Below are 144,179 nucleotides of genomic sequence, written 5' to 3' on the forward strand. Positions count from 1 at the left end.
CCAACCTCAGACCTACAATTTTTACAAGATTGCAAACCACACACAGAAAATATGGGAAGACAGAGGAATGTAAACCATATGGATCAACAAGAGAAATCCCCAGAAAAAGAACTGAATGAGTTGGAAATAACCAAATTATCAGATGCAGAGTTTAAAATAATGATTGTTAGGATGATTAAGAATCTTAGAGCTACAATGGATGGACTTAATGAGCACCTAAACAAAAATTGCAAGCATCAAAAAGGACACTGAAATGAAATAAAAAAATCAATCAGAAATGGCAATTATAATATCAGAAATGAAGATTACACTAGAAGGTGTCAACAGCAGGTGGGGTTAAGCAGAGGATTGAATCAGCGACTTAGATGACAAGATAAATAAAAACACAGAAACAGAGCAAAAAGAAAAGAGGCTCAAAAAGTCTAAGGAAACTATAAGAGAACTCAGTGAGAATAGGAAGAGAAATGACATCCATATAATAGGGGCTCCTAAAAGAGAAGAGAAAGAACAAGTGATAGGGAACTTGTTTGAAGAAGTCATAGCTGAAAACTTTCCTAAATTGATGAAGGAAAAAGTCACACAAGTTAAAGAAGGACAGAGAGTCCCAGTGAAGAGAAACCCAATGAGCCTACATCAAGACACATCATAATTAAAGTACCAAAGTTAAGAGATAAAAAATTACTAAAAGCAGCAAGAGAAAAGAAGTCAATTACATATAGAAGAGCCCTCATAAGGCTAACATCTAACTTTTCAACAGAAACACTTGAGACCTGAAGGAAATGGCAAGAAATATTCAAAGTAATGCAAAACAAGAGCCTACAACCAAGACTTCTTTATCCAGCTAGATTATCGTTTAAAATTGAAGGAAAAATAAAAAGCTTCCCAGACAAAAAAATTCAAGGAATTCATTACAAACCAAACCAGTACTGCAGGAAATGTTAAGGGGCTTACTGTAAAAAGAGCAAAGGAAAAAACAAATTGAGAAAAAGAAGATTATAGATCTAAAGAATAAAATGTCAATAAACAACTACATATCAATAATAAACTTAAATGTAAATGGATTAAATGCTCCAATCAAAAGACATAGGGTAGCTGCATGGATAAGAAAACAGTACCTGTACATGTGCTGTCTACAAGAGACCAACCTAAAAACAAAAAATACACATAGACTGAAGGTAAAAGGATGGAAAAAAATATTTCATGCAAATGGAAAGGAAAAAAAAGCTGGGGTAGCAATACTAATATCTGACAAAATAAACTTTAAAACAAAGGCTATAGTAAGAGATAAAGAAGGTAACTACGAAATGATAAAAGGAGCATTACAACAGGAAGATATAACTATTATAAATATATATGCACCTAATATAGGAGCACCTAAATATATAAAACAGATTTTGATGAACAAAATGGGCGAGATCAACAGCAATAGTAGGAGATTTCAATACCCCACTAACATCAATGGATAGAACCTCCAGATAAAAAATTAACAAAGAAATAGTGGCCTTAAATGACACACTAGATCAACTGAATCTAATAGATATTTTCAGAACCTTTCACTTCAAAGCAACAGAACATACATTATTTTACATGCTCATGGTACATTCTCAAGGATAGACCACATGTTAGGACACAAAACAAGTCTTAATTAATTTAAGAACATTGAAATCATATCAAGCACTTTCTCTGATCACAACAGCATGCAACTAGAAATCAACTATATAAAAAAACTGAAAACCATTCACACACTTGGAGACTAAATAGCATGCCATTAAATAATGAATCAGTTAATAATGAGATCAAGAAAGAAATAAAAAAATTCCTTGAAACAAACAAAAATGAGTATACAACAACTCAAAATTTATGGGATACATCAGAAGCAGTCCTGAGAGGGAAGTTCGTAGCATTACAGACATAACTTAAGAGCAAGAAAAAAGCTCAAATTGACAATTTAACCCTGCACCTAAAAGAAATAGAAAAAGAACAGCAAGTAAAGCTCAGAGGACGTAGAAGAAAGAAAATAATAAAGACTGGAGTGGAAATAAATGACATAGAGGCAAAAAAACAACAACAACAAATCCACAAAAAAAATACAGAATATCAATGAAACCAAGAGTTGACTGTTGGTTCTTTGAAAAGGTAAACAAAACTGATGACCCTTTTACCAGACTCACCAAAAAAAAAAAAAAAGAGAGAGGGCTCAAATAAATAAAATTAGAAATGAGAGTGGAGAAGTAACAACTGACACAGCAGAAATACAAAGGATTGTAAGAAAATACTATGAAGAACTGTATGCCCAAAAATGAGAGAACCTAGATGAAATAGATAAGTTCCTTGAAAAATATAATTATTAAAAAGTCAATCTGGAAGAATCAGAAAACCTAAACAGACAGATTACACCAAAAGAGATTGAAACAGTTATCAAAAAAATCCCAAAAAAACAAAAGTCCTGGGACTGAAGGATTCACAAGCAAATTTTACCGAATATTCAAAGAACTATTTCCTATCCTTTTCAAGCTATCTCAAAAAATTCAAGAGGAGGGAAAACTTCCAAACTTCTTTTATGAGGCGAACATAATCCTCATTGCAAAACCAGGCAAAGACACCACAAACAAAGAAAACTATTGGCCAATATCCCTGATGAATTTAGATGTTAAAATTCTCAACAAATATTAGCAAACTGGATCCAGCAATACATGAAAAAAATCATACATTATGATCAAGTGGGATTTATTCTGGGGAGAAAAAGCTGGTACAATATTCACAAATCAATCAATGTGATTAATCACATAAACAAAGTGAAGGATAAAAATTACATGATAATATCAACAGATGCAAAAAAACATTTGATAAAATCCAGCAACCATTTATGATCAAAACTCTCAGAAAAGTGAGAATACAGGGAACATACCTCAATATGATAAAGGCCATCTATGACAAACCCACGTCCAATATCATACTCAATGGGCAAAAATTAAAAGCAATCCCCTTAAGATGAGGAACAAGGCAACGTTGCCCCCTTTCACCACTCTTATTCAACATAGTTCTGGAAGTCCTAGCTACAGCAATCAGACAAGAAGAAGAAATAAAAGGCATCCAAATTGGAAAAGATGTAAAACTTTCATTATTTGCTGATGACTTAATACTACTGTATATAGAAAACCCTAAAGTCTCCATCATAAAATTACTAGACCTGATAAATGAATTCAGCAAGGTGGCAGGATATAAAATCAATATTTAGAAATCAGTGACATTTATATACACCAAGAGTGAACTGTCTGAAATAGGAATTAAGGAAACAATTTTCTTCACTATTACAACAACAAAAAAATTAAGTACCAGGGAGTAAATTTAACAAAGGAGGTAAAAGACTGGTACTTGGAAAACTATAAAACTTTGATAAAATAAATCAAGGAAGATATAAACAAGTGGAAGCATATACGTGTTCATGGATAGGAAGAATAAACATCATTAAAATGTCCATACTACCCAAAGCAATATATAAATTCAGTGTAATTCCTATTAAATTACTAATGTCATACTTCAAAGATATGGAACAAATATTCCAAAAATATATATGAAACCAAAAGAGAACATGAATAGCCTCAGCAATCTTTAAAAAGAAGAATAAAGCAGGGGGTATTACACTTTCTGATATCAAGTTATACTACAAGGGCATTGTACTCAAAACAGCTTGGTACTGGCATAAAAACAGGCATACAGATGAATGGAACAGAAGAGAGAATGCAGAAAAAAACCCACACTTTTACGGTCAATTGATATTTGATAAAGGAGGTAAGAGCATACAATAGAGTAAAGACCATCTCTTTAACATATGGTGCTGGGAAAATTGGACAAATATATGCAAAAAAATAAAACTAGACCACCAACTTATATCATTCACAAAAATGAACTCAAAATGGATAGAAGAGTTGAATTTAAGTCATGAAACCATGATCATCTTGGACAAAAACATAGGCAGTAAGCTGTCACAGTCCAACCACGATGAGTCTATTATAGGGTCTTCGAATGGGAAAACGTATGGAATTGAAATAAATGATAGACAAGAACTTAATATGCGTGGTGCGCGCGCGCACACACACACACGCGCACGCGCACACACACATGCACACACAGATGGGTTCAGGAGAATGCCACGGCACTCTCTGCTGTTCTTTAGCCGTAAAGTCTGTGCTCCCAAATGCACATCCACTTTTATTCATAGAACAAAACATGGTCCATCAGCAATTCAATTAAGTTCCCAAGGCAACTCAAAGACAGCCCCCACAATACCATTCAAATCTACTTTACATTAATAAGATACTAGCTTCCAGCCTCCTCCAGAAAACATGGGTGAGCCAAATGAGAATCAGGTGTAGCTCTTTGTTAACTAGGCAAATGAGGTGGGGTTTGGGCCCAGCACCTCTGTCCAGATTGCAAATATACCCTATTTATTTATTCGGTCCCTAACAGTAAGCTTTCCAACATATCTCACAGCAATATATTTGCTGATTTAACTTCATGGGCAAGTGAAATAAAGGACAGGATGAAAAAATGGGACTATATCAAACAAAAAGCTTTTGCACAGCAAAAGACAACATGATCAAAATAAAAAGACAAACCACACAATGGGAAAACATATTCACCAACACATCCGATAAGGGTTTAATAACAAAAATCTATAAAGAACTTGTGAAACTCAACACCAGGAAAGTAAACAATCCAATAAAAAAATTGGGCAAAAGAACTGAATAGACACTTCTCAAAGAGGACATACAGATGGCCAATGGGCATATGAAAAAATGTTCAACATCACTAATCATTAGAGAAATGCAAATTATAACCACAATGAGATACCACCTGACACCTGTCAGAATGGCGCTTATTAACAAAACAACACATAACAAGTGCTGGTGAGGATGTGGAGAAAAGGGAACCCTTCTGCATTGCTGGTGAGAATGCAGACTGGTGCAGCCACTATGGAAAACAGTATGAAGATTCCTCTAAAAATTAAAAATTTACTGCCTTTTGACCTAGCTGTCACACTTCTAGAAATATATTCTAAGAATAACGAATCACTTATTCAAAAGAAGAAATGCACCCCATGTTTATTGCAGCACTGTTTACAATACTGAAGATCTGGAAACAGCCCAAGTGTCAATCAGTAGACGAGTTGATTAAAAAATATACACAATGAATACCATGCGGCTGTGAAGAAGAAGGTAATCTTATCCTTTGTGACAATGTGTATGGATCTGGAGTCTATTATGCTAAGCAAAATAAGCCAGGAAGAGAAAGAAAAATATCATATGACTTCATTCATATGAGGAATCCAATGAACAATATGAACTGAGGAATGGAAGAGAGGCAGAGAAGGGTTCAAAGAATCCAGAGGGAAAGCAGTCAGAGGGAAAGGGGATGAATGGAGGGGATCATAGAAAGGAAAGACATTAGTGAAAGTATATACACATAACAGAGAGATAGAGGGCAGGATAGTAAATCATAGAGGGAAGAGGGGAAGGTGGTGGGGGAAGGGGGCTAAGGGTGTATCAAGGAGAACAAGGGGTGGGAGGGGGGGAGATATATTTGGGGGTACACTTGTAAATATGTAAACACAACAAATTTAAAAAAAACAAAACTAAGTGCCTATCACAGAGAGCAGAGGGACAGCTGTCAGAGGTAACAGGGATGAGGGGACAGGATCAGAGAAGGTGAAGGAATTAGTGAAATTATATACACATAACACATAGATACAGATAACAAAACAGCAAATCCCAGAAGGAAGGGGGGAGGGAGTTAGGGAGAGGGGGGCAAAGGTAGTATAATGGGGAATAAGAGTGTGGGGGTGAGGGAGTTATATTGAGTGGGACACTTGGATCCATGTTAACACAAGAGATTAAAATTAATAAAAATTAAAAGAAAAAAACAGGCCTGACCTGTGGTGGCACAGTGGGATAAAGCGTCGACCTGGAACACTGAGGTTGCCGGTTCAAAACCCTGGGCTTGCCCGGTCAAGGCACATATGGGAGTTGATGCTTCCTGCTCCTCCCCCTTCTCTCTCTCTCTTTCTCTCTATCCCCTCTCTCTAAAAATCAATAAATAAAATATTTTTTTAAAAAGAAAAAAACAAAAAGAAAAAAATGATAAAAAAATTAAGTTAAAAAGTGCAAATATTAAATATATATATATATATATAATATTCCTTGGAATGTAGTATAATGAAGAAGATAATGAGATCCAATAGGGTTTTTTTTTTTCAATTTCTGAATGCTTTCAATGCTTTTAAATTACATATAATATGTGATACATGCATTTTTATAAATAACTTTGCAACATTAGGGAACTTCGTTCTATCCTTGATTGATAACTAATTTTATTTTATATTAAACTTTGACAAGTATTTTTCACATCTATGAAGATAATCATTGAATGACAAATACATTAATTTATTTGTAAAATGTTAAATAAACTTGTAAACCTTGAGCATAATGTATTATCTTTTATATAATGCTTACATTTGTGTACTAAAATTTTATTAAGAAATTTCTATATGTTCATATAGCACTGAGATAACAAGAGAAATGTTTTGTTTTGTTTTTTTTTTTGTATTTTTCTGAAGCTGGAAATGGGGAGAGACAGTCAGACAGACTCCCGCATGCACCCAAACCGGGATCCACTCAGCACGCCCACCAGGGGTGATGATCTTTCCACCAGGGGGCGATGCTCTGCCCCTCCCGGGCGTCGTTCCGCCGCGACCAGAGCCACTCCAGCACCCGGGGCAGAGGCCAAGGAGCCATCCCCAGCGCCCGGGCCATCCCTGCTCCAATGGAGCCCCAGCTGCGGGAGGGGAAGAGAGAGACAGAGAGAAGGAGAGGGGGGGGGGTGGAGAAGCAAATGGGTGCTTCTCCTATGTGCCCTGGCCAGGAATCGAACCCGGGTCCCCCGCACACCAGGCCGACGCTCTACCGCTGAGCCAACTGGCCAGGGCCACTCTCTATGTTTTAAGAGAGGACAGCTCAGGCCTGACCTGTGGTGGCAGAGTGGATAACGCATCAACCTGGAACACTGAGGTCGTCAGTTCAAAACCTCTGGCTTGCCTCATCAAGCACATATGGGAGTTGATGCTTCCCACTCCTCCCTCACCTTTCACTCTCTCTCCCTCTGTTCTCTCTCTCTCTCCCTCTTTCTAAAATAAATAAGTTAATTTTTTTAAATAGAATATCTCAGCCTTTATTGCCCCCATATACCTTATTATATCTAGCCTATAATTTTACTGTGTCTCACTGATTCATCCAACTTGCAGTCTAGTAGTTAACTATATCTCAGAATTTTGTTATGGTCCATGTCACTGTGTGCCAAGTGGCTCACAGACAGCATTGTCCAATACTTTGATCAGAGAGCACACCATATGGTGTCCTAGAAGAAAAAAATGTTACCTTTCCCTGAAACAAAACAGAGGTGGGTCATTGGTTTTCTTCCACTAACTTCCATCTAAGAGTGAAGTTCTATTCACATTTGTCTTTCAGACTCCTGTATGAGGCTATAGCAGAAGCAGCTTATTTTGATGCACTTATTAATATTTTTAATTATTAAATTAAAAAAAAAACTTGTAGAAATGTCTAAACTAACTACCCTGAACAAACTGAAATATATGATCACCCTACTTTGATTCAGTTTATGTGCCAAGCACTATTGTAAGCAATTTTTATTTCATTTCTCAATTTCTTTGTTTCAAAGAACTTTTAATTTTCTTAATAATCCTGAGGCATAAGCACTATTATTTATGGTTTTGCAGATGTGGCAATTGAGACAAGCAAAGATTCAGTATTTGTCCAAGGTCTTAGATTTTATAAATGATGAAGCTGGTAATCAAGATAAAAAAGTCGTGTTTGGACTTTATTCTCTTAATTTCTTTTTCTTTCTTTTTTTTTTTTTTTTTTGACAGAGACAGAGAGAGAGTCAGATAGCGGAACAGAAAGGGACAGACAAACAGGAAGGGAGAGAGATAAGAAGCATGGATTCTTCCTTGCAGCTCCTTACTTGTTCAGTGATTGCTTTCTCATATGTGTTTTGACTGGGGGGCTACAGCAGACCAAGTGACCCCTTGCTCAAGCCAGAGACCTTGGGCTCAAGCCAGCGACCATGGGGTCATGTCTATGACCCCACACTCAAGCCAGCGATCTCTTGCTCAAGCAGATGAGCCTCCTCTCAAGCCAGATGAGCCAGCACTCAAGCCGGAGACCTTGGGGTTTCGAACCTGGGTCCTCTGTGTCCCAGTCCAAAGCACCACTGCCTGGTCAGGCTTTCTCTTAATTTCTAGTTTCTTCTATATTTTCTTCCTTGTGCTTGCTTTAGGTACATTTTTATCTGATTTTCCTAGTTTCTTGAAATGGGTTTTTGTTATGAGGACTTTCTTTTACCTAAAATGGCATTTAATAGTGAAAATTTCAGCTTTTCTCAAAGAAACAAAAAAATTAATAGTGACCAATTATTTTACTAAAATATGATTGAAGGGTACAACTATAAGTCAATATATGATATTCTTTTGCTTAAAACTTTTGCACAACTTTTTCTAAAATAAATGGGAAAAATTAAAACAACTCAAAAAATATATTGTGACAAATGAGAACGTATATCTTAAATGAAATAGTGGCTCATGGTAAGCATACAGAATTAATTAAGCCAAATAACTGCAGTGTGCTTTAGTTGAACTCAATATTCCAAAATTCAAAGCCCATAAGCCATGTGATGACTCGACCCTGCAAATATTTCTCTATTTGAAAGTTTCTTTGTTCAGCTAACCATATTATAGCCTTTGTCAATAACATCATATATGTTTTAAATTCAATAGAAGCTTCTTAATTAAAAAGGTAACACAGCCCTGGCGGTTGGCTCAGCGGTAGAGCGTCGGCCTAGCGTGCGGAGGACCCGGGTTCGATTCCCGGCCAGGGCACACAGGAGAAGCGCCCATTTGCTTCTCCACCCCTCCGCCACGCCTTCCTCTCTGTCTCTCTCTTCCCCTCCCGCAGCCCGAGGCTCCATTGGAGCAAAGATGGCCCGGGCGCTTGAGATGGCTCTGTGGCCTTTGCCTCAAGCGCTGGAGTGGCTCTGGTCGCAACATGGCGACGCCCAGGATGGGCAGAGCATCGCCCCCTGGTGGGCAGAGTGCCGCCCCATGGTGGGCGTGCCAGGTGGATCCCGGTCGGGCGCATGCGGGAGTCTGTCTGACTGTCTCTCCCTGTTTCCAGCTTCAGAAAAATGCAAAAAAAAAAAAAAAAAAGGTAACATAAAGCCAAAAAGATAAGCACAGGAAACACAGAACTTCAGTTTATGAATGTATAATTATATAACTCAGTGATCAATGAACTTTAAAATATTCAAACTGTACATATATCCGGTTTTGTCCATTATGAAGTTAAAGACACTTTTAAAAAAGACATATTCTGTGTGATTCTCATGTCTTCCGGGCCGCGCCTCTCCCACCATTCAAAGACATATAGCTTTGAACACGGAGTGGTTACTCACAATCATTTTGAGAAAAAAATCATCTAGTCTTTAACCACATTCCCAGATTCATCAAACTACATTCCAAACTGTCATGTTTTATAGTTATCTAGAATTCCTGTGTGTCTACATTTGCCAAGCTATATGTGGTGGGCTGAATAATGGCTCCCGATGTGTCTACACCTTAATCCCAGGAAATTATCTGACAATAGGGACTTGACAGATGTGATTAAGTTAAAGATCTTGGGATGGACTAGTTATCCTGGAATAATGTGTGGCCCCAATGTAATCATAATAGTTTAAGAAGACTCAGATAGAGAGAGGAAATGTTAGAGTGATGACATGGTGATAAACACAGAAACTGAAGCGATAGGTGGTGAAGATAGAAGAAGTGACCACAGCCTGGGAAAACGAATGGCCTCTATAAACTGAAAATGGCAAAGCATAGGATTTTTCCTTAGATCCTCCAGAAAGAGCCAATCCTACTGACACCTTGACTTTTACCCAGAGAAACTAATTTTCAATTTCTAACCTCCAAAATGTCAAGACAATAAATTTGTGTTGTTTTAAGCCAATACTTCAGGGCTAACTGGTTACAGAAGCAATATGAAAATAATACATTATGACTTACTGAAAAAGGCTCCCTCTGCCTGGACACAGTTCACAGTTCTTTGCCTGATTTACTACCAATACTCCCAGATTAGCTCAGTCTTCCAAATTTTGTTCTGAAGCCTTCTACTATCTGCTTTCTTAGTTCCCCTTAAACTCTGTTTTATCATAACACCTACCTCATTTTATTTTGAGTTACCTTTTAATGTTCTGTCTTTCTAAAAATGAGCTCTCTGATAGCAAAGCCACAATCTTAATATTATTATTTTTTAGCAACTAGAATAGAAGCCGGAAGTGTTAAACATAAGTCTTTGTTTAATCAATTTTGAAAAATATCAATTGAAAGAAATCTAAGATCCTAGCTTAGAAAATTTTTATAAATGTCATCTTGTATAAATTTAGAATTTAAAAGCTTAAAAATTATTTTGTTCAAGTAAAGCAAGATAATTTATATATACATATATGCATATCTATCTATGTACCTATCATTACAAAAATTATCATTTTCAGTAGCAACGAGCTTTTGAATATATTGATGATAAACAATCTGTATACTAGATAACAAATTATAATGTAGCCTGGGTAAGTAACCTCAATTTTACTGATTTATAATAATGGTCCCAAGTGTAAGAAAAAACATTAATATTGACAAGATCAGTTAGAACAGATATTATTAATCACTAAAATATATATCACTAAGATATTTCTGCATAAAAATAATATTCTGAGTCTTATACAATGTTCATTATTTTGTTTATATTCTTATTTGTTTGCAGTCTGATGAGAATAGGTCACAGGTTTTGTTTACTGAATGATTTCCTTGGAAATAAATGATGTTGTAATCTTTCCTCTCCTTTGAAAAATATTTGCTTAAGAGTCAGAAAAGAGTTGGAACATGTAGTTTGTAAAAGATATTTATAGCTTTAAGTCGACTTTTTGGTTACTGGCATCTAAAATTATACCAACCATTCTCTGCTTTTTCTTTTGTTGTTGTAGTTAGAATTTTTGTGTTCTGCTCATGGAAATGGTGTTATGAAGCTAAGTATAAATTCTAAGAATACCAAATGACTGGAATAGTCAAAGGTGAGCCAAGGAATATCTTAGCCAGATTCCAGTGCATGTGGCATACTTTCTATTTCTGGGACCACTTTTCATGTCAGTTTTGACAAGCGTAACATCATAGTAAAGGGAACTTACCAAAAAAGAGGACCAAAGTCTTGTCTTGTGACTATGGCTTTATGAAATCACTTTACCTCAGGGAATGCTGTATTCCAAAAAAATCAACAAAATATTATTTTGATCTATAGTTTATATATGTGTACTAATCAAATAATAGTTTTGTGATCCAAGTTATGTTCAATAGAGATGTATAGCCGGAAATCTTTGTCATCTGGCTGCATGGATATTATATTAAAAACATTGACATTGCTTATGGTTAAAGAAGCAAACGTTGATTCAATGAAAAATTTTATGTTTAATCATTAATTTCAGATTTGCCAGCAGTGAAATATTTTGAACATGTGTACATAATGGCTCATTTATAAAAGCATTATGGTTTTTAAATAATATTTGCAGGAGGATGTTTGAGAACATTGAGATACTAAGGGAAATGTTTTCTCTTTAATTATCTGTGTATTGTTCAATTAAAATGTTTAGAGCTAAAATTGTAATTTAAGTTTATAATTGTAAACATACATACATATACTGTACCTTTGCATTCTACCATACATAATGGCAGGCATCTAGTTAATTGAATTTGTTTCAAGCAGTCTTGTTTTCAATACTGTTTTAAATGCACAACACAAAAATCCTATTCTTTCTCTTTTTTTAAATTAATTATGTTTATACATAGATTCTAGGGTCACCCTGAATGCATCCCCCTCCCCCATATTTCCCTCCACATCTCCCTTCCTTCCCTCCCTACAGCACCCTCCCCCCTTCCCTTCAGGTTTCAGGTTTATCCCATCCTATCATCCCCTTTCCTCCGTCCTTTTTTCCTCTGGTCCCTTTGATCCCTCCTCTGTCTCCATTCCTTTCCTCAGCCTTTCTTTTTCAAGCCATAATAAACCATTCTGTTAAAATAAAAATCAGATTGGGCCTGGCCGGTTGGCTCAGTGGTAGAGTGTTGGCCTGGCGTGCAGGAGTCCTGGGTTCGATTCCCAGCCAGGGCACACAGGAGAGGCGCCCATCTGCTTCTCCACCCCTCCCCCTCTCCTTCTTCTCTGTCTCTCTCTTCCCCTCCCGCAGCCGAGGCTCCATTGGAGCAAAGATGGCCCCGGGCGCTGAGGATGGCTCTGTGGCCTCTGCCTCAGGCGCTAGGATGGCTCTGGATGCAACAGAGCGAAGCTCCAGAGGGGTAGAGAATCGCCCCCTGTTGGGCATGCTGGGTGGATCCAGGTCGGGCGCATGCGGGAGTCTGTCTGACTGCCTCCCCTTTTCCAGCTTCGGAAAAATGCAAAAGAAAAAAAAATCAGGTTATTAACTACTATTACATCAAAATTAAAACAGTGAGAATAGAAAACTTCATGAGAACTGTAAAATATTCTAATTTGTCAAACCTAATTTAGAAATTTATATATGTCTAAGTTATACATATATAAAATATCAACTGTATGGTTTTTTTAATGTTCTGAGATACAGAGAAGAAAAATACACATATTTAGTGTATGTTCCCAGTGTTGAGCTTTTTTAGAGACCATACAAAGAGAGAAAAACATACTTGATTCCAGTGGGATGGACAGATGTAGGGTATAGAGAAGGAATGGTGAATGAATGAATTATTTAAGTCACCATAGCCACTTTCCATGAATCAGCTATGTTACCAGGCAAACTGGTATAAAATTGTGTTTAAATTCCACCTATTTGTCTATTCATGCTTCAGGAATAAAGGAGAGAAGGTATGTTTTATATCTACTGAAATTACATAGAGAAAAATAAGTAGGCCTCTAGACTTTTTTGTTCCAAAACAAGCCACTGAAACTTGTAACAAAGACCATAGTTATAAAGTCCATGGTTATAGCATGCAAGACAAAAGGTAGTTAGAAAATCATATTGTTGAATTTTTATGTATAGTTTTTTATAGCACTCCCCTATTATACTTTTTATCTCTGATGGGATCTATAGTGATACCTCCTCATTGATGCCTTTACATTGATCATTTGTGTCTTCTCTTTTTTTTCTTCATTGTCAGAGTTGGTATTCTTTCTTCTTTTTTTAAATTTTTTTTTACAGGGACAGAGAGAGAGAGTCAGAGAAAGGGATAGATAGGGACAGACAGACAGGAACCGAGAGAGATGAGAATCATTCATCAGTTTTTCCTTGCATCACCTTAGTTCATTGATTACTTTCTCATGTGTGCCTTGACCGCGGGCCTTCAGCAGACTGAGTAACTTCTTGCTCAAGCCAACGACCTTGGGTCCAAGCTGGTGAGCTTTGCTCAAACCAGATGAGCCCACGCTCAAGCTGGCGACCTTGGGGTCTCGAACCTAGGTCCTCCGCATCCTAGTCTGACGCTCTATCCACTGTGCCACCGCCTGGTCAGGCTCTTTTTTCTTCTTGCTTTGGGTATATTTTCATAATATTTTCCTAATTTCTTAAAATATAAACAGATTATGGTTTTGAGATTTCTATTTTTTTTCCAGTATAAGCATTTAGTACTATAAATTTTCTTGTAAGTACTAATTTATGTAAATCCTACCAATAATGTTGCAATAAATTTTCATTCAGTTTAATATCTTTTTAATTTTTCTTAAGATTTGCTCTTTAATTAACATTGCATTCATTTGCTAGGACATCCATAAAATATACCATAGACTGGGTGGCTTCAACAACAGAAATGTATTTTCTCATGGGTCTGGATGCTGTAAGATTAAGATTGGGCGCCACGCAGAGCTGGTTTCCTCTGGGGCCTCTCTCCCTGGCCTAAGTATGGTTGCTCTGTTGGAGCCTATCCATTGCTGTCCCTCTCTGCAAGCACAGCCCTGGAAACTAATCAGTCTATGTTTCCTAATTCTTTTTTATAAGGACACTGGTCAGATTGTATTAGGACAAACCTTAACGGGCCTCGTTTTAACTTAAAGTTAAAATCTTTAAAATCTGTCTTCAAATACCATTCTATTGTGAGGTACTGGGAAGTTAAGAATTCAGCATTAATTAATTTTGGGGAGACACAATTCAGTCTATGACATGGATTAATTAGAACTGTGTTATTTAATTTCCAAGTAAGTGGAGATATTCTTTATGTTTTAACTTCTGGTTGAATTAATATAATAACTTTATGGCCATAGAGTAAAATTTGTATGATTTTGTCAGTTAAAATTTTTATTTTATTTTATTATTATTATTTTTTTTTACAGAGACAAAGAAAGAGTCAGAGAGAGGAATAGACAGGAATGGAGAGAGATGGTAAGCATAAATCACTAGTTTTTCGTTGCAATACCTTAGTTGTTCATTGATTGCTTTTTCATATGTGCCTTGACCACAGGCCTTCAGCAGTCTGAGTAACCCCTTGCTCGAGCCAGCGACCTTGGGTCCAAGCTGGTGACCTTTGCTCAAACCAGATGAGCCCGCACTCAAGCTGGCGACTTCAGGGTATCGAACCTGGGTCCTCATATCCCAGTCCAACAATCTATTCACTGCGCCACCGCCCGGTCAGGGTAATTTTGTCATTTTAAATCTTTTGTCTTATAACTCCAGATACAGTTTATAATGGGGAATGTTCCATGTGAATTTAAGAAGAAGGTATATTGTGAGAAAAGTATTTTAAACATACCAATTAGATCTCATTGCCTGAAGGTATTGATCCAAATCTGTGCTGATTTTCTTGTGAGTTAATCAATTACTGAGAGGTATTGATGTCCTCAATAATAATTATGATTTTTTTCCTCGTTTTACTTTTGTAGTTTTATAATTTTTAAAAAAATTTTTCTTTTATTAATTTTTAGAGGGGGGAGAGAGAGAGAGAGAGAGAGAGAGAGAGAGAGAGAGAGAAGGGGGAGGGAGGAGCAGGAAGCATCAACTCCCATATGTACCTTGACCAGGCAAGCCCAGGGTTTTGAACCGGTGACCTCAGTATTCCAAGTCAACGCTTTATCCACTGTGCCACCACAGGTCAGACAACTTTTGTCAGTTTTACCTCATGTGTTTTAAAGTGTCTCATGCGTATACAGGAAGGCTTTTTTGTTGTCATTTTTTTGGTGAGGACCCTTTTGTCAAAAATTACCATTAATTTTATAGTTAAGTAATGCCCTTTTTTTTTGTTTCTGGTGACCTCTTTATGCCCTAAATCCACTTTTTTACGTTAATATTATTTCTGTACCATTTTTACCTATCCTTATAATTTTAACCTACTTATATCATTAGAATTGAAATGAGGTTTTGGAAGATAGTGTAATGTTCTAGGATTTCAGTATATCTATTTTATTTATCTTTTCCTTGCAATTGATATATATATATATATAAATAATTTATATTTACTTAATACAAGAATTGATATATTTAAATATAGGTGTACTATTATATTATTTCTTTCCTTTATTATTTGTTTGCATTTTTGTGGGCTATTTAAACCATTCAAAGCATTCCAGTCTACAGCCATACCACCTTGAACACGCCCAATCTTGTCAAAGCATTCCATTTTTATATACCGATTATTATTTTTATTTTATATGTATAATCTTTTTAGTGGTTATTCCAGAGATTATGAAATTGTGCTCACCTTTCCATCTTCTATTTAGAATAAAAAAATTATAATTTATATTGAAATGTAGAAACCTTACCATTCTATAGGGGTTTTTTATACCCTTTCTCTTTTATTCTATATTTACCTTATGTATTATATTTCTATATACTGAAAACTCCATAAGACAATGTGTGTGTATATATATATATATTTGCTTTCAATTGTCAAACATGTTTTAAATAAGTGAGGACAAAAATAATTTACTGTAACACCAGATATTTACTATCCCTGTTCTTCTACTTTCTTTGCTAATGTTCCAATATTCCTTCTTTTACCATTTCTTTTCTGTTTTAAAACTTTCTTTAGCCATTTTAAGGCACATTTGTTGGCAATATATTTTTGTTAATTATCTTTCAGCTAAAATTATCTTGATTTCTCTTTCATTCCTGAATAATATTTTCACAGGATATAAAATTTGGATTAACAATACTAATAATATCATCTTACAACTTTGGCAACTTTTTTTTTAATTGGTCTGTCTTTAAATTTCTGTTCTAGCATTGTTCTGTGAGGGCAATGGCCTGCCTGAAATAAAAGAGACATGGTATATTTTTTTAAGGCAAAATGTCTTATGTATTTCATCTGAAGAATCTAAGTGTTCTCAGAAATTTTAGTTGCCTACTGCGCTGACAGCAGGTAGTAGTTGAGAGAAACTGAGGACAGGTTGCATAGTGAGCCAATCATGAGAACACTGAATATGGAGAACAGCCAGATCCACAGACAATCCTCACCCTCTCAAGAGCTGCTGATTTACTGCTTGGCTGGAAATCTCTCTTGGACAAGGCAGAATGTTTGTAAACATAATTATAATGAAAGACTTTAACAGATGGGTTTAGCTCTGTCAGTCCCCTGTGATTTTTACTTTGGGATGTGAGACTATCTGTAGAAAAAAAGTTAGCAACACAAGTGTAACTGTTGAATGACTGCAACCATCATCACAGCAACTCGGTATACACCTAAGATTGTAAAGTAACCCAAGATTTGAGCTAAAGGTTACTTACCTTCTGTAAAGTGGGAAAATTTACTCAGATTTTTGTAATACTGAATGAGAAGATATGTGAAATACTGTAAATTTTTGTGTTATTGAATTAAATTAGCTATAGCAATGAACTAGTTGAGTAAGGTTTAATGTCAAAGAAAATACCAACAACACTGTTAACAGGCAGGTGTCCACCATGACTAATAAGAAAAAACAGGGCGATGTAGTAGAAAGAGCACTAGACTAGAAATCGTTGGTCATGGATTGTAGCCTGGTGCACTTAGCTTCAATCTAGATCATGATCTCAGTCAAGCCTCTCTCCTCAGCACATAAGCACATTCAAGTGTCAAAACAAAATAAGAACAGCAAGAACAATGAAAACACAAAATCCCCACTTAACAATTCCGCTTCCTCAAACCACTTCCCAGTCTATTCTCATTAGTTTCACATCCTCGTTTTGGAATTAAAAAAAAAATAGCATTGTCTCATACTACCCTTTCCCTTTATTCAGCCTTCATTGAAATCTATCTCCTGAATCAATTGTACAAAGTGACTTAGATTAATTCTTTTTGTAAATCCTTCATCTCTCTTGTGTGTAATTATACATTCTTTGTGAATTAATTTTTACCTTTGATCTTTTAAAGAAATTTCTGTATTGATTTTAGAGAGAGAATAATGGAGAGAGAGAGAGAGATATTTGTTGTTTCACTAATTTATGCATCCACTGGCTGATTCTTGTATGTGCCCTGACCAGGAATTGAACTGTATGTAACATTGGAGTATAGAAAAGACACTCTACCACATGACTACCTGGCCAAGGCCTGTTCAATGTTTAAATTATATATTTCTCTCATTTTATTGAACTAATCAGAAACATCGTGAAAATATTGATTCATGGTGGTGGTAGTGGATAGGCTTGTTTGGTTTCTTTTTTTAAAAGAATATTTCTAATTTTCAACATTAACAATAATGTGTAGGTTTGAGAGAAAGCCTTCATAAGAATCAGAAAATTTATTGATCAAATAGTTTGTACTTTATGTAGGTTTGGAATTTTGTCAACTGCATTTATCTCATTTTTTATATAATCTTGTTTTATTTTCTTTAATTGGTATATATTAATTATATTTGTAGATTTTTAAAAATTAAATAATACTTATACAAACCTGAACCTAATATTTTATGCTTTTACTCCACTTTTTTTTAATATTGCTAATATTTTGTTCATGATTTAGAGTAAATTTACATGAATGTTTTTGAGTTGTAATTTTCCATTCTTAAACTGTCCTTGACTGAGTTTGGTGTCGGCATAGAAAAATTTGTGTAACTTGGCTATGAGACATCCCTTCAAAATTGCTGGAGCTTGTCTGTAAAACAGGCTTTACTTTCATTTTCTGGGAGGGAAATGACAAATATAACTCAATCATTCTATTTTTCTTCAATTTAAAATAGTTATATTTCCTGCAAAGGAGGTCTTCTGGTGATAGATACCTTCAGCTTCTGTATGTCTTGGAAAAGTCTTTATTTTTTCTTTACATCTAAAGGATTTTGCTCTGAGCCTAAAATTTCTCTAAAAAATACAGTGTTATAAAGAAAAACAATAAAAAATTAAATAATTCTATTTCTTAGATTTTGTCCATTACATTTCAGTTTTCAAATATATTTATACAAATTACTTTAATAACTTTTTAGTAGGTGTGGTACATATCAATATAATTATATCCTCAGTTTAATTTTTAATATAATTTATTACTTTTTGACTCCCATCTCTCTCCCTTTTTTCTTTCATCAATCTCACACACACAAAATCTATTTTATTCAATAGTATTTTTTTTTACAGAGATAAAGAGAGAGTCAGAGAGGAACGGAGAGAAATGAGAAGCATCAATCATCAGTTTTTCGTTGCGACACCTTAGTTGATCATTGATTGCTTTCTCATGTGTGCTTTGACCGTGGGCTTTCAGCAGACCAAATAACCCCTTGCTCAAGCCAGTGACCTTGGATTCAAGCTGGTGAGCTTTGCTCAAACCAGATGAGCCCACGCTTAAGCTGACGACCTCGGGGTCTCGAACCTGGGTCCTCCGCATCCTAGTCCGACGCTCTATCCTCTGCGCCACCACCTGGTCAGGCGCATTCTTTAATATAAACTGACTTTTTGTTTTGTTGTCTAGTATTTTAATTTTTCATCATTTTTTGTATATATCTGTATCTTCTTTCTGTTTTGCATTTTGATTTTATTTTATTTTTTAATTCCTTAAAAACTTAGGTCCTTAATATTTACAAAAGTATTTTTTTCCTAAACATAAGCTTTAACACTAGAAATAATTTCTTGAATAATCACCTTCACTTATATCAAAATTTTGTGTATTGTGTTTTTAATAAAATTCAAAGTAATATCTGATTTACATATTGTTAAAACACATGGCATAGTTTTATAAGATTCTTTAGATTGGCATCTTGTTTAATTTTTTACATTTTTTTATTAGTGGGTTTGTATGATTTCACTAAATATTACTGCTTGGTCCATATAGGCCTAAAATAATGTTTATTTTCTGTTTCCTGAGTTCTGCATTTTTTAGTGAATGAAGCTAATTAATAAGGTTGTTCAAGTTTATATATTGTTAATAATTTTGTCTTAAACCAATTATAAAAGAGAGCTGTATCCAAAACTTTTTAATGATGATTAATGTCTTTTAGATTTTCTTATAATTCTATGAAATATTGTTCAATATAATTAAGACTATTTTACTACGTGATTATTAGTTTAGAGATGTTATATGTTAATATGTATTATCATTATGAAGTGACGTACGTATTCTACATTTTTCCAATTCCTTTTTTTCTTCTTTTCCAAGTGAGAAGAGGGAAGCTAAAAAGACTCCTGCATGTGTCCTGACTGGGATCCACCTGGCAACCCCTATCTGGGGCTGATGGTCTGCCCATTTAGGGCCATGCTCAAGAACAAGCTATTTTTAACACCTGAGGCAAAGACTTCACAGAGCCATCCTCAGCACCCAGGCCAATGCACTCAAACCAATTGAACCATAGCTTCAGAAGGGGAAGAGAGAGAAAAAGGCGAAAGGGAAAGAGAAGCAGATGGTAGCTTCTCCTGTGTGTCCTTAACAAGTATCAAACCCAGGACATCCATACACTGGCCAATGCTCCACCACTGAGCCAACCAACCAGAATTCATTATTTTCATTTCTTTTGATTAGAATTTTCTTGGTATGTCATCTCTTTTTTTTATTTTTATTTTATCTTTCCACAATTTCTCTAACAAATAGGATATAAGTGGATTTTTAAAATATGGCATTATCTGTCCTTAAAAACTGAGTGTAACCATTTGCATTTATTGTGATGGTTGTATATTTTATCTGTGACTATTTTCTTTCCTTTGTGTAACTTTTTGTTTATTTTTTGGTACTTTTTTGTCTTTGGCAGATTTTATTAATAAACTGTAACTAATTTAAAATGTTATTTTCTGTTTATTATACATTAAGTTTTCTGTATCAATAAAAATATATCTGAAAAATATCTCAGAAACTAACTCTTAAGATATTTCTCAGCCCTGGCCTGGGCTCAGCGGTAGAGCGTCGGCCTGGCGTGAGGGGGACCAGGGTTCGATTCCCGGCCAGGGCACATAGGAGAAGCGCCCATTTGCTTCTCCACCCCCCCTTCCTCTCTGTCTCTCTCTTCCCCTCCTGCAGCGAGGCTCCATTGGAGCAAAGATGGCCCGGGCACTGGGGATGGCTTCTTGGCCTCTGCCCCAGGCGCTAGAGTGGCTCTAGTCATGGCAGAGTGACGCCCCGGAGGGGCAGAGCATCGTCCCCTGGTGGGCAGAGCATCACCCCTGGTGGGCGTGCCGGGTGGATCCCGGTCAGGTGCATGCGGGAGTCTGTCTGACTGTCTCTCCCCGTTTCCAGCTTCAGAAAAATACAAAAAAAAAAAAAAAAAAAGATATTTCTCTTCACTTTATTTCCTCTTTTGAGAATTCAAATTAAGTAAAAATAACAAGTTTTAGTTCACTTTATATATCATTTACCACACTTTTTTTTATTTTTCATCTCTTTGTTGTGATCCTATATTCTGAATATTTTTTATACTCAAGCATTATTGCATCTTCAGCAGGGAGTAATTTGTCTTTATCTCATTTACTAAAGTTTTACTCTTATTTCAACACTTTATACATTTTATTTGATATTTTTATTATATTTTAAATATGACTGGTTATTTTTTAATAGTACACTTTTGCTAACTGACTAATTTATTATTTTGACTTTCAATACTTTAAACATTTAATTCATATTTAGGTCATATTTCTGAACTTGTAACTTCATTTCTTATTTTCCTGAAAATCTAAATCTGTTTTATTTGTTCCTACTGAATCTCATTAAACCTGATTTACTTTCCTACATAATTAGATATCTTTATTTATATGCTTGTTTTTTAACACTGGGAGACCAAAAAGTCTAAATAGTCTAAATTAAATCTGTTTCTTTTTAGAGGGTGGTTGGATTGGGGTTGTGAAATAAAGGTAAAATTCGCTACCAATCTCCTTCGGAGTCTCAAGTTTACAGTGAAAATGCTTATCAGATCTTGTTCAACAGATTGATATTATAGTGGAATTTTCTTTAAATTGATGATGTCAATTGATATGTTTTACTTGTTTTTTGGGAGGGTGTATATCCTTTACCTCTTGTAGACCCAATAATGTATTAAAGTATGCTTTAAATGTAAATAAAGTACACTCTGGATCATTAGTCTGCCACACATCCAGGACACATGGTACGTACTCATAAGTTTGCATGCAGGGACACACCCACACACACACACATACACACACACACACATAGAAAATGAAACCACATTATAGGAGATCTTCACCTTTTGTACTTTCTCTTTGCAATAATCTGAACCTTCAAACTTCCTCTATCTATCTCCTACCACCCCATAAGAAAACACATACACACCTCACTCAACAGGACATTGAGTTTTTCTTACCCATATATTCAGATATCTCTCACTAACTATACTAGATCAGATCCCATCTTTGTATATTCTCTTTTTTTTATTTAGACAATTTTAACAGGGTGACATTGGTCAACTAGAGTACATAGATTTAGAGAAAACATGATATATTCAAACAACAGCTAAGATAAGGTCCTAATATCCAAATATACAAAGAACTCACAAAACTCAACAACAGAAAAGCAAACAATCCAATAAAAAAAATGGGAAGAGGACATGAACAGACACTTTTTCCAAGAAGAAATACAAATGGCTAATAAATATATGAAAAGATGCTTATTCTCACTAGCTATTAGAGAAATGCAAATCAAAACTACAATGAGATACCACCCCACACTTGTTAGATTAGCTATTATCAACAACACAGGTAATAACAAGTGTTGGAGAGGCTGTGGAGAAAAATGAACTCTCAGTCACTATTGGTGGTAATGTAAAGTAGTATAACCAGTATGGAAGAAAGTATGGTGGTTCCTCAAAAAATTAAGAATAGAACTACCATATGACCCAGCAATCCTTCTACTGGGTATATACCACCAAAACTCAAAAACATCATTGTATATTCTCATTGTATCTTTTCCTTCATAACACAAACTACTACAATTAGAAAATGGGAGCTGTTTTGTCTCATTGATATCATCAAATCCTCAGTGAGCAGCATAGCTCCTGTCTCCACAAATATTATTAAGTTAATACTTAAAGAAATGGTAAAAGAAATATAACTAATAACAACAAGCAGGAGTGAGGTTTTCATCAATACCAAATTTAACCTCATTAAAATTAGGTGAATACATTGAATTTAAATATTCAACTTACTATTGAATATATTAATATTCACTTAAGTTCCAAATGCCTTGGAAACAAATGTAATTTAAAATCTAATTTTGACTAGTTTAACAGAAATTGAAATTGGGAATTCAAAAGTATAAGGCCATTCTTAAGCCATTCTGGAAAATGTTCAAAAAGTCTACATCTTATTCTAAATATTGCTTGAATGTATCTCCCTGAGAAATAAAAACTTGATTTGTAGAAATTTAATAAATAACAGACATAAATAGTTGTTATAAATAATAACACTGATTATCCTGTGTAATCAAACCCTTCACCTGCTGAGATATGAACTGCATTTATGCACATCAGCTGTAGGCCTTTCAACCATGAAATTATAGAATGTATAATGTGATGGGCCATGATATATTCCATGTAATTGCTTATTTATATAAAGAGCTATCAACAGCCCACTTTAAATAAATTCAGAAATCACTGTAGGGTATATAGAAATGAATATTTTATATGACATTTAAAAAAGATTATAAGGATTTTTTTGAACAGTAAAATTAACAGCTCTTTGGCTGTTTAAATTCTTTCAATGTAGATTCAAGATAATAGCATATACACTATAATTACTGTATTTGTGTTTTAGTTAGAAGTAACCATCTACCTTTCTAGAAATATATGTTTTACTTAAAATAGGAATGAAAGGAAAACAACTTAGTGTTACATTTCCTCATGGATCTTTTGAAAGTAAAGTACATTTTAATAGTAACTACCTGTAAACTTATCTACCTGTCTATCTACCTACTTATACATCTATATTTTACTACAATAGCTTCTAAGTAAGTCTTATTTCCTATAAAGCTTTTTCAAACTTTTGAACTTCACATATAATATTTAAAAATACATAGCTTTTAATGTACACAGAAACAATGCATATTTGTGCTTTTAATCTTTAGTATAAATAAATTTTATAATATTTGAGAATATATTATAAAGTTAAAATTCATCATTAGAGCCTTACATTCCCAAAATCAAGATGAGGGTAGCTAAAATCTTATGATTTTAGTTCATAATTAGCTAAAAATCCTTATATATTGAATCATTCACAATAGTCATTGTCATAGCTGAGAAAAAGTCATAATTAGCAATGTCAGTCACCACCAAACAATTCTATTAAAATTTTAAAAAGGCACAAATAAAATTTATTATATAATAGATAATGGAAATATACATTCTTATAAAATAATTCATCAGATATATAATGGCTTCAGAAGGCCACAAAATTATCTGCCTATTACCCTTCATTCTCTGAACAAAAATTTTTTTCCATAAATTCTTTTGTACGTATTTTTTCATATTGATATTAGAAATAACCAAAAAGCCTGACCTGTGGTCATGCAGTGGATAAAGCGTCAACCTGTAATGCTGAGGTTGCTGGTTCAAAACTTCTGGCTTGATGGTCAAGGCACATATGGGAGTTGATGCTTTCTATTCCTCCCCTACTTCTCTTCCTCTCTCTATTTCTCTTTTTCTCTCTCTTCCCTCTCTCTAAGATTAATAAAATCTTTTTTTAAAAAATCATCAGAATAGTGCCAAGTGGTCTTTTTATATTTTTAAGTTTTCTGCTGATTTGAGTACATAATTTCATATATAGAGTCTTCTGTGTATGGTAAAGAATATGAGACATAGAAAACAGTCTTAGAAACTCTTTTAGTCAAAAAACAATTTATACATTTAGAAAAAGTTTGGAAGCTTTCTCTAAAAATTGTGAAAGCATTTCCACTAATGTAAGAAAGTTATATTAAAGTATCAAGTTTATAATGTCAAGACAAGCTAAAAAGAGCAACTTGAAAAGAATGATCAAACTTATACGATTTAATATCACCATTTTAAACTAATACTGAAGATAAAGTTTGAAGTAAAGTGACTATGATCTGTAAGGAACAAAAACTATCATTAGTTTTCTAAGAATCAAAGAAGAAAGAACATTCATTGTCCATAGGATCTATTAACATGAGATATATGACATCTTTTTCATAAGAATCACAACTGGGAGCAGTACTAAAAGCTGTACTAGGGCCCTGGCCAGTTGGCTCAGTGGTAGAGCGTCGGCCTGGTGTGCGGGGGACCCGGGTTCGATTCCCGGCCAGGGCACATAGGAGAAGCGCCCATTTGCTTCTCCACCCCTCCCCCCTCCTCTCTGTATCTCTCTTCCCCTCCCGCAGCCAAGGCTCCATTGGAGCAAAGATGGCCCGGGCGCTGGGGATGGCTCCTTGGCCTCTGCCCCAGGTGCTAGAGTGGCTCTGGTTGTGGCAGAGCATCGCCCCCTGGTGGGCAGAGCGTCGCCCGTGGTGGGCGTGCCGGGTGGATCCCGGTCGGGCGCATGCGGGAGTCTGTCTGACTGTCTCTCCCCGTTTCCAGCTTCAGAAAAATACAAAAAAAATAAAAAAATAAATAAATAAAATAATAAAAGCTGTACTAGGAATACAATGTGTAAATTTATTTATCCAAGTATCCCATGACCAATAATGAGGATCAAGCTTGCTAAAAGTGAACACATGCATAGAGACAAGAGACTTTTGAAACACATGTAGGCATTACCTGTTTGGCAACAGTTTAAATAAATTTTTGTAGATCCCAGTCAACAGTAAAAGGCTCAAGTTCTTTGATTAGATGCTGGTTTAAAAGATTTCCAGGACTCTGGAGAAACTGGTATGTAAATGTTTGAGCACCTCCTTTATCTGATATTCACATACCGTTCAGGGTTACCTGGTTATTTTGGGACTAGTCTTTTCCATATATGAAAAGAAAAAAAAAATCTTCTTCCCAAAATTAAATTCTCAGTATTTATTTCAGTCTGAAATCTCATTTCTCCAACAATAATATTAAAAGAGAAAAGAATATAGAAATGGAGAATTAATTTCAAATATTTAAATATAAATAAAAATCACAGTAATCCCATTAACTTTTTCTCTCTCTCTCTCTCTCTCTATATATATATCCTAAACAAATAAATACTTTCTCATTTCCAAGCCATTCATTCAAATAAATACTGTAAAATTAATATTATGATTTTTTTCAGTTTCTTTTAATTATTATTAATTTTAATGCAGTGACATTGATAAATCAGGGTACATATGTTCAGAGAAAATATCTCCAGATTATTTTGACATTTGATTATGTTGCATACCCCTCACCCAAAGTCAAATTGTCTTCTGTCACCTTCTATCTGGTTTTCTTTGTGACCCTCCCCTCCCCCACCCCCTCTGTCTCTCTCCTCGTTCCCTTTCCATCCCCCCACCCCCCAACCGTTACCATCACATTCTTGTCATGTCTCTGAGTCTCATTTTTATGTCCCATATAGTTCTTAGTTTTTTTCTGATTTACTTATTTCACTCCGTATAATGTTATCAAGGTCCATCTATGTTATTGTAAATGATCCGATGTCATCATTTGTATGACTGAGTAGTATTCCATAGTATATATGTAACAAAGCTTTTTAATCCACTCGTCCACTGACAAACACTTGGGCTGTTTCCAGATCTTCACTATTGTGAACAATGCTGCCACAAATATGGGGGTGCATTTCTCCTTTTGGAGCCGTTCTATGGTGTCCTTGGGGTATATTCCTAAAAGTGGGATAGCTGGGTCAAAAGGCAGTTCGATTTTTTATTTTTTGAGGAATCTCCATTATGTTTTCCATAGTGGCTGCACCAGTCTGCCTTCCCACCAGCAGTGCAGGAGGGTTCCCTTTTCTCCACATCCTCGCCAGTACTTATTCTGTGTTGTTTTGTTGATGAGCGCCATTCTGACTGGTGTGAGGTGATATCTCATTGTAGTTTTAATTTGCATTTCTCTAATGATTAGTGATGTTGAACATTTTTTCATATGCCTATTGGTCATCTGTATGTCCTCTTTGGAGAAGTATCTATTCATTTCTTTTGCCCCTTTTTTGATTGGATTTTTTGTCTTCCTGGTGTTGAGATTTACATGTTCTTTATAAATTTTGGTTATTAACCCCTTATCAGACGGATTGTCAAATATGTTCTCCCATTGTGTAGTTAGTCTTTTTATTCTGTTCTTATTGTCTTTAGTTGTGCAAAAGCTTTTTAGTTTGATATAGTCCCATTTGTTAATCCTGTCTTTTATTTCACTTGCCCATGGAGATAAATTAGCAAATATATTGCTGTGAGAGATGTCGGAGAGCTTACTACCTATGTTTTCTTCTAAAGTGCTTATTGTTTCATGGCTTACATGTAAATCTTTTATTCATTTTGAGTTTATTTTTGTGAATAGTATAAGTTGGTGGTCTAGTTTCATTTTTTTGCAGGTAGCTGTCCAATTTTCCCAACACCATTTATTAAAGAAGCCATTAATTTATATAAATACTATAAAATTAATATTATGATTTTGGTTTTTTTTATATTTAATCTGCTCTCAAATATTGTAAAATTTTAGGAGTTAAGTAAAATAAATAAAAAAGATATAGAAAAATGTAATAGTGGTGCAATTACATTGGAAATTTCTAAGACATGTTTTTTAGTATAATTATTTATTTATGGACTTTTTTGGGTCCAATATCTGGAAAAATACTAATGTAGATGATAATATTAGATATTTGCTCCAGCATCAGCATTTAAGTATTTGAAAAAATGTTTTTATTTTTAAATTTTTCCCTTTCTGTACATTCCTTAATAATTACATTATACTGAGTGAAATAAGTAAATCAGACAAAACTAAGTGTGGTGGTTACCGGGGCTGGGGAGGGTAAAGGGGGGGGTGGGGGGAAAGGAGGGGCACAGAGAAAACCAGATAGAAGGTGACAGAAGACAATTTGACTTTGGGTGATGGGTATGCAACATAATCAAATGTCAAAATAACCTGGAGATGTTTTCTCTAAACTTATGTACCCTGACTGATTAAAGTCACCACATTAAAATTAATTTAAAAAATCAGTAATGAAGTTTTCAAAATAATTAGTCTATAAGATATAAAATGTATAATATCAGATTTGAAAAACCCCTATGTTTAGACCAAGGTGGCAATACAGGAAACTCTGGAATGTCCCTACCACCATGGCTTTACCAAATTTACAGCTATATTTAAACAAATTTCCTCTGAAAGAAATTAAGAAACTGGACAAGTGACTCCTACACATTGATTGTCATACATTCAGGAGGGATCTTCAAGTCCTAGCTTCTTTCTGTAATGCAAAGGATTTATACTTATATCTCATGCCCCAAATTTTAAGGCTGCCACCCAAGAGACAAGCTTCCAAATAACTCAGGTCTAGAAGCCAATTAGGCTTGTATCTGTGAGACCCACAAATCTATAGCAAACAAGAATATTAAATGAACACAAGACCACCTATTCCCATGTCCATACACCCAGGCTCAGCACAGAGATATCAGGCAAAACTGCCTATCTCCCCCAACTTGTTTCTAAGAGAATGACTGTATAACTGTCCCAGTTACTGTTGGAAGGTCCAGCTACTAATAAGTCTGCATCAAGTGCTTAGCTTACTGTGATCTACCCTTTTGAAAAACTAATAGGTCTTGGAATATCTTCAACTCTTGGGAGCTGCTAATAGTAAAGATGTTGTCTTAGCCAATCACAAGATTTTAGAGGCAACAGAAGTTCAAACCAGGCTGATTGACAAAGTGCATCTCTTACAGAACATTGGCCTATCAAGACCAAGAGAGGTGACTATTTTATCTAATACATAAAAACTAACAGAAAAGGTCAAGAAAAATGAAGAAACAAAGCAATATGTTTTAAACAAATGAATAAAATAAATCTCTTGAAACTGATCTTAATGAAATGGAAATACACTAACTAGTATAGCTTTTAAATAAATGGTTAAAAAATGTTCACTAGATCAAGAGATAAATGCATGACAGAAAATTTCAACTGAGAGACAGAAGTAAAAATGTACCAAACAGAAATCATGGAACTAAAGATAATAATAACTAAAATTAAAAAAAAATTAGTACAGAGGTTGAATAGTAGACTAAGTTAAGTGGAAGAAAGGATCAGTGAACTCAAACACATAGCAGTAGAATTCATTCTATCATAGGAACAAACAAAAAAAGAATGAATAAATAAATCAAAAAGAGTAAATATTGTTAACAGGATTATGAAACACCATCAAGAGGACCATTATATATTCCTACAAAAGAGAATAGGGCAGAAAACTTATTCAAAGAAATAATGGCCAACAAGTTAAGAGAACTGCAAATTAAAACTATAATGAGGTATTACTTCACACTTGTAAGAATGGCTATTCTCAAAAGGAGAATTGATAACAAAAGCTGGCAAAGTTCTAAAGGAAAGGAACCCTTATAAACTCTGGGTGGAAGTATAAATTGGTAGAGATACAATAGAAACCATCATAGAGGTTCCTCAAAATTTAAAAATAGGACTACTGTTTGATGTAGTATTCCCACTTCTGGTCATATCTCCAAGGAGATTAAGTCATTACTTCAATGAGATATCTGTACTTTCAAGTTCATTGTAGTATTATTCACAATAGCCAATGTATGTAAACAATTTGTGTCCATCATTATATGAATAAAAAATGATTATATATAAGTATTGAACTAAAATGTAATTATATATAAAACTAAAATAGAACTGTATAAATAGATAAACATATAAAGTGATAAAAACTATATATAAAACTATATAAAGAGACAGAATTATAGCTAAGTAGAGTAGTATTATTCAGCCTTAAAAAAGAAAGATATCTTATTTTTGACAGCATGCATGAACCTGGAAGACATTAAGATAAGTGAAAGAAGCCAGACAGAGAAAGACAAATACTGCATAGTATCATTTATATGTGGAATCTTAAAATAATAAATAAATAAAAGGTTCAAACTCATAGAAATAGATATTAGAATGGTGGTTATTAGAACTGGGGAGTAGGAAAATAGAAAGAGGTTAGTAAAAGAGTACAAAATTTTAGTTTTATGAGAAATAAAGCCAAAATATCTAATGTATATCATGATTATTATAATTAATAATACTGTATGGCATAATCAAAATTTACAAAGACAATAGAATTTAAGTGTTTTCACCAAAGGGGTGGGAGTTAAATACAATATGTGAAGTGATGGAGGTGCTATGAACTTGGTGGTGGGAATCCTTCCACAATGTATACACTTATTAAATGTTCACATTGCACATTATAAATATATTTTAATTTTATTTGTCAATTTTTCCTCTATGAAATTGCTACATTTTTGTTCCTATCAATGAAAAGATATTTTGTGTGAAAAATAAAAGACAATACATATGAACTTCAAGATTATATCATGAAGGCTGAAACTTATTTTACAATCAACCAACATGGACAGAGGATTATTTGTTTTCAGTTTTTATCATAAGGTATTCACAATTTTTTTTTTTTTACAGAGCCAGAGAGAGAGTCAGAGAGAGGGATAGATAGGGACAGACAGGAACGGAGAGAGATGAGAAGCATCAATCATCAGTTTTTTGTGCAACACCTTAGTTCATTGATTGCTTTCTCATAGGTGCCTTGACATGGGGCTACAGCAGACCCAGTAACCCCTTGCTCAAGCCAGTGACCTTGGGTCCAAGCTGGTGAGCTTTGCTCAAACCAGATGAGCCCACACTCAAGCTGGCGAACTTGGGGTCTCGAACCTGGGTCTTCCGCATGCCAGTCCAATTCTCTATCCCCTGCACCACCGCGTGGTCAGGCTTGTTTTCAATTTTAATATGCACTTTAATTTTTATTTTGAAATTAAATTTAATGGGATGATCTTGATCAAGAAGAGTACATTAGTACATACGTTTCAGTTGAACATCTCTATAACATTTTAACTGTTGATTGCATTGTGTGCCCATCACCCAAAGTCAAATTATCTTCCATTATTGTATATTTGTTCCTTTCTAGTCCTCCCCCCCCCTCCCCTGCTAACCACTTCAATTTTGTCTTTGGCCAAGTATTTCAGTTTTATACCCCACCTATCTGTGAAATCATAGAGCTCTTAGCTTTTTATGATTTACTTATTTCACTTAGTATAATGTTTTTGAGGTTCGTTTATGTTGTCATAAGTGACTATATATATATTATTATTATTTCTTATGGCTGTGTAGTATTCCACTATATATATGTACCAGATCTTCTTTATCCCATCCTCTATTGAAGAACATTTTAATTGTTTCCATGTCTTAGCCACTGTGAATAATGCTGTGATGAACATGGGAGTGCATGCATCTTTTTGTACCAATGTTTTTGAGTTTCTAGGGTAAATACCTTACAACAGAAGTTCTGGGTTATATGATAGTTCTATTCTTAATTTTTGAAGCATCACCATACTGCCTTCCATAATGGTTGTACCAATTAACATTACCACCAGCAGTGAATGAGGGTTCTTTTTTCTCCAGTCTCTCCAACACTTGTTATTACCTGTCCTATCAATAATAGCGAATCTAAAAGGTGTGAAGTGGTATTTCAGTGTGGTTTTGATTTGCATTTCTCTAATAGCTAGCAAAGACAAGCATCTTTTCATATATCTGAGGTCCATTTGTATGTCTTCTTGGGAGAAATGTCTGTTCAGATTCTCTCCCCCCTTTTTAATTGGACTGTTTGCTTGTTTATTGTGGAGCTTTATGGTTCTTTATATATTTTGGATATTAACCCCTTATTAGAGTTGTTGTTTGGGAATAACATCTCCCATTTGTTTGCCTTTTTGTTTTGTTGTCAGGTTTTTTTTGTTTGTTTGTTTGTTTTTGCTGTGTAGAGACTTTTTAGTTTGGTATAGTCCCATTCATTTATTACTGCCTTTAGTTTCCTTGCCCTTGAATTCAAATTCATAAAATGTTCTCTATGGCCAAGGTCAATAAATTTAGTACCTATGCTTTCTCCTATGTAATTTATAGTTTCAGAACTTATATTTAGGTCTTCGATCTATTTTGAATTAATTTTTGTACATGGGGACAAAGTGTAGTCAAGTTTCAAACTTTTGCATGGAGTTTCTCAATTTTTCCAACACCATTTATTGTAGAGATTTTCTTTTCTCCATTCTGTGTTTTGGCTCTTTTGTCATAGATAATTTGTCCATATATTTATGGTTTTATTCCTGGGCTCTCAATTCTATTCCATTGATTACATGTCCTTTTTCCTGCCAATACCATGCTGTTTTTATTATTGTGACTCTATAGTATAATCTGAAGTCAGGTAGTGTGATACCTCCGGCTCCATTCTATTTTCTTTGGATTGCTTTGGCTGTTTGGGGTCTTTTATGGTTCCATACAAATCTGATATTCTTTTGTTCTATTTTTTTTTAAATGACATTTGGATTTAATGAAGATTACATTAAATTTATATATTGCTTTGAGTAATATGGCCATTTTTAACTATACTGATTCTTCTAATTCATGAACATGAAATATTTTTCCATTTCTTTTGTTTTTCTACCTTTCTTTTAATAATGCTTTGTAGTTTTCAGTATGTTGGTCCCTTATATCCTTTGTTAAATCGATATCTAGGTATTTTACTGTTGTTGCAATTGTAAAAGTATTTTTTTTTCCAATTCATTTTTTGAAGTTTCATTATTGGCATATAGAAAAGCAGTAGACTTTTGTATATTGGTTTTGTGTTCCACGACTTTACTGAATTTGCATATGGGTTTTAACTTCCAGTTTCTATGTGCCCATGGTGGGAAAATACATGACTTGTGAAAAAATAGAAATATAAAATGAAACTTTGTTTAACTCTCACTCACAGAAACACACAGAAACACACAAAGTGAACTGTATTTAAAATCTAATACATATTTTTAATATAAAAGTAGCTTTTATGCCATAATTTACAAAACTTCTTTTGTCATGGAAATGCTACAAGCAGCAGAGCCTCCAATAAAAAGTGACATTGTTTTCCAGAGCTATTAGAATGTTTTAAATGAATATTTAATGTCTTTGCATCAAGGGAAAGGGGGGAAAAGAATAGATCTTCTTTTGTGAAGGTGAATGAAAACCTACATGCTAACTGACAAATCAAAAACTAGTTAAAAAAATACTTCTTCAGAATGAGACATAAAGGAGGTTCTTAAAGTCAATATAAAGAATTGCCTTTAAAAATCTCAAGTTTAGGCCCGACCAGGTGGTGGCATAGTGGATAAAATGTCGGACTGGGACACGGAGCACCCAAGTTTGAATCCCCAAGGTTTCACTTGAGCACTAGCTCATCCAGCTTCAGCACGGGCTCACCAGCTTGAGCCAGGGGTCTCTGGCTTGATGAGCATGGGATCATAGGCATGACCTCATGGTTGCTGGCTTAAGCCCAAGGTCATTGGCTTGAGCCCAAAGTAGCTGGCTTGAGCAAGGGGTCACCCACTCTGTTGTAACTCCCTGGTCAAGGCACATATAAGAAAGCAATCACTGAACAACTAAGGAGCTACAATGAAGAATTGATGCTTCTTATCTCCCTTCCTGTCTGTCTGTTCATCTCTCTGACTCTCACTCTCTCTCTCTTTCTCTGTATCAAAAAATAAAAATTCTCAGGTTTAGCATCCAATACATTAAATAATATTCACTAGATAATTTTAGGTATCATATTAATTGAAACTAAAAAAGCTAACATGATAAAAAGAAAAAAATAATCTCAATAGTGAAGTATTAAAAATAAAACACATTATGGAGTAAAAATGGGGTGAGGTACAAGTGCAAAGAACTTAGAAATGACTTAATAATCGTCTATACTTACAAGTATTTACAGGGCGTGTAATTATATAAATCAGAAGTTTTTCATAGTAAAAAACACGCCATAGAAGTTTAGGTAAAAGTTCTAAAAGAAATAATTTATGCCTGAGTAAGATCAAACATTAGAATACATCTCCAAGATATTTGTAGACTGTCTATCATGTAGGTTTTTAAAGAACGTTAATATTATGCCAGCTTATGACTTTATCAGGTAAAGCTTCTTTCAAATAAATCCTAAAAAATCAGCAGAATGACTAAGAATAAATAAGCCGATCATTTCAGGGCTTTCAAAATGGTTGCACAATAAATGAACTGACTCCACAAATAACAATGGAAAAATAAAATTTACTCATAGGATGAAAAGTTGGAAAATTCTATATTTTGTTTAGGATCGCCTAAAAAAGATAAAATTGTATAAGAAATACTTGTAATTAGTTATTTGTAATTTAGGAGCCCAATAAATATGTACGCAATTTCTAGATATGGACTTAGACTTCCTAAGAAGTCTATACCTGTATTTGGTTGAGCGAGCTCAACCTATCCAAACACAGGTGTTGGATTTCACAGAAAGTGTTCTCTGCTTTTAATGACAAGATGTGAGCTGAAAAATGATCTTACTAGTTACATGGAATTGTGCCAGCAAGTGAATCAAGAAAATTACTTATGTAATAATAACTTCTCCAAAACAAAATGCATGTATAAGAGTGAAATCAGGAACATTATAATTGAAAATTGTAACCGACAAAATCATGAGTTAAATTTAATATATTAGTAAGAAGGGCAAACTTAAAATATAATTTTTGTTATAAAAATACAAACATAAATATAAAAATGGATTTATAAAATCAGTGATTATACCACTTTACTGCAATCACTCTTTGCTTATTATTTTATTCCTTGTTATTTCATTATTTTCAAAACTGTAATTTCAATAGCTGTATTTTACTAAATTGACTGGTTATGCCATAACCAGTTTTACTTGCAAAGCTTTTGATTATTTTGAAAGTTGTATTATTAAAAGTCTATGTGAACTTATAAAATTTCTTTAAGACATAATCCTAAGAGTGAATTAGCATGTTAAAACTTATAAATATATTTTTCTTGATGCAAACAACTAGGCTATTTTCAAAAGTTTCATGGCAATGTAAAATGCTATGAGCAATATACAAAAGTGTCAACTGTGCTAGAGACTAGACACCATAAAATACTCTTTTCATTAAGTGTTAAGTTATGAGATGAAAATTGGATTCTGGTTTTGATTTTCAAAAAAAACCTTTAAACTATAAAACCAAAGTGGTTACGATATATACTCTATTAATAATTATATGGAGGATATTGTCTTCATTTTTATTGAATACTTTCATTCTTCATAGATGACCTTTCCACTGGTGTTATAGTGAAATAATCATAAAAGTAAAACTAGGATTGCACTCTAATCACTTCTTTTTCTTGTATATACAACTTTTAAAGCTTTTTAAAAAGACTACTTGTAGTAAGCTGAATACTTGCCACCCAGATATATCTGGTCTTAATTCCTGGAACCCATAATGTTATCTTAAAAAAAAAGTTCTTTGCTGATGTGATAAAGTTAAGAATATTGACCTTGGCAGATTTTCCTGGTTTATCCAGCTTAGCTTTACGTCCAATCGCAGCATCCTTATAAAATAGAGTCAGGGAGATTTGACACACATGAAAAAGGAGACGGTAATGTGGCAGGGAAGCAGAGATTAGCATGATGCAACCACAAGTCAAGCAATGCTGGCAACCACCCGAAGCTGAGACAGGCAAGAGTCAGATTTTCTTCTAAGCCTCCCGAGAGAACACAGCCCTGTCAACACATTGATTTTGGCTCACTAAAAATGACTTTAAGTTTCTGGATTTCAGAAACTGTGAGAGAATAATGTTTTGTTGTTTTAAGCCATCAAGCGTGTGGTATTTGTAGCCACAAGGAATTAATCCACTAGTTACTGTCACTCAGAAACCTTTGAACAAGTTCAGGTTGTTCTACTACTTATTTAATTAAATTTGAATCCAGAAGATATTATATTCATTTCTCCAATATAGTTTCTCAGATTTGCCTTTTGATAGTTCTTGTTCTAATGCCCAGGGAACATCACCAAAGGTTTCTGTTCTAAAATTACACATCAGCCTGTCAAGACAACCACAAAATTTCACACCTTGCATTAATGGGGAAAAAAGTATATTCAATTTCCCAAAGCAATTTCAGAATACAAAAATGTAACACATAAACATAAATGTGTAAACACGTTTGTTTTGCATTTAAATCTGGGGGGATTTTAAAATTTCATATCACAGATTTTAAATGTTTGCTTTATAAAAATATGAATTTAGTCATAAATATTTATTTATATAGTTTGTGCACTGTTTATGCCCCATTTAGTTCATTTTATGTAATTTATTCCATTTTCCATATAAAAATATTTTATATTTTTCTACTTCTAGTAGTTACTAATGAAGATAAGTTGGTTTTTTTTAGAAAAGGTAATGAAAACTTATGATTCTCACAGCATGAAAGAATGTATTTATTTAGGATTTATTTAACTTCCCAATAAAGCATCTCTATTGTTGGATACTCAAAGGTAGGTCAGCAACAAAGACTTGTAGAAATAACACTACGTGAGGCACATGGAAGCTTGTTTCTTGTTCAGATTTTGACTTTTACACTTTATATGCAGATTGAACAGCCTCAATTTTTTGAAACTTCTGCCTGAGATTTGTAAAACAGAGATACCACACTTTTTTGCATGTAGGATTATCATAACGATATTTTCCAAACTTTAATGGGTGATAGAAAAATAAATATTCTTTTGATAAAATACCATTCTGCACATATATATGTATAAACATCAATCAACTAATTTTTATGTAAGACAGTCACCATATATAACAATTTAAATGAAGGAGCATTCAATTAAATATATTAAAATACATAAAAAAATGTTTAAATGGATCTCTATTTTGCATAGGAACGGTGCTATGATTGCGGGCAAATATGACATCATGCCATTCCCAAATAGCTTTCTCAGAATTATGCTGCTTGAATGTTATAATAAAACTTGACTTTTTAACATGTTAATACATTATCACATATAATAGAACACAATATAATTTTAAATCTTGTAATAAAATCATATTTAAATGTATATAAAGTCGTTCTAACATACTAAATGGAATCATGCAATTCAAATACTTTCCTTAACTCAAAGGAAAATTCATTTAGACTTTTCTAACTCCTGATGTGGTAACAGATCCTTGCACAGTGAACATCAATGCTTTTACTCTTTCAGGTATCACCTTCCTCACATAGAGCACTCTCAACTTCTTTAGGTCTTGACACATTTGTCACTTTCCCAGTGAAGACAGACCTTTTCTCTATCTTTATTAAATATTCTCCTAACACAGACATCTCCCTTAATTATTAGTTTTGGTTCTCCAACTAAAATAGTGTGTATTTGTATGTATTCTCTTAATAGAATGCAATATCCAGAGGCAGACTTAAAAAAATTTTTTTTTTTTTTGGCACTGGCCATTTGACTCAGTGGTAGAGCATTGGCCTGGCATGTGGATGTCCTGTGTTCATTTCCTGATCAGGGCACACAGAAGAGGCAACCATCTACTTCTTCCCCCTCCTCCTTCTCTTTCTCTCTTCCCCAACCACAGCCATGATTCAATTGATTCGAGCACATTGGCCCTGGGCGATGAGGATGGCTTCATCAAGCCTCTGCCTCAGGCAATAAAAATAGCTAAGTTGTGAGCATCCTCCCCGAATGGGCAGAGCATTGGCCCAGACAAGAGTCACCAGATGGATCCTGGTCAAGGCATATGCAGGAGTCTGTCTCTGTATCTCCCCTCCTCTCAATTTAAATATATATGTAATATTTCAAAACCTAGAATGGTACTGATACCCAAATGGTTTTGAATAAAAGAACTAATGAAGCCTGACCAGGCGGTGGCACAATAGACAGAGCATTGGACCGGCACACAGAGGATCCAGGTTCGAAACCTGAGGTAGCCGGCTTGAGCGCTGGCTCATATGGTTTGAAAAGGGCTCACCAGCTTGGGCTTAAGGTTGCAGGCTTGATAAAGGGGTCACTTGGTCTGTTGTAGGCCCCTGGTCAAGGCACATATGAGAAAGCAGTCAATGAACAACTAAGGAGCTGCAGCGAAGAATTCATGCTTCTCATATCTCCCCCTTCCTGTCTATCTGTCCCTATCTGTCCCTCTCTCTGTCTCTTTCACAAGAAAAAAGAACTAATGAATAAATTAATAAATGCATGACTGAATAAGTAAATGAGGACATTTTCACTTTTAATATTAATTTATTTACTAATAATGACCAAACTGTTATTTCAACTATGCTTATTTCAACATAGAGCAATAAGGACAAGAATAATATAAGTATAAAAGTAGTGTGAATATAAGAGTGATAAATACCAAAAAATTCTCTTATGAAATGCATTAAGTAATTCCTTCTTTTTCTTTTTTATGTAACCAAGGTGACACATAGCAGTATGCTTTTTAATAAAGAAACATCAGAGATTTAAATTGCAATGAAAATATAATAAAATATAGTAAAATTAAAATAATTGTACTATTTTGATAAATTTCAATTATTTACTACACATATTTATTGAGTACTTTGTGAATCAGTCCTTGGTATAAGGCTAACAGGATTGACACTGGTTTCTGCTTATACTTCCACAGAGTTTTGTTTATACTTCTATTATGACATTTTTGCAATACTTTATTTACTTGTTTGAATTTATGTCTTAATCTAGACCCATGTGTTACATTTTTTCCATGATATTATTTTCATATCTGCCAAGTGACAGGCAATTAGAAAGTTCTAATTAATAAAAGCTTATCAAATAAATGTTGACAGCCAGGTATGATCATAAATATTGAAATAATAGGTAGCAATAAAGCATACTTTCTTGCTTAAAGGACTTTCTAATGTAGCAGAGGAGATAAACATGGATGAAAGAAAATATTGTTTAACATGCTGAGAGAAGCATGAACTGTGTGGGTATCATCTATGACAGTACGAAAGGATGAAAACCCCTTCTATCTTGTAAAGACAGAGTAGAATTTATAGAATAGCTAATATGGGAGCTGGTTTATAAAAAATATTTAGAAAGATGTTAGGATAGCATAATACAATCAGAAGAAATAGAATTATCAAAACTGGAGTTATACAAGTCTAAGGCCAGTCTTGAAATTGATGAGTATGTTGATATGAATAGCACAAAACCATGTACAGTATCATCTGTCATTCATGACAGCCCACATCTGTTATAGTCTATACATTCTGATAGATTGTCACATTTCAAGGAAGAATAAAAACAACACAAAACAAATGAAGACTACATTTCACAGCCTGTTCGATGACTAGGATAATGTACCTCACATATAACTGATTTTTAAGTCAGGCTCTTTGCTGAGCTCTGGTCTATTGATGGGAGACAATAGAAGATGTGATGGGCATTTCCAAAAATAGTCAGTTTTTGCAGGTAGATTCTAGGTATTGCCAGGCAGCAGCAGTGTTACCTCCCTTTGACCCATCCTAAGAGAACATCTTGAGGTGTTCATAGTAGATGCTTAGCCTGGAGCATGTGCTTTTCTTGTACTCCGTGGGGTCTACCTGCAACTTATAGTGATGTTTTAAATCAAAGTATGGCATACTTAAAGAAAAGAACAAGTCATATGTTAACCACTTGATGTAGTTTTTAGAAAGTAATCACTCCCATGAGCCCAAAACATGAAACAAAAAATAAAAAATTATAAGAATTTTAAAGCCCCTTTATGTGCCACTCATTTACATTGTTGCCCATCTTTTCCAAAGCTAAACACTATCCTTATTTCAATCACTATTTGTTTGCCAGTTTATGACCTTTATACACATAGACTCACACAGGTAGAGTTAATTAGTACTATTTTTTGTTTAACATTTCCTGGGTTCAGTTTCTGAGTCATAGTAGGATACTCCCTGTTATGAGTTAACTGGTAACTCTTAACACTAAGTAAGAGACCTAATCCTTCATTAACTAGTCTATATTCTTCTAAGTATCAGTGAATTCCAGAGAACATCATAGTTGTCCAGCTTATCTACCTTGTAATGTAAATGATTCTACTTCTTTCTCTTAAATCTCAGCAGATACTGTGTTGCTGGAAGTGCTTGAGGCTGTTCTGAATGTTTTGTGAAGCCTGTTGATGCCTCAATAAGAGTATCAGAGCAGTGTTGCAAAGGCTTCGGTAGAAAGCCACATTAGGCTAATAACTGGGTTTATGAGAACCAAGTAGCCATAGTGGCCTATATTTGGCCCAGCCTCATGAACCTCTTTTCTCTAAGACCAACCGGAATATATCCACTCCTTGGCCAGAACAGACACACCCTGACCTTCTATTACAATACCACACTCCAGAAGAAATCATTTTGCCTTACATGGTAAGTTTATTATATTGCATATTTCCATGATAAAAGGCTCAGAAATGTATCTTCATTAAATAAACACCTATACTCTGAAGACATTCCTTCCCAGCCATTATTCTAATGGCAGCAACATGAACAATGGCTTTCTTGAATATCTTTTTCACTATAATTACGTACTGTCTTAGGATCTCTTACTGGAAGACTAATTTTACCATAAATATCATAAGGCACTGCACTAATGCTCATGAGATTCGCTAGTCTTACCATGGGTGAGTTCCAAAAAACCTGCCTTGTAGAATAGTAAAATGGCCTATTGGTACTCCATGATATATATTGAGCTAGGAGATATCACACTAAGAATTCAGTGTGTTGTTATTTACAATGTGATATGCAATGTGCTCTGGCCCAGCAACCTGTGTGTGGTGTTATGTCTCCTACAGATTGAATGGGTGAGCTTTATAAAGCATTTAACTCTATAATAACTAAAATATTGGTATTGAATTAGTAAGAATCTTGAATACTAAATGAGGTAGTTTGAGATGTGCCCTGTAGGCAAAGGCAAATCAGGAAGATGTAAGAAGATTGTGAGTGACCAGGACTGTTGGAGGAGGAGGTGGTGGCATGGGACCAGTTAAAAAGCCAATCTAGGCCCTGGCCGGTTGGCTCAGCGGTAGAGCGTCAGCCTGGCGTGCGGAAGTCCCGGGTTCGATTCCCGGCCAGGGCACACAGGAGAAGCGCCCATCTCCTTCTCCACCCCTCCCCCTCTCCTTCCTCTCTGTCTCTCTCTTCCCCTCCCGCAGCCGAGGTTCTATTGGAGCAAAAGATGGCCCAGGCGCTGGGGATGGCTCCTTGGCCTCTGCCCCAGGCGCTAGAGTGGCTCTGGTCGTGACAGAGCGACGCCCCGGATGGGCAGAGCGTCGCCAGGGGGCGTGCCGGGTGGATCCCGGTTGGGCGCATGCGGGAGTCTGTCTGACTGTCTCTCTCAGTTTCCAGCTTTAGAAAAAATACAGAAAAAAAAAAAAAGCCAATCTAGTGGTCAAATACAACTGTTAATGGTTTGGACTCATACCATGCATTCCAAGGGGTGAACAGAAGACAACAGCTTATTGATGGAATCAGTAAAGTTTGTGACTATTTGAATATATGTTGGAAATAGGAAAAAGTTAAAGATAATTTTAGATTTTTAGATAATGTCTAGGTTTCATGTTTAAGAGCAGCAAATTGATCATAACATTTTGCTTTTATGTTTCCACAAGATAGATAGTCTCAGGCATTAGGTGAATTGCTTACTATAACCATAATGCAATCACGATACAAATATTGGTGCATCTAAAAACCACTCAGTTTGGAATAAAAAGAGTAAGACACGCAAAACTACATAAAACAAATTTAATGTTATTTAGTAATAGGTTCATATTTTTTTTTAAGTCACATGGTAAAGATAAATGCAAAATCTAGGGCAATGATTATCTCCAAGTGAGAATCTAAGGTGGTGGGAATGAATAAAAGCATGGCTTCAACTGAATAGACAATATTACTGTATATGTCTTAGGAAATATTATGTTCTCATGGGTGTGTTTTTTACTATTATGAATTGATCGCTTTACACATTGGGAGTGTATGTAATTTCCTTAGAGAGAATGTAGAAGGCAATAAGGAAGATAAACACAATGTCCTGGAAGGAGCAAATCTACAATGGTTAAAGAGAAGAATCAAGAAGTAAAAAAGTCAGTGAGAAAGCTGGAAAGCAGGGAGTAAATCATCTTGAAATGAAGGGAAGTGTCATCAACAATGCAAAATGAAGCAGAGAGAACAAGGGTTACAAAATGCCATTAGATTTACCAACTAATAAGTATGGTGTTTGGTGTATTAGCTGTGTTATAGTTTAATGAATGTAGTAAATAATTCAAAGAACTCAGATAGATGTTGATATAAAATTCCATGTATATGACTGGATTAACTTGGTAGGGTTTGCCATAATAGGACTGGTTTGTTTAATCAACAGAAATGTATTACTTCTTCACATGGTAATCCCTCTGTGCACACAGACCCCTAATATCTTTCTGTGTGTCTTATTTCCTTTTTCTTATAAGGACACCAGTCAGATTGGATTAAGGACTTCTTTTAACTTGCTTCTTTAAAGGTCTTGTTTCTAAATACAGTCAGATTCTGAATGATTGGGTGTTAGAATTTCAAATCAGCCCAAAACAATGGTCATATTTCCAATATGTCCAGATATCCAAGAGAACATGTAGTCATCTAGATTTTCATTAATCCTTTTTATAAATCAAAATGTTTTCAACTATAGGGCTCAATTTTTGTTCTGGTTTCTGATGAAATTTAACAGTCATCCAATTCATATCACTGTAAAAATTTGATTAATAGAAATGAAAAGACTTCTGAAATGATCTTGTAAGGGAATATCCTGTATCCAACACGTCTCACAAAATGACCAATATATTGTAATGCTTGAGGAGTGTCCACGGTAATTGTCATATTCGCTGCTCTTCTCTCCAAGGGAGTGGAGAGACTCCTTTCATGTACCATGAGTGTGGACCATGAGGTGTGAATGATGATTTGGTGTGTGTGTGCTGGGGTAAGAAATACAGATAAAGCATCCTTAATAGCTGCCCTAAGGTGCCTAGAGGATTGCCCTGCAGTGTGGTACATTGAAGCAGAAGAGAAACTGTACACCCTTACTTTGTAAGTTTAGAACCAAGCACACCTAGTCAAATCAACTTCATGTTGCCATGTAACGCATGGTATACTGACAATTAAATAAAACTCTTCATGGAAAGAATGCATTAGATTAGATTGGTTAGGATGATATAAAAAATTAATTTTAGGTTCAGAGCCAGGATGGGAAAATAAATGTAATTATAGATTTATGTGAATCTGATAATATATTCTCAGAGGCACTACTGTCAAAGGCTTAAAGGGTAACAATAATCACTTAACTGTGTATTGGAATCCAAAGGTTTGAGCCTGGGACAACATTTTTTCTAGTTCATTTTGATTTCATGAAGATCAGAGATTTGGGTTGACTTCATGCACTGAATTCCAGATAGGTTCATACACCAGTTTTCAGCACACATGTAGAGAAAGCTGGACAAGTGACAGAAACAAAAGAGAAGTCTAAAGAGAAGAAGCATTAGCACATAGCTATTCTGAGGAAGGAGACTGAAAACACGAAGTGGTATTTTTAGATACATTACATGTTAAAATTATGTGAATTTGTTTTGACGCCATCCTTAAGGATTTTATGATTCAGAGAAGAATAATTTTCTTTCTTCTTTTAGTGAAAGTATTGGTCAAACCTGAAAAGAAATGTTGATCAGTCTGAAAGGTACTGGAATCTATTTCTGGTTCTCTGTTCTTCTCTCTCTCTCTCTTTATTTTTTCTCTTCTCTCTTGAACTCATTTTTCAGTGTAACTAAACAATTTACTTAATCTTTCTTTACTGCAATTTCTCTGCCAAACAAGAATCAATTAGTTTTCTCTGCATCCTAATTATCACTTATAATATTATTAGCCACATCCATATTCTATTATGCATGAAGAATATGGAAGAGTAAGCCAACAAAAATTATTTTGAAGCAAAGTATATCATTTCTGTTTACAAGAAGTTTGTAGTCCTAAAGGGGAGAAAAATACAAATTTGTACTATTATAAAAGTCTTCCAACAAATGATGCTGAGAAGAAACAGTTTCTGCCTAATTTCAAATGGATTGCTTTTGATGTTTACTGGGTTTTCTTTCTTTCTTTTTCTTTCTTTCTTTTTTTCTTTCTTTCTTTCTTTCTTTCTTTCTTTCTTTCTTTCTTTCTTTCTTTCTTTTTTTGCATTGTTAATATATTAAAAACTGACACTTTACTATCTGGCATCCATGTGTTCTATATTTTCTATATTTATACACAGAAAAGTCATGCAAGCCAGCTATTATATTATCATTTTATAAGTGGAAGACTGAATTCTAGCAAATTTCGTGAACTTGCCCAAGTTTCCAAGGCCAGAATTGCTCCAATTGGAAAAAAACAAAATAAAATACAACAATAAAAAACTCACAGTTGATAACCTGCTTCCAATTGCTTTGGTTAGATTTTATGATTTTACTTACTTATTGGATGAGTACTAAATATGTATTAAACCAAATATTAAGAGTCAGTTCAAATAATTTAAAGTACTTGACCCTACTTTCTCAGTATTTTAAAGTGGTTGTGAATGGACATGAACTGACATAAACCAATGCAGTTTCCACCTTTAACTCTCTTATCCCTTAAAAAATAAGCCCTTTCTTTCTTTGCCTTTATACATATTTATACAAGAATGAAAGCAAAATAAAAGAAAATAAATGTTTTATAATTAAATTTATTTGTCAACATATATACTTATTTTACAAGACTGAGTTCTTCCAGGGGTTAATAAATATATACATGAATAAATAGGTTTGTATTCCCAGTGCCTAGCAAGGTGGTGTAGATTTTCTCTAAATATTTGTTGGATTGAGTCAACACTAATAGAAAGTTGAAAAAAGATGCTGAGAAGGAGAAAAAACACAATCAGCAGGGGGAAGTATGTGTATGCATAAGATAACATACTGCCCACAAAAATCAAGGGATATTTTAACACTTCATATTCATTTTGAAATATTCCCTAATTTTTTGAGCAGTATAGTTTCCAAGTACTATAAATACCATAAAGAAAGCTGGCGTGCTGAATGCGAAAGGATACTAATCCCACCATCACCAGCACTACTCCTTGTTTTCAACTCAGTCAAGCAGCTTTCAAAGCCGGGAAGAGCTCTGCAGCTCCCAGGGTTGAAGTGTGGAGTCGAGCCTCCCCAGCACAATGGTCTAATTACATTGGGCATCTGACAAACTCCAGACCCTCCCTGCACTGACAGAGCAGCAGTCAGCAATTCAGAGAGGGAAAGGAAAGAGTATGTGGAGTGGAAGCCAAAAATGAAAGTGGCTCTGATCATCTCTACATAAGCCTCAGGGTTTTGTTGCTGTTCCTCTAGCATATTGCAGAATTCAGATCAGTCCTCCTTCTTGCCTTATATAGACATGGCACAGTTTCAAAAATAGCCCATGCTTTTTTAGACCTTTAAAGACATCATCAATCACTGTCTTCTATGGTAATGCTTCAATTACCCAGGAGGGGAAAAAAAATACAGTAGCCATGGAAGTGACATCCTGATGTGCTGAAAACCCCCACTAAAAAAAGGGCAGTGTTTGCATATTAGCCATGTAAGCAGTGTAAGAACTGTGATGAACCATTAATAAGCCTCTCTTATGCTCTCTAAGTATTCAAGAAATGTGCCACCTGACAGGCAGGATCTTTATAGGATTAGCTTAATGGTTTGTCACATTCTGCATTGCTTGCTGCCCTTCTTTTTTTCTGCTGAACAGTATTGAACCGAGCATTCTGTGTGCCCATACAAGCTCAGTGTTTCTCCATGAGATGATCCCCTATTTTAGGAACTTAGGTCATTCATGTTGAGTGACATTCAGCAAAGATGAAGCCCTGGAAGGAGCCCTCATCCTCCATACAAATCCTGATTCTTTACTGCTAAGGTGATATCAAACTGGCCACTCCCAGTTGATCACCCAGAGTAACAAATACCCAGAGGCACTATTCTTCATTCCACACCATTAGTAATCCTAGCAAAGAACACATGTGACATGCAACCCCAGCCTGGAGAAGCTCACAGGTACCATTTGTTTAAGTGCAGCTTATGCCATGCTCTCCTATGGTAGTCAAGGAGTTTGAACATGTGTTAGGAGGAAAAAGCCATAAGATAGAAATTTTTTATTACATTGAGGTGCCTGTGTGATACACTCCTGGGCCAAAAAAAAAATTAACATAAGCTAATAAACTAATTTAATAGGTACTTATACAAACAAAAATATTCAGAGTTTATGGAAAGAGCTTAATTGTGATTTTGAATAATGTATATGAAATATTAAGAGGATGGGTTCCATCTACTGATATTTCTACCAATGCATTTGCACATACAGACTAAATATATATATAGACATGTACATACATTTGTGCATACATACACAAACAGTGGTATTATTATCAATATAAAATTTCACACTGCAATAAGCCTGTAATTAGAGTTTTCAGGTTATCATCTGTGACTGCTTTATGATAAGTATACCAATTCCCTTGAAATGTTTGAGGTGCTTACTGTCTGCACCACTGATTTTATGAAGGTTCACAACCTGTGAATACCATCACACTTAAACTTGCTTTATATCTCATACAAACTTGTCATATATACTATCACAAAATCACATTAGATCACTACTTACCCTTCGCACACACATTTTATTTATAATGGTTTAGGGTTTCTTTCAATTGTTTTAATTTGCCTCAAGGGATTGATAATGGGATAAATAGCTTTTCGCTACTCAATCACATAATATGAACCTAGGTGAAGTCTGCAATGACCAATGAAGTTAGTTTGAAAATATTGTTGACTGACTGTACTATGTTTTCCTTTGAACTACTTCTGTTTTAAATGACCTGTATTTTAAATATTATGAGGTGTCTTTCATGGGAATAATGTTTTAAATGTTAATGATTGACTGGAAAAATGTATAATGATGAGGCATTCCATTTCAGACCTTGATTTATCCTCATTAAATTATAAAATCAGAGTGAGAAATAATTGACCTACATCATATAAGCATATATATATATATTATATATATATATAATATATATATATATATCATCAAGTTCTTATAACTAGACAAAGCTAACCACAGTGCAATATCTATTCCATCATGCTTACTATGAACAAAATGTTTATTAAAATTGAAATACTGTGTCTTTGTTAAATACTGAAACATTTTTTTTTTTTTGTATTTTTCTGAAGCTGGAAATGGGGAGAGACAGTCAGACAGACTCCCGCATGCGCCCGACCGGGATCCACCCGGCACGCCCACCAGGGGCGATGCTCTGCCCACCAGGGGGCGATGCTCTGCCCCTCCAGGGCGTCGCTCTGCCACGACCAGAGCCACTCTAGCGCCTGGGGCAGAGGCCAAGGAGCCATCCCCAGTGCCCGGGCCATCTTTGCTCCAATGGAGCCTTGGCTGCGGGAGGGGAAGAGAGAGACAGAGAGGAAGGAGGGGGGGTGGAGAAGCAAATGGGCGCTTCTCCTATGTGCCCTGGCTGGGAATCGAACCCGGGTCCTCCGCACGCCAGGCCGATGCTCTACCGCTGAGCCAACCAGCCAGGGCCTGAAACATTTTATTAATAGCACTCAAAGAAGTCAGTTCTAGTTAAATGGTAGCTGTTACAAGGGTTTATCAGATAAAAGTCACATAGTGTTTTCTTGACCTGTGGTGGTACAGTGAATAAAGTGTCGACCTAGAATGCTTATGTCACCAGTTTAAAGCCCCATGCTTGCCCAGTCAAGGCACATACGAGAAGCAACTTATATGAGTTGGTGCTTCCCTCTCAACCTTTCTCTCTCTCTTTCCTCTCTCCAAGGTCAATAAATAAAAATCTGTTGTTTTTTTTTAAATAAAAATCTTTAAAAAAAAAAAAGTCATGGCATGGCCAGTGGCTCAGTGAATAGAATGTCAGCCTGGTTTATGAATTCCTGGGTTCAATTCCCTATGAGGGTACACAGGAGAAACAATAATCTGCCTCTCCCTCCCTTCTCTCCTTCTCCTCTTCCACTTCTCCTCCCACAGCCAGTGGCTCAATTGGTTTGAGCATCGGCCCCAGATGGGTGGTGTCAGGTGGATCCCAGGCAGGGTGCATATGAGAATCTGTTTCTTTATCTACTTTTCTCTCACTTAGAAATAAAGAAAAGAAAAACTAAGTCACATAGCATTTATAAGACAATCAAATTAGAATTCAGTTAATAGAGTGATACAGATATTGATATATCAACATAGATGATGGAGAGATCAACCACTCATGAATTCTGGATAGATAAACCAGGATACAATGGGAGATAATCTCACAATTCTATGAACATTATTAAATATTACAGAAAGAATGATTATTTAAGATTCCATCATCTATTATAGAATATGTCTCAGTGATTTCTGTTAAATGCAGTATTCTTCTCCTCAGCCATCAGGAAAGAGACTTCAAGACTAGATCTACAAATGATTGAAGAAGAGAAAATTTTACTGCTTATAGCCCCACCATAGGAAAAGGAAGCATATTAATAACAATCTGAAGCTTGAGAGATTTAGCTAAATATTTGTCAAAATAGAACTATCTCTTAGTTACACACTATGGTTCTCATGCCATTATTACATCTCCATTTTCCACATTCCATCTTAATCAGCACTGACTTGTCAATGAATAAGAAAGACTCAGAAGATTTAAGTGGGAGCAAAAGAGGATGGACCTTGAACCTAAACAATTCCAGAGACAGGCAAAAGTTTAAGATAATATGCCAAATAAAAACAGTCCGTGGGACACATAATTAGATCAGAACTCAAATAGAATGTATAAGGGCCCAAAGCAGTCAAGAGTTGTGAATCAATGCTTCTGCTCTTTGTCTCATGAGTCTCTGCCATGAAAATTGGGCCTTTATTAAAACAAGAGCTACTTCACTCTGTTACCATGTGGGATTACAACTCATCCTAAACAGTCATTTCCTAATAATGGGAGCATCCAGTATAATGGGAGCATCCAGATAGAAGTTGACAGGAATCTGATTTAGTAAAAAATGGCCAAGGCAGAGGGATGAATTGGAAATACTGAAACCCTTATAAAATGTGTGAGTAGAGTTAACAATAGACAATTCATGTATAAAAGCTAATTCTTGCAAAAAGATTATTTTAGATGTTTAAACTTTGGTGGGCTTCTCAATACTGAAATTTATTTTACTTTGACATCAGAGTCATACTGAAGTACGTAAAATTTTCACAGATAATTAAAAAGCAGCATAACACTATGTTAATAAATAAATGAACAAACATACGCGTGCACGTGCACACACACACACATACACACACATACACTTCATCTCGACTCAACACCATTGTTTCTCAATTTGTTTTCTTATTACCAAGTAGGATTTTTATGACTACTGGTTGATAATTGGGCAACATCTTTTTACTAATTTTTTCTGAACAGATTTATTCAAGTATATTCTATTTCCTTCTAGCATCTACCTGGTAAGACAAATTAAGAGTTTATTGGTTCAAATAGAAGGAACATAATCTTTACTGATCTTTTCACTCAAGATCATTTTTTGGACAATTGTATTGTCATAGATTAATTTAAAATATTTTTTAAAATTAATAGATAACAGAGATATCTCTGCAAATCAGTGTAGTGAATTAATTTCTTAACAATTAGAGAAAGAAAAAAAAGCTCACTTGTATTCCAATCTTTGAGGACACCACTTTTCTATTTAGGCTCTGACTCTCAGTGCCAGGCATCTAGGAACACTTAAAATATGTTTAGGGTTGATATATATAGTACTTTGTCAACAGGCCTCTTAGAGGTCAAGAAAGTTATGATAATGGTTTTCCCAGGGTTAGTTCTTACCCTTAACGTTCATCAGCTGATAGGTTATATTTTTCTCTCTTTGTGTTTATTATTTAGTTTTTGGTAAATTGTTTTCTGAATTATCCTTTGATCATAGAGTAAATTAGATTTGTTTTCTAGTTTCAGATATTATCCATCTGTTGCATGAAACAAATTATATTAATTCACATGTCTCTCCTATTCAGAAATTGAATTTCCTCTTATAAATGTTGCCATTAACAAATTAGTTGTCTAAGAACAAGAAATGTGAATTTGACTCTCAGTTTAAGTTTTTATTTTGAAAATGGAAAATTATTATTAGCTTCTGGTGAAATATTCTTTCTCTATTTTCATTAACATTTATAAGGGTAAATAATGCAAGTGGATACTTTTTATATCACAAAATCTAAACACAATATCTAAAATTCTTGGCTATCCTTAGTTGCTAAAATATACTTATTTTTATATATTTATTTTTATTTTTTTGTGACAGAGACAAAGAGAGACAGAGAAAGGGACAGATAATGCCAGACAGACAGGAAGGAAGAAAGATGAGAAGCATCAATTCTTTGTTGCGGCACCTTAGTTGTTCATTGATTGCTTTCTCATATGTGCCTTGACCAGGGGGCTACAGCAGAGCAAGTGACCCTTTGCTCAAGCTAGCAACCTTGGGCTCAAGCTGGTGAGCCTTGCTCAAACCAGATGAGCCGATGCTCAAGCTGGCGACCTTGGATTTTTGAACCCAGGTCCTTCTTGTCCCAGTCCGACGCCCCATCCACTGTGCCACTGCCTGGTCAGGCTATACATTTATTTTTAAGTTCAAGATTATTTCCATTACTGTTAACTGCTCAAAGTTCATTTTTACAAGTTTTGAAATTTTATTCATTTAACAGTCCTAGTTTTCACAGTTGCTATTGTTTATACTTATTTAATATCCTTTGCAATTCTTTGTTTTTGGTCTAATGTTAGGTGTTAGTATCAAATAATTTAAAAAGAATTTTTATAAAAATCAATTACTTTTTAAGTAAACTTTCTATTGTATCTACGTGATATGATATATGTATTTTTTATTATATGCTTAGAATTTAAAATTTGATTAACAATACAAGTGCAATGCAGATTAGAGTACAGCACAGTCATCAAATATGTGGGTTGCAGTATTAGTTTATATTGTATAATAACTACGTTCTTGATTACTTCAACTTTTGTTTTAATTGTCTCACTTTTAACATGAGGATTTTAAACATTTATTAAAATGATTTAAGAACTAAAGGAGATTCTTGAAAAGCATTTTAACATATATTCAATATTAATAGAAAGTATTACTTATTATGATTAGTCTATGCCATTGGCAACTGTGGTATTTTATAAATTGAAAATAGTATGAGTCTACACATTTTTTTCCTGCTGTCAGGGCCAGTTTTCCTATTTAATATAAGATCAGACATTTGAATAGATCAATTTAATATTGATGTAACTTCTTTCATGAATAATAAATAGAGTGCACTAGATCCAGAAATATAATTTTCTAATTTAACATATTTTTTTTCTACTAAATTACTCTTTATTTTTAAATCTATTTAAACTTTGAGGAAACTTTATAAAGTACATAATGTATCAGGAAAATATGTCATTTTGTCGCCCTGGCCGGTTGGCTCAGTGGTAGAGCGTTGGCCTGGCATGTAGAAGTCCCAGGTTCGATTCCTGGCCAGGGCACACAGGAGAAGCGCCCATTTGCTTCTCCACCCCTCCCCCTCTCCTTCCTCTCTGTCTCTCTCCTCCCCTCCCGCAGAGAGGCTCCATTGGAGCAAAGATGGCCCGGGCGCTGGGGATGGCTCCTTGGCCTCTGCCCCAGGCGCTAGAGTGGCTCTGGTCGCAGCAGAGTGACCCCGGGGAGGGGCAGAGCATCGCCCCCTGGTGGGCGTGCCGGGTGGATCCCGGTCGGGCGCATGCGGAGTCTGTCTGACTGTCTCTCCCGGTTTCTAGCTTCAGAAAAATACAAAAAAAAAAAAAAAAAAAAACTATATATATATATATGTCATTTTGTCATGTTTTGAATTAAAAATTGTTGTAACAATTAAGAGCAAAAAAAAAAAAAAGAATGAAGTTAAAAGCAAATGTATTCTCAATTAGAATTTATAGTCCCTGACCAGTTGTCTCAGTGGTAAAATGGCAGCCTGGAGTGTAGAAATCCCAGGTTTGATTCCTGGTCAAGGCACACGGGATAGGCAACCAGCTGCTTCTCTACCCCTCCCTGTCTCTCTACTCTCTCTATCTCTCTTACCTTTATACAGCCTTGGCTCAGTTGGAGCAAGTTGGCCCCATGTGCAAAGGATGGCTCCTTGGTTTTGCCTCATGCACTAAAATAGCTTGGTTGCTAAGCAACAAAGCAATGGCCCCAGACTGGCAGAGCAGAGCTGGGTAAGGGAATTCCTGGGTAGATCTCAGTAGAGGCACATGCTGTAGTCTGTCTTTCTGCCTCCCCACTTCTCACTTAAAAAAAATAAAAAGAAAAATTTACATAAAATTACAAAAATTACATAAAGGGAGTCTCTACAAAGAAAAAATTCTGAATAAGTTTCTGAATCTTTAGTATTTACATAGGAGGTAAATATTACACAAAGCCCGCAGGGTAATTCTAAGAGATACTATGGTATCTTTTAGGGAACAGATGTTCAACAGTCATTACTTTAAAATGGGCCTTTTATCATCAACAATGTGCTTAGCAGATCGATGCCATGTTACACATCATTACAAGATGAACTCGAGTATAAATTAGCTTTAAGTGAGCAGGTGAATCACTATGGCTCAAAGTCTCACATATTTCACAATAAACATTTTTAAATGACATTAAAGATTCCCCAAAAGGAATTAAAAAATTTCAGTGTCTCAAAATTTACAGATTCTAACCTAAATGCTGAGGTTAAACAGCTCTCTGTCCTCAAAGACATTGTAGTTCAGGGGGTAAGAGTGAAATTTTAAAAGATAATTCTGAAATATGAAACAGATGCAAAAATGGATGGATGGTCAAATTACTGTGGAAATGTAAAGCAAAAATGAATAACTAAGGGTTTCATGGTCAGTATTATTTTAACAGAGTGTAAATTTATAAATGCCCAAGAGGACCTACCCACTGTATAACTAAAATTGTATGTGTGTGCTATACAGAGTGAGTGTACCCTGCTCAGCAATTAGCCTTCTTGCTTGATCACTAACATTGGCCCATTTACTAACCCTACTGTAAACAGTCTTCACTATCCCTTCCAAAGACTGCATTTCTCCCCTGTTCTCCCATGGCTGACTTTAACCGTCATCTAGTACAAGCTGTCTACAGCAAGATTCTTTTAGAAAAAGATGCCATCCAACCCTTCTCTCCAGTCCTGGATGTTGCTCAGCTCCCAGCTCTCTATGGACCCTTTTCCCAGAAAGGCCTCTTGGCTCCAAAGTAAATAATCTTCTTGTTCCTGTGCACTATCATACTGACTTCATCTTATACAGTGAACCATGTTTTTATGTGGGTCATTATCTAAATATCTAACACCCAATTATTTTCTAGTTAACTATATTTATTTATTTCTTATATTTACTGTTAGATGAGCTCTTATTTTCTAAAATTAGAACAAGCTGATTACATGAAACTTATTATAAAATCATATCATAATATGAAAGAAAAATGCGGGATGTTTTATTAGTTTTCTTTCCTAAATTCAGGCAAAGTGCATTAGCATTAGTTTCAAATGCTCTCATACTAAATTTAATCATGCGTATTTTGAGAAGTTTGTATCCACAGATGAGAGACTACATCACAGAAACATGACTAAGATATCCATTCTAAATGAGTGTGGAATAAAAAATAAATGAGATATTTGAATATGTCAAGGCAGTCTACAGCATTATCTGTGTGACATCTTTAGAAGTCTTCACAGGAAAAATCATGGCAACTTTAAGAGCACTGAAGTTTAGAAGGGAATATTAAGTTAGGACCAGTCACAGAAGATAATGTAAATCTTAACAATGATTTTAAAAAGCCAAAACTAGTGGTTAAAACATACAACTATGGCAGGAAGGAGAATAAAGTTCTATTAGAGAGGGGTAACAGTTGAAATATACAAAAAACAATAAAAGTAACAAAGCTTGTGTTTCTTAAAATAAGCATGCAAAAGATTGCTTAAAAATATCAAAACACAAATTTTTTTTTGTATATAAAGTCTCAAGATTTCAGTTGTCTCAATATTATTTAATTATTATTAAGTGTCTTTGAAAATTATATTTATATTTCATTTGGAAAAATCGAGATAAAATCATTTGGAAATCCAAAAGAATAAGATCAGAAGAAAGAAATTAGGGAAGATACTAACAGTTAAAGTATAAAGTTATGCTATTATAAACAATATAGCATAGGCAAATAAACACTCAGAAAAATCAAATGTTTTGAAGGGAGTTCTCTTTATATATGTAGACATTTATTATTTTAAAAAGATGGCATTTCAATCAGTGGAAATTTTTTGTATAATTTACTATAGTACTAGGAAAACAGAGTAACCAAGAAACAATGTAAATTTTCTTATAAAAAAAAATATTTGAAATGGGGTACAAGTTTTAGTATATAAAGGAAACAATGCCAAAAGAACAAAAAATGAAAACAAACAAATAACTCAGGTGCTCCAAAATAACAGAGAGGAGCAAATAAGCCCTTTAAAAGAAAATGTTAAAAAAATGTTATATGTGGCGGTAGAGCGTCGGCCTGGCGTGCGGGGGACCCAGGTTCCATTCCCGGCCAGGACACATAGGAGAAGCGCCCATTTGCTTCTCCACCCCCCACCTCCTTCCTCTCTGTCTCTCTCTTCCCCTCCCGCAGCCAAGGCTCCATTGGAGCAAAGATGGCCCCGGCGCTGGGGATGACTTCTTGGCCTCTGCCCCAGGCGCCAGAGTGGCTCTGGTCGCGACAGAGCGACGCCCCGGAGGGGCAGAGTATCGCCCCCTGGTGGGCAGAGCATCGCCCCTGGTGGGCGTGCCGGGTGGATCCCGGTTGGGTGCATGCTGGAGTCTGTCTGACTGTCTCTCCCCGTTTCCAGCTTCAGAAAAACAAATGTTATATGTGGTTAAAATATTTGGCAAGTTTCCTTGGGTTATAAACAACAGAAATTTGATTCTAATATATTGAAACCAAAAACAAGATATTTAGGGATAAAAAAATCATTGAAGGCAAAGCTGAAAAGCCAAATCTTGAGCTTAAAGGATAAGGGAGATATGATCTGGAAACTTTCAGAGATTGTCATTCACATAACTGAACTGCAACAATTTCCATTTTCTAAGTTAAATTTTATAATTTTGCCTGACCTATGGCAAAAAAGCACCGACCGGGAACGCTGAGGTCGCAGGTTTGAAACTCCAGGCTTGACAGGTCAAGGCACATAGGAGAAACAACTATGAGTTGATGCTTCCCACTCTTCGCCCCTCCCCTTTCTTTCTCTCTAAAAATCAATCGATAAATAAAAAAAATCTTTAAATTTTGTGATTTTAGGAAACAAAAGCTAAATGACCCAGTCTTGGTGAAATTCCTTTCCAAGAAAGTCCGCTATGGTGGAGCTGCCTGGGCTCCTCCAGCCACGGACAATGTTTCCCATCTGCTTGCACAATGGCCTTGAAATATAATTTGGTGAGCCGTATTCACTTTGGGGTCTAGTAACCGAAAGTTTTAGATCATCAACATAACAGAAAAATGTACTAAAAGAAAAAGAGTAAATATCAAAAAAGGGGGACATTATACAAAAGATAAAATAGTGACTACATTTCTACTTATGAGGAAAAAAAAGGCCTTATAAATATTTTTTACTGTGTGGTGTCACTCTGGGCCTCACAGGAACACAGACATATGGCCTTTAAAAGGGACCTCACCAGTTTGTAAGCTGAGGCACACACACAAAAAATATCAAAAATAAATATTAAAGTCATAGTGTTTCTTCAAAAATATTAAACAACAGAACTACCATACAACTCAGGATTTGGGTTGAAAACATATTCAAAAACATATATGCAGCCCTATACTCATTTCACTATTATTTCCAAGAGCCAAGATATGGTAAGAACCTAGGTGTCCATTGATAAATGGATAAAAAAAAATGGAATATGTGTATATATATCTCATATACAATTAATATTGCTCAGCTGCAAAAAGAATGAAATTTTGCCATTGAAAAACATGGACGGACCCAGAAGGTATTATGCTAAGTAAAGTAAGACCAAGAAAGACGTTTAACATATGAGCTTACTAATATGTGAAATCTAAAAGAAATAAAAGAGAAAAGAAACAGACTCAAAATACAAAGAACAAACTGATGATTGCCAGACGGGTGGGAATAAAGTGAGGAGTGAAATGGTGTAGGAAAATCAGAAGTATAAACTTCCAATCATAAAATAAATAAATCACAAAAATAATGTACAGCATACGGAATATAGTAAATGATATGTTAATAACTGCATATGCAGACAGATGCTTCTTAGACTTATTGTAGTGATGACATCATAAGGTTTATAAATATTGAATGATTATGCCCTATGGCTGAAAATAATATAATATTATATGTCAACTATACTTTAATTAAAAACAAACATTGTGTGTCATGTATGGAAGTTGCATATAAGTAGCGCTTAATTTATGTATTAAGGAAAACTTTTTCTCTAGTACAAATGTAACAACTTTACCACAAAATTTTACAATAGAAACCTCAATTCTCTTAAGTTTGTTAGCTGTATTATATATAAAAACTAATGATATTTGAGTAATAATTTTAAAAATAGAGCCTTAGAAGACATTTTAATCATGTACCAAAATATTATTTTGATTATTGTGAGCCCTTATACATAAAAATTAACAGGCCTTTATAAGTGCAAAAAAGCATTAGACACATTAATTACAGAACAGTAGAAAACTAAAAATATGTTTAATAATATCAAGTTAAATTTTCTGTCCAAAATGAGTTAATACATGAAATCAAATCTAGTAAATGAGAAATAACCTCTAGGGGGTTGTCAAGTGATGAATGTATTCTTTTGATCTTCACAAATACATAATTAAATGCATTCCTTGCACTGTATCTTGAGTGTGGCAGTAGTTAATATAACTATATACATTTGTCAACATTTGGTTGACTTTATGCTTAAAACTTCTAAACTTTAATGTGTATAAATTATACCTCAGTAGATCGTTTTTAAAAATTAAAAAACAAAATAAATTAAAAAAAGATTAAAAGCCACGATGGGGAAATTATCAAAATCAGTAAATTCAGGGATGTAGATCAGAGAGCGCAGATACAAACCTCAGCTCTACTCTAGGTTCTGTGTAAACTCAGGGAAGTTTCTTTCCCACGTATTATCTGTTTCTTTATCTGAGTAGTAGGGATAAAAATGGTATACAACTCATGTTACTTTGTAGATTAGATGAAATAATCCATGCAAAAGATTTACTGTGGAACCCTGCATGGAGTAAGTGTTCAATAAATAACTAGGCTGGTGGGCTCAGTGGGCTTGCAATGCACCATGCTTCTAGGTGGATGCATGCCAGAGTTGGTAAGACTGAACTCTATTATCGAGTGGTGCTGAGATCTACATGGTAATGAATTCAGGGAGATATCTATTTGGCTTCAGATCCCAGCCCAGTATTTTATCTAGCGTTTCCAAAAAACTCTGAATTTGTGTGGTTTGGAACATTTTCCATCTTCAATAAGCCCTTTCTTTGGATCTGTATTTGCCTCTGTGTTTCTCTTTGTCATCATTAAAACACATTGACAAGACAGGTGGTTAATACTCCACATTTCCAATTAAATCTATCTCTGTATATTAATCTACAGATGCATTCAGGTAACTTCCTGAATGTCTTAAGTACATTATTTCCAAAATTGTTATAATAATAAGGAAAATAAAACAATGTTTATTTTTCCTGACTGGTTATATAAATTATGATATGTATTTACATAGAATACTATGTAATTATTTTAAATGTATAAATGTAAATTTGTATGTACTGATATAAAAATGTTCATTATATATTATTAACAAAAACAGCAAAGTAGAACTCAGGGTATGTCACATGATTCTTTATAAAATACACACACACACATACATACATACTCATGCTCTAATCTTATATGTTTGCCTCACAGGTCACAATTTATCAGCTGTCCTTCAGATCGGGCAAGCATTATCAACATCTATTGTAGGTAACTAAAAGAAAAGAAGTAATGGTAGGCTGTGGGATAAATTTCACACTTAAATGCATTCAAATTTAGTTTTTTAAATTTTATAATATTATACTGCCCAAATGAAACAAAGAGTATTTTGCTTTCACATTGCTAGTGTGTGAATACTGATACAAACATTCTGAGACACTGAATACTTCTAGAAGAGAAATTCTCTTTTTCTTTTTATTTGACAGAGTCAGAGAGAGTCAGAAAAAGGGACAGATAGGAACAGACAGGAAGGAAGGGAGAGAGAAGAGAAGCATTAGTTCTTTGTTGCAGCTCCTTAGTTGTTCATTAATCCCTTTTTCATATGTGTCTTGACTGGGGGACTACAGCAGAGCAAGTGACCTCTTGCTCAAGCCATCATCCTTTGGGCTCAAGCCAGCGACCATGGGGTCATATCTATGATCCCACACTCAAGCCAGCGACCCATGCTCAAGTTGGATAAGCCTGGGCTCAAGCCGGCGACCTTGGGGTTTCAAACCTGGGTCCTCTGCATTCCAGTTGAATGCTCTATCCATTGTGCCACTGCTTGGTCAAGCTAGCAGAAAAATTCTTAACAGAGATTAATATTTTGAAGTACTATACATAATGCTAAATGGTGAAAGGTGACCTTAATTTTATACCTTATGCTCTTCTGAACAGTTTTATTATTTTTATTGTAAGCATGCATATCTTTATGCTAAAGAAGGCTAAAACAAGTATGATAAATCATTGAAACTTCTTTGTTAGTATTTAAATATAGACCACATAAAACATTTGACCAAACTGAAAATTACTCATGCCTTTCCTCACCCACCCCAGTAATATCTCCCTATATATATGAATTATAAGTACTAGATATATTTCAAATTGTATTTTTCAGGCATGTACACCACAGTAGTCCCCAAGTAGAAAGCCTAAGAAACAGCCCATAGTGCTACTGCAATGAGTCCTAAGGGATTATGGAAAAATCAAATGTCTTAAAGTAACAAGAGTCAGCAATTGACTGAGTCATAGAATAAAAAATTTAAATTTGGTTTTATTAGGGCATTTCTGTTTTAGTGATGGAAATGTATTTTTTAAATAAAAATAAAATAAAAATTTTAAAATATAAAAATAATGTTGCAGCCATAAAATTGTGTTTAAAAAGTAAAAGAAAAAAATGTAGAAATTTTTTTCAGTGCCTACCCTGTATGACTAACTTGAAAAATCCTGTAAAATAGAATTTCTTTAGGTTCCCCCCCAAAAAAGTATGAAATATCATCCAGAAGAGACATTTATATCCTTGAACTTAAATCATGAAATTCTCTCTATATGAAAGAGGGATTACAACTTTATCATCTACTCTGTCCCTACTGATCCCATTCTTTATTTAGAGTTATAGGCAAAATCCTTATTGTTACTAATTGTTAATTGCAAATATAAACACATGCAAATATAAAAAAGTTCAGGAGATCAGCAAGGCCTCTGGATCTCAGTATATTTATGTAAGTGGTAAGCCCCCCCCCCCCACTTCCAAGAGAAGCACCCCTCTATACTAAATGATCTGTTTGGAGCCTTAAGGCTCTTGGTCTCCAAGCTGTTTAGTGGCCTGTGTCAAAAAAATTACTTGTTTCAGTCCAATTTCTCTAAACTCAATAACCCCTAAGCCTCTCAAAACAAAGCAAAGTTAAAATGATTTTCAATTGCTTTGGACTGGGATGTGTCAGGCAGTCACCAACATTTCATGGACATCAATAGAACAAAGCACTAACCCTGAAACCTTTCTCCTTTTCTCATTAATCAAAATTCCAATGAGCTGATTTCTTTTTTTAGTCTAGTCCAGAGGAGATTTATGAGAAATGGGATTTTTCTGACTCATGACTTTAAGCTAAGTACTCTGGATATATATTCTGAGCAAAAACAACCCAACTGAGCATCCCACTTAGCTCTAAATAATGCATACTTGATTAAGTAGCATATTCCAGAAGTCCAGCAATTGAGGAGCTTGACAGAAATGAGGGCAGGACTTTCTGTTTCGGACTCAATTTTTTGGTGGACAGCTTTTCTCAATATGGTTTATTTAGTCACACAGTCTAATATCAGTTCATTGTGTCAGAAAGGTAAAAATCACAAGTATTAACGATGGAGGATTTCACTTACTCAGCCGCCTGTCGTCACCTGTCAACTTTCCACCCATTCATCACCCAGCCTGTCACACCTGACACAAGCTTCTGAAGGGCCGGTTGAAGGGGAGGCAGGAGAGGCTGGATAAATGTCTTCATGATCATCTTTAGCAATGTCAGGAGCTCAGCACTCTCAGTATTTTAGACCTGCTTGTGACAGCTTTTCCATGAGCACGGGAGCTGTGCACTCCAAATTGATATTTGTGGAGGCTTGGGTTCTGGGCTGGAGCAACGCCTAAGGCAAGCCAGATCCTGCAGTTTGATACCAGTAAACAATATGATCTCCCTCTGCGTTTATGTGCATGAGCTGGAGTAGAATGAGGGAAGGCTAACTTCAAATGACAGTTGCCACAGGTGATTAATTTTTTTTTGTCTTTTACAGATTTACTCTGCCTACTCTAATTTAAATTGGTCTTCATAATGATCTTTTCATTCTGCATAAAAGCTGAAGAGATGCTTTCACTCCCGAAACGAATAAGCAAGCAGACAGGATGCCGGGCACCTGCGATGATGTTCCTGACTCACTATAAAAACGTTTTAAAAGTGTGCTGTGAGGTGTTTCCTCTCTACTGATACCCACCAGACTGGCCTGTTGGTGACCAGGACTTGCAAGGGGAGGCAACTGATTGGGAAAACGGCTTGGAAAAACATGATGCTCCAAAGATCAGTAGTGAAGACAGGCAGGCTACATGGAGGCATCGGGAAAGAGCCCAGACACAGCTAGACAGAGGAGGAAACACGTTCCAGCTCTAGATTTCTAACAGAATCCTGGAAAAGTAACAATCTCCCTGGGGCACAATGAACAAAGAGGAAAATGAACAAAAGATACTGCGAAAGGCTATCTGGAGGATATTACAGTGCATGTGAATACGTTTTTCAAGTTACAAAGCTTTATTCACGTAGTAGTTAAATATTATTAATAATTATCTCATATCAAAAGGAAACCATCTGGCTGATAATTGAGCCTTTATACTTGGCCTTGGGAATCAGAAACAGTACAAAATCTCATGTTTTATTAACTCCGTTCTGTTTTTTATGGCCTATTATTAGTCATCTTTTAGCTTTCCTTTTGGGATATATATAAACATGAAAGCAGTAGTGTTGGTATATATCAAAATATTTAAGTAATACATATTTAGAGATGTTGGCAGCATAGAAATAAGCAACTTTTAATAGTAATATTAGCCATCCCATGGGGAAATTACAACATAAAAATTAAATAGTGCAATGCAAATAAAAGTCTTTTAAGTATAATGATCACCCCAACCACAATTCACTTTTATGGGTCATGGATTAACAAGTTGGTTTTCAAAGTGAGCAAAAAAACCCTCACATTTTCATTTTATTGCCTTAGAATGTGTGCTTCCAGTGGAAAATATCAGGATTTTTCACTTTCTCTTTGCTCAGTCAATAGTCAGGGGCTGTACTATGATTACCTGACATACATTCAAACAAATGTGAGCTCCCGCATTGATCTATGGCTCTCTAGGGAGCAAAGCTCTCAGAAGCTGTTTCTGAATAACAAGGTGAGAGTGAGCCAATACAAACTTCCTTTGAAAGAAAATGTCAAATTTGGAATAGAAAAACAACAGAAATATCACAGCTTTCTTTCAAAGATATATAGGGCTGCAGATGCTAAACTATGTCCTATAGGCACACACCCTGGGAAAATCTGATGAGCATGTATACCTAGCTATTTATCGCTGTCCAGTGCACAGTCAATTCTCAGAGGAAACAAACAGAGGTACCAATAACTCTTAACTGTATCCAAACAATCTTTATAATTTAAACCCCAAATCTAAGCAATGTCTTCTTTCCTCCAAATAGATAGCACCTGTCTTTTCTCAGAAGCAGTCACTACGTGGCATTTACTCAATAGGTAAAAACCCTTCCAGGTAAAAAGATGTACTGAAAATAAATCATCACTCAATTGTCTTTTTCTTTAAAACGTTATCTTTTTTTGTACTTCATAACTTACTTTTTAGCAAAACCAATATTTTACCTTATGTACTACCCTCTTCCAGCCTCCCTCAGTGGAACTATCATATATACAATAACTAGATTTGGGTTTCCAAAGTCCAGCTCTGACCACAGCTCTCGTTCTCACAACCCTTAATAGCTTCCTCTGGCCACCACGCACACAAACATACCCAACCTGTACCAGGCTCACACTAACATGGCGGCAACATTTTTCTCTATTTCCCGTTAAACCCCATACAGAATCTACATTGTAGTCAAACTGAACTATGTTTTCTTCCTAACTCTACTTGTTTTTATTTCTGCTCTGCTTACACTGCTCTCTTTGCTTCGAATATCCTTACTCTTTTTCCATTTCTACTGGTTGCAATTGTAGGTATCCTTCAAGTTTTATGGCAAAAATCGCCCATTCAGTTTTCTGCCAGAATATCATTTTCAACATCCCAAAATATCTTTTAAAGTACTTGAGACGTAAAAAAAAAAATGTAGGTTTTAACAATGACTCTCAATAATAAAATCCAAACTGCAAGCAGAATCTGGGAAGGGTTTTCATTATTTACAAAATATACAACCCTGAAGTGCCAATCCCCACTGGTGATTAGTGCTGGCTTGCTTGAGGTAACTGAGGATCACCACACTGCAGAGGCAGCAGGAAGTGAGTTTGTTCACACTCTTTTGTCCAGTCCCTAGGGTTAAGACCCACATTGCAAGTGTCTTTCTATTGAATTCTATTAATTTTTAAATTTGGATGTCAGAGAGTAAAAGAGATAGGTGGTGAATCAGTTTCTGCATATTTCCAAGGTGTTAGAGAAACAAGAATATGTAATAATTTATCTGTAGAGAAATATATATACAATGGAAAGCAGACTGCAACTATGTATACTAATGTGCCTCTCTGAGCTGTAGATAGATCTGAGAGAAACAGCATTTCAAACGCCCAAGTGCAGGTGTCTGGTTCTGTTTTTTTATTTTTCTATTTTTTTTAACTGTATGATAAAAATTTTTCAGCATTGTTTTTAGAATCAAGGACATTGTGTGAAATGAATTGTGTGCAACTATTTTTTGCTTACTCTGTAGGTTTGTAATATGCATTATAATACAAAATTTATGCTTGTGCTTGATATTATGAGACCTTCTTTATTTTTCTGAAATTATCTGACAATCCACCTCAAGTGAGTTGAACAGTGAATAGGGGCACTAAGGATTTACTACATAATGTCTCCATCAATTCTAGATGGGTTTTTCCTGATCTCAGAATATGTAAAAAAGAAAATGTCTTGCTTGAAACCTATAAAAAATACTGACTATTGACTGAAATAATATTGTAAACACTTTGAACATTTTTAACTCTGAGCTGTAGGGAATTTCTAAGAAGTACAAAACATTGGTCCTCAAAACAAACATGTGGTTGACATACATTAGGGGAAAAATTTTTTTTCTAAAATGTACAAGTTGCTATAAATGACTAAGATAATTGCTCCCTCATTCAAATGGGGTTTAGAATGTTCAGAAACAAATAAGAGAATAGGTCCTAATAGCATTAAAAAATTAATAGAGTATCTAGTAGGGGGGGCTCTAAATAAATATTAGCAAACATAATTTAATATTATAAGGGTTAATGGATCCCTTAATAAGTGAGCCTTAGAAGATAAATCACAAAAGCTTTTAACGGGAGAATAAGGAACACAAAAGTGTCAATAAAAGCAATTAGTGGCTACAGCTACTGAGACTTTGAAAAAAATGATGTGTCAAAATATATTTAAAAACTTAAAAACATAGGATTTGGAACTGTTATTTAGAAACAAGAAGGGGCAAACTGGCAGGTGGCTCAGTGGATTGAGCATCATCCTCATGCACTAAGGTCGCAGGTTCTATACCCAGTCAAGGCACATATGAGAAGCAACCAGTGAGTGCACAATTAAGTGAAACAGTGAATTGATGCTTCTCTCTCTCTCTTTCTTTTTCTCTTTCTCCCCCCCCCATTCCTCTCTCTCCCAAATAAATAGTAAATTAAAAAAAATAAAAGGTAGGGGGATGAAGTTAGAAATAAGCAGGTACTTTCTAAAAGAAGTGTAAACACTTTTGCTCCTTAGGGAGTAAAGTCAGCACCTGCCTTGTTTAACATATTTTATAAGCGATTTAGAGAAAAAAAAATGCATGGGGAAACCTCAAGGTTTCTGGAAAACTTGACTGAAGCAAAGTCTTTCTGAAAGAAGCGACTTCAGGAATACTTTGGAATTTTGGCATGTAAATAACAAATTTATTTTAACTTGGGACAGTTTACCTAGAAAAAAAGCCTAGTTTATATGTAGAGAATGTCCAACCCGGAAATAGCCATTTTCCCAAAGGTTATGTACCTTTGCAATTACTACATATCCTATCTTTCAAGGCAGCAGGAAAGAGAGATTGTTAAATTCATATATAATGAATACTCATCATCACTGAGAAAGTCCTTTGCAAATCTACTAACAATAGTATTCTGAATTTACACTATACCAGAAGAATCTCCAAATCTATACGCATCTTAAAATTCTCTCAATAATGAGGACTTCAATCTTCGAACTACAAACTTCTAAGGAAAAAGCTAATTCCCTTTGCCTAGACAGATACATGTAACACCATTTCTGATCAGCACTCATGTTTCCCCATCTCCTGAATCTTCAGTAGCTCACTAGCTCTATGCTTGATCTTTCCCACAAGGATTAGCATTTTTAACCGCTCTAAGAAATAGCCTGTGGTGCAGATCTGATGAACTACTTTCTAGTTCAAGAAGGAACATTGAGCCTGACCAGGCAGTGGCGCAGTGGATAGAGAGTCAAACTGGGACCCAGAGGACTCAGGTTTGAAACCCTAAGGTTTCCAGCTTGAACACGGTCTCACCTGGTTTGAGCATAGCTCACCAGCTTGAACCCAAGGTCCCTGGATTGAGCAAGGAATCACTCACTCTGCTGTAGCCACCTGGTCAAGGCACATATGAGAAAGCAATCAATGAACAAAGGTGCTGCAATGAAGAACTGATGCTTCTCATCTCTCTCCTTTCCTGTCTATCTATCCCTATCTGTCCCTCTTTCTGTCTCTATCACAAAAAAAGAAGCAAAATTGAGCATACGAATTTGCCTCTGTTACCACCTGAACATTTCAGAATAGTAATTAACCTGACCAGTGGTGGTACAGTGGATAAAGCGTTGACCTGGAACACTGAGGTCAACTATTCGAAACCCTAAGCTTGTCTCGTCATGGCACATATGGGAGTTGATGCTTCCGGGTCCTCCACCCTACTCTCTTTCTCTCTTTCTCCTCTCTCTCTAAAAATAAATAAAATCTCTCTCTATAATATATAGATTAACATATATAGATAAATATATGTAGATTAACATATATATAATATATATAAAATATATATAAGAGAAGAATTAGAGAACAGAAAAAATAAATATATTTTCTGTATATATTTACAGAGAATAAATGTCAATATAAACAGTATAAGGATTTTGACAAATTTCTGCAAGAGCCTGACCTATGGTGGCACAGTGGATAAAGCATCGACCTGGAAATGCTGAGGTCGCCGGTTCGAAACCCTGGGTTTGCCTGGTCAAGGCATATATGGGAGTTGATTCTTCCAGCTCCTCCCCCCTTCTCTCTCTGTCTCTCCTCTCTCTCTCTCTCTCTGTCTCTCCCTCTCCTCTTTAAAAATGAATAAATAAAAAAAATAAAAAAAAAAATTTCTGAAAGACAACCAGCATGTTGGAAGAGAAGTGGCAAAAATTAGGACAGAAAATGACGGTGAATACCAATATATGTTCTTATGAAGTACAAACACTAATAATAAAATCTTAATATAGATTGACAGACATTAGCAATCAAACATGATGGCAAAATGTTTTTTTTTGAAAGCAAAAAAATAAAAATAAAATAAACTACAGGATTATTCCAGTAGATTAGACCTAGAAATTGGACTCAAGAATTTAACAGTTAACACATAAAAGTATTAAAATATCAATGTTTACTTAATATGGTGAAAAGACATGTTTCTTTTTTTAATAAGAAAGGCAAATATATGTTCAGTTATTGCTCAAAACATAGAGATGTAGGCAAATTATTTAGAAAATAAAGATAACTTTCTACAACAAACAAAAAAATTAAAAAAAAATAGAAATGACCAAAATATGTTTTGCTTTGCTTTGGAAATTGGCTTGGATTAGAAAGAAAGAAGGTGACAATAAAAATGCAAATATGAATAGGGGCCCTAGGAGGTTAATCTTTAATTTAAAATATATAGATTTCTCAGCATTTAGCTCAGTTATCATTCTATCTTGGCAACACTTTTTACCTGATTTCAGAGACATAAAAGTTCTGTTTTTTCACAAACTGTCTAGACTGTCTCTTAAAGTTTTTATTGCCATTTTTCTCCAACTTGGCTGCTTCGGGAAATTGACAATTTTTCATTACCTCGGACTCCAAATAAGGCTATTTTTCCTCTCAATCTATTCCTTCTCCTTAGCTTATGGTTCACCACCATAACTTTAAATACTAAAAATTTGCCAATGACTCATACTTTTTATTTCTAGACTTCTCTTCTAAGCTCTGGAACATACATCTGTCTATCATCACTTAGGGTCTCATAAATATCACAAATATAACATGGATGAAACTAAAACTTCAGCGCCATCTGTCAAATGTATTTTTTCCCCAATTTTCTGCCCAAAAGCAATGGACATTAGTACACTTTCAGTGGTCATGTCAGAATCCTGGGAAACACTCTTAAAATGATTCTCTAATTACTCACCTTTAATTCATCTTCATTTGAGTGAAATTTTATTAAAAAGTTGTCTTCTCATCTTATTACAAGTTAATGAACTATTTTAAAAACCATATAATTGATATGTCTGAGCCTATTCTTGTCTCTCTTCAATCCTCTTCTCAGACAGCAGTAAAATTTATATTTTAAAAATGTAACTAGGCCCTGGCCGGTTGGCTCAGTGGTAGAGCGTCGGCCTGGTGTGCAGAAGTCCCAGGTTTGATTCCCGGCCAGGGCACACAGGAGAAGCGCACATCGGCTTCTCCACTCCTCCCCCTCTCCTTCCTCTCTCCTTCCTCTCTGTCTCTCTCTTCCCCTCCTGCAGCCGAGGCTCCATTGGAGCAAAGATGGGCCGGGCGCTGGGGATGGCTCCTTGGCCTCTGCCCCAGGCGCTGGAGTGGCTCTGGTAGCAACAGAGCGACGCCCGGGAGGGGCAGAGCATCGCCCCCTGGTGGGCAGAGCGTCGCCCCCTGGTGGGCGTGCCGGTTGGATCCCGGTCAGGCGCATGCGGGAGTCTGTCCCTCCCCGTTTCCAGCTTCAGAAAAATACAAAAAAAAAAAAAAGTAACTAATAAATATAATTGTCTTTATTTAAATTCCATGTTTTTTTTTAAATAAACTAATGTAGTAAGTAAAGTCCAGTTCAATCTGAACTATTATTTTTTTTTTGTTCTCTTTTGTGTGTGTATTTTTCCGAAGTTAGAAGCAGGGAGGCAGTCAGACAGATTCCCGCATGCTCCCGATAGGGATCCACCCGCATGCCCACCAGGGGATGCTCTGCCCATCTGGGGCTTTGCTCTGTATCAGCCTGAGCCATTCTAGCACCTGAGGAGGAGGTCATGGAGCCATCCTCAGCAACCAGGGCCAACTTTGCTCCAAAGGAACTTTGGCTGTGGGAGGAGAAGAGAGAGAGAGAGAGAGAGAGAGAGAGAGAAAGGAGAGGGGGAAGGGTAGAGAAGTGGATGGGTGCTTCTCCTGTGTGCCCTGGTCAGGAATCAAACCCGGGACTTCCACATGCTGGGCCAATGCTCTACCACTGAGCCAACCGGCCAGGGCTGAACTATTATTTTTGATATTTTTTTTTCATTTGCCATTTCATTGCAAGAATATATCTATATCTATCAATATATCTATCTATATTCTATTTCTGGACAGCATCAAATTCTTTTCTGTTCCAGGTCATATTATAATCTCTCCCTGTTCCATCCTGTTCAATTGGCCTCCCACTCCCCTACAAAAATTACTGACTCTCAACACTGCTCACCTTTCTTATCTAAGATATCCTCTAACTTAGAAACAATGTCTATTATACCCCACCTTGATTTGTACTTCTCTATTACCACTTTGATAGCATTTTCTCATTTGTTTTTCAATCCATTGTCCCAATTATATTAGCTGCTTATTTGACTGTCTGAGCAACCAACTTATACCTCATCCCCTCCCTGTCAAACTAAAGCTCAAAGGTCTGTGAAATAAGATCTCTATTTCATTTACTGCCAATTCCACATTGTCTCCCACAGTGCCTAGTCTGTATTTATAATATTTATAAATATATACTTATAAATTCAATTTAATAAGACACCTCATAAGACATCAAAAAGATAGTATTGCAAAGGAAGCCAATCTATTGATAGATTTATGCTAAATAAACACAATTACTGTTTCACACATATAAATTTAAAACATAAATTCAATTAAAGTTTTATTCACAAGGTAATTATTTAACAAAATGCATGACATCTAAGAAATTGTAAAGGTGAAAATATATATAGACACAACATATCCACTCTATATAAGGATGAAAAGGTAAAGGTTACTAAGGAAAACTAGAGAATCATTTTAAGATTTAATTTGATGTAGGTGCCTTAAGCTTTAAAAAATGAATAAATTTAATTACAAAATGGTATATACTCATTTTTTTCTACCTGGAGTTTTCAATTTTGTCTAATAAATTCAATTTGGCTTGACCTTTACAAACTGAATTTTAAAGACATCTTAGCCTGTAATTTAGGTTATTGGCTCAATTGTATATATCATCTCCAGTTTCATCCAATCTTCATTTTTAATCATGATTTTCAAAGTACTGTAGAGAAATGAGTTCCCACAACACATTAAAATTTTTTGTAATAGCAATTAATATACCAATTTATATAATATTGTTTTTCTTATTGATAGGCTCTGTGAAGCAAGTATCATGTGTTTCTGCTCACTATTTTATTCTTAACATTACAGCAGTTCTTAATAAATACTTCTTTTTTCAAAAGTTTTTTTTTTTTTTTTAATAGAGAGGAAGGGAGAGAGAGGAATGGAAAGAAAATCCCCCATACTTCTCGTGGAGAGAGAGAGAAGCAGCAACTCATTGTTCTACTTAGTTGTGCATCCCACTGATTGATTCTAATATTTGCCTTGACCAGAGATTGAACTGGCAACCTTGAGTTCAAGCTGATAACTTCAGAATCAAGCTGGTGACCTCAAATTTGAGCCAGTGACCTTGGGCTCTAGCCAGAAGCATAGGTGCTCCTGGTTGACACTCTATCTTCTGTGCCACCATTGGCCAAGCAAAACAATAAATATTTCCTGGTTTACTAAATACAGTCAAGTCAGGGTTCATGGTTTTGGTCTCTTAGTAGACACAATTTAAGATAGATATTGGGGTAAGAAAATTTAAAGTAGTTAAACATCTCGAGCATATAAAATACAAAGAATCATAATTTATGCTGAATAATAATTATTGAAATTATATTTTACAAACAGAATAAGTTCAGATAAAATATTATTATGGGATTTAACAAATTAAAAAAACCCACTTGATTTAGATCCCTATTAGCTTTTTAAAGACCGATTAAATTCTAGGACAATTTTTATATCATGATTTCATTTTGGTTTACAAAATCACAGGGTGATATTACTATACTACTGTCTATACTATTGTCAAAATAGTTCATTGAGACTGGAGATGATTTAGCTTAAAGTCCAAAAATTGGAGCGCCTAAAAATTTTATATTCTGGATGAATTTTAAGACCTAAACTTTCAGACCAAACCACAAATGATTTTTGTATCCTTAAAGATATTCAAATTGGGAATGGCATAGGGCCAATATGAAATGCAAAGTAAAAAGCTAAAATATATATATTGAGAGAGGTAACATAGATGTTTGCAAATAGAAGAAATCCAGAAACCAGAAATTCAAAGAGTCAGACCATAGACTTAGAGATGAAGTCTTATTAATATCAATTAGAGGCTATTATCTTCCTTGATTTGTAGAAATCCTACAAGGATGAGTCAGTCATGTAACTACAAAAGTATTGACTCTATCCAGAAGGAATTAAAAGTATTGCAAGTAAATTTGGTTTCAATTTAGTGAAAGAGAAGCTCTAAGGAGATCCTCATATTAAGGTTTAAGTTCTTTCTATACTCCACACAACAAAATAAAACCCAACATAAATAACTAAGAAAAGCATAGGGGATTTTTAGGGCATTGAAAATATTTTGTATGATAATATAAAGATGGATACATTTCATTATACATTTTTCCAAGCATATATAATGTGCAAGCATTATATATGTATGTAATAATAAATATAGAGTAAACCTTAAGGTAAACTATGAACTTTGGAGGATTTTAATGTAAAAATGTAGTTTCATAAGGTGTTACAAACTTATGGCTCTTGTGTAGGGTATTGATAGTGTGGGAAGTTACACAAGTGTGACGTGGGAAATCTCTATATCTTTCTTTCAATTTCAATGTGGACCCAGAAGTGTTCTAAAAAAGTAAAGTCTTAATATAACAGAAGCAAATTAACATTCAAAAAAAATTGTAATTAACACAGTATGATTGCATTATTTGGTTAAATATCCATTTTGTTGCATTGCATTGCTTGTCACTAAACCTAATTATCAACCTGTGAAAATAACGTGTGCTAAATCTGTCAAAAAGCTCAACACATAACAATATCAAGTTTATTTATCAAACAAGAATATAAGCATCAACCTCAGCAAAGGAGCAATGCTCCAGAGGAGCAGAGCATCAGTGGGCTTGACAGGTGGATCCAGGTCTGGACTTAGGTAGGAGTCTGTCTCTGCCTCCCCTCCCCTCACTGAATTAAAGAGAGAGAGAATAGAAACACTGACTATGTTTATTTATTTTGCCTGTAGATACCCATTTATTACAACAAAAAAAAATGTTTGTAAAAACTAGGCTTTTTACATTAAAATGCCTTTAACCTTTATCAAAAATCAATTGACTATTTTTATTTGGATTTATTCTGGGCACTCAATTTGTTACATTGTCAAGATATGTTGATTTATTTACTAATTCCACATTGTCTCGATTAATGTATTTTTGTGTATGTGTGACAGAGACAAAGATAGACAGAGAGAGGGACAGATAGGGACAGACAGGAAGGGAGAGAGATGAGAAGCACCAATTCTTCACTGAGGTACCTTAGCTGTCCATTGATTGCTTTTTCATATGTACCTTGATGGGGGGGGGGGGACAGCAGACTGAGTTACCCCTTGTCCAATCCAGCGACCTTCGGCTCAAACTGGTAAGCTTTGCTCAAACCAGATGAGCCCGTGCTCAAGCCGGCGACCTCAGGAATTCAAACCTGGGTCCTCCGCGTCCCAGTCCGACGTTCGATCCACTAAACCAGCGCTTGTTCAGGCCTGATTAATGTAATTTTATAGTAATTCTTAAAATCAGAAAAATGAATCGTCCCACTTTGTTCTTGTTCAGTACTGTGTGCTCTATGCTAGATCTTTTGCATTTACATATAAATTTTAGAATCAGTTTGTCAATGTTTATTAAAATTTGTTTGAATTTAGATCAAACTGGAAAGAGTTCATATTGTAAAAAGTGTCAATTCACAAGTACAGAATATTTCTCAGTTTGTTTAGATTTTGATTAGTGTTTTATAGCTTCCATATACATGCATATCCTATATTTAATTTATAATATTTACAAAAAAATATTATCTAAAGTCAATACCATTTTACTTCTTCCTTTTCACTCATATATTGTTTTTTACTTGTCTTATTACAATGACTAAGTTGTGCAGAATAGGTTGAATGGAAGGGGTAAGAGAGAACATACTTGCTTTATTCCAGGTTTTAGTGGGAAAGTATTCAGTTTCTTATTTATTGGAATATTATGTATTTGTTGTTCATGGAAAACTTTTATTAGAATTTTTAGTCTATGCACAATTTTAGAGATATTATTTTTTATCATAAATGCTTCTCAAACATTGTAGAAGACATTATCTGCACCTAAAATATAATCATTTATTTTGTTAGTATGAGGAAATACAGTGATTGATATGTAAATGTCAATCCAGCCTTTTATTTCTACAAGGGATCACATTTGGTCATAATGTGTTATATTTTTATATGTTGCTGAATTGAATTTGCTAATGATATGCTGTTATGAATTTATTTTGTCTATGATCATAATCATGACAGCTATGAGTATGTATGTTTTATAATATATGGATTTTTTTAGTGAAATAAGGCTACACTTGAAATTAATTGGCTAGTATTTCCTTCTCCACTATTTCCTGAAAGGTATGTAAAATTAATATTATTTCTTCTTTAGGTCTTTGGTGTAATTCCCTGTTAAAACTATCTGAGACTGGTGTGTTTTGTTTCTGGATTTTTTAATAACTAATTAAATTTTGTTAATAAATATAGGACTGGAATGACGTCAGAGTAATGGTGGGGTAGGAAGCGATACCGATAAATCTCCCCCAAAACTCAACAAGATCTTCAACCAGAAACAGAAAAACCTATACTTGGAGCTTCCAGATGCTTCGCAATACACCCAAAGGTATGATTGAGTGAAAAATTGGCTAAATATATAACCAAACCCCGAAGGAAATAGGGAGTAAGAAATGCTCCGCCTTCCTCACTAACCTAAACAGGGCGGCTTTCTCTGGTAACTGTGAATATAGAAACTGAGGCGGGCAAAGGGGGTGAATACATCCAGGCCGCGGCACAAACGGCTGAACCAGGCTGTGGCACGGAGATCCAAGCCAAGGAAAATCTGATCCTGTGGCAACCCGGGCAATACAAGCTAACACTCGCGCCAAACCCAAACAAAGAAAGACAAGCGGCGCGGACATTTTACCCGGTCTCCTGGCTGGTGCGCAGTTAGTGGGCGAGAGATTTCTTTCTAAGCCCCGGAAGTGGGTGCCCATGTTGCCCTACGGAGAGGCAGGGTCGGAGGCCTTTCTGTGGGCCGAGGGCAGAGTCTCTGGGCAGCCCCAGCGCCCTGAGAAAGCCGCGCATGGGAGAGAGTGAGAACTAATTCCAACGGTGGAGATATTCCTTGCCGGAGGGTGTTTCACTCAGAGGGAAACGCGGCCGGCCTCATATCCTGGTTTGCGCGCGCAGATAAGGAGTGAGCAATTCCTCCGAGTGCCTCGGCAGTGTGCGCCCGTGTCATTGCACAGAGGAGCAGTCAGGGGCCTTTGTGTGGGCCAAAGCGGAATCTCGGGCCGCCCCAGCGCCTTGCAAAAGCCGCGCACGGGGACGGAGCGAGACTCAATTCCAACGCTGCAACTTTTCCCTGCGGTTGGGGGTTTCACTCAGAGCGTGAGACTGCTGGCCGGATATCCTGGTCTGCGCGCGCAGCCAGTGAGTGAGAGTTTCCTCCAAGCGCCCCAGAAGTGGGCGCCCGCTTGTGTTACCGGACAGAGTGGCAGAGCCAGAGGTCTTTGAATGGCCGGAAAGCCCGCCTGATTATGCTAGCAGCTCTGACTGACTGAGCCTTACCCAGAGCCCTGTGCTGAGTGGAAATAGAGTGGGGAGTTGCCAGCTCTTTGAGCCTCTTACTATCCAGGCAGAGGCAGCAGCAACCCCATAGCTGGATTATCAGGCTACTAATTGAGGAAGGAAAGACTAGGAGAAAGGCTCCAGGAACACGGACTCTCTCACTGTCGGAGCCTATAAATGCTAATAGCCTCGACTGCCAACGAGACTAAAGCACAATACATGACATTGCCATAGAGACTTATCAACTGCAAACCTCTACCTGAGCGTGGCAAAGGGGCAAAACCCGGGGTACAGAGTCACTGACCAGGAAGAGGGAGAGAAAAGAAAAAGCAAGAAGATAACCTCTCAAAATCAAGAATAATCTGCAGACTTTATAACCTATCCCATTTTATTATATTTGTTCGTTTGTTTCTCTTATCTTCATTCTTGATACTTTTTTTTTCCTCCTCCAATTTGGCCGATTAACTCTCTACCGGTCTTACTCTCTCCTCTCCTTGAACTACACTACCCATAAGTGTTACATCTCCCATTATCTTTTCTCTTCTCTTCCTTTCTCTCTATGAGGGTTGCACTCCAAAACCCTTAACTCTCTCTCTCTCTCTCTCTCCTTTCTTTTTTCTTCTTTTAGTGGTTCCCTCTTTTTTTTTCTCTCTCTCTCTTTCTTTTCTCCCTCTATATTAGTTTCTTCCTTTCTCCTTTACATCTCCTCTCATTCAAACCTCAATAACAAACAAATTATCTTATCTGGGACTCAAACTTATGTTTGTGGCAGTTTGGGGGGTTTTTACTTCACCTTTTTAACTCATTAGCAGTGCTCCCATCCCTGGCTCTCCATATTATCTAGTTCTTGTTCCACTAAATACAATAGTAATTTTTTAATTTGTCCCCCCATTTTTCCGTTTTCCTCTTAATCCTCTCATCATAACTCTTAGACAACCAACACCTAAAAGCAAATCATTTTATTCTTGACCCAAATTTTTTCCTTATTTGCTTTTTGTGGGTCCATACGCTCTTTTTTTTCTTTTTTCTTTCTTTTTTTTTTTTTTTTTTTTTTTGCCCCTTTATTACTTTTCCCCAATTCAGGCCCTCCATCACAGGCATTGTTTGTTATAATTCACAGTCCACCACAAGATTTTATCAAGAAAGAGGGGAGAGGAGAGGAGAGGAAAAAAGGAGGGGGGGAATAATTTCCTTTTTTTTTTTTTTAATTTTTATTTTATTTTATTTTTCTTTATTTCATTAATTTTTTTTTAAAAAAACAACTCTTTTCGATTTTCTTTTTATTATTTTTTTAAACTTTTTATTCTTTATTAAATCTCATTAATACTATCAACAAAACCACCCTCAGATGCCATTAAGGAAAAGAAAATCGAATATCATGGATACAAAAGAAAGAGAGGTAACACAGCTAGATGAGGAAAAATCTATGGAGAAAAAATTTAATATATTGGAAACCTTGGAGCTAAATGACAGAGAATTCAAGATAGAAATCCTAAAAATCCTCCGAGATATACAAGAAAACACAGAAAGGCAATTTAGGGAGCTCAGAAAACAACTCAATGAACACAAAGAATATATGTCCAAGGAAATTGAAACTATAAAAACAAATAAAACAGAGATGAAAAACTCAATTCACGAGCTGAAAAATGAAGTAACAAGCTTAGCTAATAGAACAGGTCAGATAGAAGAGAGGATTAGTGAAATAGAAGACAAGCAACTTGAGGCACAACAGAGAGAAGAAGAAAGAGACTCAAAAATTAAAAAAAATGAGATAGCCCTACAAGAATTATCTGACTCCATCAAAAAGAATAACATAAGAATAATAGGTATATCAGAGGGAGAAGAGAGAGAAAATGGAATGGAGAACATACTCAAACAAATAATAGATGAGAACTTCCCAAGCCTGTGGAAAGAACTAAAGCCTCAAGTTCAAGAAGCAAACAGAACTCCAAGTTTTCTTAACCACAACAAACCTACTCCAAGGCATATCATAATGAAATTGACACAAACCAACAGCAAAGAAAAAATTCTCAAGGCAGCCAGGGAAAAGAAGAATACAACATATAAAGGAAGGCCCATTAGATTATCATCAGATTTCTCAGCAGAAACTCTACAAGCTAGAAGAGAGTGGACCCCAATATTTAAAGTCCTGAAAGAGAGGAACTTTCAGCCACGAATACTATACCCATCAAAGCTACCCTTCAAATATGAAGGAGAAATAAAAACATTCACAGATACAGAAAAGATGACGGAATTTATCATCAGAAAACCCCCACTCCAGGAATTACTAAAGGGGGTTCTCCAATCAGATACAAAGAACAAAAAAAAACAGAGCCACAAGTAAAAGTTCCAAGAAGAACACAATAAAACCAAATTTAAACTGTGACAACAACAAAAAGAAAGAGGGGGAGAAGATGGAGATTAACAGTAGCAAAGGACGATGGAGTGCAAAAGTACTCACAAAATAGTTCGCTACAATGAACAGGGTAGGGACCCTTTTCATTATTCAAAGGTAACCACTATTGAAAAAACCACCACAGAAGCACATGAGATAAAAAAGATAGCAACAGTGGAAAGATGTATGGAATACAACCAAATAAAAACAAAAGATAGAAAAACAAAAGAGAAGGATCAAACAAGACACAAAACTAACAGAAAGCAAGATATAAAATGGCAATAGGGAACTCACAAGTATCAATAATTACACTAAATGTAAATGGATTAAACTCACCAATAAAAAGGCACAGAGTAGCAGAATGGATTAAAAAAGAAAATCCAACTGTATGCTGCCTACAGGAAACTCATCTAAGTAACAAGGATAAAAACAAACTCAAAGTGAAAGGCTGGAAAACAATACTCCAACAAATAACATCCAAAAAAAAGCAGGTGTAGCAATACTCATATCGTATAATGCTGACTACAAGACAGGAAAAGTACTCAGAGACAAAAATGGCCATTTCATAATGGCTAAGGGGACACTGAATCAAGAAGACATAACAATTCTTAATATATATGCACCAAACCAAGGAGCACCAAAATATATAAGACAGCTACTTATTGATCTTAAAACAAAAACTGACAAAAATACAATCATACTTGGAGACCTCAATACACCGCTGACGGCTCTAGATCGGTCATCCAAACAGAGAATCAACAAAGACATAGTGGCCTTAAACAAAACACTAGAGCACCTGGATATGATAGACATCTACAGGACATTTCATCCCAAAGTGACTGAGTATACATTTTTCTCCAGTGTACATGGATCATTCTCAAGAATTGACCATATGTTGGGCCACAAAAACAACATCAGCAAATTCAGAAAAATTGAAGTTGTACCAAGCATATTTTCTGATCATAAAGCCTTGAAACTAGAATTCAACTGCAAAAAAGAGGAAAAAAATCCCACAAAAATGTGGAAACTAAACAACATACTTTTAAAAAATGAATGGGTCAAAGAAGAAATAAGTGCAGAGATCAAAAGATATATACAGACTAATGAAAATGACAATACGACATATCAGAATCTATGGGATGCAGCAAAAGCAGTGATAAGAGGGAAGTTCATATCACTTCAGGCATATATGAACAAACAAGAGAGAGCCCAAGTGAACCACTTAACTTCCCACCTTAAGGAACTAGAAAAAGAAGAACAAAGAAAACCCAAAACCAGCCGAAGAAAGGAGATAATAAAAATCAGAGCAGAAATAAATGAATTAGAGAACAGAAAAACTATAGAAAAAATTAATAGAACAAGGAGCTGGTTCTTTGAAAAGATCAACAAAATTGACAAACCCTTGGCAAGACTTACCAAGAAAAAAAGAGAAAGAACTCATATAAACAAAATCCAAAATGAAACAGGAGAAATCACCACGGACACCGTAGATATACAAAGAATTATTGTAGAATACTATGAAAAACTTTATGCTACTAAATTCAACAACCTAGAAGAAATGGATAAATTCCTAGAAAAATACAACCTTCCTAGACTGAGTCAAGAAGAAGCAGAAAGCCTAAACAGACCTATCAGTAGAGAAGAAATAGAAAAAACCATTAAAAACCTCCCCCAAAATAAAAGTCCAGGCCCTGACGGCTATACCAGTGAATTTTATCAAACATTCAAAGAAGACTTGGTTCCTATTCTACTCAAAGTCTTCCAAAAAATTGAAGAAGAAGCAATACTTCCAAACACATTTTACGAAGCCAACATAACCCTCATACCAAAACCAGGCAAGGATGGCACAAAAAAAGAAAACTACAGACCAATATCTCTAATGAATACAGATGCTAAAATACTAAACAAAATACTAGCAAATCGAATACAACAACATATTAAAAAAATAATACATCATGATCAAGTGGGATTCATCCCAGAATCTCAAGGATGGTTCAACATACGTAAAACGGTTAATGTAATACACCATATCAACAAAACAAAGAACAAAAACCACATGATCTTATCAATAGATGCAGAAAAGGCTTTCGATAAAATACAACACAATTTTATGTTTAAGACTCTCAACAAAATGGGTATAGAAGGAAAATATCTCAACATGATAAAGGCCATATATGATAAACCATCAGCTAACATCATATTAAATGGCACTAAACTGAAGGCTTTCCCCCTTAAATCAGAAACAAGACAGGGTTGTCCACTCTCTCCACTCTTATTTAATGTGGTACTAGAGGTTCTAGCCAGAGCAATCAGACAAGACAAAGAAATAAAAGGCATCCATATCGGAAAAGAAGAAGTAAAGGTATCACTTTTTGCAGATGATATGATACTATACATCGAAAACCCCAAAGAATCCACAAAAAGACTACTAGAAACAATAAGCCAATACAGTAAGGTCGCAGGATACAAAATTAACATACAGAAGTCAATAGCCTTTCTATATGCCAACAATGAAACAACTGAGAAGGAACTCAAAAGAATAATCCCCTTCACGATTGCAACAAAAAAAATAAAATACTTAGGAATAAACATAACAAAGAATGTAAAGGACTTATATAATGCAAACTATAAACCATTGTTAAGGGAAATCGAAAAAGATATAATGAGATGGAAGAAAATACCTTGTTCTTGGCTAGGAAGAATAAATATAATCAAGATGGCTATATTACCCAAAGCAATATACAAATTTAATGCAATTCCCATCAAACTTCCAATGACATTTTTTAAAGAAATAGAGCAAAAAATCATCAGATTTATATGGAACTATAAAAAACCCCGAATAGCCAAAGCAATCCTAAAGAAAAAGAATGAAGCTGGGGGCATTTCAATACCTGACTTCAAACTCTATTATAGGGCCACGACAATCAAAACAGCATGGTATTGGCAGAAAAATAGACACTCAGACCAATGGAACAGAATAGAAAGTCCAGAAATAAAACCACATATATATAGTCAAATAATTTTTGATAAAGGGGCCAACAACACACAATGGAGAAAAGAAAGCCTCTTCAATAAATGGTGCTGGGAAAACTGGAAAGCCACATGCAAAAGAATGAAACTGGACTACAGTCTCTCCCCCTGTACAAAAATTAACTCAAAGTGGATCAAAGATCTAAACATAAGACCTGAAACAATTAAGTACATAGAAGAAGACATAGGTACTCAACTCAGGGACCTGGGTTTTAAAGAGCATTTTATGAATTTGACTCCAATGGCAAGAGAAGTGAAGGCAAAAATTAATGAATGGGACTACATCAGACTAAGAAGTTTTTGCTCAGCAAGAGAAACTGATAACAAAATAAACAGAAAGCCAACTAAATGGGAAATGATTTTTTCAAACAACAGCTCAGATAAGGGCCTAATATCCAAAACATACAAAGAACTCATAAAACTCAACAACAAACAAACAAACAATCCAATAAAAAAATGGGAAGAGGATATGAATAGACACTTCTCCCAGGAAGAAATACAAATGGCCAACAGATATATGAAAAGATGCTCATCTTCTTTAGCTATTAGAGAAATGCAAATCAAAACGGCAATGAGATACCACCTCACACCTGTTCGATTAGCTGTTATTAGCAAGTCAGGTAACAGCAAATGTTGGAGAGGCTGTGGAGAAAAAGGAACCCTCATACACTGTTGGTGGGAATGTAAAGTAGTACAACCATTATGGAAGAAAGTATGGTGGTTCCTCAAAAAACTGAAAATAGAACTACCTTATGACCCAGCAATCCCTCTACTGGGTATATATCCCAAAAACTCAGAAACATTGATACGTAAAGACACATGCAGCCCCATGTTTATTGCAGCATTGTTCACAGTGGCCAGGACATGGAAACAACCAAAAAGCCCATCAATAGACGACTGGATAAAGAAGATGTGGCACATATACACTATGGAATACTACTCAGACATAAGAAATGATGACATCGGAACATTTACAGCAAAATGGTGGGATCTTGATAACATGATACGAAGCGAAATAAGTAAATCAGAAAAAAACAGGAACTGTATTATTCCATACGTAGGTGGGACATAATAGTGAAACTAAGAGACATTTATAAGAGTGTGGTGGTTACGGGGGGGAGGGGGGAATGGGAGAGGGATAGGGGGTGGGGAGGGGCACAAAGAAAACAAGATAGAAGGTGACAGAAGACAATCTGACTTTGGGTGGTGGGTATGCAACATAATTGAACGACAAGATAACCTGGACTTGTTATCTTTGAATATATGTATCCTGATTTATTGATGTCACCCCATTAAAAAAATAAAATTATATAAAAAAAAATATATAGGACTATTCATGATAGGTAGAGTTCATTAAGTGAATGTTGTTTGTGTCTTTTGGTGAATTACTTCATATCATCAAGTTAGTAAAATATGAGCGTAATGTCTAAGCACTTATTTTTTAATCTCATAATTTCCATAGAATTAGTAGCAAAGACCCCTCTATTATTTCTAATCCTGGCAATTGGTGGTTTTTATTTTTTTACTTGATTTACAAGGCTAGACTTTAATTAATTTTAATTTATTTTTCCCAAGGACCAAGTTCTGATATTTAAGATAGCCTCAATTATTTTCTTGATTTCAATTCCCTTGATTTCTGCTTAAAATTTGTTATTTCCTTTACTCCATCTGGTTTTCATTTAGTCTTCGTTTTCCAAGCTTTCTGTGATAGAAGCTTAGGTTATTGATTTTAGACTTTCATTTTCAATATGTGTACTTAATGTTATACATTTTTCTTTATGCACTGCTTTCACTGCATCCCATATACTTTGTATGTTTTCATTTTCATTCAGTTCAAAATATTTTCAAATCTCTTGAGGCTTCTTCTTTCACCCATGTGTTATTGAGAAATATGTTATTTAATCTCCACATATTTGCATTTTTTATGTATCCTCTTTTGTATTGATTTCTGGTTTAATTCTCCTCTGCTCAAAGATTCTACTTTATGGGATTTCTTATGACCTCAGAAGCTTTTCTTTTTCACAATAGTCTTTAGTCAGCCTCCAAAAATTTGTCAAATCTACTGTTTAAGGCTCCCTTTCCATTTATGGATCCTGGTGACTTCTTCAACAGACAAGTAGATTTTAGGTACTCTATCTCTCCAGATGCACCAAACTGTTCAGATATCAGCGTTGTAGTTTGCCCCATCACTTAAGAAAATGCATTGAATTCCTAGCTTTTTTAGCTGATGCAGGTTATAAGGAAAAGAACAATGGCTTTCAGTCTTTAACATATAACAGCTGAAGCCACTTGTTTACTTTTCTATATTTTCACCATTTCAATTTCTTTTGTGAATTTTTATGTTTCAAAACTTTTAGTCCATTTTTATAATTTATATTCTTAAAAGATGTGTTTATGAATTATTTACAGTATACTAAAATTCTACCTGTTCTTTGAACCTTAAAGTAATTTATTCTGATCTATAACACCATTTGGAAATACATTCAATTTTATTTGATTATTTTTAAGAGTTGTAGAATTTGCATATCATAAAATTCTCTCAAATGTAAGTTTATAGTTATATGAATTTGAATAATTGTACATAGTCATGGAACCTATACAACAACAAGATATGGAAAACTTCAATCATCCTAAATAATTTTACTAACACCTTAAGACTTCATTCTCTTCTCTGACCCAATCCTAGATAGCTACTGATTAGCTTTATTTCACTAGTTTTGCCTTATCTATAAATTCATATAAATGGATCATACAGCTATATAATTTTTGTGTTGAACTTTTTCACTAAGCAGGATACTTTTGAGGTGTATTTGCCTTTATCTCAACTTCCATATTCAAATCATCAGCATATCTAGTTGGCCTACTTCCAAAAATATATTTATTATGTGATCAAATTGACTTCTAACAACTTAATCTTCCTGGAAAGCTGTGTAGCTTCCTGACTGGTATCCTTGTGTCAACTTTTATTCTATTCATTTAAGTATATATTATCTCTCCTTTACCCCAGGCTTCAATCTTCCAAACTACAGCAAGATAAATTATTTTCATAGTAAATAACTTTGTGCCAATTGAAACCGTTCAGCCACTTTCTCTGGTTCTTAGTAGTTTCTCCAAAGATGTTCCATACAATATTCTCTTAAGTTTCAGCTACATTTCTTTAAAAAAATTATTTTATATTTTATTTATTTATTTTTAGAGAGAGAGGAGAATGAAAGAGAGAGAGAGAGATCAACTCCCATATGTGCCTTGATCAGACAAGCCCGGGTTTTTGAACCAACGACCTCAGCTTTCCAGGTCGATGCTTTATCCACTGCATCACCACAGGTCAGGCCTCAACTACATTTCAATCCATACCTTTACCTTTTGAACATCAAGCTCTTTCTGGTATTCCTTCCACTGACATTTTTCTTTCTTCAGCTTTCTGAAAGACTGATTTATTTTATCCTTAGTTAATTGTCTTTAGGCAGATAGTCTGTTCCTGTTTACTCTGAGTAAAATGGCATCAGTATGCCCACTTATGTTTTACTACTAAATCTTATTTATGTGTTACATAGTACATACTACAATTTATAATTCATTTGTTCACTTATTGGTTTATGCTTTTATTTTCACACCACTGTATACTCTGTAAGTTCTATGAGAATGTTGGGTCCTCAGTTGCATGTAAACTCGTACATAACAGAAACTTATGATAGCCAATATGCACCCTAGTATCCATGTCCTTATGTAACCCTCTCATATTGCCACGCAATAAATTAGACTTCATTTTATAACATAAAGTAAGTCTCAATAAATCTAAAAGATTTCAAATAATACGAAGTATGTTTTCTGACCACAATGTAATTAAATTAGAAATCAATATTAGAAAGATGTCAAGAAAATGTTTATATATAGGAAACTAAACAACACAACCCATGAATCAAAAAGGTCATCAAAGAAGGGAAGTAAAAGAAGTTTGAACCAAATTTAATGAAAACACAGCATATCAAAGAACAATTTATGACACTAAAATTATGTGTTAGAAACTAAAGTACCAAGTCAATTACTTCAGCATTAATCTTAAGAAATACAAAAGAGAAGTTAAAGCTAAAGAGAAATGAAAAAATAAACAGAACAAAAATTAATGATATGAAAACACACTTGACAGTGGAGAGAAAAAATAAAACCAGTATAATTATTTGAGAAGACCAATATAATTTATAATGCTCCAGTCTAAGGGATCAAGACAAAAAAATAAAAATAGAAGACTTGAATTATCAGTGGCAAGAATTGGAGAAATGGCATCACTACAGAGTCTGCAGACATTAAAATTTTAATAGAAGAGTATCACAAACAATTTTATATCAATAAAAAAATTCAATGTGGGTTAAATGGACAAATTTCTTAAAAGAGACAAACCACCAAAGAAATCTAATTAAGAAATAATCTAAATAATTAATCTATAAATTATTTAAATTTATAATTGAAAATATTCCAAAATGAAAATCTCAGGACAAGATGGCTTTACTGAAGAACTAAATCAATTATTAAAAGAAGAAATAATAAAAGTTCTGAACAAAGTCTTCCAGAAATGTAAAGATAAGAAAGTACTTCTCAACTCATTCTATGAGGCCAGCATCATCTGTTTCTAATAGCAAACATATCAAAAGAAAACTACAGATCAATATTCTTCTTAAACATTGATGCAAAAAGTTTAAATAAATGCTAACACATTAATTCTGGCAATAATAAAAATTATAATGCATTGTGATTGGGTGAAGAGAAGGTGTGGTTGTTTCAACATTTTAAAAAATTAAAAATGGAACTGACTTTTGACACAGCCTTCCTACTTTTAGGAATATATTCCAAGAACACCATATCACTGATTCAAAAAAAAAAAAGAAATGCACCCCCATGTTTATGGCAGCATTGTTCACAATAGCAAAGGTCTGGAAACAGCCCAACTGTCCGTCAGTGGACAAGCAGATTAAAAAGCTATGGTACATATATACAATGGAATACTATGGGGCCATGAAAAAGAAGGAAATACCTATATTACCTTTTGCAACAACATGGATGGACCTGGAAGCAATAATGTTAAGTGAAATAAGCCAGGCACAGAAAGAAAAATATCATATGACCTTACTGATTTGAGGAATCCAAGGAACAATGTGAACTGAGGAATGGAATTGAGACAGAAGAGGAATCAAAGAAACAGAGGAAAAGAGGACAGAGGGAAAGGGGATGATAGGATGGGATAAACCTGAAGGGAAGGAGGGAGGGCACTGTGGGGAGAGGGACAAAGGAGATGTTGAGGGGAATATGGAGGAAGAAGGGATGCATTCGGGGCAACACTAAAATCTATGTAAACACAATAAATTAAAAAAAAAGAAATCAATAATTCTCCATATTCAAAAATATTTTTATTTTATTTTATTTTATTTTATTTTTGACAGAGACAGAGAGAGACAGAGGGATAGATGGGACAGTCATACAGGAAAGAAGAGAGATGAGGAGCATCAATTCTGCACTGTGGCACCTTAGTTGCTCATTGATTGCTTTCTCACATGTGCCTTAATGGTGGGGGGGGGGGTAGAGCTGTTGCTTGTGATCCCTTGCTCAAGCCAGTGACCTTGGGCTCAAGCTGGTAAGCCTTGCTCAAACCAGATAAGCCTGCACTCAAGCTGACACCCTTGGGGTTTCGAACCTGGGTCTTCCTCATCCCAGTCTGATGTTCTATCCACTGCGCCACCACCTGGTTGGTACAAATTATGTTTTTTTAAAAATGATCATCCCAATAAGAGAAGAAAAAACATGTAACAAAATTCAACATCTACTTAGGTTTAAAACTCTCAGGAAATTAGAAATAGAATGTAAATTCCTCATTTTGATGAAGTTTTCATGAAAAACACAAATTATAAATAAATGAATGTTTTCACTTTAAAATCAGAAATAAGAAAACTGTCTTATTTTACAATATATTTTAAAAATTATAATGGAAATAAGTGTAATAAAATGTATTTACTTTTAAAGAAGAATGAAATTTTCTTTATTTGAAGGCTTCATGTTCATGTATGTAGAAAATACAATGGAATTTACTAAAAACTACTATAAATAATAAGGGATTTAGAAGGTTGCAAGATATAAGAACAATATACATAAATAAAATGGATTTCTGGTTAATATCAAAAAGTAATTACAAATTGACATTTTTCCCTTTTATTGAATTTATTGGGATGGCACTGATAAAATTATACAGGTTTTAGGTGCACAAGTCTATAACATATCATCTGTACACTGTATTGTGTGTGCATCACCCCAAGTCAGGTATCCATCAACATTTATCTCTCCTTAATCCTCCTCCACCTCCTCCAAACCCAACTCCCCTAGCATTTATCACAATGTTATCCATGTCCATCAGTTTTTCTTCTTTTATTTTTTCTTGCTCAATCCTTCCAATGCCCAAAAAGTATTACTACTTAAATGACATACCAGTGATAGAGTTAAGCAACAGTGTGGGGATTGCAGGAGGGAGAGAGGGTGGGGGAGTTGGATTAGGGCAGAAGAATACATGGTGATGAAGGGAGACTTGACCTTGTGTGATGAACATACAATGCAATATACAGATGATGTATTATAGATTGTACACCTGAAACCTATATAATTTTATTAACCATTATTACTATAATAAATTCAATAATAAAATAAAAATAAATAAATATCAATACATAAATGATATAAAACATGCAGTAATTATAAGTAAATCTGACAGAAGACATGTGGAACCTTTATACTGAATATTAAAAATTATTGCTGTTAGAATTTAGAAAAGGCCTAAATAGGGTAATTGGTTGGAAGTCCTAGTCTTATTAAAGTATCAGTTTTCTCTAAATTAATCTATCTGTATATTAAAAGCAATACTGATCAAAACCTCTGCTTAATAGTTAATTACTAATGTAAATATTTAATTACTAATGTTAATAGTTCACTTCTAATGAACTATTAACTATTCAAGATGATGAATCTCAAAATTATTGTGATGTGTAAAAAGCTATACAAAAATACACATACCCTATGATTTCATTTTCATAAAATTCTAAAAATAAAAACTAATCAATAATGACAGAAAGATCAATAATAACCTTAGTATGGAAGTAGGTGAAGAAACAGAAGGTGCATTATAAAGAAGCAGGAGGAACCCTTAGAAATGATGGATATGTTCACTGTCTTCTATTTGTGGTGATGGTTTCATGGTGATATACATATGCCAAAAATTTCCTAAGTATACAGCTTAAATACATATGTTTTGTATACTCTGTGTCAAGTATATGACAAGTTGTGTAAAAAAAAGACTGAAGTAATTTCCCTTTCCTCTTTTTCTCAGTCATGCAAGAATTTCTCAAGATGACTGTGTTCTGCATATTCTTTTATATACTTGAAAGGATTTATATACATAATTTTGTATATATACATAAATATTATTTTAAATAAATTATATAATATACTTTATATTGTTTACAAATTTTAAGAAAAAAATAATCAATAGAAAATAGAAGAAAATTTTCAAAAGTTTAAACACTTATGAATCTGTATGGCAAAAAACTACTAGGCAGCCTGACGTGTGGTGGTGCAGTGGATAAAGCATCAACATGGAAATGCTGAGGTCGCCGGTTCGAAACCCTAGGCTTGCCTGGTCAAGGCACATATGGGAGTTGATGCTTCCAGCTCCTCCCCACCTTCTCTCTCGGTCTCTCTCTCCTCTCTCTCTCCCTCTCTGTCTCTCTCTCTCCCCTTCTCTCTCCTCTCTAAAATGAATTAAAACAAAAACAAACAAACAAAAAAAAAACTACTAGGCAAAATATAAAGAAACCCGAAACTAAACTCATCCATCCTACCTGGATTTTACAAGAACAAAATACACAAAAGAGCCTAAAACCTTGGAAAATATTTGTGGGAAATACTAAAAAGATTCCTTTAAGGAATGAGAATCAGATATCTGTCAAGCTGCATGATAAGTACTGTATGCTAGATGACAGAAGTGACACCTTTGAACTTCTGTAAGACAGGTATTTAAACATATAATTACAAATATATCCAAAAAAATTTACAGTGTGCTCCCTTTCTAAGCAGCAACAAGTATTTGGTTACTTCAATGAGGGCTATCTCAGTAGTTGGTAAAAAGAGAAATAAGACTGCAGGCAAAAAGAATTATTATGAAATCACCTAAGCATGAACTTCAGTCTTCCACTTGCATGTACATTTCAGCTTCTGCCTATCGGTCAAGGTTCTCTGGACTAGAGAACAAGAAACCAAGGAAAGCATGTGATATAGTTAGGCTTGAGTCCAAAGGCTTAAGAACCAGGGAAGCTATGATGCAGATTCTAATCCTAGTCTGAAGGCTTGAGAACCAGGAGTCCCAAGGAAAAAAGAAGATGGACGTCTCAGCAAGCAATCAGGCAAGAAAGGCTGAATTATTTCTATCATCACCTTTTTGTTCTATTCAGTGCCTTAAAGGTTCAGATCCAATGATGCCAACCCACACCGGAGAAGGAAAATCACATTACTGATTCCATCAATATAATTACTAATTTTATATAAAAACACCCTCACAGACCCATGCAAAGCAATATTTTATCATATATTTGGGCACACCCTCCAAAACCTGCATACATGTCTTAATCAGCAAAGTAAGTCACAGGTGTCAAATTAGACAATGGAGACAATATGTTCAATAAGAAAAGAGAAGGAAAGTTTATGGTAAGAATAAGGGACCATGAAGTTAAGAAGTATTTGAAGACTGACGTAAATATATTTATAAGAAATATGGTAATAAGGATGGAGAAGATGAATATGCAATGGAAAGTCGGAATAATTAATGGATCAAAGTACCAGAGAAGACAGAAAGGATTTGGTTAAAAAAATTTGTCTTTAACAAATATGAGGATTTTTCTCCTTCCCCTTATCATAGGAAAGAGTGTTGATGTTTATTTTTTTAGGGGACTCAGGTTAAGGCTGGTCATGCTTGATGACTTCATTTTTCCTTATGAAAAAGGAAGAAACCCATCTGCTCATCTGAGACAATTATCTGAAGGCAGTCCCCTGGTGTATAATTTACTTTCCACATCTTTAAGAATAAACAGTCATGTTGTATAATCAATATGGCATATATAGTGATCAGTCCTGAAAGCCAAAATTCTCTAGACAGCTTCTTTCAACGTCTTTTGATTTCAGCAATAAGTAGATTGAGATGTTTTTAACATGGCCTGTCAATCAGTTCCTCATCATATGCAATCATAGAAAAAACAGTGACCAGTGAGTCCAAGATTCCAGTTTTCCTTACTATTTCTTGAAGCCACAGCTTTTTCCTCCATATAATATGAATATTGTTTCTAAGATTGCATTAGTTTATATTGAATTCATTTAATACCTAAGCAGAAAAACTGGAGAGTGGAAAAGAGTACTTATTAGATGAGGTAATCAGAACATTGTCAGAAAGAATAAATGATTTAAGCTGCGTCTTGAAGGGTAGAATCCACATAATAAAATCTAATAATGTTTGTTTATATTATAAGTTAAAAGCTTTTTAATTTATATAATACTTTATTTATTCCTCCTGCTATGGCACTATAATGTATTATAAATGTCATTTCCAGGATAAAGGGAAGACATTAGAATTCTAATTATTGTATAACTACTAAGTTCCAGGCACTGAAATAGATGCTGGCAATTCCAATGTTAATATGATGTGGCTCATATTCTAGGGGAGCTCACTAATTAATGGGATGGGATAGAGAGACTAGGAAATGCAGAAAACATGATAGAGTGCATTGAAAACTGCTCAAAAACCTGTACAGCTTTTGGTATCTAAATGTTTCATTACCAATCAAGGTAAAAGAAAAGTTCAAATATGTTCTTCCTATCACTATATTATTCTGCTTCTTTATTTTATTAGGAATAATATGTTTATTATACCATGAAAGTAATAATTTAAAAACAGTTGGAAAGATATATTTATATTCTTAGTTAATTTCCATTGTACATATTTAAATAACTAGGTATCTGTAATATATTTGAAATTATAAAGTGCACTTTCTGAATAGTCAGTAAAAGCCAGTCACACATAACAATATGAAAAAAAAAGCTGAAAGAAAGTCATTCAGTCTATTATGAGGAATATTATCACAATAAGAAATAGAATGGTGACCTATTTCTTAAATAATTAAACTAAACTTCCAGTAACAAAGTCATTTTTTAATTTAAATAACTTTTAAGTAACTGAAATTCTCATTCATAGTGTTCTTCTCAGTAGTCTACTTCTGCATTTAAGCATGTGATGATTTTCATTAATTATAAATAGTTATTACTGTATCTGCATTTTTGTTAACACCTTAAACATGAATTTCAAAAAATGATTTATTCTTTTTATACAAATATGACAAACATGAAATAATTATTTTATAATATTTAACATTCTAAATGATGATAATATATTAAAATATTTTTAAAGTATCATGAAAATCCTGGATCATATTATCTTAATGAAATAATATTCAGCAGCAAAAACAAATATGCTGGTAAAGTTTCCTGGAGGGAAATGAAGTTATTCACACACACAAGGAGCTTATTTGACTCTAAGTTACATGCACTTTAATCTCATCCATCCTATCTATGCCATTTTATAGTATATGGCTTTGAGTACATTTTCAAAGTGATGTCATTATCCTCAAGAGCCGAGTTCTCAAGCAATCTCAGTCCAAAAAACAAATGTATATAAAAAGTAACTTGCTTTAATATTGTACATCCTAACTTAATGACTTTAATAAATTTTATTCCAATGAGTGTGTGGTAGGCAGTTAGGCAGACACAAGCAGAGCAAGGATAATATAGGCCAAGTACAGAAGGTCACCAGGGTAGAAAGTCCCAGGTGCCTAGCAATAGGCAAACCTGAAAATATATACAAGGAGCCCAGGGTAACATATCTTTTCTCTAACATATCTCTGGTCATGCAGTTTGGACCCTCCCCTGACATTCCCGCTCCAAGTATGTTGCTAGTCATGTAGGTTAGACCCCCTTAGAGGGGGGACAAACAAGAGAATAGCCTTTGAGCATTAAGCCCCCAGGACAATGAGGTTCTGACCGCATCAGATACATCTAGGCCTCAGTTGTGTTTTAGCTCCAGGTCCAGAAAAGCAGTAAAACCAGACAAGGATGCCATGGCTGCCTCAGGATCAGTGGCATTGACTAATGAATCTCTGTCTTAGCACCAACCAATCAGTAGAGACCATACCCTGAAGGGACATACTTGGAAAGCTGGTGAGTATTCTATTGGGATCCTCCCCCGAGACCTCCAGATAAATACCCTGAAGACAGAGGATGCAGTGAGGCTCTCTCTCTATGAAGCACGGCCATGCCCTTTCTTACTGCCTGCCTTTTGCCACCTGTATTTTCCTGTCCCCTCTCTCTCTTCTAGCCTTCAGAGCCAAAGTCTTTTCTTTTGTCTCAGTAACTTGTTTTCTGAGCACATTTCTTCTACAGCTTACATCTTTTACCTCTATGACTTTCTGAAACTTTCTCTTATAGTTTGAGCCTTGCCTCTGAATTCTTTTTTAGCCATGATTCAAGTACTAATGTTGCTGAATCAAGATCTGGTCTGACCCCACTGGTCTAAAACAGGTGCCCTAATCACTGCCAACAAATGTTGGAAACTTTTCATCAAACAATGAAAGGTTTCCCTGTCTTTGTTTAAAATTTTCTTATGAGAATGCCTAGTGTAAGGAATGGGACACAAGGTCTGAGGTCCTCTTCTGTTCACCTTATCATCATCTACAGTATAAATTCTATCATGGGTCAGTTCATGAGATATTCTTATTTGTGACCCAAAATTCCTTTCTAAAGTGTCTAAACCTCTAATGCTCTCAGGTATTTGGAAAAATTTGCCGCTCTCCCAAAATGACAAGTGTAAAGCCAGAGGCCAGGGCCACCATCAGAGCCGCCCAGCCCATGCAGGTTCGCATTAGATTCAGACAGTCGGTAAAGAAACAATGGAGCCACAAACTGGTGGGCCATAGTCTTTAATCCTAGCTTGCACCTGGCGGGCAAGTAAAAATACACACTGGGCTCCAAAACCCACTCACATTCAGTGCTCACAAAGCCACTGACTTATCCAAGTTTCCTAGAATCAAAGGTTTCTAGCTCATCAGCCTTATTCTCCTCAGTTCCCCATCTCCTTCCTTCTCTCTACACAAACTACACAAACTGGCATCTCACTCAGCACTCCGCCATCTTGGCTGCTTCTCCTGGCCTCCTCCATGTGGCCTTTCTCTGCTCTCCTCTGCTCTCTCTGCTCTCTCATGCTAATCTCAGGAACCAAGAGCGCAAGCTCCCATTCTGCCCCCATTTTATAGTGCAGAAATCAGAACCTTTAAATCTAATATACAAAATAGGGAAGTCTCTAATACAAAGTCACTTCTCTGAGTCATGATGGGATTGTACCAACCCACATCAAAAAGGGTGGGAAAGGCTTAATCCCAAAACCAAGCCCCAGGCTACAAAGATCCTGCCTGCCCACAGAGACACACATTAATTTCACCTGAGCAACACCATCTTTAACAAAGTGAGCATAATATATTTTATCTGCCCAACAACAAGCAATGGCAAACACCGTGTATGTAGATCTTTACTTTTAAACTGGGATTTTCATTGGGCAGTCTAGAAGGAAGTAAATGCTCCCACACCCATCACAATGTCAGTTTTCCTGTCCCCTCCTGCCTGAATAACTAAAGCAAAAGAAATCAATTAGAAGAGAGGGGTGTAAAAGTTGGTCAAATAATTTTAAACTGTCATTATTCCTGAAAACTCAAACTATTATTGTTGTGGCTGAATTCAACATATACAATATGAACTAAATATTTTTTAGTATTTTCAATAGTACCTATATTCTGTCCTCATTCAGAGCCCTGGCAGGGGGTTTGCAGCAGTCTGAAGTGGCATATCTGGAGACATGGGCAGAGTCCCCTTTACCCCATGAAACCAGGAGTACTCAAAAATGTAAGAGGTCAGAGTGTTTTTCTCTGGAGACTAAATAAGTTGTTCCTAAGGCTTTTTTTTTTTTTTCTGAAGCTAGAAACCGGGAGAGACAGTCAGACAGTCTCCCGCATGCGCCCGACAGGGATCCACCCGGCACGCCCACCAGGGGGCGACGCTCTGCCCACCAGGGGGCGATGCTCTGCCCCTCTGGGGCGTCGCTCTGCTGCGACCAGAGCCGCTCTAGCGCCTGGGGCAGAGGCCAAGGAGCCATCCCCAGCGCCAGAGCCATCTTTGCTCCAATGGAGCCTCGGCTGCGGGAGGGGAATAGAGAGAAAGAGAGGAAGGGGGGGGGGGTGGAATCTGTGTGCCCTGGCCGGGAATCGAACCTGGGACTTCTAAGGCTTTTTTTTTTTTTTTTTTTTGCTCCTCCATAACTATCCCAGAACATAATTCATTGCACTTCCCACTACTGTTAGCACTATTTCTTCTAGGCAAGAGAGCCAATGAACAAATAAAGCAAAAGTGAATCATTGCAGGGGGGCAGCAACAAGACCCAGTTGATAATAGAGACTAAATCAAAACTGCAGTTACAACCCATTTAGAAAATAATAAAAGTGAGAGAAATGAGGGAAAAAGAACTGGAGTCCTGAGGAAGATTTCTCAAATACTCTGTTTAAAAATTGGAGTGAGTCTGGCAGCTAGAGCCGTAGCCACGTGGATAGAGCCTACAAAAATAGACTGGAGCAACAGGCTTCTCTTCAAATGGAAAGAGCAGACAAAAAAAAAGTAGAAGAAAGGCAATGGTGGGACAAGATTGAAGATTGAGAACCAAATTTCCCACTTTAGACTCCATTTCAAAGAGCCATGTGGCTAGCTGACAGGGGTTGGGAGGAATGAGAACTATGACAGGAATGTGGGATCTGGAAAGAATAAGATAGGTTCAAATCACTCAATACCATAGAGACTCACATTCGCATCCCATGATCTGTTTCAAGAGGTACCTGAATGGCCTCTTCCCTGCCACAGTGGAATTTGTTAAGAGAAGCTCCTAAAACTCTTCAGCACTGAATTCTGCAGTGGACTGTGCCTGCTGGAGGGAGGCATGACTAGTATACTTGAAGTGGAAGACTTGTGCTCTACTTACTCCTTTGCTTGTGATTTCCAGTCTGCACCAAATAACACTGGTGTTTAGCCATGTCTTCACATACCAATGACCCCATTAAGGTGTGTCCTCAATCAGAGTATAGTTGGAATCATTTGGGAAATTTTTATGACATGCATGACTGCCATGACATTGATATGAGTTTGAAAAGTCTCATGTATGTATATGAATTTTGAGGGCACTCTCTGGAAGTTCTGACACACTGTACTGATTACTCATCTCTAAATACACCCCCATGAAGAATACCATGACAGGCTGAATTCCGACAGGCCTGCAATTGACTTCTTGCTCTACCAAAGGAATCGTTGAGAATGCTACTTAACATTTAAGCCTTAATCTCCTCCTGTAATTAAAACATATAAGCATATATATATATATAAACATTTTTATATATGCATGTAATGATTGCCTAGCAGTTTTGTTTTTGTTGTGGCTCTTATAATATTCTAATAAGATAATCTAAGGCAACTAGCATACTGCCTGAACATAGTCAAACCTGAACAAATTTTGATTCTTATGTTTTATTACCATTACCAATTGTCCATCTGTCTCTCCCCTTGAAGATGTTCCCACTAGTTTGTGTAAATCCAAACAATCTTTCTCAAAACCTCCATTTGTATCTGCATTTGACACTAGTTCATCATGTTAATAAACTAAATTATTATGTTAGGTCCTGAGAAGTCAGATAAACTTGAGGGCCCTGATTATCTAGAAGGGAAGGATATGAGCAATGAAAGAAGACAACAGATGTGTTAGAGTTGTTTGCCACTTTGTCATTTGGCTTGGAACTAGCCCTTACAAGAGCTGGTATCTTAGACCAATTAACAGCGGAATCAGATTCTGATTCTTTCCTCTAATTCAGACTTCAAACTCTCAAAAATAAGTGGAGTTTTGTGACATGATGAATTCACAGGAAGAGGTGACTCAGAAAACTGGTTAAAGTTGACTTTTTCTTTGCTGTTTCCTGTTTTCCCTACAAGTGATGTATTTTTGGCACAGAGTCTTGTTATAAACTGTCTGGGGCAGTTGCTTCATGGTACTGTATTAAGTTGCTAAAAAGAGAGTTCTGAGTTAGTGAATGACTAAACTGTGTTTTCATCCTGAATAATGATAGACCAACTAGACAATTGTAACTGGGTTTTCCATTTCTTTCCTGACAACAGCACAGGGCTAAGGGGTTGAAGTTCCTTAAATAGACAGATGTATAAACCAGAATGCTCCAATCTTGCTTACATTATCCCCAGTGTTAATTTCTAGACATGGCACCATCATTGGTCAGCTAGTCGTGTTTATAGAAAACTTCAGCAATAAAATTTCTTCACATAGACATTTAAGTCTCTTTTCCCTTTTACTTTTTTTTTCAAAAATTAAAGATTTTAGTTACAAAAAAAAGGCAGACTTACTGTTTTGAAATTTTGCTCTATTTAAGATGCTTCCCCAAAAGAGAAACACATTCTGTTTCTGTTTGAAACCTAATTATATTTTTCCTCATAAGGCAAAATGAGTTTATATGATGGAGCAAAATGAACATTTTAGGACAATAGAAAATATCCTTGATTCTCACTATGTAAAATAAGTGTTTCTATTTATTGATCTGAGACCTAAAGTGCCTATTGCCATCCTACAAAGTACCAAGAAAACAGATTTTCAGTAAGTCTAAGAGCTTAATAGAAGTATCCGATTATTACAGTGTAAAACTACTCCATTATGTATTACCACCTGGTGTTTGTGGATATAATCTGTAAATTCACATTTGCTAATAAATCTAAATAGATAAAGAAAACAGATCTTTTTACAATATTCTTGATTATTTCTATTAAAGGCTTAACATGTCTTAAGGATATTTCATCAAGGTGTACACATTCTGGGAAAGTATTTTAAGAATTTGTTGTAGAGATCGGAATGACAACTCAAAGATAAATGGAGCTTCACTACATGGACTTAAATCAAATTAGTGACTTTCCAATTGGCATGAGCTGGGTGGAATTTGAAATATGAGCCTAAAATTCTATTATTATTTACCTTTCCTTTAAACCTATGTTCTGGTAGTTTCCAAAGATACCAGAAAGTATTTCAAATACCTCACTTAACCACAATAAAATACACTTCGGTGTTCCTCACTAAAGTTTATAGCAGCATTTTATGTTTTATTGATACTAATTGCAAACTATATTCTATTTATAATAATATGTTTTGTATAAAGCCTACCCATGACACCTTATTAAAAAGTTTTCTACTATTTACATAAAATACCTATGTTAAAAAATAAAAGAGTAGGCAAAAATTCTTATTATATTTCATGGGGTTCTTGATAGTAGAGTTAATTCTAAATGCTAGGGACCTTCTATTGTTGAAAAAAAATTGATTCAAGCCACTAAATTGTTTTCTTCAAAAGTTTGAAAACAAAACAAGACTAAAAAAATACCAAACAAAAACAAAAAACTGCCACCAATTGATTCTCATGTAGTAAAACTGTGACCTAGTTTCAAATGACAGCTTTGACATAAACTAATTATATCTTAAACAGTTATCTAATTTTTCTGTTTTTGAGCTTCTGCTTTCTCATCTGTAAAATGGATGCAAATATTTTATTTACATATGGGATTATTGTAATTATTAATTGAGAAATTGGCTATGTGCCAGGAAATGATGGTTTCATTAAACTTATTTTTCTTTCTTCTGAGAGCACAGAGGAATTAATTTCTCCAGCCTTCTTTACAATTGGATGTGGCCAGTGGGTAATGAGTGAAGGTTATGTATGCTTCTCACAGAATTGGCCCTTAAAATTATCTTCTTGTATGATGACTACACTGTCTCTCTCTACTTGCTGAATGAACAAAAAGCACTTTTAGAAACAGAAAATATGGCCCTGGTTGATGTCTCAATGGATAGAGCATCAACCTGGTGTATGGACAACTCAGGTTTGATTACTGGTCAGGGCACACAGGAGAAGCAACTATCTGCTTCTTCTTCCCTCTCACTCCCCATTCTTTCCCTTTACTCTCACTCCCCATTCTCTCCCTCTTCTCCTCCTGCAGTCCTGGGTGCCGAGGATAGCTCAATTGGAGTGCATCAGCCTCTGGAGCTAAGAATAGCTTGGTACTAGGTGGATCCCATTTGGGGTGCATGCGGGAATCTGCCTCACTCTCTCCTCTCCTTTCACCTAAAATTAAGAAAGACCGAGAGAGAAACAGAAGACACAAGCCATGAGATGGAATTTGCTTGGATTCCTGAATGACCTTATGGCATAGACCATTTGCTGAAGAAGAATATTCACATTTTTATTTGTGTGAAGAAGATATAAACTTTAATTTGAAAACCAAAAAGCTTTGGGGATTTGTTTGGTGGTGATGCTAGCATTACTTACCTTAACTTATACAGATTGTGAGCACCCTACTTGACCGAGATTTCTGAGAAAGCAGTGACCTCTCCCATTCATTGTGCTCACCATCATGTGAAGGAATTACAGGAATGCCTAGCACAGAGTGAGGTACTCAAATACGAATGAAAATCTAGGCAACTGAAAAAACTACTTGCAAATCAGCCTGAACAAATGTCCTTTATAAATTACAGTTATTTTCATTATACTATTATTTTATTATATCACTTATTTTGTAAATTTTATTATGATATCATTTTATTTATAATAACTTTACTTTCTTCTCTGTTCATCATTTTTTTTATTCAGGTCTTAGTTCTTCTTAGGGAAGAATATAGCTTCTAGCTTACAGATCATCTGGTCTCTAGACTCTACACATCACAAAATCAGTTGTAGTCTTTTGTAGAACATGGCAATTTTTATCAAAGTATGAGTATAGTTTAAGTCTACTCATTTCAGTGAGTTACTTTTTTCAAATGGGTTATTATTTAAATCTCTTAGCATCTATAAAGTGCTTAGAATTATGCTTGGCCTATAAGAAGTGCTTTATAAATATTTATTATAAAGCAAACAACAATAAGAAATTATATCATCTTTATACTTATGTTTGCATTTTTCCTTCAGGTCAAAAATAAATACCTTTTTCATTTATTTTGAGTTTTCATATGAGATACTTTTAATTTATAATTTATGTTATCTTGTCTTATTAAAGTTATGTTTGTTTTTTGTCACAGAGATGTTTCTGTTGATGTTCTATTGATTATCACAACTTAAAATTGTTCCCTTTCAAAATATCACACAGCATCATTCACAAGCTTTGTGTTCAGGAGTGCACTGTAGCCATTTCAAATGAACTTGTGAGAACCGATTTTTAGCATTTCTTTCAAGCTCTGTGTTCAATGATCTCATACTGGCAACTTTAGATCAGCCACAGTATTTACAAAAGGGAAACTGGAAGATTCTGCACTTCAGGGATCTTTCACCTTCTCTCTAATGTGCACTGTCTCCCTTGCTCTCTCCTTTTGGAGAACCAGTTGTCAAACACAACTCTGTGAAACTGCACTTCACAAATCCTAAAAGAGGTTACTTCATAAGAGAGTGAAAATAAAGACAAGTCAGGATGCTGGTCGCCATGCAACAACTCAACACCAAAAAAAAAAAAAAAGTGCCAGAGTCTCTTTTGTTCATTCAGAAATTGGCATAACACCTGAAAATTAACAGGCACAAAGCACTTAAACAAATGATGAAATAAAAAAATCTATAGATAGTTTAGTTAAAATAATAATTGTTAATTTGTACTAACTACTTACTAGATGGCAAGTGCTATTTCAACTGATTAACAGAATCCTCAGAAAAATATCATCATTAATGTCTTTATTCACCATTCATAAAAATTAGCCTGACCTGTGCTGGCGCAGTGGATAAAGCGTCGACCTGGAACTCTGAGGTCGCCAGTTCGAAACCCTGGGCTTGCCTGGTCAAGGCACATATAGGAGTTGATGCTTCCTGCTCCTCCCCCCTTCTCTTCTCTCTCTCTCTCTTTCTCTTCTCTAAAATGAATAAATAAATAAAAATAATTTAAAAAAATTAAGGGGAAAATACCCAGTTAAGGATATGCACAAAATTGGTAATTATATTTTTGAATAAATCTTTACTTTATAATTCAGTACATGTCAGGAAAAACTGAGCTATCGGACTTTTCTTGAAAAAATGAAATATCGAGCTGTCAGCCATACCTCCTCATATGGCAACTCAACTGAAGCATAAACAATTCACAGGAAGAATCTTAATTTGAAAATATTTACTTTTCTCTACCGCTGAATTTGAATTTATACTTGGTTAATCCACCTAAGTTTTTTTGAAATTTCTGGTCTATAGAAACAGTTGAGTCTGTAATACTTGACCTAGTTCTAAATCCTGTGCTCTTAACCAATATGACAGAATGGTAAAATGTAAATATGTAATACAAATTTAGAGATATCTCTATTTTTGCTGTTATTATTGTTTTAAAAAACCAAGCTACTATTGAATTTAACTATGTGTATTATGATACAAAGATATTTGGCTGTTTGAATATATGTCCATCTATATTGGTACCCATATAAATCCATAATTTTACAACTATCAGAAAAGTAATCAATAATGTTCTCAAGTACAGAAGGCAAATATCTGACCATATTTTCATCTCAGCAGCTGTCTCCAAATTGAAAACCAGTCTCTAGTAAAATTCAGATTCCCAATTTATTCACTGAGTCCAGGCTTATATATGATTACTCTTATATTTCCTGAATGAACTTAATGGCTTTGGCATGAATCCAGTCTAATCCATATAGCTATTATAGACATACATATCAGATAGTAAATACTATTATAATGATGTTGATATTACTTTAGATGAACTTTTACAACTATTAGATGGTTATAAAGCAAATGTTGGAAGAACAGCTGGCTCCATCCTCATTTCTGGTGAATATAGAAGGGATAGTGGAATGACATAGTCAAGATGGAAATCTTCAGCAAACTTGTCCAGTGGGTGGGGGTGACGTTCCAGAAACAAGAGAGAACTCCTACACAATAGAAACTACACATCTGAGGTAAAATGCTGGGCAGTAGCTTTTAACCCATAGTCAATTTTGTTTGCCTCTCACCCACAAAGATAGATTGTGGGTTGGCTGTTTTGAGAAGAAAAGAAAACCTCCTACCCATGATGACTTTTCAAGCATACTCATCGACTTTATTTTGTTAAGGGTGGAAAAGGATCAGAAAAGGAGTGAGGCAGATACTTGATATATGTACTCGAAGTTCACATAGAAATAGTCTGCTTTTTAGCCAAGCAAAGAGAAATTTTTTATGTATATCCATGATTAAGCCTAAAATAATACAGGAGAGGAAGAAATTAAGAAGTTTCTTATTCTAAGACACTATTATCATCTTAGAATGTAGCACACAGGCTTTACTTGTGGCAGGTACCACTAAACTGTGATGTCAGTACCCAGATGAATCAAGTTCATGTCCTGGGGAACAAAGACTTACACTCTGACAGCATTGGCCAAGCAGGAACAAAGTCTAAAGCAGAAGTTTGTTGGTCATGCCTGAAAAGTTCAAATTGCTCCAGTTTGCTGTGACTTGAGACACAAATGTCCTCATCCTCAGAGACACTGTGACTCATTGAAGTTAAAGTTAAGTCCGGAGGCAAAGTTCAGAGAGTTTTTTAAACTAAAGCATTCCAAAATATGTAAATTGAAGTACCTTTTCTATTATTTTTCTTTTTTTTTTCTAGTGTTCTGTATCTATTTTAAAATTTGACTGGGATTCAGTGTGAGTGTTCTTTATGTATGACTCATCAATGTCCTGAAATGGTTAACACGCAAGTAACTAATGTACCCAAATGGTGAGGAAGCCACTAGGGAGAATCTGGTTTCCAGAGAATAATGACTCATTCTAATACTCTTTTATAAATATATTAGCAAATAACACATTATAACAAAGGATGTCCTCTCCACTTCATATACACACACACAGCTTCTAGTGATAAAATAATAAAAAATCATTTTTCTCTGCTTATTTTTTTTTTAATATTTATCAGAACATCAGGCCTAAGTGTATGAATGCCTGTTTGCTTATGTGGCTGCATAAAAGTTGATAGGAATACAAGAAAGGTCACACAATTCAGCAACATTAGCCTCCAGCAGAAGAGAAACAGTGACTGAGGGGCATGCTCTGTCTTGCTGATGAAGTAATGTGATCCACATCACTCCCATCTGTTTCTCTAGACTCTGAATGACATGCTCCCTTTACGCCCATCCACATGGCCAATCTATTTGTAACTATTCTAAAGTTTATCTCTTAACTGTCCTGTTTATTCCCTATAAAATATCATTTCATAAAATTGAAAGTAATTAAATTGATTCTACTATAATAAACTGATTAGTTATTTCAGGCTCCACTGAAAAGTAAATAAATAAATACCAAGGTAATAATATCAGTAAAATTTAGTCCTGGCAAATCTGATTGTTTGGTAATAAGATTACATATGGAGTATCAACAGTTATTAAAAACCTAATGAAGTACATACATTATTAGTGATTATTTAAAATGTTGTCGTTTGCTTTTACAAGGCTGATGTGACATTGACCTTGTACATAGCAACTGAAGGGCTACTATGGCATAGACAGCCTGCTCTCTCCTCATTCCCAGTATTAACAGGATTTCAGATCGAAGGACATAAATAAAAACAAAGCTCCATGGCAAATGGTTCCATGAGGCTCACGAATAAAATGAAACTGAAAATAACTCCCAGTATTTTTTTATTGTCAAAATCACTAGAAAGAAATACTTACGTTTAATTGTAGAAGAGAAGACAATATAATGCAATAAGTTTCACTTTTGCATTTGTAATCAGGAAGCATAGCGAGATTATAGCCAGCTCACTGTAAACACACTCGTTTTCTCTGTTAACCTCCTTCAGGAAACTCTGTGACTTTTTTTTTTTTTGGTTGTTGTTGTTTCTTTGTAATTTCTCTCTTTTATATGGCATGCTAAATTCTATGTCAACTCAATTTTTTTAAATTGTCAAAATACAAATAAGTTAATTTATTTACTAAAAACAACATTAATAAATTTATGTTATGTATGAAATGTATTAATGCCAATAGAAATAACTATAAAAAACCCATTTGTAAAATAAAAGCCCAGTACCAGATGGTTACACTATTGAATTCTACCAAACAGTCATAGAAGAGTTGATACCTGCCCTTCTCAAAGTCTTCAAAAAAATCGAAGAAGAAGCAACATTCCCTAACAAGTTTTATGAGGCCAACATAACTCTGATACCAAAACCTCGCAATGCCTGACCAGGCAGTGGCACAGTGGATAAAGCGTCGCATTGGGATTCGGAGGAGCAGGTTCGAGATCCCAAGGTCGCCAGCTTGAGTGTGGGCTCATCTGGATTGAGCAAAGCTCACCAGCTTGGACCCAAGCTCGCTGGCTCGAGCAAGTGGTTACTCGGTCTGCTGAAGGCCCATGGTCAAGGCACATATGAGAAAGCAATTAATGAACAACTAAGGTGTTGCAACAAAAAACTGATGATTGATGCTTCTCATCTCTCTCTGTTCCTGTCTGCCTGTCTCTATCTATCCCTCTCTCTCTCTTTGAAAAAAACAAACAAAAAAACCAAAAAAACAAACCTTGCAAGGACAACACACACACGAAAAAAACCTATAGATCAATATCTCTAATGAGTACAGATGCAACAATCCTAAACAAAATACGAGCAAATCAAATACGACAATACATTTAAAAAATTATACAGGTTTCAGGTGCACAATTCTACAACACTTCATCTATACACTGAATTAGGTTTTCACTATCTGAAGTCAACTCTCCATTCATCATCTTTTATCCCTCCTATACCTTCCAACACCCCGCCTACCAGCAATCAACATAATGTTGTCTGTGTTCATGAGTTTTCTCTTTTTTCCTTTTTTGCTCAATCCCTCCACCCCTCACCTAGCTCTCACTTTGTCATTTAGACAACTTAGTCATGCTTATTATGCCATAAAATCTTACATAAAGTTCCTTTATTTCTCCACGTCTAAAAGAAATCTATTGGTGTTTACAGAGACCATGTAGAACCATGTAAAAACTAAAAAAGTTGTTGTTAACTCTAGCTAAAGGCATAAACACTATATTAATGATGAAAAACTAAAATGCGATATGATCTCACTAATATGATGGAAAATTATATTGTAAAAATTTTATATGTTTATAATAGGATTTAATTTAATGGGATTTTCATGGAAGATCAAGCAGTGTCCATAATGCCTCTGGATAAAAACTAGTCATCCATTTCATGCTTATAAATAGCACTGTAGAAACATCACACATGATCTCTGCATATGAGGGTTTTTAGCCCAAACAGAAAGTGCTACACATTTATAATATTTAGTGTTTTTCTAGTTCCCATTAGAAGCTTTATTTAAAACTGTGCTTCAAATTAAAAATACCATGTAGGTTAGGAAGAGAAACATATGTCTACTAGTATTCCACACTTACTTGTGTATAATTTATGAATATATTTATGTAGGTTTCATAAACAAAGATTTCTGTAATTTTAATATTTACTTGGTAGATGTATTTCAAATATGATCATAATCAGTATTGATTTTAAGAGTAACACTGAAGTGTTTGATTAACTTAAAAAGAATGGTTTTATACTATAATGGACATTTTATATGAAGAAAAATGAAATACATTAATTTATTTCTGGAATGAATAGAAAAATTCTTTTTCAGTGTAGATGATAATGTTACTTCTTTCAAAGATTACCTCACACCTTAACCTTCTTTTAAGTTCAGTGATGTTTCTGTGGTTTTCCCTCAGGGAAACCACAGAGTTTTCTGAGTTACATCTTTGTCAAATATATAATCTTTCAGTGTCTTCTTCAAAGAGAGCCATATACATAATCAGAGAGCAATCCATTAGTTCCTAGGACAAGTGAAATTCTTCACCTCTGCACTGCCCACCTAGGTAAAGCTGTGGATACTGCAAAAGCTCACAGGGACTCACTCCAACCTTTTAATTTGCAAAGGATTGGTCTATGCAAATTTGAGTTTTATGGTTCTTGAGAGACCTCTGACAACTTTTTGCAAATATCCCAGGTAAACTGTCAAACTCACTGAACATCCATAGAAACACCAATAAATTTCTTGCGAGTCTCTTGAGAGTCCTTCTGAATCTTGAATCCTGTAAGGATTGCTTGGTTACCCATTTAAGAGCTGATGAGGTTGTTGTATAGAAAAATAACCCTGATTTTATAGTACCTTCGAGGTTTCACACCACTTTCTGCAATTAGCACAAATGTTGAATTAAGAGAAGACTCCATGAAAAAACTCATTTAGACTGCCCTCAATTTATAGTTTATCTTGTTCAGGGGTTGTTCTATACCAGTGGTACCCAATTATTTAGTGTTGAAGGAGTCACTGGATTTCTCACCAGTTTTCATATCCTTAAGGGGAAATGTAACTATGGAATGGTAGGAATTGAAATAAAAGTGATCATGTAATAACATGATAAGGACATTCAGAGGTTTCTTACATCAAAAACAGAAGTTTCTTTTATTAACCTTTGCTCTGGCCATGCATAGTAAGACAGATGCCTTCAGACCACTGGAATTTGTAATCCTTAAGAAAGAAGGCATGGTCAGAGATTGAAACTATTTATCTGTTTCTCATCCATCATTGACAATTAAGAATTCATAATTCAGATCTATCTGCTATTTTCCAATACAATTCTTTGTATTTGTATGCATCTTAACTCTAATCCAGAAAAGCTGGGCAGTGAGCTCCTGATCTTATAAAAGGTAATGTGTTACATGGCAAAGGTTATACACTAAAGGATAATTTAGATATAAACCAGAGGTTATTTTTATAACCACTTCAGTTACTATTCAAATTTTGGGTATCCTGCTAAATGAAGAAAAGGTATTCCAAGTTGGTATATAAAATTTTTTTGTTATAAATTTTATGTTATCATTATTAGCATCTACCAATAATGGTCATATAAATGTCAGTATGACAATACGATAAATAATAACATTTATTGAACAATTATTATTTGGCAAGCACCATGCTAAGCATGTTGTATGTATTATCATATCTAAATCTCATTATAAGCCACATAAGCTTTCTCTCAAAGCTAAGAAGGTCAACTCTTAGAGACACATGTAGATAATAACTAAGATGGAATTTGAAGCCAGTGGATCTTATTCTAAATCATGAATTTTAAGTATTCATTAAGCTACATTGCCTCTCAGCTATTTTCTTATAACTATAAAATAATTTAGCCACTTATATATATATTAAGCTTTTTACATTTTTTATCCTTTTTTTCTCATTTTTTCTTTAACAAGACATAATGGGAACTCTTCAGCAGCTTATCATGACATCTTAGTCTTTCTGTACAAAAGGACTGTTTACAGTCCCAAAATGTGTGGCCTTTCCAGAATTTCTTCTAAGACAAGGGAGTAATTGATGGATTTCCTGTAAATCTTTCATTCAGTGTAACTCATGAGCATTTCTCTTCTTTGATGTCTATTACTCCCTTATATGACAGTATCAGGCCTCAGAACCTTTCTTGTTTTCATCTCTAATGACAGAAATATTCATTGAAAATTTCCATTAAGGTCTACAATTTTTTTTTTAATTTTTGAGTTGTTTTTTTTTTTTTAGATTTTATTTATTCATTTTAAAGAGAGAAGACAGAGAGAGAGGGAGAGGGAGAGAGACAGAGAGACAGAGAGAGAGACAGAGAGAGAGAAAGGGGGAGGAGCAGAAAGCACCAACTCCCATATGTGCTTTGACTAGGCAAGCCCGGGGTTTTGAACCAGGGACTTCAGCATTCCAGGTTGACGCTTTATTCACTGCGCCACCACAGGTCAGGCAAGTTTATATTTTTTGCCAAGGCAAAGGGAGAATGATTATTCTATTTCTATGTTGGAAGATTTTTTCTAATTATTTAAATAGAAGTACCTTTTGTTTCTTTAAAGATTTTGTTCTTATAGCCTGACGAAGGGGTGGCGCAGTGAATAGAGCATTAGACTGGGAAGCGGAAGACTTGGGTTCACGACCCCGAGGTGGCCAGTTTGTGAGCAGCCTCATCTGGTTTGAGCAAGGTTCACCAGCTTGAGCCCAAGGTCACTGGCTCGAGCAAGGGGTCACTTGGTCTGCTGTAGCCCCCAGTCAAGGCACATATGAGAAAACAATCAATGAACAACTAAGATGCCGCAACAAACTGTCTGTCCCTCTGTCTGACTCTGTTAAAAAAAAAAAAAAAAAAAGAAAGAAAGAAAGAAAAGATTTTGGCCTTATAAATTGGTTCTTAGTGAATTTAGTCCACAACAAACCTCGTTTGTATTACCTTTCCAGGCTTGAGAGATCAACCATTTTTTTTTTATGAGAAAATAGATAAGATTTGAAAAAGAAAAAGGTTACTGAATTCTCTGTAGGAATTTTCCAGATGGCAAGACATCACATATAAACTTGTCTTTAATATGTATTCTTTCTTCTAGATCCTAAGAAAACAATGTTTTGATTAAAAAAATAGTTTTATTTTTTATCTGTGTGTATTCTTGGCAAAACTGGGGACTGGCAGAAGCCAGGAAGCTAAGGTAGCTGGCTAATTAGAATACTTTTGGCCTTACTTAGGGCATGGCTGTGAACCTGACCTTGACTCTGGTATCTTCTATTCTTCACAACCTTCAGTTATTCTGAACTATTTTCTTCTCTGTAACTTTCATAGTCATTATATTCAAATTCTTAAAACAAATACTTCACTTCCATTTTATTCCTGAAAAATTACTCTTTCATTTGATTTGAAGTCATTTTAAAATTTTTCTCCATTATAAAATCTTTCTTGTGAAAGTAGCACTTAATTGCATCAAAAGAACATTCAGATATCAGTAGCTAAATGGTAAGTTGTTAGTGAGAATTCCATATAAATATGTGCCCATGTTTGCATTCTGATAGGTCAAGTCACACACACACACACACACACACACACACACACACAGGCACCTGTTGAAAATATTGATTCATTTGAAATAAATAAAAATAAAAGTTGATAATGCTAAGAACATAAGTTTCTAGGCTTGCTGATCTATTTAGAAATCCTGCTAAAAGATAATTTAAAAATTGATTATGCAGTGGAAAAAGAAATGACTTAGTTTTTGCTTCTTTTGAAAAATCGGTAAATCATTGCCTATTTTCCAGTAATTTTAGGTGGATTTAATATAAAATCAGTAAAAATGAGTTAACTTTATACTGTTGTGACATATTTATTTCTTTTTTCAGGTAAATAAAATATATTTTAATAAAAATGTTGTCTTTATATATACATATTAAAGGTTATTTTCTAACCACTTTCCCTATTCATTATGAAAATTTCAAATATATTAAAATTTGAAAAAATAGTGAAATGAAACCATGTAGTCACTATTCAATGCCTGCAAATGACTGATTCCTGGTCAATTTTATGCATCTCTAGTTCCCCAAGAATGATTATTATGAAGCAAAACCCAGTCATCAGAGCATGATATTTGCAGATATTTTAGTAGGTAACTCTAAGAAATAGAAAAATATTTTATAAAAATAATCTTTAACCATTATTATATTAAATAAAATTAACAATAATTATTTTAATATCAACAAATATGTTCAAATTTTCAATTATTTAATAATTTTCTTTATATTTTGTTTGATTAGGATTCAAACAAGGTTCCTACTCAATAATATGAATATATTTCATAGTCTCATTTAATCTTTTTTTTATCTAATCTTTAAGTCCTTAATTCATTTCAATTTTATTTAAAGTCTGTGTTATTATTGTTTTTTTTTTAAAAAAACAGGCCATTTGATATACTTCTATACTTTTTATTTATTTTAGATTTATTTACAATATTTTACACAGAGATTTATTGGTTTTACAAATGTTAGACAGATAATGAATAATTCTTAAAAAGAGCTCAATACTTTTCTGTCACATGGCAACATCTTCATTAATCATTAACTACTGTATATCCCTGACAACTCAAAATGAATCTTGCTACACTATGCCCTAAACAGACATATCTAAAGCTGACATCCTTATCTGGAGTATTGTCATTGTTGTGGGTTGAACTGTTTCCACCAAATTGATGTGTTGAAGTTCTAACCTCTGATACCTTTAAATTATCATAAATAGCATCTTTAAAGACATGATCAAATTAAGTTGAGGTTATACTCAACTAGTGTAAAGTTTAATGAGATTCTTAAATTTCTATTAATACATTAAGTTTATAATTAGAAACATTTTCTACTGTGCAGGAAAGAAAATAATATTGACTTTGGTGATTATTTTTTAAAAAAAACTATTATTCTAGTCTTATTAAGGAGTTATGAATTTTAGTAGCCTGAAAACAAAACAAAAAGCCTTTGTCTTTTCCTGGAGAAGTCTAAAGTTAAGTGAAAGAACTGATATGGGGTATAACAGATTTCAGAGAGCCAGGCTATTTTTGTCCAGTTTCACAATTTGAATTTGTGGTTATATCTTCTTATTACCACAAGGACCATAATGGCTATAACATCAGCCATTACACTAGTGGTTCAAGACTAAAGGAAGAAGAAAAAGTGGAAAGATAAAACAGATGTACTTTTCACCTGACTTACCAAATTTAAGCTGTCTTCCCCAAAAGATTATATTTTCAAATTCATCTCCTTACAAGAATTTAGTCACTTGATTACATCTAGCTAAACACTCATAAAATATGGAGAAAAACATTCCAGAGCTTATTATTGATGTAGTATCACACAGAACAAATATTTCTGGACAGGAATGTTTGTAGCTAAATTAAATCATTCAACATGTTGTTTACAATCTAGTAATGAAGAAAACATTTGAGACTCCCATATGACCAACTAGGTGAATTTGATTATGTCAAATTATTTTAAGTGTTACCTGAACTATTCATACTTCAACAGCCTTCTGTATTAGTTTGAACATGATTTTTCTAGCACCTTTACAAATACCTATTTTTTATTCTTCCATTCTCCTTCTTCTCTCTCTGAAAAATAAGTTCTTGGAGTGACGTCACGGAAATGGCGCCGTGAGCAGCGCGTCCGACAGATCTCCCCAAAATCACAACAAATTTATCAACTAGAAACAGGAAAATTTATCTTCGGAGCATTCCGGAGTTCCACACAAACTGAAAGCGAAGGGACTGTTATCACTTGGATCTGGGAGACGAGGGTGTGGAGGAAGCTACTGCAGGGACGTTCATTCAAGCCGCGAGGAAGTGTGCCTGTGGTGGTGGTGAGTCAGCCCATACTCGGGAGCCGCGAGCCGCCACCGCGAGCAGCGCCCGGTTCGATTGCAGAGTGAGCACCGCCGCCGCAAGCAGCCACTGCGAGCAGCCGCGGGCAGCGCCCCGTTCGGTTGCAGACCGAGCACCGCTAACGTTCCCAGCGGCCCGCGCACGGGGAGCGGGAGAGGCCCCAGGGCGGTATTCCCTACTTGGGAGATTCCCTCCGCGGGCGGGGCACCTCACCCAGCCATTCAAGCTAACAATCAAGCGTTGGGGGAGGGGCGCGCGCAGGCAGCCTGAAATACCTTCGGGAGCACAGCTGCGACCCAATTACTGAAATTAGCTTAACCCATGAAATCTGCGCACCCTCGGTTCTAATTGATAAGATCTCTCTCAGCTCACCGACCCAAGACAAGAGGCGTGATATTTTTTAGTGCCTCTCGCTAAAGGGGCGGGGGCAACTTCTGATTGATAGAGCCTCCATATTCAGGGATAAACACTAACAAGAAGGACTTGGCAGCAGAAACTCTACAAGCTAGAAGAGAGTGGACCCCAATATTTAAAGCCCTGAAAGAGAGGAACTTTCAGCCAAGAATACTATACCCATCAAAGCTATCCTTCAAGTATGAAGGAGATATAAAAACATTCACAAATACAGAAAAGATGAGAGAATTTATCAACAGAAAGCCCCCACTCCAGGAAATACTAAAGGGGGTTTTCCAACCAGATTCAAAGAACAAAAGAAAACAACACCACAAGTAACAGCTCCACCAAGAACACAATAAAACCAAACTTAAACTGTGACAACAAAGGAAAAAAAGGGGGGAGAGAATGGAGATTAACAGTAGCAAAGGACGATGAAGTGCAGAAATACTTATAAGATAGGGTACTACAATGAATATGGTAGGTACCCTTTTCATTACTTAATGGTAACCACCCTAGAAAAAACCACCACAAAAACACATGACTTAAAAAAGGTAGCAACAGAGGAAAGAAGTATGGAACACAAACAAACAAAAACAAATGATAGAAAAACAAAAGAGAAGAATCAAACTAGATACAAAACTAACATAAAGCAATTTATAAAATGGCAGTAGGGAACCCACAAGTGTTAATAATTACACTAAATGTAAATGGATTAAACTTACCAATAAAAAGACACAGAGTAGCAGAATGGATTAAAAAAGAAAATCCAACTGTATGCTGCCTACAAGAAACACATCTAAGCAACAAGGATAAAAACAAATTCAAAGTGAAAGGCTGGAAAACAATACTCCAAGCAAACAACACCCAAAAAAAAGCAGGTGTAGCAATACTCATATCTGATAATGCTGACTACAAGACAGAAAAAGTACTCAGAGACAAAAATGGTCATTTCATAATGATTAAGGGGACACTGAATCAAGAAGACATAACAATCCTTAATATATGCACCAAACCAAGGAGCACCAAAATATATAAGACAGCTACTTATTGACCTTAAAACAAAAACTAACAAAAATACAATCATACTTGGAGACCTCAATACTCCGCTGACGGCTCTAGATCGGTCATCCAAACAGAGAATCAATAAAGAGATAGTGGCCTTAAACGAAATACTAGAACACCTGGATATGATAGACATCTACAGGACACTTCATCCCAAAGCGACAGAGTATACATTTTTCTCTAGTGTACATGGAACATTCTCAAGAATTGACCATATGTTGGGCCACAAAGACAATATCAGCAAATTTAGAAAAATTGAAATTGTACCAAGCATATTTTCTGATCATAAAGCCTTGAAACTAGAATTCAACTGCAAAAAAGAGGGGGAAAAACCCACAAAAATGTGGAAACTAAACAACATACTTCTAAAAAATGAATGGGTCAAAGAAGAAATAAGCACAGAGATCAAAAGATACATACAGACAAATGAAAATGAAAATACGACATATCAGAATCTCTGGGATGCAGCAAAAGCAGTAATAAGAAGAAAGTTCATATCACTTCAGGCCTATATGAACAAACAAGAGAGAGCCGAAGTAAACCACTTAACTTCACACCTTAAGGAACTAGAAAAAGAAGAACAAAGACAACCCAAAACCAGCCGAAGAAAGGAGATAATAAAAATCAGAGCAGAAATAAATGAAATAGAGAACAGAAAAACTATAGAAAAAATCAATAAAACAAGGAGCTGGTTCTTTGAAAAGATCAACAAAATTGACAAACCCTTAGCAAGACTCACCAAGGAAAAAAGGCACAGGACTCAAATAAATAAAATCCAAAATGAAAGAGGAGAGATCACCACAGACATCATAGATATACAAAGAATTATTGTAGAATACTATGAAAAATTATATGCCACCAAATACAACAATCTAGAAGAAATGGATAAATTCCTAGAACAATACAACCTTCCTAGACTGAGTCATGAAGAAGCAGAAAGCCTAAACAGACCAATCAGCAGGGAGGAAATAGAAAGAACTATTAAAAACCTCCCCAAAAATAAAAGTCCAGGCCCAGACGGTTATACTAGTGAATTCTATCAAACATTCAAAGAAGACTTGGTTCCTATTCTACTCAAAGTCTTCCAAAAAATTGAAGAAGAAGCAATACTTCCAAACACATTTTATGAAGCCAACATAACCCTCATACCAAAACCTGGCAAGGATGGCACAAAGAAAGAAAACTACAGACCAATATCTCTAATGAATACAGATGCTAAAATTCTAAACAAAATACTGGCAAACCGAATACAACAACATATTAAAAAAATAATACATCATGATCAAGTGGGATTCATCCCAGAATCTCAAGGATGGTTCAACATACGCAAAACGGTTAACATAATACACCATATCAACAAAACAAAGAACAAAAACCACATGATCTTATCAATAGATGCAGAAAAGGCTTTTGATAAAATACAACACAATTTTATGTTTAAGACTCTCAACAAAATGGGTATAGAAGGAAAATATCTCAACATGATAAAGGCCATATATGATAAACCATCAGCCAACATCATTTTAAACGGCATAAAACTGAGGACTTTCTACCTTAAATCAGGAACAAGACAGGGTTGTCCACTCTCTCCACTCTTATTTAACGTGGTGCTAGAAGTTCTGGCCAGAGCAATCAGACAAGACAAAGAAATAAGAGGCATCCATATCGGAAAAGAAGTAAAGGTATCACTTTTTGCTGATGATATGATCCTATACATCGAAAACCCGAAGGACTCCACAAAAAGATTTTTAGAAACAATAAACCAATACAGTAAGGTCGCAGGATACAAAATTAACATACAGAAGTCCATAGCCTTTCTCTATGCCAACAATGAAATATTAGAAAACGAACTCAAAAAAATAATCCCCTTCACGATTGCAACAAAAAAAATAAAATACCTAGGAATAAACATAACAAAGAATGTAAAGGACCTATATAATGAAAATTACAAAGCATTGTTAAGGGAAATCGAAAAAGATACAATGAGATGGAAAAATATTCCTTGTTCTTGGATAGGAAGAATAAATATAATCAAAATGGCCATATTACCCAAAGCAATATACAAATTTAATGCAATTCCCATCAAAATCCCTATGAGATTTTTTAAAGAAATGGAACAAAAAATCATCAGATTTATATGGAACTATAAAAAACCCCGAATAGCCAAAACAATCCTAAGGAAAAAGAATGAAGCTGGGGGCATTACAATACCTGACTTTAAACTATATTATAGGGCCACAATAATCAAAACAGCATGGTATTGGCAGAAAAATAGACACTCAGACCAATGGAACAGAATAGAAAGCCCAGAAATAAAACCACATATATATGGTCAAATAATCTTTGATAAAGGGGCCAACAACACACAATGGAGAAAAGAAAGCCTCTTCAACAAATGGTGTTGGGAAAACTGGAAAGCCACATGCAAAAGAATGAAACTCGACTACAGCCTGTCCCCGTGTACTAAAATTAATTCAAAATGGATCAAAGACCTAAATATAAGACCTGAAACAATAAAGTACATAGAAGAAGACATAGGTACTAAACTCATGGACCTGGGTTTTAAAGAACATTTTATGAACTTGACTCCAATGGCAAGAGAAGTGAAGGCAAAGATAAATGAATGGGACTACATCAGAATAAAAAGTTTTTGCTCAGCAAGAGAAACTGATATAAAAATAAACAGACAGCCAACTAAATGGGAAATGATATTTTCAAACAACAGCTCAGATAAGGGTCTTATTTCCAAAATTTACAAAGAACTCATAAAACTCAACAACAAACAAACAAACAATCCAATAAAAAAATGGGAAGAGGACATGAATAGACAATTCTCCCAGGAAGAGATACAAATGGCCAAGAGATATATGAAAAGATGCTCAGCTTCATTAGTTATTAGGGAAATGCAAATAAAAACTACAATGAGATACCACCTCACCCCTGTTAGATTAGCTATTATCAACAAGACGGGTAATAGCAAATGTTGGAGAGGCTGTGGAGAAAAAGGAACCCTCATTCACTGTTGGTGGGACTGTAAAGTAGTACAACCATTATGGAGGAAAGTATGGTGGTTCCTCAAAAAACTGCAAATAGAACTACCTTATGACCCAGCAATCCCTCTACTGGGTATATACCCCAAAACCTCAGAAACATTGATACGTGAAGACACATGTAGCCCCATGTTCATTGCAGCACTGTTCACAGTGGCCAAGACATGGAAACAACCAAAAAGCCCTTCAATAGAAGACTGGATAAAGAAGATGTGGCACATATACACTATGGAATACTACTCAGCCGTAAGAAATGATGACATCAGATCATTTACAGCAAAATGGTGGGATCTTGATAACATTATAAGGAGTGAAATAAGTAAATCAGAAAAAAACAAGAACTACATGATTCCATACATTAGTGGAACATAAAAATGAGACTAAGAGACATGGACAAGAGTGTGGTGGTTACCAGGGGTGGGGGGAGGGAGGACAGGGGAGGGAGGACAGGGGGAGAGTTAGGGGGAGGGGGAGAGGCACAGAGAACTAGATAGAGGGTGGCGAAGGACAATCTGACTTTGGGCGAGGGGTATGCAACATAATTTAATGACAAAATAACCTAGACATGTTTTCTTTGAATATATGTACCCTGATTTATTAATGTCATCCCATTACCATTAATAAAAATTTATTTAAAAAAAAAATAATAAGTTCTTGCTTAGGATCTGAATTAGCCTGGTATATAGTGGAAATTCAGTAAATATTTACTTATTTAATGAGTAATCATTTCAAAGAAATCTACATATGTTCATATTCAAACAGAAACATATAATGTATATTTTCACTTACAAAAATTTTTGTTATAAACATAATAACTTCCTAGTGACATCCTTAATTGACATACTTAATATCAATTTCTCTAAAATGAAGCTTTCTTTGCTCATTTGACTATAAAACAAAAATAGACTTAATTGCTTCACTCTCAAAGCACAGCACTATAAATCTCACTTGGGTACTCCCTGAAGGATTACACTGTTTCCTGACAATGACAATGTCTGCAATTAAGTAGGGACTTTCTTCATCAAAGTTTAAGGTAATTATAAAATCAATGTAAGATATAAAAGAGAATAGTATTTTATAAAATATTCATATTTACCAATGGTGGGTTTCAGCCAGTTTGCACTGGTTCGGCAGAACAAATACCTAATTTTGTGTTGAGCTTGGTAAACCGGTTGTTAAAATTGCACTTGTAATCATTTCTAAGGTGGATACCTGGACAACTTCTCAATGTGGAAATCACAAATTCACATTCCTTAGTTTTTTTTTAACATTAATCTGTGCAGCAGCATATTCTAAGTGCCCAGAGGAATGTTCATTCCATCCATAGGTGAATAAAATTCCAAGTGACGATGCTAACAAAGAAGCAATACGGAAATATCTTAAATTAAATAACAGTTTTATTGTTTTTTGTGAGGTATTACTTAATATTTTTTATTACTATTTTAAAACTTTTTCTTATAACATAATCTAGTTTGGTGTACTTCTTTTATCATTCTTATTTAAATATTAAATGCATGAAATAATAAACTACATTTCAGTATATCATTTTTTTATACTTAAAAAGGCCATTAGGGCAGAGAACTGGTTGTTAAATTATTTGAATCCCAACACTGATATTAACTAAAAATGAAGAAAAAGTAAGTTTTCTTTACTCATGAATTTATCTCAAAAGCTTATGAAAATCAATTTTACAAATCAAAAATATATATTTTATTAAGTTATTATACTATTTTCATCACTGATCTAGGCAGTATAGATAGTTTTAAATGTAGTTAGTTTCCCAAACAGAGAATCCTTACTGTAGTAATGTTGTCTAATGTTATACCAAAAATAGGCTTTATCAGTAAACTGGTACATTAACTAATATATTGAATAACAGAAATGTGCTATTATGTGAAAGTAAAAATACTTAAGATATATGGAATGAATAATTTATTTTTAAGACACTACTAAAGTTTATATAAGGAGGGTATAAATCAAGAATTTATCTAGGCTGACAACCTTTACTCTTAGGGATGGTGGTCAAAGTTTTCTTGCTAACAATTCTATATTCAAACACAAGAGCATTTCTGGTTGTCTTAGGCTCACTAGAAGGATAACCTGAGCCTGCTCCTAGGACCTTACTATATATGACTCAATTCAAACATGTAAGCAAGGCATTGTCAGAGCACATGCAATAACAACTCACATCAGATATTAATGAACCAGTTAAAAACCCATTCACTTGACCTAAGAAGAGTATTTTACTTAAAAGATAAAGGTACTCAAAGAGAAAAGCAGTTCAACTGAAAAAAATAAAAAGCAATAAAAATAAATTGCAACACTCAGTAAATTGCCTTAGTCTTTGTATTAGAGAAAATGAAAAATTATAGCAATATTTTGATTTAAATATTTTTTTCATGTGTTGCCATTATTCACATACTACTTCATTTCTTCTGTGCTTCCAGAGTGATATTTCTAAATAAAAATAGGATCATGTCACCCACTTTTTCCTAATCATAAGTAGTTTATAACTGCTCTTAGAACAAAGGCAAATACCCTTATTATGATGCTGAAAGCCCTGAGCAAGCCCAGGACCTGCTTATCTCCTCAGTGTTATCTCTTTCCATTCCTCCCATTATGCTTCACACTCTGTCATACTGACCTTACTTTTGTTCCTAGAACATATCCTGTTTCTTTGTTCCCTGGATTTTCAAAATGCATTACTCTCTGTCTAAATTAATTTACTTTCCCCAGCCATTCTACCACTTAACTGATCATTCTTTTTCTACCATTATGACTCATTGTAGAAGTTACTTTTTCTAAGTTACTTTCTAAACTTCGAAAGGATGCCTTAAATCTTCTGCCTTATGGTTTCATAAATCTTGTAATTCAGCAATCATTACAACTTTTTGTTGTTGTTATTTTCTTTCTAGCCATATTACTCACAATATTATAAACACTGAAGAGTCAGGAGTACTTCTATTCACTGTGCTCTTGGATCTTTTTAGACCCTGGACACAGTCTCACTTACATAGTATGCATTTGCTGAATATAAATGAATGAATAGTCTTCTTATTTGACCTTTCATAAAAAGTCATGAAATATTGAACAGTTTTACTTATTACTTTTTTTTCCAGCTGAAAATATTTTCTTTTAACATTCATTTTTATTTACTCTCTTAGAATTTATTAATTTCCCCTTGCTCTAAGATTTGATGAGTAATGTTTGTGGGTAGAATGTGCATTAAGGAAAACAGGGACTTAAATAAAGAGAAACATCAACATTATTGAGTCTGTTCTAAAGTTTTATCATAGCACAGTGAATGGAATGACTCAATTCTGTCAAACTGTGTTATAGAAATAAAAGTAAGTAAGCTAGACTTTATATTTGAACACATTTCAACAAAAGGATGGCTTGACTAATTCTATTCAAATTTGTTCTTCAGCTATGTAGTATAACAGCTGAGAAGGAAGTCTAATTTGTGGTTCTGTTCATCATGTTGAAATGAAATATCAGCTTATTCATTTTTTAAATGAGATCATATTTCAGTGAAAATCATGTAAATGTCTCAGCAGAAAACAATTGGTCTCTAGCACTAGCTATAAAACAATGAAAAATTGTGCTCCTAATATGTTCATAGATTTTTGATGTGTCTAAATAAGATCCAAGCTTTGTGGAATCATAAAAAGTTTAAAAAGCTTGAAGAGTTTCAAAAGCTATAAAAAACAAAGGTTTTAAAATTATGTAGTTTAGAGAAAAGGGCACTGATACCACAAACTGATTCAAGGAAATATGATTTTGGTTATAGGAAATATAAGTAACTAAAACATTATTGGACTTTTCTCTATCACAGGTAGAAAGACAAAAGAGAATGCCATTATAACAAAAAATGATAATTTGCAAACACATAGTAATTTCTTTTAAACATTTTTAGAGAGCTGAGTTAACATCATGATATTGAAGAATGATAAGTCTTCCAAAGATTAAGAAATGGTAACTCTATTACCTTTGGTAGCCATGGGGAAAACGGTGGCCTTCATAAAAATAAGTAAAAATGAAGTCAGCTGGCCAGTGATGGCACAGTGGATAGGGTATTGTAAACCTGGGACACTGAAAACTCAAGTTCAAAACGTGAAGGTCACTGGCATAAGCACGAGATCATCTGGCTTTAGCCTAAGGTTGCTGGTTTGAGCAAGGGGTCCCTGGCTTGCCTGGAGCCCCCCAACCCCCTGTCAAAGCACATAAAAGAAGCAATAAACAAATAACTAAAGTGATGCAACTACAAGTTGATGTTTTTCGTTTCTCTCCCTTTTTGTCTGTCTTTCTCTCCTTGAAAAAAAAATGAAGTCAAGAGCTAAAATTAACTAAGTCTTAAAGTCTGAGTGTGTGCTAATAATATCTTAATTTAGAATAATTGGGGTCCTGAACAAAAAGAGATTTTACATGTACATTCAATCTTCTTTCAATGGGCTACTTCTGCATGTCGATGAGAAATATCTGAAGATGGGCTGGAGGCTGGAAGGAGCCTCCAGTAGAAGCACTGGTATAAACAAGGTGACTGGGCTAGTGGTGTCCAGGTACAACACATTACCTGCTTCCTTGGCCCTTTGACACATAAAACAACATCATCAAAACACTAAGGAAAATGTAACAAAATTTCCCTGTGCTAGGTATCAAACAAAGATATGCAACTTCTGAGACAAGGAAGGAAATAAAATTCACTACCATTGGGGATGGCTAGAAAGAATGACTGGACCTAATATCTTTCCCTAGTGCAAAACAAGGGTCTTTTATTACTAGACGAGAGTTGGCCAACTCTACTCTCTCTAAAATATACTAGAAATACAGAGTGGAGTTTGGATGCCATAGTAGAAAAGGGCAGTAACATTCAGAAGACCAAGCCAGACTGAGGCTGAGGTAGGAAAACTGCCCTCATCAGAAATCTTGCAATGCATAATAAGCAATAGCATCTACTGACAAAGAGAGCAAGAGTGTAGGTAAAGACCTCATCTGTGGCACAAGAGGCAGGAACTGCTGAAGGTTGAGTTGGGATACAGACACAAAGAGAAATCCAAAAACAGGAGGAATTTGAAACCCATACTATATCAAAGATGAAAACTGCTAATACAAATCTCAAACCTATCTCAACCACATGTTAGATAGCTAATCTCCCATACTAATAGCTTGACAGAAGAATTGGGGTATCGGTTATTGGGAATAAATACTCTGGACCTCAGTTTCTATTGTCCTTCTTTACTAGTACTATGAACACTTACCATAAGAATAAATGTAATTTTTTTCTCTTATTTTTAATGATTTTAAAATATATTTAACTGTCTTTATTGGTTTCCTAATGTAGCTGTAACAAATTGCCACAAACTGGGATTAAAACAACAGAAACTTACTCTCTCACAATTTTGGAGTTAACAAATACAAAATCAATGTATTCCAAGCCCTGGCCTCATAGGAAGGGTTGACTAACAAGAATGCCAAAAATTTAGTTTGGACAAATGGAAATATTCTATATCTTTAAAAAAAATTATTGACTGATTTTAGAGAGAGAGAGAAGAAGAAGAAAGAGAGAGAGCGAGAAACATAAAAGCATTACTAACTGAGCTTCCCAAACAAGGTAGAAATATTCCATTGATGGTGGTGTTGACTACTTTTGCATATTCCTAAAAAAAAGTTCATTTTATTTTGTGTAAATCATACCTCAATAAATCATTTAAGGGTTGAATTGTGTTCCTTCAAAATTTTTATGTTAAAGTCTGAATCCATGTACCACAGAATGTGACCATATTAGGAAATAAGGTTTTAACAAAGTCAGTCAAGGTAAAATGAGATCAGTAGGGTGGATTTTAATTCAATATGATTCTTGTTCTTATTTGAAAAAAAAAGTTTGTGCAAAAAGATACCTAAAAGGAACATGACATGAAAAGAGATTTAAAAAAGAGATTATCTATAAACCAAAGAGAAAAGCATGAAACATATTTTTCCTTCAGCCCTTAGAGGAACCAACCCGGCCAACAACTCAATTTTGGAGATCTGGTCTCCAGAACTGTGAGACAATACATTTCTGTTGTTTAAGATAGTGGTACTTTGGACGGCAGCCCTAGCAAACTAATACACTAATATTTATATATTTACAACTTAAAAATTAAAATAATGGCCATTATAATACAGTCATTCCAATGAGATTGCAGAATTTAATATATTCACTCTGCATGTATACATGCACAATGAAAGTAAAGGTATTTGATTAAATATCTTTTCGTATCTACTTTACTAGTTTCATTAGATTTGAGTTGATTATCTCTGTAGTATCATAAATATTTCTTTTACTAATATTTTTCCAGGTGTACTTTTTTTTGTTTTGCTCAAATTATTAAATATTGCTCTAACTCATAATACTCTAAAACTATTATGGCAGTATTAAGATGAGTAAGATATACTTCATCTTGACACATTCTCTATGAAGAGATAGGCTCTATCAATGCTTAATATGGCACAAATGTTTTCAAACCTTCTTAAAACAAAAATTCTGGAAATGTTGACAAAGAAGATTGTCATGTTGCATATTCATGAACATAATTACAAGGTTAGTTCTTTTAACATGCAATTTCCTAAAGAAAAGGTTTTTTTAAACCTACTCTGTATAAGAACTTAAAATTAGACAATGATATGCCATATATATTTTTTTACTTGACAATTGGCATTGTACATGGTGGTAACTCTCAAAAAGAATGTTAATTACTTATAGTGAAATATATGTTGCACAAATATGGATGATAAAAAAAACTGCAATTAAAAAAGCTCTAGGCCCTGGCCGGTTGGCTCAGTGGTAGAGCTTTGGCCTGGTGTGCAGGAGTCCTGGGTTCGATTCCCAGCCAGGGCACACAGGAGAGGCGCCCATCTGCTTCTCCACACCTCTCCCTCTCCTTCCTCTCTGTCTCTCTCTTCCTCCCGCAGCCAAGGCTCCATTGGAGCAAAATTGGCCCGGGCGCTGGGGATGGCTCTATGGCCTCTGCCTCAGGCGCTAGAATGGCTCTGGTTGCAACAGAGTAATGCCCCAGATGGGCAGAGCATCGCCCTCTGGTGGGCATGAGGGAGTCTGTCTGACTGCCTCCCCATTTCCAACTTCAGAAAAATAAATAAATAAATAAATAAATAAATAAATAAATAAATAAAAAGCTCTAAATCATGTTCTGGTCTTGGTAATTCTTCATAATTACCAAAGCCAGTTAGGTTGCACTCAGTAAAATAAAAGTTTCTTACTCTCAAAACTGACAAATTTAAACACATCAGTCATGAATCTGCACCTTGGAGTTAGGCCCAGGGGAGGAGGTCGGTGAATAGCTGAGTGTAATTATCCATCAACCTAGCAACATTTAAATGAATTTATGTAGACATATTAAAGAAGTTTGTTGCATGTGCAGTGCTTATAATTGTATTAGAGTTATTATTTTTTACTAATGTAACCTTATTTAATACAATCATTTACATTGCTGCTGTCCTCTGTAATATTTTTAATGAACGGGTATTTAATTATCTTTCTACTTTATCAATTTTATATTGAGCATGTCTGGAGGCTATATGTTAGAACATTAAATATTTAATTTTATTTTTGAAAGTGTATTAAATCATATAAATGAAACAGATTTTTACTTATTCTTAAAAAATTAATAATTATATACAGAAACTTGAATGGCTTAGACAGAAGATTGATAATAAAACAACAGGCTTTTCTGCATTTAGTTCACAAGTTTAAAGCTAAACTCATATTGTAAATCAAGAAAAAATAAGTAAATAGCTGTGATACAATAGCTTCATGTTGTAAGTCAATAGTTTTATTTGCACATGTCCACCAGAAAAAGTAAACAAACTAGCAAAAAATGCAAATCTTTTTCAAGTCTTCGAAAATTTTCCCAAAAAGTAGTACTGTTGCACTGTATAGTCTGCATTCCTTGGCAAAAGAGATAGCTTGATAGATAGGCAGACACAGAGAGACAGACAGACAGATGATAGACAAACAGATAGAAAACAGGTAATACATAGGATAGCAATTCACATCTACTTCCACACAGGTATGCTTATATATTAGTAAACTTGCACATATTTTCCCTTTGAATAATATAGATATGAAAGCAGAAAAATACTATATTTTTCTAGTAATTTTTTTTCTATATATCCTTCCTAAGCTTATTTAACACCCTCCTGGTTGGCCAACTGTGCTTTTCCTAAAATGCTTTGCAACCCTCAGAATCTTCCCATCCTTTTGCTAGATAATGAGTTATGGTGGTATCTAGAGAATTTCCTTCTTCAGGTACATTTTATATTAAAATCAAGGTACCTATCAGAAGGTATATATGTCCTTTTCTTTTATTTTCAGTAATATCTGCTACTAAATTCCCTCTGACTACTAAAAACTGTGTGCTCACTATGTGCGCACGCTTAGCTTCCATAAATTTTACCTTTATGAAGTTTATACTCTAGCCGCATTAGGCAAGGAGTTAAGTTTAGCCAGGGCCAGCATTACAAATAGGTTCTTGGATATACACAGTTGTTTTTTTACCATATTATGGACACAGAAAACTGTTGAACAAAAACATTGCTATGTGACAAAGTGAAATAAGGCAAAAAATCCTATCCAATGTGGGAAAAAGAACAGCTTCTAGGAAACAATGGAAGTGAGCTTGAATCAATATTAATACCAAGGAGATGACAGGAGCAGATGAGCTACTCTAGTGTGAAACAATGAAGGCTGACAGGACTCGATTTGAACAATGTGTGTTACTGGTCATAAAGCTAAGAGACAGCTCTGCAACCAATGACAATCCCTGTATACAGTAACCGCCATCCTCACTGGCTGAGTGGTCAGGGTGTTTAATTAGTGACCTCAGAATCACTACATGGGCACCATTTAACCAGCCATGTTTTCTTATAGAAATGAGTCCTTGGTAAGTCGATCCTCCCTCCCCACACACATAAAGTCAGAGCAGCTTTGACTTTTACAGAAGACAAGTCTACTTAAGTAGTTGATCTGGCTTTTCAGGGGACCAACCTACTGATTCCACAATTAGAAGGATGGTTTAAAAATGTCAAGAACCCAGGTAAAATAATACCTTTCCTTAAATTGACAGTGAGGGATGAACAAGTGAGACCGAACACTTTGCTGAGAGCAGATTTAATTGGCAGGGGTCAGTGGTTTCATGAAGATATGGAGTTCCTTAAGGATGTACAGAAAAGTACCCTGAAGAGGAGAAAAACTGCCTAAAGTAGATCTGGCGATGTCAATGTCAATCTTTCCCTTCACAATCTTGCCTCAGGCTGATTCTGCCAAGACTAAAGATTTGATGACATCTGTATGGCATATTCGTAGTACTGTAGCATTTTATTTTACACCTTGGTAAAAATAAAGAAATTTTTAGAAAAAAATGAGAGAGGAACTAAATTAATGTTGTTTTCTTTTTAACTCATGTCCCTGTTCATTCAATAAGTGTAAACAATACTCATTAACTGAAATACACTCTGAATTTTGTTGCTAATTCAAATATGCTAAAAAAAAATATATGGTTTGATACCCAGTAGCTGAAGTTTCAATAGTTCTTAAAAAACTAAATATTTTTTACTCTTAGTAACCAATAGCTCTGGGATTTAATAAACATATTTATTTGAATTTAAAAAAATTAAATACCTGTCTTTTGTGTAGGAGTCTGTGGTTCATATGATTATTTAAATTTCTGCCAGAAAGAAATATTTTCAAACTACTACTCTGAATCATGAACTGTGTCATGCATGAACTGTTTCTGGAATGTTTGCAAATGCAATACAATAAGACACTCTAATTTGGGCAAAAAGAATGCCTTGAAACTGATTCACAGTCTAAAATATTATACATGTAGCTGGTAAACATGATTATTAATATAGATTTTTTTTCTACATTAATCTGAATTAGCTGCAATGATCTAAATAGACTCAATAGACTTAAAAGACTCCAAAGGAAAACTGGGCTGATTCCAATTTAAAGTACGTACTTTGTATTTTGGAAAGACACTCAGTTCTTTAATACAGCCTATGCTAAAAATTTCCAGTGTTCTACCATCAAATATTATCTAGTCCAACATATAATTTGGTTTACATTTCTTTCACTTATACTGTAAGCCAGGAATTTTAAACCACTAATTTATACACAGACTTATTTTTCAGGCTTTATTGTTTCTTGGGGGTGATTCAGGTTTTTTCTTTTTTTTATGTCATTTGCTTTCTCAATTTTTGTAAGGCAGTATTAAATAGTTTTACTGTGAGTCTGTTTGTTGTGAAGATTCATCCATGTTATGGCACATTGATATATTTCATTTATTTTGACTACTGTAGAATATGTCAGTGTGTGACTAACACATGGTTTATTCACTCAGTCTGTCACAGTGGGTGTCAGATTATTTCCAGTATTTTGCTGTTATGATAGTGTCACACTGGTCTCCAGCAGTTCAATTGCAAGTGTCTCTCTCGGGTGCATATCTAGGAGTCAAATTCTGATACATGAGACTCATGAATGTTCAAATTTAGAAATACATAGGCAATGCCAACGTTTTTCTTAGGTGGTTTCATCAGCTTAAATCTCTATTTTCCAAGATTTATCAGATCACCAATAAGTAAACCTATTAATTCTTTCCTTTATAGACACTGATTAACGTAAGATTCTCAGAATTGATTTATTGGGGGTCACTGAAATACTGTAACAACTTTGACAATGTTATTTTTTCCTGAAGATATATTTCTATTTTTTTTTTTTTTGTATTTTTCTGAAGCTGGAAACAGGGAGAGACAGTCAGACTCCTGCATGCGCCCGACCGGGATCCACCCGGCACGCCCACCAGGGGGCAACGCTCTGCCCACCAGGGGGCAATGCTCTGCCCCTCCGGGGCGTCGCTCTGCCGCAGAGGCCAAGGAGCCATCCCCAGTGCCCCGGGGCATCTTTGCCCCAATGGAGCCTCGCTGCGGGAGGGGAGGAGAGAGACAGAGAGGAAGGAGAGGGGGAGGGGTGGAGAGGCAAACGGGTGCCTCTCCTGTGTGCCCTGGCCGGGAATCGAACCCGGGACTTCTGCACGCCAGGCCGACGCTCTACCACTGAGCCAACCGGCCAGGGCCTATTTCTATTTTTATGTGATATAAACGTTTGTTTGTTTTGTCAAACTTAAGAGTTTCCTGATTTAGCTCATTTCAGGGACTTGCCTTTGTCATTGTAACTTTAAAAGTAATGTTTGTCTCACTAGCATACTTAATTAGTCAAACCAGATGTTTTGTATGAGGAAAAAGTTTCACTTTATTTTTTTCTATTCAAATGCATCTGTTAATATGCATTTTACAAATACTAAAAAAATAAGAGAAAAATAAATTTCAGAATAAAAGTTTTAAAATAAACAATTAAATAGTAAATGCAATTAAAATGTTAATTTAATATAATTAATTTAAGTTGGGTCAATATTATGCTCTATCTCAGTTAACCTATAATTACTTAAAGTAATGAAAAGTAAAAATTATAAATTATTTTAGGGCATAAGAAATATATTTTTTCAGTAAAAATATTTATGCATGTGTTCTACTCTGACATTTAGCTTCCAGTAAAATGAGAATAACTACATTATTTTAATTAGATATCATGATCAAAATTTTCTATGTATTTAAGGAAGGAAACAGAATATGCTACTAAAAATAATCAGTTCAACATTAGTATTATACTTTTCTTTGTTAATAGGAAGAAAAATTATTATCATGTAATAATTAAAATAAAGTAAAATGATTAATTTCTATGATTAATAAAATTTTAAGATATTTGATAAGATTAAATACATTATTAAATAAGACATATCGCATCCAAAATAAATAATTTTTATCTGCAATTTTAATCTATTATATATTGGAAAATGTGGTGTCTTGAATAGTATTCTAATCACATTTTAAAATACTAGAGTAGGTACCATGCATTACATTGAATATTTTTTAAATCTTTTTTTCACATGATGAATCTTAGGGATAGAGATGAAAAATAACTTAAATATTGCAATAACTATGTGAATGAAAGCTGTTTTAAAGAGTTTATTATTTCTTTCTGAAGCACACTGCTTTACTTTAGCCATATATTTTCTCAAGAGCAATGAAATGCATTCTTTTAAAACAGTAGAGGTCTGACAAAGATGAGGACATTCAGTGAAAGTCATCAATTTGGCCACCAATAATCTACTGTATATCTGACTTAAGAACATTCTGCAAGGACAGTAGTATATTAATTTTTTATTCCCGACTTCTTTCTTTATAGAAAAGGGCATCAGGTAAAGAAAAAACAAAAGCTTTCACGGTGGGATTAAGGTTTTAGTGAAAGCATTCATGGAAACAATAGTAATTTGCAATGTCTGTTGCAGAATGTATGAGTGGAAAAAAATTTTTGTACATAGTTATTACATTAAGAAAAGCAATTTAAGGAAAAATATAAACAAAAACCCTTGTCATGCTGGAAAAGTGTAATCATAGTAGATGAGAAGTTATGAAATGACTCCATTAAAACTGCACCCTTTTAAGTTTTTATTAAATTTATTGGGTGACATTGGTTAATAAGATCATATAGGTTTCAAGTTTTCTTTGGAATATGATCTGTATATTGCACAGTGTGCCCACCACCCATAGTCACATCATTTTCTGTCACCATATATTTGGCCTCCTTTACCCTTCATTACCCCTATCACTTTTCTTGTGGCAAACATCATACTGTTCTCTCTGTCTATGAATTGTAGTTTTATATCTCACATATGAATGATACTATATGGTTCTTAGCTTTTTCTGACTGATTTATTTTGCATAGCGTAATATTCTCAAGGTCATCCATGTTGTCACAAATAACAATGTAATATCATTTCTTATGGCTGAGTAGTATTCCATTGTATATATGAACCATATGTTCTTTATCCAGTTCGATTTCAAAAGATACTTCCGTTGTTTCTGTGCCTTGGCCACCATGAATAATGTTGCAATTAACCCCCTATGTTCATTGTACTCTTGTTCTTGGACATAAACACAATTTGAAGACCATCATTCAATAACACTACTTGGGAAAGATCATCTTTCTTTTTTTCCATCAAAAGTGAAATAAGGAACTAGCCATGTACCTCAGATGGTTAGAGCATTGTCCTGGTAAAGCAAGGGTGTGGATTTGATCTTGGGACAGGCCACATATGAGAATTAATGAATGAATACATAAATAACTGGAACAACAAGGTGATCTCCCTCTCTTTATGTTTCTCTCCCTTTCTCTCTAAAATCAATAAAAAAGTGAAATAGACATTTAATACTTCCACAAGCCTAAATCAAGGCTTTATATATAGATTAAAAGGTAAAATTTGAAAATCTAAACTAGAAATAAACTGGAATAAGAGCAGGGTTGTTCACTAGATCATTTATTTTACACAGGGTGATCAAACCAGAGCTGGTTTGCTTTGCTGCTGAAAGTCTGTTACACCTATCTATTGTCCTGGAATTTCTCTGTCTCTTTCTCTGTCTCTTTCTCTCTTTCTTTCTTTCTTTCTTTCTCTCCTTCCTTCCCTCCAACCTCCCTTCTCCACCAATCCTCCTTTTCTTTCTTTTTTCTTTTCTTTCTTCTTTCTTTTCTTCCTTTCTTCCTTCCTCTCTCTCTCTCTCTCTTTCTCCCTTTCTCCACTTCATCTTTATTGTTATTATTATTATTATTTGCAGACAAACCTAATTATAAATGATCATTCTTCTCCTAACCAACCCCCTTCAGGTCCTATGACTTTTTGAGAAAGTGTCATTCCAGATCAAATAATAGTTCTACAAACATGTGCAGAGCCACACAATTCTAATATAAGAGAAAGAAGTTTCATTCTTAACACCCGTAACACAGACTCTGAGGTGGTCTACTTTTGTAATTTGTAGTTTTGCCCCTGGGTCTAAAATAATGATTTATAAAAATTACCAACCTGAGTCTACTTTTCAACAAGCAAAGAAGAGGAAAAATTTCATAGAACTGGATATTGGACTTGCAAAATTAAATCTGCTTAGTTTCATAGAAAGATGAACATTGTATTGAATTCTTACACTTGATTTCTGAGCTTTTTATGTCTCAGATTATACAGTATATATGAATGGGTTACATTTATTTTCAGTCATATTTCATTTTGCAATCATTTATTAAGTGTTCAGGTACTCCGATGTCTGCCTTCAAAAAGTTCAAAGTATAGTAGGGACACAGACAAAGAAAGAAAGAATTGCAATAACAAAGTGGTAGGTTTTGCAAAGACATAAAGTTGGAAAACAAAAGGAAAACTTCCAGCATTTCAAAATATACTAGAAAAAATTTCTGATTCTTCCTAACTTTAGAGGAGTAAATAGAGTTCTATACTTTTATATTATGAACTGACTTCCTTCATTCTAACAAAGGGAAGACATAATTCCCCATTCCTCAACCCCCAATGTTTAACTCTTAAAGCTAAATGTAATTGGCATCTATTTTTGATCTTTTATAAACTATTTGTGGAGGAAGGTTTGCTTCTTGATGCAAAGCCATGGGCAACTGCAATTCATCACAACTGCTCTCCCTGCTGCCTGAATTCTTTGAATAAGGCATTGTGTGAAATTCCAACCTCATTAAATCTGCTGTTTAGCTGTGCTGTGTGCAGCCACTGAGAATCTGCTCTAGGTCAGCCCTCCTGCTTGTGAAACCATTTAAGGCAAACAAGATGCCTGAACCATGAGGTGTAACATAATACCATAGACAGCCACATTCTTTACTACTTAAGTAAATTTCTACATTCTTTGCTGATCAAACTAAAATCTTTTTCAGTTTTTATTTGGTAGAATCATTCAAACAAAATGTTGCTTTTTCCAAATATTAAATAGCATTGAAGAGCCATATAGTAAAAGAACAAAGAAACTTATGTCCCTTTACTAAGGAATAAAAGTAAGAGTTTATATTTTTCCTAGTAAAAGTACACCACTTAATTCTAGACAAGAAATTGCCTGATGACACTGCTTGGACAAACAACACAAAGTGTTTTCTATTCTGCCTTAAAATTTTAGAACGGAAGTATTACCTGAGAATAATTTTATAATTCTATTCTGCTCTAAAACAACTCAAGAAATCACTCATAGTCCGTATGTGTGTGCGTGTGCATGCACACGTGTGTTTGTCCTGTACCCACAAATGCGTGTCAGATAAGAAACGGGAAACCTGTCTGCTAGAATTGAGACCATATTCTTATTTCACATGATTTGACAGTTCTTATACGGCAGCAATCACTGTCTTCCTCCCCACCTTGGTGACATTCTCAAATCAATCAGTGACCTAGATGGGAAGGATTTTATAGCCCATTACCCAAGCCTTCAGTCATCCCACTTGTGTTGTGACCAAACTGTATTTTAACCCTCAAAATAAACTGTTACTGAAGGTATGACATTTTCCTAAATAAACAACAATATGGACATTCACAAGCTGACCTACAGATTTTTTACTAGTATTCATGCTATAACTTGTTATTCACAATGTTAAGAATATGTACACATTTTAAGTTTTAAAAGTTAATATTTGACCTGTATTAATGATATAGTAGTAATCTACATTGAAATAAATCCTGAGTTCTCAAGAAATGCTTTTTGTTAAGCTTCTTAAAGCATGTGGATTTTTAAAAAGTCAATATTTAAAATATTTGAGATGGTTTAGTAAAAAGGCTAGAATAATGGCTATGCATAGTTTAGCTAATTTATATTATCACATAAAAGCTGTGGCAAATTAGAAAGGGTTACACGAAGAAAGGACCAAATAAATCCAATATTTCTATACACATACCCACTTTAATACATTATAAAATGTCATTTAATGGGACATAAAATATACAGAATATTTTAATATGCAAAACAGGGAAAGCATTATTAAAAAATTAATACAAATTAAAAGATATTTAATTTTATGTAGATTCAGAATGAGGATAGAATTTCCATACATTTTTATCTTTATTAAGTTCTTAGTTATTTTGTATTATTCATTTTTATATGGTAAAATGTACACTTTAGAAAATTTAGAAAGTTTTAAATAATAATAGAAGACTAATAATTGTTACATAAAGAAAAGTTTAAAATTTTATAAAACTGAATTAGGTTTTCTGAGTAATGAAGGTATATGTTAATGATCTAAAGAGAATCATAGAAGGAAATATAATATAAACACATTTATAAATATATATAAATTATTGAGATAGATATTATCCAAAATATTATATTTCAGGGACTATTGAATGAGAACTGGAGAGAATTGTTCTAATTACATGATGAATTTCTTTAGTTTCAGATGTATCTATTATATGTCTTCAGAAGTTTAAAGAAATTACATTCTCTCTCTTTTTATCACTTCATAAAATTCTAAAGACAAGCCAGCCAATGTTTTGTTAAATACCCGAAAAGAAAAGTTTTGAATAGTTTTCATCACTTTTGTCTTCCAATTAAAACCAGTACATTAATCATATATGTAGAAATACTACTCAACATTCATTTAATGTCTATTCCATCTGTGGCACTCTTCCAGGTACTAAAGATAATAGATCATTAAAACTTTGTTACTGTTTGACAGTAGCTTGTAACCTAGTTTGGAATTTTTAAAAGCAAGTCAGTAATCATCATTCAAATGAGTAAGTGAACAATAGAGTTTCACTGAATATAATAGTTGGAAATGCAATACAAAAATAGACTTTATGCAGCAGAAAGAGCAAATAAGCTCAAAAAGAGCTTATTTATTCCTGAGAAAATAGGTTTCTAAACAATTAAGGAAAGACCATATGGAGATGTCAAGACTGTTAATTAAGGGTAAAAATGAGATAGGTAATGTTTTATTCTATTTTTTAATTAAAATCCATAAATATCACCTTTAAAATGTGTAAGGTGACAAGATCCAAAGATGCAATTCTAATTTCTAGAACACAACAGAAACTATCTTTAAAATATATCATAGATAGTAGGTATCTTCATAAGACTTCTTATACATGACCCATTGTTAAAAGTTGTAGTTCAGTTTTGGAACTGATGATATTAAAGAAGAATAAGGAGATAGATAATAGATCAATGGGTAGATAAATACATACAAACACACATACATACATGAAATATAAATAAATAGCTTACATTATTGCAGCTCTCAGTTCATAAGTTTTAAGTAGCCTTTATGTGGTTCACCTAAAAGCCATAGTGACTACACTCTATAAACAAGAGAACTAATAAAGGCTGTAATTTAAAGGTTCTCCTGCCACTGAGTAATTTTTCTATGCCAGATACTTAGCCCTTGTTATGACCTAATTATGCATAATTCTTTTTGAATAGGATTATATCAACTATGCTTATTACAAGCTCAGCAACAATTTAAAGATGTTCACCAAACACATGCATGTGGCTAAACCAGGACAGAGCATCTGAATCCAATTTGATATCCACAAAAAAATAAAAATAAAAAACACTTCAGAATGAAAATATCTTTTGAAAACAATATTTTGGTTTACCCTAGACTGAACCAAGATGGACATAAACACTACATTTTTCAGATTAAAAGAAAAACAAATAGTTGACTTTTAAGGCATGATGCCCAGAAATAATATTAGCTAATACATTACAGGGAATCATTCATGGCACAGTCCCAGTTTTATTCAAACATTAGCTTGATTAAATACAATTTTGGAGATAAAAAGGTCTTCAACAGACAAATAGCCTCCCCTACATGGGTCCAGATGACTACCTGACAACTAAACTGAAAGAATTCTATTTTCAAAATTTGCAACACAATAGATTTCTTAAATAATAGCTCACCAGATTAAAAGGGATATTGCAGACTAGTACTAATAACTAAAAATTCTAGAAACTAAATAAATGTTGTTACAGCTTATTTGAAAGTTTTTAAGCAGAATATTTTTTTCCCATTGAGTTTGTTGTCAACTAGAAACTGTTAGACCTCAGAAATTTACTGATCAATGATATTCAGAGAAATCAATGTGTTTCAGTTAAATCTAATCTCTAAGAATCATTTATAGAATTTGATGAGAGATGTTTTCTTTTAAGAATAATAGACTAGTACTCATCTGACCTCCCCAACTCATTCTTACTTTGTAATAGCATGCTCTAGCACAGGGGTCTCCAAACATTTTACACAGAGGGCCAGTTCACTGTCCCTCAGACCATTGGAGGGCCAGACTATAAAAAAAAACTATGAACAAATCCCTATGCACACTGCACATATCTTATTTTAAAGTAAAAAAAACAAAACGGGAACAAACACAATATTTAAAATAAAGAACAAGTAAATTTAAATCAACAAACTGACCAGTATTACAATGGGAACTATGGACCTGCTTTTGGCTAATGAGATAGTCAATGTGCTCCTCTCACTGACCACCAATGAAAGAGGTGCCCCTTCCAGAAGTGTGGCGGGGGCTGGATAAATGGCCTCAGGGGGCCACATGCGGCCCGTGGGCCATAGTTTGTGGGCCCCTGCTCTAGCAAGATAGCTCTTTAATGATAGTGATTCCATTTGAGTCCATGAAATAGAGCGGAGCTGACTAGTTTTATAGGTGATACCAACAAAACTATAAAAACTGTTTTTTATTTAAGGCTTAACAACCTTCAACAGAGCATTGTTCTGAAAATTTTAATGCATCTAATATTCATTTTCTATTCAAAAGCTTGAGAATATATTCCTGTCTACCAAATGATTTTTGACAGAAAGATGTGCAAATAGAGCCAACAGATTAAGAAGGATTACATTACAAGTTTACCAATAGCTTTTACAATTAAAATGACGGGCTAAGAAATATAAATCTAAAGATTAAAATGCTTACATTACTATATTATACCAAAAATTAAATTCAATCAGTACTTGGATAACCTTTTGGAATAAATTCTAATATTTTTATGATCTATGCTCTTTTATGATATCATTAAACATACCTTCCCAAGAGAATCTACAAGTTAATTCATGTCCTTATGTTTTGATAGGAATAATATAAAATTGGACTAAAGGAGATATTCTTTTTAATTTATTGGGGTAACATTGGTTAATAAGATTATTTATGTTTCAAGTGTACATTTTAATGAAAGATGATCTTTATACTGCAGTGTGTGCCCACCACCCGAAGTCAAGTATTTTCTCTGACCATGTATTTGACTTCCTTTAACCCTATATTAATCCCCACACCCACTCCCCCTGGTAACTATCATACTGTTGTCTGTGAGTTTGTTTGTTTGCTTTGCTTGTTTATTCATTTATAGCTTTCAGTTTTATATTACATAAATAAGTGAAACATTTAACATTTTTTCTCTGACTTATTTCACTTAGCTTGATAGTCTCAAGGCTCATTCATGTTATCACAAACTTCAGTACTTCGTCTTATGGCTGAGAAATATTCTATATGTATCACATCTCCTTTATACAATCATCTATCAAAGGGTTCTTAGTTCCTTTCCATGTCTTGGCCACTGTAAATAATGATGCACCATGTTTTTGCAAATAAATGTTTTCAAATTTTCCTGGTAGATACCCAGAAGAGGGTTTGTTGGGTCATATGGTAACTCTCTTTTTAATTTTTAAGGAGCCTCCTAACTGGTGCACCATCAGTGAATGAGCATTCTTTTTTCTCTACAAGCTCTCCAAAACTTGTTACTATTTGTCTTGTTGATAATAGCCATTCTAACAGATATGATGTGGTGGTAGCTCATTGTAGTTTTGATTTGCATTTCTCTAATAGCTAGCGAACTGGAGCATCTTTTTATATATCTGCTGTCCATTTGTATGTCTTCCTAGAGAACAGTCTGTTCAGGCCTTCTACTTATTCTTAAATTAGGTTTGTATGTTTGGTATTGAGTTCTACAAAATTTTTATATGTTTTGGATATTAACTCCTGTCAGAGATGTTGTTTGCAAATATAATTTTCTTTCAATTGGCTGGCTTTTTGTTTTGTTGGTAGTTTCTTTTGCTGTGCAGAAGCTTTTTAGTTTTACATAGTCCTATTCATTTATTTTTGCATATACTTCTCTTGCCTTTGGGGTCAAATTCATAAAATCTACTTTAAGACCAAGGTCCATAAGTTTAGAACCCATTTTTTCATCTATGTAATTTATTGTTTCAGGTCTTATATTTGTGTCTTTAATCCATTTGGAACTCAAGTTGCACAATTGGTTAATGCACAGTACTTACACAACAGTGTCTTTTTTTCTAACAATAAAAAGAAAGTGCTTGGGAAAACTTAAAAATTTCTCAAATTTAAGAGTTTGTTATTGTCCAATATGAATCAAGAAGAACTTGCATTATATTTGACTTAGTATACGTGACCCAACCCAATTTTTTAAATGAAAACAACTGAACCAATGCCCACATCTTCAAATGATAATAACTGTTGTTTTGTGTAGAATTATGTCCCCTAGGAAAGATAAATTAAAATCTTAACACCTAGTACATCAAAATTATTTGGAAACAGGATCTTTGAAGAGCTAATCACACTAGAATGAGGTTGTTAGAGTGGGCCCTAATCCAACTGGTGTCCTTATAAAAAGGGGAAGTTTGTTATAAAATAAATAAATCATGGGGATATAAGGCAACATGGAAAATTCTACCCAGAGTATGAGAGGGAACATGGCTCTGCCTTGCAGATTTTAAACTTCTAGCCTCTAGAATGGTAAGGTAATCAATTTCTGTCATTTTTGAGCCAGATAGGTTGTGGTGCTTTTATTCAGTAGCTCTTGGAAACTAATACACTGTGTTATAAAATAGCATTTAGCAATGAATGAAGTTATAACATACATTCAAGCTCTGAAATTAAATTACATGATTAAATCTATCAAAACAGAAATATAAATTAACTGCGGGGGAAAAGTACATTTAAAATAATTGTAGTGTGTTATAAAAAATAGGTTATCAGGCCCTGACCGGATAGCTCGGTAGGTTTAGAGTATCACAAGGAGCACAGAGGTTGCTGGTTTGATTCCCGGGTCAAGGCACATACAAGAACGGATTGATGTTCCTACCTCTCTCTCTTTTTCTCTCTGTCTCTCTCCCTCCTCTTCCTCTTCTGCTGAAATCAATAAATAAAAATACTTATTAAAAAGCAGGTTATCTGAAACATTTTTATTGTTATAATAGAAGTATACTAATGAATATGTATTTGAGAATATTTTTAATACAAACACTTAATCTAATCAATACAAATGAATGAGTCATTAAGTCTATTTTATTGGGTAGAGTAATTATCATCTTATTGCAAATTGAAAGCTGAATGAAGATGAACCAGTCCTCTTTTAGAGATAAAACCACCATATCATTTCTAAATAGGATTTGTGCTGCTTTGGTTTTACAATTCATAATCAATATTTTGAATTAAAGATTCTCAATATGTGCTCTGTTAAAAGTTTCTACATCATTTACAAAAGAACAGAAAGACCGGTTTTAAAAGTTATTTGATGTAGATAAAATCAGACTTCTCATGTTTTTTTGTAGAAAATTGTGTGTATGCATATACTACTTCCTAGCTGATCTGCACTCTTTAGGATGACTCTGAGACTATGATAAAAGCCACATATTTCAAAGATTTCAGAGATATTGGCACATTTCCATCTTTCATTTTAAAATAGAGCCATTTCAACTTCAGAACTTTATGATTTGTTGTTCTTACTCATGTTTACCAACAACCATCAGCATATGAGCATTGTAACAATTTCTTCACAACCATAGCAGGGAACATACAAGGAGATGGGTGAGGCGTTATAGACTAAATTCTATCCATTCCAGCTTGTCAGGCATACATAAACTCTTGCACACATGAGCACAGTGACAATAAGAAGAGATTGGTGTTAATTTAAGTTTTGTTGTTTATTCTTCAATGAGATCATTTTAATGCTGAAACTTAAATTACCTATTTTTCATTTCAATATATCATACACTGGCACAAACATATACCATGTGCTTTTTTAAAAATATTTGAATTTATTAGGGTGACATTGAATAAGAAATTATATGTCTGGGGTATACAATTTAATAATGCATCATCTAGATATTGTACTTTGTGTTTATCACCTGTCAAGTCTCCTTCTATCACCATTTATTCCCTCTTACCCTCGTCTACCTGCCCCCAGAACATACACCATGTGCTTTTATGCTTCTTCAAAGCTGTTTTCATAATAGCAAAGACAAATAACTAACTTCAGATACAGAAAATGATGACAATAGTTAACATTCACCTACTCTTTATTATGTGTCAGGCACTGTTCTAAGCTCCTCACATGTATTAAACAATTTAAACTTTATAATAATCTTAATACTGAGCAAAAAATATATATCTATCTCATCTCTCACGGGTATGCTTCTTTTTCTATTTTTTACTTTTTATTTTTTATTTTTCTGAAGTTGGAAATGGGAAGGCAGTCAGACAGACTCCCTCATGTGCCCGACTGGGATCCACTGGGCATGCCCACCAGAGGGTAATGCTCTGCCCATCTGGGGCATTGCTCTGTTGCAACCAGAGCCATTCTTGTGCCTGAGGCAGAGGCCACAGAGCCATCTTCAGCGCCCGGGCCAACTTTGCTCCAATGGAGCCTTGGCTGCGGGAGGGGAAGAGAGAAACAGAGAGGAAGGAGAGGAGGAGGGGTGGAGAAGCAGATGGGCGCTTTTCCTGTGTGTCCTGGCCAGGAATCGAACCCGGGACTCCTGCACACCAGGCCGACGCTCTACCACTGAGCCAATCAGCCAGGGCCATGGGTTTGCTTCTTTATCTGAGCATAATACATATTTATTCATGTGCTGACTGAGCCATTTAGACAAAAACACAGACACATACAGAATGATATCCCTTATCTGCAAGGAAATCTGCACCTTGAAATATCTACCAGTTTCAAAGAAGTGCTACATCAATGTAGAACTGAGATGAGTCTCAATATGGTCAAATGCATTGCATTGTTTTCTGCAAAAATAGTGAGAATAAAAATGTAATAGGTGGATATCTGGATTAATGTATTTTTGACAATGACTTTGAATCTTCCTAGATATATATATACATAAACATAACTAATGGAAGTTACAACACCTGAATTGGACCTTTATTTTCCCCCTTTAAAATGAAGAGGAAGGTTAAAATTTCTAAAATGTAGTAAATTTTTCAATTGACATTTCTTGTGTATAAACTGCAATAGAGGCTTCAGATACAAAGACAAACATAAATGATGCTCATATTATAATTTTCAACTCGATATCATAAATGATATAACAGAGAGAGGTCTGGTTATTATGAGAAGCAGAGAAGGAACTTAACAGATGAGGTGAATTATTATAGTCTTTCTTAAGGAGATGACAACAGTTTGAGTCTTGAAATTACTTAGAGTTTGACTATGTTATAGATAGAAAAATATTTCAGACAGAAAAATAATTTTTATTGTAAAATATGATTGATAGAGATAGCTGGATTTATTAAAAAAACACAGAAAATCAAGTGGTGGGTTACATATAAGGAATAACCCAGAAATAGAAAAAGTAGTGATTGTGAAAGTTAGCAGGAATAAAATCACATAAGTTAGTATTTCCTACTATGTATTTTCTAGAAGCAAATTTAAGAAATAATACAACACACACTATATTTTAATATAAATTTGTATGATAATGGCTTACAAAAATTCTGGAATGTATTAATTATTAATATATTTCTCCAAGGTAATTCTCAAATGTATTTTACCATGAAAATTTTAAAATGCACACTTATTGCAAAATATCATGCATGCAACAAATTTCACAAATTAAAAATGTACTCCTTAATAAATTGTGTAACTCAGAAAAGATATGTGTGAGAGAGAGAGACTCTAGTAGCTCCCCTGTTGTTCCCTCTTAATGATTACTCTATCCAGGTCCCAAACAATTCTATTCTAGTTTCAAATGTCATATTGGTTTTTCTTGTTTTAAAACTTTGTATAAATAAAACTTTGAAACCTATTTGTGGCCATTTTTCTTCTATTGTAAATTTTTCTTCTCATTTTATTTATGCTGCTGTGGCTGGAAATAGTGAATTTATTTTCATTAGTATTCATTTTATGAAACTACCATAATTTATCTGTTTGACTCTTGTTGGCTGTTTAAGGCTATTATAAATAATTATATTATTAATATTTTTCCATATGTGTTTTTTGCACACATGTACACAATTTTTTTGAGTATATATGTACTTTGGAATCGAGTTGCTTCATAAAATAATATGAAATATTCAACATTAGTGGATAGTACCAGACATTTCCCCAAGCAGTTTTTCTCTTTCTTTCTTCCTTTTTCTTTCTTTCTTTCTTTCTTTCTTTCTTTCTTTCTTTCTTTCTTTCTTTCTTTCTTTCTTTCTTTCTTTCTTTCTTCCTTCCTTCCTTCCTTCCTTCCTTCCTTCCTTCCTTCCTTCCTTCCTTCCTTCCTTCCTTTCTTTCTTTCTTTCTTTCTTTCTTTCTTTCTTTCTTTCTTTCTTTCTTTCTTTCTCTTTCCTTCTTTCTTTTGTTTACAGAGACAGAGAGAGAGAGAGTCAGAGAGAGGGATAGATAGGGACAGACAGCCAGGAACAGAGAGAGATGAGAAACATCAATCATCAGTTTCTCATTGTAGCATTTTAGTTGTCCATTTATTGCTCCAGCCAGCAACCTTGGGTACAAGCTGGTGAGCCTTGCTCAAACCAGATGAGCCCACGATCAAGCTGGCAACCTTGGGGTCTCGAACCTGCGTCCTCTGCATCCCAGTCTGACACTCCATCCACTGAGCCACCATCTGGTCAGGCTTCCCAAGCAGTTTTTCAATCTTTACTTCCACTAAGAGTATGTGAGAGTTGATATTGCTTCAAATTGCTGCCAACAAATGACGTTGTGTTTTAACTTTAAACCATCTAGTTGGTTTGTGGTGTCTCAAGTGATTAATTTACATCTTCCTAAACTTAAGCGTGATTTGATATACTTTGTATTTTGGATATATGTTTTTAAAATATCTCTTTATATCTTATCTATTTATAATTGGGTTGATGAGTTGTTTGGTTGGTAGTTTGTTTATTTCCTCACCATTATTATTGATCTTAAGGAATTCTTTAAATATTCTGAAGACTTGGACTTGGTCAAATTACAAATATTTTTCAATATATGATTTAGCATTATATTTTTCCTTGTTTTCTAACTCCATGCTAATAGTGGGTAGGTAGGAGTCAAGATATTTTTTAATTGGTATATCCAATTAGGCAGCAATATTTTATTGAAATGATTATCTCCTTTCTTCTGAGTAGTACAATTTGTAAATCAACAATTCACATATAAGCCTATTTTTCTATCTTCTATTCACCTAGTTTCCATGTCTATTCCAATATTACACTGTTTTTATCTTTGTGTTAATAATTAAATTCCAGCCATATTATTTTTAATTTATTTATAAAGTTTATAAAAATTAAGGTGAAAGTAATTTCAAAATTGATAACAAGATTAGGCACAAATGTGTTTGATTTTTTGTGGGAAACTACAAAGTTACATTTTAGAGAATTATTTGAATGGGAATAATATGCTAGGTTAAAAGTCATTTAACCCTCTAATAGGTCAGGACTTCAAAGTAATGAAAATGTGAGCTACACAAGGCAACACATTATCCACGTGAAAGCTTCAATGAGGTGCATTTTGCAATAAGACTGCAGGCAGAAGAGCTCTAAAATGACTTTTGATATCCATAAAAATAAGTCTTTCCACTCTGCTCTTTTTCAAGATTGCCTTGTTATATGTGGTCCTTTGCATTACAGACACACACACACACACACACACAATATTGCTGAAATCTAAGATGATATTTAATATAGACAATATTTTGAGAAAATGTGACATCTTTACAATATTTGACCCTCAGATTCATAAATATAGCATATCCCTTCACTTTTTTTCTATCTGTAATATTTTGTAGGTTCATTTGTGGGGGTTTTGAACATCTTTCATTAAGTTTATCATAGGTATTTGATGTACTTAGTACCATTTTATATTATATAATTATTTTATAACTTAAAATATGTTCATCTTGTTAATTTTTGTTACTTGTATATAAAGCAATAATTGCTCTTGTATATTGACCTTGTAGCCAGTGATTTTGCTAAATGCGCTAATTCTAATTATTTATGTGTTAGTTATTTGGAACTTCTATACCAGAATCATATAATCTGTGAACAAGAATAATTTTATGTATTCATTTTAATCTATTTTTCTATTTTGTTCTATTGCCTTAGAGAACTAAGTAAGATTTTTCATGAACTTTCTTCCTATACCTTAAGGTTCACTATTGGGGTTGTTGTATATTATATGGGTATGGACAAGCATATAAATTGTATGTCTATTATTATAGTATCTTGCAGAGTATTTTTGCTACTGTAAAAATTCTCAGTGCTCCACCATTAATCTCTCCTCCCACCTCTCAATGTTAGAAAACCACTATTGGTTTTCTTTAGTTTTGCATTTTCTAGAATGTCACGTAGTTGGAATCACATGTTATATAACCTTCTCAGATTGGCTTTTTCACTTAGCAATATGCATTTAAGTGTCCTCCATGTTTTTTCATTGCTTGCCAGCTGTTTTCTTTATAGTAGTGAATAATATTTCATTGTCTAGATATCCACAATATATTTAGCTATATTTGTAAAATCTTGGTATTTACAACAATATATTTGGTTAATTGTTGAATATTTTGATAAATAAATTTAAAATAACATCACTTTATGCTTAACAGGTACATGTAGCCTAAAGAAACTAATAATGATAATGTAATAGACATTTTAAAGGAAAATAGGCTTGTACAGGAAAATAGAAATATAACATTAAATTCTTAGACTAAAGACTCAAAATTCTGATATCCTAGAGTCTACTTCAGTAAATAATGAATATCTGAAATTGGATTACAATTAGTTAAAAATAAAAAGAATAGGCCTGACCTGTGGTGGCGCAGTGGATAAAAGCGTTGACCTGGAAATGCTGAGGTCTCCGGTTCGAAACCCTGGGCTTGCCTGGCCAAGGCACGTATGGGAGTTGATGCTTCCTGCTCCTCTCCCCCTTCTCTCTCTCTTTGTCTCTCCTCTCTCTCTCTCTGTCTCTCCCTCTCCTCTCTAAAATGAATAAAAATAAATAAATAAAAAGAACAGGAAAATAACTGAGAAATTATATCTAACCTTCTTAGCCATCAACATTTTTTTTTTTTTTTTGGCTAATTGAATAGGTATTCACTGAATCACTCTTTTTTGTGTTAAGCAATTAGTAGATCACAGAAAGTAGAAAAAAATGTTTGACAGATGTGTCTACTTCTTTTTAATACCCGTAAGATCATTATATTACTATGACCTCAGTTTTTTGGTAACAATTTAGAGTCTTTGTTTAATACTAAAATATTTGAAAATTCCATGTTAATTTTAAAGCTTAGAAGTAAAACAGAAATTAAAGATTTTTTTCCTAATGACTGAAAACTACATGAAATTAATTTGACTGATATGAATATAATCTGACAATGCTTCATGAATTTGTCACTAATGATTTTAAATATTTTATATCAATAAATTCATTTTTACCTACAAATAACTAATCTCACTTACCAAATATAATATCTTAATTAGCAAAAAATATGTTGCCCATATGTAGCAAATAAGTATGCTCGGTGATGTAGGACTAAAGTCATTTAAGAAAAACATCAACTCCTCAAGGATCTATAATACTCCTTCCCATATAGGTTGTACAGAAACAAAGTGTATAGAAGGGAAACCTGTAGATTTAAAGATATTTAAATATTTCATGTTTAGAAAAGTAAAGGGAACAGTTATGCTACCTAATCTAGGAGTACATATTTGAACAATAAAACTTAAAGCAGTTCATGTTAGAGCTTTAGATGAAATACATAAGTACAAATCTAGTATTCTTTTTACACCACCATGAATTCTCAAAGGCACATTCTGAGTATGAATACCCCACAGAAGTGTTTTTTGGTGACTTCTCCTCAATACCAAAAACCTTCTGCTAGAAATTTTCATTCTTTAACCAAAATACCCTGCACAAAATTTACAACCTGCAGACTCACCCCTCATACAACTTGTTACTTATATTTTCTCTTCCTGTGATATACAAAAGCTGTACTTGTTCAAAATATCCCTATGGACTGAGTAGAGAAATTGTAATAGGTCTCAGTTCACACACCTAGAAGGAGTCTGAATAGATAAGCTAGTCTTGCCACCTTGAATTTTCTTCCATATCATTATGGGCTGATCTCACTGTATATCTTATGCAGAATGTGATGCCTTCATTTTTCCTCATTCACAATTAACCACACGAGAATGATTTAATTATTTTTAAATGATTTCATTTAAAAATAGGTCAAAGTTAAAAAAAATAAATTCATATGATATAAGACATTTAGAATAATTCAGAACTGAGCCTTATGCCACCAGCCCAGACTCCTCATTCTCTTTCTATCCCATGGAACCAGACTTCTAAGTATATTTGGTCTCTCTATATGAGCATATACATAAACTTGTAAATATAGTTAAATGTTTATAATTATTGATAATGGTAATTACTAGTAACCCCATATTTGCTCCTTTGCCACCAATATAATCACAATTATCATCAACCAAATTTAGGTCTGGCCCTGTTCATTTTTAAATCTTATGAAAACACAACCACTTTATTAACATTGATGGCTAAGTGCCAGAAGGAGATAAGTCACAGATAGATATGTGTGAGAGCATCTTGAAGCCACTTTGTTTTCATATTCTCTTTTTTTGCTCTTAAATTGTTTAATGGAGTCATCACTCTAGGTTCTTCATACCAGATCTCTGCTTATTTCTCCACTACCTGCCATAGGATCACTGGAACCGAAAAACTGAATTTTTGCCTTACACAATTTTCATGTCTTTATTCTCTTCAGATAACTGTGCATATGTGATTTTGATCCACTGATTAAAACAGCCAGAATATTTACTATAATATATGAAGTCAAGAAAAATTCTGGAGGTTCCAACATCCTCTCCAATTGGCCCTCTAGGATTTTGATACCTGCTTATATTGGGTTTCTGATTTTTATCTCATACCCTTGTACTAGTTAGTGTAATAAAAACAAAACTTTTATTAGAATATGAAAATTTATATCCTATTTTGTGATCATAATTTAAGTTATGACTGAAGAGGAGAATTAGAAACATATTAGAAAGTTTAGACTAATTTACATCAAAATGCAAACAGAAACTATAACAATAAACACAGGAGAAGAGAAAGGAGGCCTATGTGGGTAACATAGTTTAAGAAGAAGTAAAAACAACTGAGTGTCAAGGATAGAAGCCGTGCCATGTTATGTATGACTTAGAATTAGCATATCCTAGAGGTTATATGTATTGAATATTATGACAGGTAATCTGACCTCACCCTTTCAGAAATTTCAATAAATATTTTAATTGATTTTTTAAAAATTTAATGTTAGACTTTATTTGAATATAAAATGTTGCTGAGACAGTGTGTAATGTTGCTCAGATCTATGGTTTATATTAGATTTCTGTCTAACATATATTCGACATGGCCAGATCAGGCTAGTAAATCTGCCTCTTGTAGTTTTCTTGGAACTCATTGTTCTGGGTATGGTTTACCGCTAGGCTATTCCCCTGAAGTTTCTTGGTCTATGTAGTCATGCATGATAATCATTTAGTTATCTCTAAATATATCTTTTTCTATCTATCTATCTATCTATCCATCTATCAATCATTTATTGTCTATCTAATGAGATTATTTTTAATATAGAGAAATATATGTAAGTCTATGTGGATTTAAAGTTGTATTATTAACACCCACTTGAAAAGACAAAGCTTATAGTCAAAAGAAAGAGAAAGAATGAACTAAGGCACAACTTCTAAAAGTCTTTAAACCATTATTGGCATCACAAGCTAGCAAAGCATAATTTTTAAGCCAAATCTCAGTTGGATATGCTTGAGACATATCTCCAAAAGAAAACATATTTAGGTAAACACATTTTTTAAAATTATTGAAGTATATTTCATGAAGATAAAGGGAAAACATTCAGTAGCTATCCTGACACAGAGTATTCATATTCATATACTTGAAAATAATCAAAATACCCCCCTCATTATAAATTTGTAGTATCTGAGGCTGACATAGGTCAAAGTCAACTTCTGAAGGTCATGAAATTGAATTGAAAGCTATAAACCAGGACTTGTGAACCCCTAATCAATGACCTTTTCATTACACAATATTAGTGATATGTGCTGTAAGAAATACCAAAATATCAGAAGTACTGGTATTTTCTGACTTAAATTATATAGTTTAATATTTAGTTTCTCTATTTTTAAGAATATACTTATGTTTAATTTGAGAGTGTTTGAAGACAGTTACTTAAAATTGCAATCAGAATGATTAATTTTATCAGTATTATAAGGACATATTATATTTCTATGTAACTTTGAATGCTTAATCTAAAATAAGTTTTAAAAATAAAATAAAGTATATTAATTGTATCATAAAATCAAAAATTTAATTTGGAAATTTTTACTAACTTTTTAAGTTGTTTGGTTTACCCCCAAAATAGGAAATCTTATTGAAATTGCATTAATCTTCACTAACAGAAAATTATTGTATAATATATGATATGACTTTTTAAGTAATAATACCAAAAATAAAGCATTTATAATATCAGCCAATGTAAATTAATACCTATAATTTGGGAACAGTAAGCAAATGAATTATTAATGCAAATGGTTTATCATACAAATTTAGCCCAGACTTTGTTTCAGGAAAAGTCACAGAACATCAAAGCTGTTATATAAAATATTTTATATTTGACCCTTTGATTAACACTAGGATATAATGATTCAATGCTGAATAATGGAAGTTATTGAGGTCTCACAATATGCTTTTGCTTAATTATATTAAAGGCATAAACTGTACCAATAGCCTGATCAGGTGGTGGCACAATGGATAGAACATCGGACTGGTATACAGAGGACCCAGGTTGGAAATCCTGAGGTCATCACCTTGAGCATGGGCTCATCCAGCTTGAGTGTGGGGACACGGGCTTGAGTGTGGGATCATAGACATGATCCCTTGGTCCCTGGCTTGAGCCCAAAGGACACTAACTTAAAAGTCCAAGGTCACTGGCTTGAGCTCAAGGTCGCTGGCTTGAGCAAGGGGTCACTGGCTCTGCTATAGCCTCTGGGTCAAGGCACATATGAGAAAGCAATCAATGAACAACTAAGGTGCCACAATAAAGAGTTGATGCTTCTCATCTCTCTCCCTTCCTGTCTGTCTTCCCTATCTGTTCTTCTCTATGTCTCTCTGACTAAAATTAAACAAAAAACAACTGTACCAATAAAGGACTCAAAACCCAAACAAACAGTTCTATGATGCATTTTCATGTACTGGAAGTCATTCACTTTTCTTTAGTGAGGGCATATACCAGGTTAATTTTGTGAATTTCTGTATTTATGGTTCCATTTCCCCTTTTGTATCCCTTATTTCCCTACCAATATCACCATAGCAAACACCCTTCTTCTTTCTGTTTATTC

The sequence above is a fragment of the Saccopteryx leptura genome, chromosome 3 (genome assembly GCF_036850995.1).
Source record: "Saccopteryx leptura isolate mSacLep1 chromosome 3, mSacLep1_pri_phased_curated, whole genome shotgun sequence".
In the NCBI taxonomy this organism is placed as follows: Eukaryota; Metazoa; Chordata; class Mammalia; order Chiroptera; family Emballonuridae; genus Saccopteryx; species Saccopteryx leptura.